At 38.7% G+C, this 144,179-nt stretch overlaps 1 protein-coding gene and 1 pseudogene across 4 annotated transcripts; both read right to left on the bottom strand.

Moving 5' to 3' along the window:
- Window positions 1-12,094: 12,094 nt before the first annotated feature.
- On the bottom strand, window positions 12,095-78,814 carry LOC117718660 (solute carrier family 22 member 27-like). Of its 4 annotated transcripts, none has more exons than XM_034516501.2 (10): window positions 78,198-78,813; window positions 76,919-77,022; window positions 70,845-70,999; window positions 70,586-70,754; window positions 66,436-66,559; window positions 55,854-55,969; window positions 48,332-48,546; window positions 44,726-44,834; window positions 42,782-42,985; window positions 12,095-12,409 (listed from the first exon to the last, which is right to left on the bottom strand). In XM_034516501.2, the coding sequence occupies exons 1-10, from the start codon at window positions 78,639-78,641 to the stop codon at window positions 12,349-12,351; spliced, it is 1,701 nt and encodes a 566-aa protein (XP_034372392.2). In that variant the 5' UTR covers window positions 78,642-78,813; the 3' UTR covers window positions 12,095-12,348. The 4 variants fall into 4 exon arrangements, with proteins under 4 accessions (XP_034372392.2, XP_076772671.1, XP_076772662.1 ...); XM_076916547.1 differs by lacking the exon at window positions 12,095-12,409 and adding an exon at window positions 41,690-41,759; XM_034516507.2 differs by lacking the exon at window positions 12,095-12,409 and having other exon boundaries at window positions 42,810-42,911; window positions 78,198-78,814.
- Window positions 78,815-98,921: 20,107 nt separating this feature from the next.
- On the bottom strand, window positions 98,922-115,972 carry LOC117721982 (solute carrier family 22 member 27-like; annotated as a pseudogene).
- Window positions 115,973-144,179: the final 28,207 nt, after the last annotated feature.

Genomic DNA, 144,179 nt, shown 5'->3' on the forward strand with positions numbered 1-144,179 from the left:
GGAAACAAAATAAGAGCTTGAGGGAAAAAAGTCCAGTGACAAGCCCAAATTGATATTCAGCTCGAGGGTAGGCTCCAAGGCCTGACACTATTTTTGATGCTATGGAGACTATCCAAAGTAGGATCCAGCTCAAGGGGAGGTCTCAAGGCCCGACACTGTTACTAAGGCAATGGAGTGCTCACAAAAATGTACCTACCATGACTGCCTTCTGTAAGAACCAACGAGCAGCTGAAAGAAACAGATGCAGATATTTACACCTAATCAATGGATAGCAGCTGCTGACCTGTGTTGTTGAACTATGAAAAGTCTGAAAAAAGCTGAGAAGGAAGACGACCCTGTAGGGGGACCAGCAGTCTCAGTTAATCTTGTTCTCTGAGATCTCTCAAACACTGGACCACCAACCAGGTAGCATACACCAGCTGATATGGGGCCACCAACACATATACAGCAGAGGACTGGAGGATCTGGGCTTAGACGAAGATGAACCTAACTCCCAATAGACTGAGGATCCAGGAAGTTTAGAGGTCTGGTGAGGTAGGAGTTGGGGTGTTGAGAAGTCCTTGTGGAGACAATGGTGCGGGAAGGAGGTATGTGATGTGGAACAGCCGGAGGGTGGAAGCAAAGGGGGATAAGATCTGGAGTGTAAAAATCAATCAATCAATCAATCAAATCAATCAATCAATCAATCAATCAGAGGCCTAACATGACTGCCCTCAAAGAGACCCAACAAACAGCTGAAAGTGTCAGATGCAGATTTTTACACACAACCAATGAACAGAAGCTGATGACCCCTGGGAAAAGCTGGAAAAAGCTGAGGAGAAAGGTGACTTTAGAAGACCAGCAGTCTCAACTATCTTGGACCCCCAGGATCACTCACATTCTGAACCACCAACCAGGCAGCATACACCAGCTGACATGAGCCCCCCAACCCCCAACACATATACAGCAGAGGGCTGTTGGGTCTGGACTCAGTGAGAAAAGATGCACCTAACCCTTGAGAGACTTGGACCCCAGGCAGTAGGGCGGTGTGGTGGGAAGGGGTTTGGTGGACATCCTCTTGGAGACCTGGGAACAGGGTGTGGAATGTCGAACAGTCAGATGGTGGATCAGAAGGAGGATAAAATCTGGACAGTAAAAAATGATTAAAGAGAGGTACAGAGGGTCAGAAACTTGAATAAAAATACTCAATTTTAATAAAAACAAAGCAAGGGGAATGAGGAACTTGGATTGCCTCTGGTGGGTCTCAGACACCAGAGAAATGTGAGGATCCCAGGACACAATGGTATTGACTTTAGCTGTAATGTATAGAGAATGGAGAGATAGAACCTGTAGAGACCACCTCCAGTAGATAGGCATGGCCCCTGGTAGAGGAATGGAGCCACCCACCCTTCCCAAAAATTTTAAACCCAGAAATATTTCTGTCCAAAGGAAGAACAGAGTCAAAAATCGAACAGAGTCTAATAGAAGGGCCAACTGGGGGAACTGCAGCACCTGAGGATACATCATGTCTTCAGACACCAAACCCAACACTGTAGCCTTGGTCAAGAGGCGCTTGTGTACAAGAACCAAGTATGGCAGTTCCTGGGGAGGTCCTGCCAGTAACTGACCAATGCAGAGGATGATGCTTGGAGCCAACCATCAGGCTAAACTCAGGAAACATGGTGAGAAAGTTGGCAGAAGGACAGGAGCAGAGGGAGATTCCAAAGCCCACTGGAAGAACAACAGTCTGACCTGACCCAGTTCTCCCAGAGTATAGACCACCAACTGAGGAGTGTACAAGAAAGGGATCTTTGGCTCCAGATACTTATGTTAACAGAGGATGGCCTTGCCTGACAGCAGCACAAGAAGAGACCCTTTGTCCTTGGGAGGCTTGATACCCCAGAGTAGGGGGATGCTAGACAGGTGGGGAGGGAGAGTTTGGGTTGCAGAACACTCTTATACAGGAAAAAGGGAGCAGAGAGGGCAGTTATGGGATGGAGGATGTCAGAGGGGTAACTGGGAAATGGGATATTGTGGGATGGGGGGTAGGTTGAGGGGGTAACCAGTAAGTGGGATATCATTTGAGATATAAACAAATAGAATGATTAATTAAAAAATTCTTCTGGGGAAATCAGTATCCCTTACCTCAAGTTGTACTACAGAGCAGTAAAGACAAAAAAACTCATGGTATTCATACAGAGACAGATAAGTAGATTATTGGAATAGAATTAAAGACCCAGAAATAAACCCAAACAGCTATGATCACTTGATCTTTGACAAGGATGCCAAAACCATACAGTGAAAAAAAAGCACAGCATTTTAAACAAATGGTGCTGGTTCAACTGGTGGTTGCATGTAGAAGAATGCAAATTGATCCATTTTTATCTCCTTGTACAAAGATGAAGTCTAAGTGGATCAAGGACCTCCACAAAAAAGTAGATGTGCTGAATGTGTTAGAATAGAAAGTGGGAAAGAGTCCCGAACACATTGGCACAGGGGAAATTTTCCTGAAAAGAACACCAATGGTTCATGTTGCAGTAATTTTATTGAGTATTTTGCATCAATATTTATAAGGGAAATTGGTCTGTAGTTTTCTTTCTTTTTTTGGGTCTTCGGTGGTTTAGGTATCAGTTTTACTGTGACTATATAGAAAGCATTGGGTACTGTTCCTTCTGTTTCTATTTTGTGGAATAGTTTGAAAAGTATTGGTACTAGATTGTCTTTGAAGGTCTGATAGAATTATGCACTAAAACCATCTGTACTGGACACACTTTTTGTTGAGAGAAAGACCACACCTATTTGGGGGGGGGGGTTATGGGGCTGTTTTTAAATAGTTTATTTGATCCTGAGTTAACTTTGGTACATGGTATCAGTCTAGAAATTTATCCATTTCATGCAGGTTTTCTAGTTTTGTTGCATATAGACATTTGTAGTGGAATTATTTTTTTTTTTAATTTCCTCGGTTTCTGTTGTTATGTCTCCCTTTTCATTCCTGATTTTGTTAATTTGGATACTGTCTCTGGGTCCTATGGTAAGTGTGGCTAAGGGTTTGTCTTTCTTGCTGATTTTCTTAAAGAACCAGCTCCTACTTTTTTTGATTCTTTGTATAGTTCTTTTTGTTTCTACTTGGTTGATTTCAGCCATGAGTTTGATTGTTTCTTGCTGTCCTCTCCTCCCGGGTTTATTTGCTCCTTTTTGTTCTAGAGCTTTCAGATGAGCTGGTAAGCTGCTAGTTTATGCTCTCTCCAGTTTCTTTTAGGAGACACTCAGAGCTCTGAGTTTTCCTCTTAGCTCCGGTTTCATTCTGTCCCATAAGTTTGGGTATGTTGTGCCTATAGTTTCATTGAGTTCTAAAAAGTCTTTTATTTCTTTATTTCTTCCATGGCCAAGTTATCATTGACTAGATAGTTGTTGTTCAGCTTCCACATGTATATGGGTTTTCTGTTGTTTTTGTTGTTCTTGAAGGCCAGCTTTAGTTCATGGTGATTTGATAGAATATATGGGATTAATGCAATGTTCTTATGTCTGTTGAGGTTTGTTTTGTATCTGAGTGTATGGTCGATTTTTGTTAAGGTACTATGAGGTGCTGAAAAGAAGATATATTCTTTTGTTTTAGGGTGAAATGTTCTGTAGATATCTGTTAAATCCATTTGGTTCATAACTTCATTCAGTTTTACTGTGTCCCTGTTTAGTTTCTGTTTCCATGATTTGTCCATTGGTGAGAGTGAGGTGTTGAAATCTCCTACTATTATTTGGTAGGATTCACTGTGTGTTTTGAGTTTTAGTAGCAGTTCCTTTACAAATGTGGGTATTCTTGCATTTGGGGCATAGATCTTCAAAACTGAGTTCTTCCTGGTAGATTTTTTTCTTAGATGAATGTGTAGTGACCTTTCCCATCTTTTTTGATAACTTTTGGTTGAAAATCTATATTGTTGGATACTAGGATAGCTACTCCAACATGTTTCTTAGGACTATTTGCTTAGAAAAAAATTTCCCATCCTTTTACTTTGAGGGAATACCTATCTTTGATTCTGAGGTGTGTTTCCATTTCCTGTATGCAAAAAATGCTAGATCCTGTTTATGTATCCAGGCTGTTAGCCTATATATTTTTATTGTGGAGTTGAGTTCATTGATGTCAAGAGAGTTTACTGACCAATGATCATTGCTTTCTGTTATTTTGTTCTTAGAGTTGGAATTATGTTTGTGTGTTTCTGTTCTTTTGAGTTTGTTGTAAAAGATTAATTTCTTGCATTTTCTTGGGTGTAGTTACCTTCCTTTGTATTGGACTTTTCCTTCTATTATACTCTGTAAGGCCAGATTAGTAGAAAGATATTGCTTAAATTTAGTTTTGTCTTGGAAATCTTTAGTTTCTCCATTTGTGGTAATTGAAAGGTTTGCTGGTTATAGTAGCCTGGGCTGGCATTTTTTATCTCTTGGGATCTGAATGACATCTGCCCAGGCTCTTTTGGCTTCTATAATCTCTGTTGTGAAGTCTGGTGTAATTCTGATAGCTCTGCCTTTATATGTTACTTGACCTTTTCCCCTTACTGCTTTCAATATTCTTTCTTTGTTCTGTGCATTTTGAATTTTGATTATTATGTGACAAGAGGAAATACTTTTCTAGGCCCATCTGTTTGCTGTTCTGTAGGCTTCTTGTATGTTTATGGGCATTTCTTTCTTTAAGTTAGGAAAGTTTTCCTCTATAATTTTGTTGAATATGTTTGCTAGCCCTTTGAGTTTGGATTCTTCACCCTCCTCTATACCAATCATTTTCAGGTTGGGTCTTTTCATTGTGTCCTGGATTTCATGAGTATTTTGAGATAGGAGCTTTTTGCTTTTTGCATCTTCCTTGACTGTTGTGTCTATGTCTTGTATTGTATCTTCTGCCATTGAGATTCTTCCTTCTATCTCTTCTGTTGGTATGCTTGCATCTGTGACTCTTGTTTTTTCCCTAGGTTTTTTATCTCCCGGGCTGTCTCTCTTTGAGTTTTCTTTAATGATTCTACATCAATTTTTAGATCCTGGATGGTTTTGTTCAATTCCTTCTCCTGTTTGCATTCTCCTGTATTTCTTTAAGGGATTTACCTGTTTCCTCTTTAAGGTCTTCTACTTGTTTACTTGTGTCCTTCTGCATTTCTTTCAGAGAGCTATTTATGTCCTTCTTAAAGTCCTCTATCATCTTCATGAAATGAGAGTTTAAATCTGGATCTTGTTTTAGGGTGTGCTGGATATCCAGGACTTTCTGTGGTGGGAGAACTGGGTTCTGATGCTGCCAAGTCAAATTGGTTTCTGTTGATTATGTTTTTATGCTTGCCTCTCCACATCTAGTTATCTCTGGTGTTATGTGGTCCCCTGTCTCAGTTTAGAGCCCGTCCTTCCTTTGATCCTGTGATCCTGGTGAGATGAGCTGAGTGATCAAACTGCCACTGCTGTGTGTACTGTGTGGGATCAGGTCTCTGCTCCCAGCAGGCACAGATGGTAGCAGGAAGGCACCCTGGTATCTGGCTAGGTGGGCATCTGCTTCCTAGGGTTCCAGGGGTCCTGCACATAAGATTTTTGGGAGGGGCTTAAGGTCTCACCTGTAAAGCTGGATGTCTGAAAACTCGTGGGGAGCCCAACTGGGTGTGTGCTGTGAGGGGTCAGGTCCAGCACTGATTCTCTATGGGTCTCTGTTCTCAGCAGGCACAGATTGGAGCTGGAAAGTCCCCCAAAAGGTTTTTATTGTTAAGAATAGTTTTTTGCTATCCTGGGTTTTTTGTTATTCCAGATGAATTTGAGAATTGCTCTTTGCATGTCTTTTAAGAATTGTGTTGGGATTTTGATGGGAATTGCATTGAATCAGTACACTGGCTTTTGGACAGATGGCAATTTTACTATGTTAATCCTACCAATCCACGAGCATGGGAGATCCTTAAATCTTCTGAGGTCTTCTTTAATTTCTTACTTCAGAGACTTGAATTTCTTATCATACAGATCTTTCACTTGCTTGGGAAGAGTTACTCCAAAACATTTTATACTATGCATGGCTGTTGTGAAGGGTGTTGGTTCCCTAATTGTTTTTTCTTCTTTTATATTGGATATTTTATTTATTTACATTTCAGATGTTATCCCCTTCCCCAATTCCCCTCCCTAGAACCCTTTATCCCATCCTCCCTCCATCATTTTGCTTTTATTCCATTTGGATTACATGCAAGTTAGTATTCAGGTCAGTTCTAGGTTGAGGGACTAGCAATACAATAGATGCAAATAGTCAATGAATGAGCAAGACAATAAACACAAATAGTCCCAAAATAAGCAAGGCTATAAACAAAATTCCATGAACACTTCCATGATCACTATTTCTAAGGGCTTATCAGAATGACCAAAATATCTGAGCCAACCTCTCTGTCCTAGCCAAAAGTCATTTTCATGTTTGAAGACTATTTCCTTGTTCTAGTCTAAAATTTACATTAGTGCCTGAAATTAATTCTTCGTTCTAGACTAAGATTTAGATTCCTACCTGAAATTACATCTTTGTTCTAGCCTAATGTCACATTCCTGCCTAAAGCCTACTTCCTTGTCCTTTGCCAATGTCATATTTCTGCCAAGCAGCCCATTTCCTTGCCCTTGGCCCATGTCAGATTCTTGCCGAGCAGCCCCAAAGGCTCTTTGCCTCTCCCCCTTTTTATTTCATAAACAAGACTAAGCCTGTCTTAGGTCAATCTGACAAGAATATCCTCCTTACCCATCATGGAATATGCATTATCAAAATCAGTGCACTTCTGTCTTAGGTTGGTAAGGGTCTGTGCAGAATCTTACCCATCCTTGGCTTTCCAGCCTGTTAATTTAATAATTCTGTCTGGGGTTATATTTTCAGGTTCAAGCCATGTGCTTTGGGGGCCAACTTGTTGATGTTGTTAAAGACAAGATTTAACAATATTGACAGGAATTACCAGGTATTACCAGGACCTAAAGGGCTAGCATGATCAAGCAATATATGCCATTCGTGAGGCATGATCAAAATAAAAATACTGACATCAGGCCATAAATAATTTTATCAACAGTATCTACCTGTGGAAGGGGATCATGGAAACTTAAAACAATATCTTCATAAAATGAAATCATGTTCTTTTTAATTTTTATTTTAAATTTTCTTTAAAAAAATTTGGAGGCCAAGGAACTTTCTGCTAGTGTGCCTATGGCACTCTACAAGTAGGCATTCTTATGCATAAGTGGAAGGAAAGAATCCAGTTACTGGCATAAGGCATGATCCAGATCAGGTATTAAATATGGGGAAGAGGGAATGTGTTTTTTTTTTCAGGATGCTGAAGGACCATGGTGGCTGCCAGAGAGATTGCTGAGACATGCTGATACTGGGACAAAGAATGATGCTGACATCTGAGCTTGCTGACTATAGTGACTGAGAAGCTGTATTGGACATATGTTCTTGACCCACCATTGCTTACCTATACCCCTGAGGGGACATGCTGCCTTGATTCAAGTTTTTAGACCTTGTAGAACAGAGAATCAAAAAGAGAAGTTATAATGACTCATATTTTTTTAAATGTGATCAGTTATTCAGACTCAATCATGGACTAGTATAAAAAACAATCAGATATTGAAAATAAAAGTCTTCATTTGGAAGTCCAGTTCTGGATACATATGGAAGTTAGCTGCAGTTCTCTATGATGTTGTGTTAGCAAGAGATAAAGGTGGGGGCAGGATCTGGATTTTAAACAGGTGTTATCACATGTGTTAAGGCTCTTTTAATTGTCAAGATAAAATTACTTTTGTTTCTTCTACAGTATTTAATGTAAGTTGCATTGGTTGTACACCCTTTAATTGTATTAGTGTTTTGAAATCTGGCATGTCATTTATGGAGGTCTATCAATCAGCTTTTGTCTTAGTGCCTTGAGTATCACAGAATCTTGGTATTCTAAAAATAGCCTGCAAGTTCTGGAATAAAGGAGTCAGGCTTTAATCAGAAGCAAGAGGGTAGTTGGATTGATTATTGATGGTTTGTTAATTTCTTCTCAGTCAATTTATCATTTATGAGGAGGAAAGCTACTGATTTGTTTGACTTAATTTTATATCCAGCCACTTTGCTGAGGTTGTGTATCAGCTGTAGGAGTTCTCTGGTGGAATTTTTGGTGTTGCTTATGGATACTATCATGTCATCTACAAATAGTGACATTGTGACTCCTTCCTTTCCATTTTGTATCCTTTGACCTCATCTTGTTGGCTAGTTGCTCTGGCTAGAACTTCAATAAATAGAACTTGAATAATAGGAAAAAAGTGGGCATCCTTGCTTTGTCCCTGATTTTAGTGGGATTGCTTTCAAGTTCTGTTCCATTTAATTTGACATTGGCTGTTTATTTCCAGTACTTTGTTTTTACTGTGTTTAGGAAGGAACCTTTATTTCTGATCTTTTTTTTTTAATGGAGGGCTGTTGAACTTTGTCAGGTGGATTTTCAGCATCTAATAAAATGATCATTGTTTTTTCTCTTTGAGTTTGTTTATATAATAGATTACATTGTTAAATTTCCATATATTAAACCATACCTGCATCTCTGGGATGAAGCCTACTTGATCATGGTGAATGATTGTTTTGATGTGTTCTTGGATTTAGTTTGTGAGAATTTTATTGAGTATTTTTGCATCAATATTCATAAGGTAATTTGGTCTGAAGTTCTCTTTTTTGTTGGGTCTTTGTATGGTTTATTATCAGTGTAATTGTGTATTCATAGAATGAATTAGGTAGTGTTTCTTCTGTTTCTATTTTGTGGAGTCATTTGAGAAGTATTGGTAGTAGGTCTTTACTGAAGGTCTGATGAAATTCTCTACTAAAACCATCTGGCCCAGGACTTTTTTTGGAGTCCTGGAGACTTTAAATTATTGCTTCTATTTCTGTAATGGGTATGGGACTTTTTAGATGTGTTATCTAATCCCAATTTAACATTGGTACCTGGTTTCTGTCTGGAAAATTATCCATTTCATCTAGATTTTCCAGTTTTGTTGATTATATGATTTGTTGTAGAATCTGATGGCTTTTCTTATTTTCCTCAGTTTCTCTTGTTATGTCTCCATTTTCTTTTCTGATTCTGTTAATTTGGATATTGTCTCTCTGCCCTCTGGTGAGTTTGGCTAAGGGTTTATCTATCTTGTTGATTTTCTCAAAGAACCAGAACCTAGTTTTGTTGATTTTTTGTATAGTTCTCTTTGTTTCTAGATGGTTGATTCCAGCCTTAAATTTGTTTCTTTCCTGCCATCTATTCCTCTTATGTGTATTAGCTTCTGTTGCTTCTAGAGCTTTCAGGTATGCTGTTAGGCTGCTAGTATATGCTCACTTAAAATTCTTTATGAAGGCTCTCAGAGCTATGAGTTTTCCTCATAGAACTGCTTTTATTGTGTCCCATAAGTTTGTGTATGCTGTGCATTCATTTTCATTAAATTCTAAAACAATTTTAAATTTCTTTCTCTATTTCTTTGCTGACCATGTTATCGTTGAGTAGATCTTCTTCCATGTGTATGTGGGCTTTCTGTTGTTTTTGTTGTTATTGTAGATCAGCTATACTTGTGGTGGTCTGATTCAATTCATGAGATTAATTAAATCTTCATCAGTTGTGTCTGATTATATAGTCAGTTTTGGAGAAGATACCCAGAGGTCCTGAGAGGAAGGTATATTCTTTTGTTTTAGGGTAAAATGTTCTGTAGATATCTACTGAATCCATTTGGTTCATGACTTCTGTTAGTTTCACAATGTCTCTGTTTAGATTCTGTTTAAATGACCTGTCCACTGGTGAGAGTAGAGTGTTGAAGTCTCCCAATATTATTGTGTGAAGTTCAATGTGTGCTTTGATCTTTACTAATGTTGTTTGTACAAATGTGGGTGTCATTGCATTTGGGGCATAGATATTCAGGATTGAGTGTTCATCTTGATGTATTTTCCCTTTGATGAGTATGAAGTGTCCTTCACCAGTTTTTTTCATATCTTTTGGTTGGAAGCCTATTTAATTTGATATTAGAGTGGCTACTCCAGCTTGTTTCTTGGGACCATTTGCTTGGAAAACTTTTTTCCTGCCTTTTATTCCGAGGAAGTGTCTGTCTTTGTCACTGAGATGTTTTTCCTGCATGCAACAAAATGCTGAGTCCTCTTTATGTATCCAGCCTGTTTGATTGTGTTTTTCTGTATTTCTTTAAGACATTTATGTGTTTCCTCTTTATGGGCTTCTACTTATTTACCTGTGTTCTACTGTATTATTAAATTGAGTTATTTATGTCTTATTCTACTTAAAGTCCTACCTAATTCCTCATGAGATAAGATTTTTAGATCAGAATTTTGCTTTTCTGTTGTTAGGGTATCCAGGGCTTGCTCTTGTGGGGAAACTGAGTTCTGATGTTGCCAAGTAGCATTGTTTTCTGTTGCTTATGTTCTTGCACTTGCCTTTCTCCATCTGATTATGTCTGGTGTTAACTAGCCTTGCTGTCTCTAATGTAGCCTGTCCCTCCTGTGGGCCTGGTTATGTTGGGCTTCATTAGGTCAGGTTGTCTCTGGGTATGGAAGGATATCTGGAGAGCCTGATCTGTAGCCTGACTGTGTCAGAACTCCAGAGGGTTGAGCTGTGTGTAGAAGTGGTAGGGAGTGCAGCTGAAGCATAGAATATGATCCTGAGCATAGATTAAATATGGAAAACACTTGTGTCTTCAGAAGGACTGGAGGTCCTGTAACCTATGGGCCCTAGAGTTCTCAGTTAGGCCACTTAATGGGGTGAGGGTGGGAGACTCACCTGTGAACCTGGGTGTGTCAAAACACCTGGGGTCAAACTGTCTCTGAGTGTGGGCAAGGTAGGGGGCTGGAGCACAGAATCTGCTCCCAGGTGCAGATGTGAATGGGAAGGGAGTTAATCTTGACTTGATTAAGTCTAATGATTTTAGTAGACTTATCCCATGTTTACAACTGAATTTTTTGTTTTATAATCCAAAATTTTGGGAGAAGTATTTTTTCTTCCCACCTCATGTGTTCTAATTCCAGTTGATTTTTTGTATATATATTTATATGTGTGTGAGAGTGTGTGTGCATGTATGTATGTGTTATATATGAAATATACATCTGACAAAGTAAAAGTTGTTTTAAAATACCTTATTTAAAGATGCTTAATGTTACTTTTCCTTCCTCATGCCCCCTCTGTTCTGTCCATCATTCCATTACCCACAGCTTTCTACTCCTACCATATTATTTCCATTCCTTTTCATTTCGCCTTTGTTTCACTATCCCCTTCCTTTAAGCAACTTCTTGCTCACCCACTCACAGTGCACTCTTTCTCTTTGCCTGGCTTCTATGAGCAATACAGGTTATTCACACAAATGACCAGATTGAAGGGGTATGTCACTGCTGTCAGTGTATTGCTTTGGTACTGTTAGTTTACCAATAGTAGTGTTCTACTTTGTAAGCCAGTTGTCATCCATCCTTTGCACTGTCCTGTGCCTTACTTATGTATATTCTTCTGTATGCAAACCTATGCAATCTTTCCACTGTTCTCTGTAATGCTGAGAAACAGTTATTCAAATGTAGTCAATCTTCATTTTATAACTTGGATTTAAATGACTCTAAAATTTTCATCTACTAAGGAATTTGTCCCCTCCATTTTGTGTTATTGCAAGGAAACAGAAATTTTAAGAGAGGCACATTGGAGGGTTACTTTGATGCAACAATTTGCGGAAGCATTGCTTTCAGGATTCTACTTTGTTCTTGACCCTATCCAGTTTCTTTTCTCCACTTTTCTCCAATGTTGTCTCTTTTCTTCTTTTACTTCTCTCTCTCTCTCTCTCTCTCTCTCTCTCTCTCTCTCTCTCTCTCTCTCTTTCTCTGGCTCTTTCTCACCCTTGTTCCCACTCCCTTGCTCCCCCTTGCCTCCCTTACTCCTTACCTTTTTTGCCAGTATGAAATGAACATTCTCCTCCTACCATACTACTGATTCACACTAGAGCTGAAATGTCTCCTAGTAATCATTAACTGTGGATTTGGGCAAAACAATAAAGATTGCTTCCTTTAATTTTCTTAGGTATTGTATCACAGCAGTGGAAAAAATAGAATACATATATTATCCAAAAATTATGTGCATGATTACAAAAATAGTCAAGCAGGATTTCTTTTAATGTTCTTTTCAATTCTTCAAATCACTTATGTGATTACTCATAGGTGTTTGACATAGAGTAATCTATCACAGCATTTCCAATGTAATTTGTGTTTTCTATTTTATCTATATTTGTTAAGAAGTTTGATAATATCAATGAATAATTCTGAGTAATCATCCTGGCAAAATTGTCACCATGTCCTGAATACCATTTTTTTCTCTTGTTCTTTGATCAAATAACAATTCCAGGAGTTTCTTAAAACCTTGTGACTTTAATGATGGGATCTTCTTTCTTTGATTGTCTTGACTCTTTCCAACTAGAACATATACAACAAAAAACATAAACATGAAAACAAAATCAGTAAAATCTAGAGAAAATGTGTTAGTCTCTGGGTTTTTCACCAAATAATCTACTTCCATCCATCACCTTTGTAACAATGACTACTTCTGGAGAATTTTGGTTAATATTGTAAAATAAATTTTTTGGTAAGTTGTAAGTGAGATTTAGTACTTTCTATGTTGGTCATTAGGAAGAAAGCATTTGAAGTACACCAAAAAAGTTAAAATCTACTCCATTAATTTCCTTGTTAAGATCCCTTAATTAACCTATCCATTATTCTCTACCTCAACGTTTTTATTTCTAGGAAAACCAAGGTGGTCATTCTGGCTGGTACCTTCTGCTGGGGCAGACTGCCAGCTAGTCTGGTACCCTGAAGACACCACAGCCTACAGGTATCACAGGAGACCTACTGCACATAGGGCAACTGGTAAAATCCCTCCTGAAGTCCAACAGCTCCCACTGGGAGCCCAGTGAACTAAGGACCCATCACCCCCCAAAACCTCCCACCCACCCGAATTCCATTCCCTTTTGGCCAGTGCCTTCTACCTGGGCAAACTGCCAGCTAGTCTGCTCCCCTAAAGATATCACAGCTTGAAGGCATCCCAGGAGTTCCTCTTCACACAAGGGAACTGGGAACAAACACTACAGTCTAAAGACCTCCCAGGGACTCAAGGCATGCACAACAACTGACCCAACAGACTAAAAGCTTCCATGGAGTTCTGCTCCATGCAGGGAAACAGAAACAAGAGTCCATAACCCCGAACACTTGAGAACAGTTCCATACAGGACAACAGCTTGACTGTTCCTCTGAAAACACAACAGTCTAAAACCCTCTCAAAAGATCTGCTGCAGCCATGACAACAGATCAGCAGCTTCTCAGCCCCTCTGCAGACTCTATAGTCAGAAGGCCCCACAGGACAGCCAGGGCTACAGGACTACCAGGAGACCTGAAGCGACCCAGTAGCAAAAGAGGCAGGCTCCAGAGAGAGACACCCAAACAAGAAAACACCTTTCCAAGAGACAAATGCAAGACCATAACCAACAGAAGCCAATATATGGGCATCATAAGAACTCAGTTCTCCCACTACAGCAATCCATGAATATACCAAAACACTGGAAAATCAGAAAGCTGTCCTAAAATCTTAACTCATTAAGATAATAGGGTTCTTAAAAGAGGATATAAATAACTCACTGGAAGAAATACAAGAAAACACAGGTAAACAGGTAGAAGCCCTTAAAGAGGAAAAATTAAATCCCTTAAAGAAATACAAGAAACCTCTTCTGCCTGGTCCTTTCTACTGGGCAGACTGCTAGCTAGTTTGCTCCCCCAGAGTTACCAAATCCTGAGTCAGCCCAGAAAATCCACTGCACTAAGGGCAACTGAAACACAGCCTGTTTCATCCAAGGAGATCTGCTGCACATAGGGCAACTGGCATCCCAGAAGAACTGCCACCCACAAAGGAACTGAGCAACTGATCATCAGATTGTCTTCTCCCCTGAAGACACCAGAGCTTAAATGCATTCCAGGAACTCCTCTGTACACAGGACAACTGAGATACTACAGTCTGAAGCCTTGCTGGATCCTCTGTGGCATTCAGGGAAACTTACCCAACAGACTGAAAACCTAAGTGGAATTCAGCTGCACACAAGCAAACAGAAACCTCGGTTCATAGACCCCTCCACCAAGAACATCTTCACACAAGACAACAGCCTGACTGACTGCTCTACTCTGAAGACCCAACAGTCTGAAGGCCTCCCAGGAGATCTACTACAGCCAGGGCAACAGATCAGCAGCTTCTCTGCCTCTCTGAAAAGCCCCCAGCTGGAAGACCCCAGAGGTGGTCTGATACTGCCAGAGCCACAGGCCTACCAGGAGACCTGAAGCAACCTAAAGACAAAAGAGGCAAAGTCCAGACAGAATCACCAAGACAATCAAACACCAGTGACAACCAGATGGTGAGATGCAAGCACAAGGCCATAAACAACAGAAGCCAATATACATGGGCATCATCAGAATTCAGTACTCCCACCACAGCAAGCCCTAAATACACCAACACATCTGAATATCAGGAAGCTAACCTAAAATCCTACTTCATGAAGATAATAGAGTCCTTTAAACAGGATGTAAATAACTCACAGGAAAACACAATCAAACAGGTAAAGAAATTGAATGAACCAGTAAAAGACCTAAAAGTGGAAGCAGAAACAATAAAGAAAACAAAAATGGAGGCAAACTTGGAAATGGAAAACCTAGGAAAGAGGTCAGGAATTACAGATGTAAGTATTAACAACAGAATACAAAGATTTTCAGGTCTAGAAGATACCATAGAAAAGATTGAAACAACTGTCAAAGAAAATTCAAAACATAAAAACTCAAAAAGCATAAAAACCCAAAGTATCCAGGAAATTCAGGAAACAATGAAAAGACCAAATCTAAAAATAATCAGAATAGAAGTGAATGAAGAATCCCAGCTCAAAGAACCTAAAAATGTCTTCAACAAAATTGCAGAAGAAAACTTCCCCAACCTAAAGAAAGAGATGGCCATAAAGGTACAAGAAGCCTATAAAACACCAAATAAATGGGAACAGAAAAGACAATTTTTTCATCACTTAATACTTAAAACACTAAACCCACAGAACAAAGAAAGAATATTAAAAGCTTCAAGGAAAAATGGCCAAGTAGCATCTTAAGGTAAACCTATCAGAATTACACCAAACTTTTCAACAGAGACTATAAAACCACAAGAGCCTGGTCAGAGGTCATGCAAACTTTAAAAGGACACAAATGCCCTCCCAGGCTAGTATACCAAGAAAAACTCTCAATTAACATAGATGAATAAAACAAAATATTCCAGGACAAAACCAAATTCAAGCAGTATCTATCTACCAATCCAGCCCTATAGAGGATCCTAGAGGAAAACCTCAATGCAAGGAAGTTACCTAAATCAAACAAAAGACAACACATTAAGCATCTCACAACAAAGCCAAAAGGAGAGAACCACAAGCACATAAAGTCACCTACAAAAATAAACATATCATGAACCAAGAGTCATCTCTCTTTAATATATCTCAATATTAATGGACTCAACTCACCTATAAGAAGGCATAAGCTAAGAGACAGGGTATTCAAACAAGATACAGAATTTTGTTGCCTTCAAGAGACACACTTCAATAACAAAGACAGACACTATCTCAGAGTGAAAGGATCTAAAAAGGTCTTCCAAGCAAATGATTCCAGGAAACAAGCTGGAATTGCCATCCTAATATCCAATAAAATAAACTTTCAACCAAAAGTTATCGAGGGTGATGAGGAAAGACACCTCATATCCATCAAAGGGAAAATGCACCAAGAGAGAGTCTCAATTTTAAACATGTATGCCCCAAATGCAAGGGCAACAACATTCATAAAAGCTTTACTAAAGCTCAAAATACGCATTGAATCCCACACAATAATAATGGGAGACTTCAACACCCCACTCTCACCAATGGACAGGTCATTGAAACAGAAACTAAACAGAGACACAATGAAATTAATAGAGGTTATGGACAAATAGATTTAACAGATATCTACAGAACATTTCACCCAATGAAAGAATACACCTTCTTCTCAGCACTTCACAATATGTTCTCCAAAACTGATCATATAATTGGTCACAAAACAACCCTCAACTGATACAAGAAGATTGAAATAATTTCATGCATCCAATTAGATCACCATGGCCTAAGGCTAGTCTTAAATTACATCAAAAACAACAGAAAGCCCACATACACATGGAAACTGAATAACTCTCTACTAAATGAAAACTTGGTCAAGGAAGAAATAAAAAAGAAATTAAAGACTTCCTGAAATTTAATGAAAATGTTAACACATCATATCCCAACTTATAAGACACAATGAAAGCAGTGCTAAAAAGAAAATTCATAGCACTAAGTGCCTCCAAAAAGAAACTGCAGAGATCTTACACTATTGACTTGACAGCACTATTGAGAGCTCTAGAAAAATGGAAGCAAACACACCCAAGAGGAGTACATGGCTGGAAATAGTCAAACTCAGGGTAAAAATCAACCAAATAGAAACAAAAAGAACAAGAAAAAGAATCCACAAAACCAAAAAGATAGATAAACCTCTAGGCAAACTAACTAAAGGGCCCAGAGACAGTATCCAAATTATCCAAAATCAGAAATGAAAAGGGAGATATAAGAGCAGAAATGGAGAAAATTCAAAATATCATCAGATCCTACTACAAAAGGTTATACTCAACAAAACTGGAATGGATGAAATGGATGGTTTTATAGACAGATACCACATATCAAAGTTAAATCAAGAGCAGGTAAACTAACTAAACAGGCCCATATCACATAAGGAAATAGAAGAAGTCAGTAAAAACCTACCAACCAAAAAAAGCCCAGGGCCAGACGGATTTAGTGCAGAATTCTACCAGACCTTAAGAGCAGACCTAATACCAATAGTCCTCAAACTATTCCATAAAATTGAAACAGAAGGAACACAACCAAACTCATTCTATAAAGACACAATTACTCTGATACCTTAACCACACAAGGACCCAACCAAAAAAAGAGAACTTTAGACCAACCTTGCTTATGAATATTGATGCAAAAATACTCAATAAATTTCTTGCAAACAGAACCCAAGAACACATCAAAACCATCATTGACCATGATCAAGTAGGCATCCCAGGGATGCAAGGTTGGTTTAATATACAAAAATCTATTAATGTAATTCACTGTATAAACAAACTCAAAGGGAAAAAAATCACATAATCATCTCCTTAGATGCTGAAAAAGCATTTGACAAATACAATACCCCTTCATGTTAAAAGTATTGGAGAGATCAGGAATTCAGTGCCTATACCTAAGCATAATGAAAGCAAGATAGAGCAAACCAACAGTAAATATCAATGTAAATGAAGAAATACTTGAAGGAATCCCACCAAAATTTGGAACAAGAAAAAGATGCCCACTCTCCCCATAGCTATTCAATATAGTACTTGAAGTACTAGCTAATAAGACAACAAAAAGAGATCAAGGGGATACAAATAGGCAAAGAAGTAATAAAGGTATCATTATCTGCAGATGATATGATAGTATACATACGTGGCCCCCAAAACTTGGCCAGATAACTTCTCCAGCTGACAAAAAATTTCAGCAAACTGCCCAGATATAAAAGTAATTCAAAATACATCTTCCTTTATAAAAATGATAAACAGACTAAGAAAGACATCAGGGAAAAAACTCCCTTCACAACACCCACAAATAATATAAAATATCTTGGAGTAACTCTAACCAAACAAGTGAAAGATCTGTACAACAATAAATTCAAATCTCTCAAGAGAGAAATTGAAGATCTCAGAAAATGCAGAGAACTCCCATGCTAATGGATAGGCAGAAATATCATACTAAAAATGGCCATCCTACCAAAGGCAATCTATAGATTCAATGTAATCCCCATCAAAAGCCCAACAGAATTCTTGAAAGACAGAAAGAGCAATTCAGAAATTCATTGGGAAAGCCAAAAAACAAACAAACAAACAAACAAACAAAACAGAATATTGAAAACAATACTTAACAAAAATGAGAATACTCAAAATAAATAAATAAATAAATAAATAAATAAATAAATAAATAAATAAAATACAAAAAGAGAATGCCTGGGAGAATCACCATCCCTGACCTCAAGCTTTCCTACAGAGCAATAGTGATAAAAAAAAAAAAAAAACTGCATGGATATGATATAGAGACAGGCACCTTGATCAATGGAATAAAATTGAAGACCCAGAAATAAAACCACACACTTACAGGCACTTGATCTTTGACAAAGAAGCCAAGCATATACAATGGACAAAAGAAAGCATCTTCAACAAATGATGCTGGTCTAACTATCTGTCAATATGTAGAAAAATGAAAATAGAATTATATTTTTCACCTTGCAAAAACTCAGGTCCAAGTGAATGAAGGACCTCAACATAAAACCAGATACACTGACTCTAATAGAAGAGAGAGTAGGAAAGAACCTTGAACTTATTGGCACAGAGAGAAATTTTCTAAACAGAACTCCAATTTCTCACACTCTAAGATCAAGTATTGATAAATGGGACCTTATGAAACTGGATTCTATAAGGTAAAAGACATAGCCAATAAAGCAAATGAGCAACATATTAGTAAAATTTTTAACTAAACCCACATCTGATTGAGGGCTAGTATCCAAAATATATAAGGAACTCAAGAAGCTAACCACCAAAAACCAAGAAACCCAATCAAAAATGGGGTTAAAAACTAAACAGAATTCACAACAAAGTAATCTTGAATGATTGAGATGCACCTAAAGAAATGCTTAAAGTCCTTAGTGATCAGAGAAATAAGAATAAAAATGACCCTGAGATTCCCCCTTACAGCCAATCAGAATAGCTAAGATCAAAACCTCAGGCAACAGCACATGTTTGTGAGGATGTAGAGAAAGAGAAACACTCCTCCATTGCTGGTGGAATTACAAACTGGTACAACTACTCTGGAAATTAATCTGGAGGTTCCTCAGGAAATTGGAAATAGATCTACATGAAGACCGAGCAATACCACTCTTGGGCATATACACAAAAGATGCCCCATCATGCAACAGGGGCACTTATCCCACTATGTTCATAGCAGACTTGTTTGTATAGCAAGAAGCTGGAAGCAACCAAGATGTTCCACGACAAAAGAATAGATACAGAAAGTGTGGTTCATTTATACAATGGAATACTATTCAACTATTAAGAATGAGGACATACTGAGTTTTGCAGGCAAATAGATGAAACTAGAAAATATCATTTTGAATGAGGTAATTCAGACACAAAATAACATGGTATTTATTCACTAATAAGTAGATATTAGCCAATAAAAAATACAGAATACGCAAGATACAGTCCACAAAAGTCAAAAAGATCAACAAGCTGAAGAGCCCAAGTGAAATTGCTTCAGTCCCATGTTGAAGGGAGAAGAAAGCAAACAAAAGTAGGGAGGAAGGGAGGGACCATTGAGAGAAAGTGGATAAGGATGGGGGGAATAGTGGAACATGATCTGGTATTGGGTAACAGAAAAGGACTGAAGCCCTGAGGGCCAGAAAAAAGAATTTAAACAGGTCACCTGGGGAGGTAGGAGGTTGCAGAGACCCTCCAGAATGCACCAGAGACCTGGGAGGTGAGAGATTCTCAAGACTCAAAGAGAAGGACCTTAGATGAAATACCCAAAAGTAGGAAGAGTGAAATTATAGAGCCCACTTCAAACAGGAATACAGGGCATCAAGTGAGGGAGGGTGTTGCCATCCCAAAGACAAAATTCTGACCCAAAATTTTTCTGAAAAGAACAGTCTGAAAGAACTGCAGGGATGGAAATGGAAAGGAGCCTGAGAAAAAGGAGGTCCAGTGACAGGCCCAACTAAGTGGGATCCACTCAAGGGGAGTTCCCAAGGCCTGACACCATTACTGAGGCTATGGAATGTTCACAAAATGGGACCTATCATGACTCCCCTCCAAAAGACCCATCTAGCAGCTAAAAGAGTCAGATACAGACATTTGCACCCAACCAGTGGACAGAAGCTGCTAACCCTTGTGGTTGAATTAGGAAAAGGCTGGAAGAAGCTGAGGAGGAGGGCAACCTTGTAGAAGAGCCAGCAATCTCAATTAACCTGCACTCCTGAAATCTCTCAAACACTGAACCACCAACCAGGAAGCATACACCAACTGATATGAGGCCCCCAACACATATACAGCAGAAGATGCGTTTTACCCTCAAGAGACTGTAGGCCCCAGGGAATTTAGAGGTCTGGTGGGGTAGGAGGTGGAAATAGGGGGTAGTGAGGAGGTATGGGATGTGGAAAAATCAAAGGGAATAAAATTTGGAGTTTAAAATTAATCAATTAATTTTTTAAAAAAGAAATACAGGAAAACATTATCAAACCGGTGAAGGAATTGTATAAAGCAGCCCAAGACCTAAGAGGAAGAAGAAACCATAAATGAAATACAAATGGAAGCAAACCTGAAAATGAAAAACCTAGGAAAGATGTCAGGAATTACAGATGTAAGATCAACAATAGAATAAAAGAAATAGAAGAGAGAGTCTCAGGAGTAGAAGTTACCATAGGAAAAAATTGAAACAAATGTCAAAGAAAATTCAAAACATAAAAAACTCCTAACTGCCCAGTACTAGTGAAGTCATGGAGATTGGAGAAAACTCTGTAGCCCCTAATTTACTAAATAGCATAATCCCTACTAACAATCTAAAATTCATCCTTATACATTGTACTGGCTGATTTGTGTGTGTGTGTGTGTGTGTGTGTGTGTGTGTGTGTGTGTGTGTTTACTTGACACAAGGTAGAGTTATCACAGAGAAAGGAGCCTTCATTGAGGACATGCCTCCATGAGATCCAGCTATAAGGCATTTCCTCAATTCGTAATCAAGGGTAGGATAGTCCATTGTGAGTGGTGCCATCTCTGGGTTGGTGGTCTTTTTTATTTGTTTTCTTTTTTAAAAATTTTTTATTGGATATTTTATTTACATTTCAAATGCCATCCCCTTTCCCCATTTCCCCTCCCTAGAAAACCCCTATCCCATACCCCCTTCTCCTTTTTACTTTTATACAATTTTTTAATGTCAATCAGAGGCTTTATAAGTTTGGTAATGCTCAATATCAATCAGAAGTGTAACCTAATACCCAATCTAGATATACCAACTATCTTTGACTGGCAGAGACCTATGAGCATCTGCCTCCATGTCTGGCCCCCCTCACTCTTTCTCTCTCATCACCTAGCTCCTCCTCTCCTTCTCCTCTCCTTACTCCTCCTCTCTGTACTCCTTCCACCTTAGCTCCTCCTACACATCACCCTTCCTGTTAAAATAAAACTTTTCTCTCAAAATACAGTTAAAGCATAACTATATTAATTTATGTCAGTAAGGTGCAGGATAGATATAATACCCAGTCCATCATTTTGTTGACTAAACAGAACCTCTGTCATCTATCCTAACTGAAAGACTTAGTTCTGAACCTGGCTTTTTTCTTGGATTTAGAATGAATGTCAGCTGAAAACCATCCTCTCAAATCTTTTCTCTCAAAGTAAATAGCAAGGATTGGCTATGAGACTATAAATTTTCAACCCTATCAGAAATCCAGAATGACTGAGTTAACTGAGATTTTGGGAAGCATGAAGCATAGCTTCTAAAACATAGACAATTTATAGAGACCACTGAACACCTGGACAGTCCCTATACTACAGAATGTTGGAGCATCTGATCTTCAGCCTTCTGGCCCAGGATCATCTGACAGACCTAGTGATGCAGAATTATTAAGGGCTTATTACTCTGTCTTGGCAATAATCAGTTGACTATTCTGCAAGTGTGTCCTTTTCTGGACAGTATTTTGTCTGTAGATGGAAAGAGGCAATTCTTGCCTAGTGGCTGTCTCACCACAACTGGAGTAACTCCAAAGATGCTCAGTTTCTTCTTGGAATCCAAGACAGGAAGCTGTCAGGAGCAGACAGGTCTCCAATCAAAATGTACATTACTACAGAAATGTTTGTAACGTCAACTCTGTGGACTTCCAATGTTTTGAAAACCAACTATCCATGTAAGGCTATCTGGAAGGTTGTCTGTTAACTCCTCTCAGCTATTTCTAAAGAAAATATAGAAAACTCCCTAACAATAAACTCAAAGCCATGAATTTGCTATAGGCCCTTAACCCACAGTCTAACCATCTCAGATAAGTTAAAAGAGTTAAAGGACTGAGTCTAAGCCTTGTATTCCTAAATGGGTTATACAGGCACAATACCTATGATAGTAACAATATTCATCTCACTTTTATATTAATAAGAAGCTTGTACCAATAAAAACCTTAAATTTAAAATCAAAGTAAATTTTGTACCATTTAAGAAATTATAACTTCATCTTAATAACAATTATACATATTTCTACCAGTAGGTTATGGCTATGCAATAAATCCTAGCTAATCCTCATTGATCCACCAAAATCACTACTTTTCCCTAGAAAGACAGCCCAATATTAACCACCTCAGTCCCCAAGCCCAGGGAATAGGGGCGCCGACTCTTCATTAACTTCTTCAAGCTGATTATGGGTATTGAGATATTAGAAAAGGGGTTGGGGGAAGAATAAATTGATAAGCCTCTGACACTGTGTCTTCACTGCATCCAGCTGGAATTGCAGGACATCAGAAATTCGAGTAGGTGTGCTCAGCTTGCCTGATGAGTAGATACACCAAGGCTATGTATTCTGCAATATACAATTCTCAAAACAAATTTTAGTATCAAGATAATTGTTTGTTTGAATTCTGGAATCTAGTCTTCTGGCTGGCTGCCTCTATCATGTCTAATCCATATAATTCAGGGAATTTCTATGAAGGTGTGCTCCCACCATCCTCCCATTTTCGCCTTCCTGCTCTCAAATTCCTCAACATTTGGGAATCCACACTTTCAGGCACCAAGGCCCTCTACTTCCACTGATGCCTAATCCCTTACCCCATCTTTCCTCCTCCAATTACTATGGGGGTGTGTTCCCACCATCCTCTCATTTCCACCTCCCTGCTCTTGGAATTCCCCAACACTAGGGAATCCAAACTTTCAGATACTCAGGCTGTCCAATTCACTGATGCCTGGCAAGTCCACCCTGAACTACCTATACAGGTAGAGCCATGAGTCCCTCCTTTTGTGTTCTCGGTCTGGAGATTTTAGAATGGCTACTCCAGCTTGTTTCTTAGGACCATTTGCTTGAAAAATTGTTTTCCAGACTTTTACTCTAAGATAGAGTCTGTCTTTGAACTGAGGTGAGTTTCCTGGATGCAGCAAAATGCTGGGTCCCGTTTATGTATCCAGTCAATTAGCCTATGTCTTTTAATTGTGGAATTGTGTCCATTGATGTTAAGATATATTAAGGAACAGTGATTGTTGCTTCCTGTTATTTTTGTTATTAGAGGTGAAGTTATCTTTGTGTGGCTATCTTATTTTGAATTTGTTGGAAGAGGGTTACTTTCTTGTTCTTTCTAGGGTATAATTTCCCTCCTTGTATTGGAGCTTTCCTGCTACTATCCTTTGTAATGTTGACTTTGTGGAAAGATATTGTGTAAATTTGGTTTTGTCATGGAATATCTTGGTTTCTCCATCTATGGTAATTGAGAGTTTTGCTGGGTATAGTAGCCTGGGCTGGCATTAAGGTCTCTTAAGGTCTGTATGACATCTGTCCAGCATCTTCTACCTTTTATAGTATCTGGTGAGAAGTCTGGTGTAATTCTGATAGGTCTGCCTTTATATGTTACTTGGTCTTTCTCCCTTACTGCATTTAATATTCTTTCTTTCTTTTGTGCACTTGCTGTTTTGATTATTATGTGACGGGAGGTATTTCTTTTCTGGTCTTGTCTATTTGGCACTCTATAGGCTTCTTGTATGTTTATTGTTCTTTAGATTAGGGAAGTTTTCTTCTATAATTTTGTCGAATATATTTATTGGCCCTTTAAGTTGGGAATCTTCACTCTCATCTATACCTATTATCCTTAGGTTTGGTCTCCTCATTGTGTCCTGGATTTCCTGAATATTTTGTTTTAAGGACATTTTGCATTTTGCGTTTTCTTTGACAGTTGTGTCAATATTTTCTATGATATCTTCTGCACCTGAGATTCTCTCTTCTAGCTCTTGTATTCTGTTGGTGATGCTTGTCTCTATGACTCCTGATTTTTCCTAGGTTTTCTATCTCCATGGTTGTCTCCCTTCCTTATTTCTTTATTATTTCTGCTTTCATTTTTATGTCCTGGATGGTTTTATTCAATTCCTTCACCTGTTTGATTGTGTTCTCCTGTAATTCTTTAAGGGATTTTTGTGTTTTGTCTTTAAGGGCTTCTACCTGCTTACCTGTGTCTTCTTCAAATTCTTTGAGAGTGTTATTTATGTCCTTCTTAAAGTCCTCTATCATCATTAGAAGTGATTTTTAAATCTGAATCTTGCTTTCCTAGTACTATGGGGAATTCAGGACTTTCTTGTGTGGGAGAACTAGGTTCTAATGATGCCAAGTACCCTGGGTTACTGATGCTTATGTTCTTGAGCTTGGCTTTTGCCATTTGTATATCCTTAGTGCTACCTGCCCTGTCCTTGACTGGAGCCTTTCTTTCCTATTATCTTGGTTGTATCAGAACTTTGTGGGGTGGGTGTAACTACTGGGGTAAGCGCTGGGGCCCAAAATCTGCTCAGTGCTCAAGCTCAAACAGGATATTGTCCAAGTTAGAGTACCTGGGATCCCCGCTTCCTCTGGGTTCTCAGAGATTGGGGGCAGAGCAGCCACCCAAGATCTGCTCAGTGCTCTGGCCCAGACTGGAAGGAACCAGTGTTCCAGGCTGGGAGTGACTTCCTGGGTCCTTGTGGGTCCGAGTTACTCCCTGTTTGGGGCAGGCCTTGCTGTCTGCTTACCTAAGATACTGCCTGAGTTAGAGCACCTTGGATCCCCCTTTTCTCTGGATTCTTGGAGATTGGGGGCAGAGCTGCCACCCAAGATCTGATCAGTGCTCCAGGCTGGTCATCTTAAGTGCTATAAGAAGGCAAGCTGAGCAAGACAGGAAAAGCACGTCAGTAAGCAGCATCTCTCCATGGCCTCTGCACCAGCTCCTGTCTCTGTGTTCCTAACCTGTGTGAGTTCCTGTCCTGACTTCCTTTGGTGATGAACAGCAATGTGGAAGTGTAAGCTGAATAAACCCTTTCCTCCACAACTTGCATCTCAGTAATAATGTTTTCTGCAGGAATAGAAACCATGACTAAGATATACCTACAGATACTGGTAGTGTTCACCCATCATCAAGGAAACTTCTCTTTGCAACAGACAAAAACAAACAATCAAAATGCAGAGTTGTGGAGCCCACTCTTTATGCATACATCTACAATATACTCCCAAACATAAGGTTCAGGGAACACTGTAGACAAGATGGGGAGATTATGAGACCCAGAGGATCAGGGAGTCTGCTGTGAGACTATGTCTCCTAGTAATGTCAGAAACAACATCCATAGAATCTAACTAAAATCTCATCCCTGAAGTCATAATGACTGCCCAAACATGAGGTGAAGAATGATCACACCAAGAGATGTGCCAAACTTGATGGAGAAAAATTTCACAAGGCTTCAACCCTATACAAGCCAGTAAGGAATGCTTAAATTGGGAGAGATTATCTTCCCCAGGGAAGAGCACAAAATTAGTTGTCCAATACCAAATAGTCAATCCTGAAAACACGCATATAAGTAGCATTATACAGTCTGCTCAGAGCATTTGTGTGTGTGTGTGTGTGTGTGTGTGTGTGTGTGTGTGTCTGTGTAACAAGGAGAAAGTACCCCTGAATTTAGAGGCAAGCAAGGAGAACTGAGTAGGAAGGGGGAGGGGAGAAATGTTATAATTGCCTTATTAAATAAAAAGATTAAAAAAAAATCTTATGAAGATAGCTGGAGTAAAATGAAACTGGAATAATAAAAACCAAAGAATTCAAGTGTAACTTTATTTGACACAATTTTAAAATTATTGATAAATGAATGGCAATCAGGGTTTGGTGAAAAAACAACCCTAACCTAAAATATCCAAGAAATCCAAGACAAAATGAATAGACCAAATCTGAGAATAATATGAATAGAGGATAACAAAGATTCCGAGCTCAAAGAAACTAAAAATACTTTCAACAGAATCATAGAAGCAAACTTCCCAATATTAAAGAAAAGGGTGACCATAAATGTACAAGAAGCATATAGAACACCAAATAAATGTGACCAGAAAAAAATCCTTTCATCACATTATAATCAAAACACTAAATGTACAGAAGCAAGAATATTAAAAGCTGTGAGGGAAAAGGGCCAAGTAACAACATAATGGCACACATATCAAAATTAAACCAAAGAAGCCAAAAGTAAACAATGAAAAAAAGAAAGTGTCTTAAATACATAGTGCTGCCCTAACTGGCAGTATGTATGTAGAAAATTAAAAATAGATACATATTTGTCACCTTGCACACCTTGTACAAATCTCAAGTCGAAGTGGATCAAGGAATGCAACATAAACCCAGATACACTGAGTTTAAGCAAAGAGAAAATGGGAAAGAGCCTTGAATTCATTGGCATGACGGGGGCAGGGGGAAGGATTTCCTAAACAGAACTCTAATGGCTCAGTTTCTAAGATCAAGAATTAATAAATGGGACCTCATAAAATTGGAAAGTTTTGGAAGGCAAATGACATAGTCAATAGAACAAATCGGCAAACTACAGACAGGGAAAAAAAATCTTCACAAACCCCACATCCCATATGAAGACTCAGAAATAAACTCACATACCTATGGTCACTTTATCTTTGACAAAGAAGCTAAAACCATTCAGTGGAAAAAAGACAGAATTTTCAACAAATGGTGCTGGTTGATCTGGAAGTAAGCATGTAGAGAAATGCAAATCAATCCATTCTTATCTACTTGTACAAAACTTAAGTCCAAGTAGACCAAGGACATAAAACAAGATACCCTGAAACTAATAGACAAAAAGGTGGGGAAGAGACTTGAACACATGAGCACAAGGGAAAAGTTTCTGAACAGAACATCAATGTCTTATGCTCTAAGATCAAGAATTGACAAATGGGACCTCACAAAATTGCAAAGCTTCTGTAAGGCAAAAGACACTGTCAATAGGACAATCTGATAGATGGCTAATACCCAACATATACAAAGAACTCAAGAAGGCAGAATTCAAAGAATCAAATAACACTATTTAAAAATGTGGTACAGAGTTAATCAAAGAATTCTCAACTGAGGAAACTTAAATGATTGAAATGTACCTAAAGTAATGTTCAAAATCCTTAATCATTAGTGAAATACAAATCAAAACAACCCTGAGATTCCACCTCACACCAGTCAGAATGACTAAGATCAAAATCTCCAGAGATAGCAGATGCTGGTGAGGATGTGGAGAAAGAGGAGCACTCCTCCATTGTTGGTAGGATTGCAAGCTGGTACAACCACTCTGGAAATCAGTCCAACAGTTTCTCAGAGAGAAAAAAAATGGACATAGTATTACCTGAAGACTCAGTTATGCCACTCATGGGAATATACACAAAAGATGCTCCAACACATAACAAAAACACATGCTTTACTATGTTTGCAGCAGCCTTATTTATAATAGCCAGAAGATGGAAAGAACCCAGATATCCTTCAACAAAGGAATGGATACAGAAAATATGCTACATTTACACAATGGAATATTACTAAGCTATTAAAAACAATGAATTCATGAAATTCTTAGGCAAAAGTATGGATCTAGAAAATATCATTCTGAGTGAGGTAACCCAATCATAAAATACCACACATAGTATGCACCCACTGATAAGTGAATATTAGCACAAAAACTCAGAATACCCAAGATACCACTCACAGAGGACATGAAGCTCAAGAATAAGGAAGACCAAAGTATGGGTGCTTTGGTTCTTCTTAGGAGTAACAAATACTCACAGGAGCAAATACAATAATAAATTGTATTTATTATTATAAATACAATTAACAAATACAAATAAGTATGGAGCAGAGATTGAAAGAGGGGCTGTCTGGAGACTGCCCTACCTGGGCATCCATTGCCTGTGCAGTCACCACTCGCAGACACTGTAGTGAATGCTAGGAAGTGCATGCTGACTGGAGCCTGATATACCAGTCTCCTTAGAGGCTCTGCCAGAATCTGACATATACAGAGGCAAATGCTCACAGCTAACCATTGAACTGATTATGGTGCCCCCATTGGAGGAGGTACAGAGAAGACTGAGGAGCTGAAGGGTGTTTCTGCCCCATGAGGAGAGTGACAATAGCAACTAACCAGAGCTACCAGGGACTAAGCCACCAGCTTGAAACATGCATGGAGGGACCCATGGCTTCAGCTATATATGTAGAGGAGGAGGTCTCTGTCAGGCCTTGGTGGGAGAGGAGGTCCTTGGTCCTGTGAAGGCTAGATGCCCCAGAGTGAGAAAATTTGAGGGCAGAAATGTGGGTACTGGGTGGATTGGTGGGGGCACACCCTTATAGAAACAGCAGGAGGGAGGACACCACGGGGGGTTTTGAGGAAAGGAATAGGGAAAGGGGATAACATCTGAAATATAAATAAACAAAATATCCAATAAAATAAAAAATGAAAAAAATAAATTTAAAAAAATGGATGCCAAGGAATTTTCTGCTGAGTGTCTATGGCACCCTACAACTAGCCATACTTATGCCTAGGTGAAAAGAAAGGATCCACTTACTGGCATATGGAAAGATCCTGATCAGGTATTTAATATGGGAAAGAGGGCATGTTCATGTTTTTTCTGCAGGATGCTGAATGAGCATGGTGGCTGACAGAGAGATTGGTGAGACATGCTGATGCTAGGACAAACGATGATGCTGACTTGTGAGCTTGCTGGGTGCCATGACAATGGAGACTGGGAAGCTGTATTGAACATATCTTCCTGACCCACGTTTACTTTCCTATATCCCAGGTGGCAAAAGCTGCCTTGCCCTAAGTTTTTAGACCTTGTGGATCAGAGAATCAAAAATAGAAATTATAATGACTCTTGTATTTTTCTTAAATGTGACTAATTATTCGGACTCAATCATGTACTGGTCTAGAAATCAATCCAATATCGAAAATAACAGTCTTCATTTGGAAGACTGTGTCTAGACATTTTGAGACATATTTGGACGTTAGCTGAAGTTCTCTATGATGTTAAGTTAGCAAGAGATAAAGTTGGGACAGGATCTGGATTTCAAACAAGTGTTAGTACACGTGTTCCGGGTCATTTAATTGTCAAGTTAAAATTACTTTTGTTTCTTCTACAATATTTATTATACACTACACAGATTGTACACTTTCTGTTGTGTTAGTGTGTTAAAACCTGGCATGTCGGTTACAGGTGTCTATCAATCAGCTTTTGTCTTATTGCTCTGAGTATTACAGAAACTTGGTCTTCTGCAAAAAGCTTGCAAGTGCGTTAGACTTTAAGCAGAAGCAAGAGGGTAGGGGGATTGATTATTGGTGGTATAACATCTTTAATTACATTAATTGCTAACACCACTGCTTCTACAAATGCTTTGACACAAGAAGTTAAGACAGCTACTTTTGTTAATTATTTAGCAAAAAAATGTTACTAATGTGTTGAGTATACAAGAGTATTTAAATAGGCATTTGGAACAATAGATTGATGCTCTTTATCCTATTCAAATTATTGAAAGGAGACTCAGAGTTTAAGAGTAAGGACCCAGATCTGAGGCCTGGACCAGACCTCTGCCTGGTCTGCTGTTGTGTAGACTCTGGATCCCACCCAGGACATTCTGGAGGCTCCACAGATCCCACAGCCAGCATTAGGTAGGAAGACCCAAACTGCCCTGAGCCCATAGCTGGGTGCTGTGAGCACTCAGATTCCAGCAGATACTCCCCTCCCCGCGCCTGTGGACTAGCACTCCCCTTCCGCCCCTCTCCCAGATCTGAGGCCTAGACCAGACCTCTGCCTGGTCTGCTGTTGTGTGGACCCCAGATTCCGCTGAGACATTCTCGAAGGTACACTCAACCCAGAGCCACAGAGCTCAACTGAACTCAGAGCGTCAGACAACATATCCGGAGATATCCTAGAGGAGACACTGCACCCAGAACAGCAGACACCTAGCTGGACTGCTACCTTGGAGACACCATATCCTGAGGCATCCTAGAGGTACCACTGTAATCGGTGCAGCTGGAAAAGATCACAGAGACATCTGGACCCCTAGGAGATCAGACACAAGCGAGATAACTGGAAAGGCAGGCTTCAGTCAGAGACAGCAAGTACAGGCAGCACTAGAGTTAACCAGATGGTGAAAGGCAAGCACAAGAACGTGAGGAACAGAAACCAAAGTTACATGGCATCATCAGAACTCAGCTCCCCCATCATAGCAAGCCCTGAACACCCCATCACACCAGAAAAGCAGGATTCAGAATTAAAATCACTTCTCATGATGATGATAGAGGACTTTAAGAAAGACATAAATAACACTCTCAAAGAACTTAAGGAGAACACTGATAGACAGATAGAAACCCTTAAAAAGGAAACACAAAAATCCCTTAAGGAATTGCAAGAAAATGCAACCAAACGGGAGAAGGAGTTAAACAAAACCATGCAGGATCTAAAAATGGAAGTAGAAACAATAAAGAAATCACAAAGGGAGACCACCCTGGAGATAGAAAACCTAAAAAAAAAGATCAGGAGTCATAGACACAAGTATCACCAACAGAATACAAGAGATGGAAGAGAGAATCTCATGTGCAGAAGATACCATGGAAAACATTGACACAACTGTCAAAGAAAATGCAAAATACAAAAAGCTACCAACCCAAAATATACAAGAAATCCAAGACACAATGAGAAGGCCAAACTTAAGGATAATAGGTGTAGATGAGGGGGAAGACTCCCAACTTAAAGGACCAGTAAATATCCTCATCAAAATTATAGAGGAAAACTTCCCAAACCTAAAGAAAGATGTCCATAAATATACAAGAAGCCTACAGAATTCCAAATAGTTTATACCAGAAAAGAAATACTTCCCACCATATAATAGTCAAAACATCAAATGTACAAAACAAAGAAAAAATACTAAAAGCAGTAAGGGAAAAAGGCAAAGTAACATATAAAGGCAGACCTATAAGAATTACACCAGACTTCTCACCAGAGACCATAAAAGCCAGAAGATCCTGGACCAATATCTTACAGACCCTAAGAGAACACAAATGCCAGCCCAGACTACTATACCCAGCAAAACCGGCAATCATTATTGATGGAGAAACCAAAATATTCCATGACAAATCCAAATTTACACAGTATCTCAACACAAACCCAGCACTTCAAAGGATAATTGGTGGAAAACTCCAACACAAGGAGGGAAACTACAACCTAGAAAAAGCAAGAAAGTAATCTTCCAAAAACTGTAAAAGAAGGTAGCAACACAAACATATCTTCACTGCCAATAACAAAAATAACAGGAAACAACACTCATTTTTCCTTAATATCTCTTAATATCAATGGACTCAATTCTCCAATAAAAAGACATAGACTATCAGACTGGATACGTAAACAGGACCCAACATTTTGCTGCATTCAGGAAACGCACCTTTGTGGAAAAGACAGACACTACCTCAGGGTAAAAGGTTGGATAGGTTTAGATAAAAAGAGGCGATTCTTGCCTAGTGGCTGTCTCCCCACAACTGGAGTAACTCCAAGGATGCTAAATTTCTTCTTAGAATCCACAACAGGAAGCTGTCAGGAGCAGACAGGTCTCTAATCAAAAGGAACATTAATATATAAATATTTGTAACGTCAATTCTATTGATTTCTAACGTTTTGAAAACCAACTATCCATGTAAGGTAACCTGGACTGTTGTCTGTTAACTCCTCTCAGCTATTTCTAAATAAAATATGGAAAACACCCTAACATTAAACTCAAAGCCATGAATATGCTATAGTCCCTTAACTCTTAGGCTAACCATCCCAAATCAGTTAAAAAAGTTAAAGAAGGACTGGGTCTAAGCCTTGTATTCCTAAATGTTTTATACGGGCACAATGCCTATGAGAGTATCAATATTCATCTCACTTTTATATCAATAAGAAGCTCGTACCAATGAAACCCATAACTTTGAAATCAAAGTAAATTTTGTACCGTTGAAGAAATTATAGCTTTATCTTGATATTAATTATACAGATTTCTACCAATAGGTTATGGCTATGCAATAAGTCCTAGCTAGCCCCCCCCCCCCCCGTTCCAACAAAACCACTACTTTTCCCTAGAAAGACAGACCAATATTAACCACCTTAGTCCCCAAGCCTGGGAATAGGGGTGCTGACTCTTCTTTAACTTCTTCAAGCTGATTAAGGGTGTTGAGATATTAGAAGGGGGAGGAGAAGAGTAAATTGATAAGCCTCTGACTCTGTGTCTTCACTGCATCCAGATGGAATTCCAGGACATCAGAGGTTTGGGTAGGTCTGCTCAGTATGCTTGATGAGTAGATACACCAAGGCTGTGTATTCTGCAATATACAACTCTCAGAACAAGTTTTAGTATCAAGAAAAAGAATTTTTTTTTCCTAGAGGGTTGACATTTTTTAAAAGATGTTGGTTCTAACAACTTTTCTTTTTTTCCCTTTTTAAAATTGGTTATAATATTTACATTTCAAATTTTATCCCCTTATCCCATTCCCCCCACCACCCAAAAACCCCTTATCCCATTCCCCATCCTTGTGTTTCTATGAGGGCATGATTTCCAGTTTCTATGATACTGTTTCCATTAACATAAACTGCCTCCTAAATTTCTAAATCCTTCCCTTTGTGTTATTAAATCTCCCATTTTTATTTTTTTCTTTTTTCTCCTTTTTTCCCTTTTTTCATCTCTCTTTTTTAAATTGGGTATTATATTTACCTTTCAGATTTTATCCCCTTACCCCACTTCCTCCCACCACCCAGAAACCTCCTATCCCATCCCCCTTCCTCATGCTTCTATGAGGCAGTGCCCGCACCTACCCCCACTACCCCCTCCCCACCTTCACATCCCCCGCCACACTCTGTGTTCGTTTGTTATGGGACCAAGAAACTCCTCTCCCACCTATGCCCAACAAGGCCATCCTTCCCTACATATACTGCTGGAGTCATGGGTCCCTCCCTATGTGCTTCCAGGCTGGTGGTTTAGACCCTAGGGGGCTCTGGTTTTTTGGTATTGTTGCTTTCCTCCTGGGGTCACAAACCTTTTCTGCTCTTTCAGTCTTCTCTCTAAGTTCTCCATTGGGAAACCCTTGATCATATCAGTGGTTACCTGTGAGCATTGTCCTCTGAATGTGTTAGTCTTTGGCAGACCTCTAAGTAGACAGCTATATCATATTTTTGACAGCATGTGCTTCCAGCCATCCATATCAGTGTCTAGCTTAGGTGAGTGTACATGGTATTAATACCCAGGTGGAACGGTCTCCTGATGGCCCTTCCTTCAGTTTCTGTCCCATGTTTTGTTTCTATATTTGCTCCCTTGAGTATTTTTGTTACTCGTTCTAAGTAGAACTGAGGCATCCCCTCTTGGTCTTCCATCTTCTTCGTGAGCTTCATGTGGTCTGCAGGTTGAGTTTTCACTATTCCAAGCTTTTGGGCTAACGTCCACTTAACAGTGAGTAAATACCATGTGTGTTCTTTTGTGGTTGGGTTAACTCAATCAGGATGATAATTTCTAGATCAATTATCTGATCAAAGGTTCCCAATGGAGAAGTTAGAGAGTAAACTGAAGGAGCCTAAAGGGTTGGTGGCCCCATGAGGAGAGCAACAATACCAACCAGCCAGAGCTCCCCCAGGGTCTAAACCACCAGTCTAGGAGCACATATGGAGAGACACATGACTCCAGCTGTATATGTAATAGAGGTTGGCCTTGTTGGGCATAGGTGGGAGATGAGGTCATTGGTACCTTGAAGGCTGAGCACTGAGTGTGGGGGGGAATCTGAGGGTGGAGAGGGAGATTGGGGGGTAGGTCGGTAAACACCCTCATAGAAGCAGGAGGAGGGGGGATGGGATAAGGGGTTCCTGGGTGGTGGGGGGAATGTGGTAAGGGGATAAAATTTGAAATGTAAATATTATATCCAATAAAAGAGGGGAAAAAAGTGGTTAGAACCAACATACTTAATAAAATGTCAGCCCTCTTAAAAAAAAAACTATCTTGATACTAAAATTTGTTTTGAGAATTGTATATTGCAGAATGATCAGCCTTGGTGTATCTACTCAACAAGTAAGCTGGGCAGACCTGCTCAAACCTCTGAGGTCTGGGAATTCCATCTGGAGGAAGTGAAGATACAGCATCAGAGGCTTGTCAATTTGCCCTTCCCCCCACTCCTCTTCTAATATCTCAATGCCCATAATCAGCTTGAAGAAGATAATGAAGAGTCAGCGCCCCTATTCCCTGGGCTTGGGGACTAAGGTGGTAAATGTAGGGCTGTCTTTCTAGGGAAAAGTAGTGGTTTTGTGGGAATAGAGAGGATTAGCTAGGATTTATTGCATAGCCATAACCTATTACTAGAAATCTGTACAATTATTATCAAGATGAAGATATAAATTCTTAAATGGCACCAATTTACTTTGTTTACAAATTTTAAGGTTTTCATTGGCATGAGCTTCTTAGTGATATAAGAGTGAGATGAATATTGTTACTCTCATAGGCATTGTACCAGTATAACACATTTAGAAATACAAGGCTTAGACCCAGTCCTTCTTTAACTTTTTTATCTGATTTGAGATGGACAGCCTGTGAGTTAAGGGACTATAGCAAATTCATGGCTTGAAGTTTATTGTTAGGGTGTTTCCTATGTTTTATTTAGAGATAGCTGAGTGGAGTTAACAGACAACAGTCCAGAATACCTTACATGGATAGTTGGTTTTCAAAACATCAGAAATCCACAGAATTGATGTGACAAACATGTCTGTATTAATGTTTATTTTGATTAGAGACCTGTCTGCTCCTGACAGCTTCCTATATTGAATTCTAAGAAGAAATTAAGCATCTTTGGAGTTACTCCAGTTGTGGTGAGACAGCCACTAGACAAGAATTGCCTCTTTCCTTCTACAGACAAATAACTGTCCAGAAAAGGACACACTTGCAGAATAGTCAACTGAGTATATCTGCCTAGACAGAGTAATCAGCCCTTAATAATTCTGCAGCACTAAGGTCTGTCAGATGATCCTGGGCCAGAAGACAGAAGAACAGATGCTCCAACCTTTTGAAGTAGAGGGAGTGTCCATGTGTTCAGAGGTCTCTATAAATTGGCTAAGTTTTAGAAGCTATGCTTTGTGCTTCCCACAATTATAGTTAACTCAGTCATTTTGGATTTCTGATGGGGTTGAAAACTTATAGCCTCATAGCCAATCCTGGCTATTTACCCTGAGAGAAAAGATTTGAGTGGATGGTCGTCAGCTGACATTCATCCTAAAGCCAGGTTCAGAACTAAATGTTTTAGTTAGGATAGATGACAGAGGTGCTCGTTAGTCAACAAAATGATGGACTGGGTATTAGGACTATCTTGTACCTCACTGGTACAAATAAGCATAATTATGCTCTAATTGTATTTTGAGAGAAAAGTTTCATTTTAACAGGAAAGGTGATATGTAGGAGGAGCTAAGGTGGGAGAAGTACTGAGAGGAAGAGAAGGAGTAAGAAGAGGAGGAGAAGGAGAGGATAAGCTAGGTGATGAAAGAGAAAAAGAGGAGGGAGACAGGGAGGCAGATGTTCATGTATCTCCAACAGTCAAATATAGTTGATATATCTAGGTTGGGTAGTGGGTTACACCTCTGATTGAACAATATCAAACTTATAAAGCCTATGGTTAACATTTTTAAAAAATGTATAAATGCAAAAAGGAAAGGGGGGCATAGGATAAGGGTTTCTAATGGGGGGAATGGGGAAAGGGGATGGCATCTGAAGTGTAAATAAAATATCTAATAAAAATGGAAAAAAAAGGGAAAAAATTTCCAAAATTAAAAAAAAAAAAGCCATCTCAAGTGTCATTCCAAACACTAATGGAGTTGCGTTACTTCTAAAATTTACAATGATAGTCATTATAATTAGGAAAATATTTAAAGATACTTGCAGGGTATTTGGCATAATTCTAACATTTCTCTGAATGTTTTAACTTTGCATAGTAAGATTATGAATTTAAAAATTGCTGCTCTGCTGAGCTTTGATGCAGCAGATACTGGTGATGAAATTATCCATGGCTCAAGGTTAGTATTTTCATTTTGGTCTAGCTTCAAGAATGGCATATATAGCTTGATCAAACTAGCCCTTTTTGTCCTTAGAATACTTTTATTTCTGTGCATCATGTTAAAGCTTGTCTTATGACATCAATATGTTGACATCCAAAGTACATGATTTAAAACTGAAAATGGACCCCCAGACAGAGTTATTAATTTAACAGGCTGGCAAGCCAAGGACAGGTAAGATTCTGCATAGAGCCTTACCAACTTAAGACATAAATATGTTGCTTTTGATAATGTATATCCCACTATAGGTAAGAAAGGCATTCTTGTCAGCAGTACCTAAGAAAGGCTCAGTCTTGTTTACAAAATTAAAAAGGCAGAGATTTGGAGAGATTTTGGGGCTCTTTGGCAGGAATCTGACATTTGCAAAGGACAAGAAACCGGGCTTCAGGTAGGAATCTGACATTAGACTAGAACAAAGAAGTAACTTCAGGCAGAAAACTGACTTTGTGCTAGGACAGAGAAGTAGGCTAAGATATTTTGATCATCCCTATAAGACTTTAGAAATAGTGATCACAAGTGATTACAGAACTTTGTTTATTGCCTTGCTTGTTCTTTGACTATTTGTGTTTATTGTCTTGCTTGTTCCTTGACTATTTGCATCTATTGTATTGCTAATTTTTCAACCTAGAACTGACCTTAATACTTGCTTGCAATTAAAGAATGGTCAAACTCCTTAGTGATCAGGGAAATGCAAATCAAAATGACCCTGAGATTCCACCTTACACCAATCAGAGTGGCTAAGACCAAAACCTCACGTGACACCACATGTTGGTGAGGATGTGGGGGAAGAGGAACACTGCTCTATTGCTGATGGGATTGGAAACTGGTACAACCATTCTGGAAATCAATCTGGAGGTTCCTCAGAAAATTGGAAATAGATCTCCCTGAAGATCCAGCTATACCAGTCTTGGGCACATATCCAAGAGATGCTCCACCATGCCACAGGGGCATATGCTCTACTATGTTCATATTGGCCTTGTTTATAATAGCCAGAATCTGGTAACAACCCAGATATCTCACAACAGAAGAATGGATACAGAAAATGTTTTTCATTTAAACTATGGAATACTACTCAGCTATTAAAAATAAGGGCATACTGAGTTTCACAGGCAAATTGATAGAACTAGAAAATATCATCCTGAGTGAGGCAACTCAGACCCATAAGGACATGCATGGTATGTACTCACTAGTAAGTGACTATTAGCCAAAAAATAAAGAGTACCCAGGATACAGTCCACAGAACTCAAAAGCATTTGCCAGCCAAAGGGCCCAAGTGAGGACACCTCAATCCAACTTGGGAGGGAGATGAAAGCAATCACAAAATGGGAGAGAAAGCAAGAGAGGGAAGGAGGAATGGAGGGAGGGAGGGAGGGAGGGAGGGAGGGAGGAAGGGAGGGAGGGAGGAAGGGAGGGAGGGAGGGACTTGAGTAGGAAAGGGTACAGGGAGAGGAAGAGGGCAACATTTTTAGTTATAGGGTCAGGGAAAAAGACTGAAGCCCTGAGGAGCTGCAGAAAGAATGGAAACAGGCAACCTCAGGAGGTAGGAGGTAGAGGGACCCTCCAGAATTTACCAGAGACATGGGAGGTGAGACACTTTCAATACTAAAAGGGAGAAACCTTAGACAAAATGCCCTGCAGTAGAAAGTGAGAGCTTGTAGTGCCCACCTCCAGTAGAAAGGCAGGGCATCAACTGAGAGATGGGATTTCCATCCTACAGTCAAAACTCTGACCCATAATAGTTCCTGTCTGAAAGAACTGCAGGGATCAAAATGGAGAAGTGCCTGCAGAAAAGGAGGTCCAACAACAAACCCAAAGTGGGATCCAGCTCAAGGTGTGGCCCCAAGGCCTGAAAGTGTGATTGAGGCTATGAAGTGCTCACAAAATGGAACTTATCATGACTGTCCTCCAAAAGACCCAAGAAGCAGCTGAGTCAGATGTAGATATTCATACCCAACCAATGGAAACAAGTTGCTGACCCCTGTGGTTGAATTACGGAAAAGCTGGAAGAAGCTGAGAAGGAAGGCAACCCTGTAGAAAGACCAGCAGTCTCAATTAACCTGGACCCCCAAGACCTCTCAGACACTAGACCACAAAACAGGCAGCATGCACCAGCTGATATGAGGCCCCCAACACATATACAGCAAGGACTGCCAGGACTGGGTTCAGTCAGAGATCCATCTAACCCTAAAGGGACCCCAGGAACTGAGGAGGACTATCGGGTGGGGATGAGGGTGGGGAACATCCTAGTGAGAACAGGGAGAGAAAGTATGGGCTGTGGAACAGTCAGAGGGTGGACTGGGATTGTGATTAAATCTGGTGAGTAAAAAAATTAAAAGATTTATATAAAAGTTTAAAGAAAAAGAAAGTAAAAACAGAAGAAACCAAGATGATTAAAATGTCACAGAGAATATAAACATGCATTACTTAGATGCACAATCATCTATGGCAGGTCCTTTAGTCTCCTATGTTATTTATCTGAAATCATTCCATAAACATTGCATACTCAAACATATAGACTGTTGGTTTCATACAGTTCATCAGCATTCACTGAGCTGCAAGGTAGCTGGGTCTGATGGATGAAGTGATATTTATATTTGTGCATGCTTATATGCTTGTGGTATATCATAAGATATATCAATAGATTATAGATAGATTATGTAAATAAATAAAAAGATGATAGATAGATAGACAGATATGTCTATATATTGATATATATGTTACAGCAGACAGAATACCAATAAAACAAATAAATTAGTGGTACAGCTTAAGCTCTCAGGAGCTCTAACCCAGGCAGTATCTTAGGTAAGCAGACAGCAATGCCCACCTCAAACATGGAGTAACTGGGACCCACAGGACCCAGGAAGTCACTCCTGACCTGGAGCACTGATTTATTCCTGTCTGCACCTAGGCACTGAGCAGATCTTCTGCCCCAGCTCTAACCTAGTAGTAATACGCACCCCACACAGTAATGATAAAACCAAGATAATAGGAAAGAAAGGCTCCAGTCAGAGATAGGGCAGGTAGCAATAATGAGACCCAGATGGCGAAAGGCAAGTGCAAGAACATAAGCATCACCAACCCAGGGTACTTGGCATCATTAGAACCTAGTTCTCCCACACAAGAAAGTCCTGAATTCCCCATAGTACTAGGAAAGCAAGATTCAGATTTAAAATCACTTCTAATAATGATAGAGGACTTTAAGAAGGACATAAATAGCACTCTCAAAGAATTTGAAGAAGACACAGGTAAGCAGGTAGAAGCCCTTAAAGACAAAACACAAAAATCCCTTAAAGAATTACAGGAGAACACAATCAAACAGGTGAAGGAATTGAATAAAACCATCCAGGACATAAAAATGAAAGTAGAAATAATAAAGAAATTAGGAAGGGAGACAACCATGGAGATAGAAAACCTAGGAAAAATCAGGAGTCATAGAGACAAGCATCACCAACAGAATACAAGAGCTAGAAGAGAGAATCTCAGGTGCAGAAGATATCATAGAAAATATTGACACAACTATCAAAGAAAACGCAAAATGCAAAATGTCCTTAAAACAAAATATTCAGGAAATCCAGGACACAATGAGGAGACCAAACCTAAGGATAATAGGTATAGATGAGAGTGAAGATTACCAGCTTAAAGGGCCAATAAATATATTCGACAAAATTATAGAAGAAAACTTCCCTAATCTAAAGAACAATAAACATACAAGAAGCCTATAGAGTGCCAAATAGACAAAACCAGAAAAGAAATACCTCCCGTCACATAATAATCAAAACAGCAAGTGCACAAAAGAAAGAAAGAATATTAAATGAAGCAAGGGAAAATGGCCAAGTAACATATAAAGGTAGACCTATCAGAATTACACCACACTTGCCACCAGATACTATAAAATCTAGAAGATGTGGGACAAATGTCATAAAGACCCTAAGAGAACACAAATGCCAGCCCAGGCTACTATACCCAGCAAAACTCTCAATTACCATAGATGGAGAAACCAAGATATTCCATGACAAAACCAAATTTACACAATACCTTTCCACAAACCTAGCATTATAAAGGATAATAGCAGGAAAGCTCCAATACAAGGAGGGAAATTATACCCTAGAAAGAGCAAGAAAGTAATCCTCTTTCAACAAATCCAAAAGAAGATAGCCACACAAACATAATTCCAACTCTAATAACAAAAATAACAAAAAGCAACAATCACTGTTCCTTAATATATCTTAACATCAATGGACACAATTCCTCAATTAAAGGACATAGGCTAATTGACTGGATACATAAACAGGACCCAGCATTTTGCTGCATACAGAAAACCCACCTCAGTGACAAAGACAGATTTTACCTTAGAGTAAAATGCTGGAAAACAATTTTCAAGCAAATGGTCCTAAGAAACAAGCTGGAGTAGCCATTCTAAAATCTACAGACTGAGAACACAAAGGGATGGACTCATGGCACGACCTGTATAGGTAGTTGAGGGTGGCCTTGCCAGGCATCAGTGAAAGTGAGTGAACAGCCTTGGTGCCTGAAAGTTTGGATTCCCTGGTGTTGGGGAATTTCAAGAGCAGGGAAGTGGGAATGGGAGGATGGTGGGATCACACCCTCACAGAAACTCCCAGAATTATATGGATTAGATGTGACAGAGGCTGGTCACCAGAAGACTAGATTTCAGAATTCAAGCAAAAAATTATATTGATATTAAAATTTGTTTTGAGAATTGTATATTGCAGAATACACAGTCTTGGTGTATCTACTTATCAAGCAAACTGATCAGACCTGCTCAAACCTCTGATGTCCTGGAATTCCAGCTAGATGCAGTGAAGACACAGTATCAGAGGATAATCAATTTACTCTTCCCCCTGCCCCTCTTCTAATATCCTAACACCCATAATCAGCTTGAAGAAGTTAAGGAAGAATCTGTGCCCCTCTTCCCTGGACTTGGGGACTGAGGTGGTTAATATTTGGCTGTCTTTCTAGGGAAAGTAGTGGTTTTGTTGAAACAGGGAAGATTAGCTAGGATTTATTGCATCACCATAACTTTTGGTAGAAATATATATAACTTATTAAGATGAAGTTATAATTTCTTAAATGGTACAAAAATTTACTTTGATTTCAAATTTAAGGTTTCACTGGTACGAGCTTCTTATTGATATGAAAGTGAGATTAATAATGTGACTCTCATAGGCATTGTGTCTATATAACACATTTAGGAGTACAAGGCCTAGACCCAGTTGTTCTTTAAATTTTTTAACAGATTTGAGATGGTTAGCCTGTGAGTTAAATGCCTATAGCAAATTCATGGCTTTGGGTTTATTGTTAGGGTGTTTTCTACATTTTATTTAGAAATAGCTGAGAGGAGTTCACAGACAACAGTCCAGATTACCTTACATAGATGGTTTTCAAAACTTCAGAAGTCCACAGAATTGACGTTATAAACATTTCTGTATTAATGTTCATTTTGATTAGAGACCTGTCTTTTTCTGACAGCTTCCTGTCTTGGACTATAAGAAGAAATAGAGCATCTTTGGAGTTACTCCAGTTGTGGAGAGACAGCCACTAGGCATGAATTGCCTCTTTTTATCTACAAATAAATTACTGTCCACAAAATGACACATTTGTTGAATAGTCTACTGATTACATCTGCCAAGACAGAGTAATAAGCCCTTAATAATTCTGCATCACTATGTTTGTCAGATGATCCTGGGCCAGAAGGCTGAAGATCGGATGCTCCAATGTTTTTTTAGTATAGGGACTGTCCAGGTGTTCAGTGGACTCTATAAATGGCCTAAGTTTTAAAAGTTATGCTTTGTGCTTCCCATAATTTCAGTTAACTCAGTCATTCTGGATTTCTGACAGGGTTGAAGACTTATAGTGTCATAGCCAATCCTGGCTATTTACTTTGAGAGAAAAGATTTGAGAGGATGGTTTTCAGCTGACATGCATTCTAAGCCAAGAAAAAAGCCAGGTTTAGAACTAAGTCTTTTAGTTAGGAGAAATGATAGAGGTTCTGTTTAGTCAACAAAATGATGGACTGGTTATTAGGTCTATCTTGCACCTTAATGACACAAGTTGGTATAGTTATGGTCTAATTGTATTTTGAAAAAAAAGTTTTATTTTAACAGGAAGGGTGATATATAAGAGGAGCTAAAGTGGGAGGAGTGAGGAGAGGAAGAGGAAGAGGAAGGAGAGGAGGAGGAGAAGATGAGGAGCTAGGTGATGAGAGGGGGGAGACATGGAGGCAGATGTTTACTCATCTCTGCCAGTTAAAGATAGTTGATATATTTAGGTTGGGTACTGGGTTACACATCTGATTGTATGGGAATATTGATATTGAGCATTACCAAACTTACAAAGCGTTTGATTTACATTTTAAAAATGTATAAAAGCAAAAAAAAAAAAAAAGAAGTGGGCATGGGATAGTGGTTTTCTAGGAAGGGGTAATAGGGAAAGGAGATGGCATCTGAAATGTAAATAAAATATTCAATAAAAACATAAATAAAGAACACTGAGAGGTTATACTCACTCATTTTCTGCATCAAGGATGGACTCAGGAAGAGGCTGATCCTTAGTTTCAGGAAGGAGAAACACAGTAAGCCCATTGAGGATGGAGAAGCCTCCATAGAAGATCCAGGGCAAGTTGGTAGAGTATGTCGCTAGCATCATAAGCAGGGGGGCCAGGAATAATCCACTATTACCAAACATTCCAATGACTCCTGTACCTGTCGCCCTTGGAACAAGAATCCAATGCACAAAAAAATCTGATAAAAATACACACTTAAAACTTGTGATTTAGTATCATACAGACCCTTTTAAAAATCTTAGAACCTGTTACTTGTCAGAACCAGTGCAATTGAAATTAAAGATCTTAGTAACTTACTCTTTCATTTCAGAATTTTTTTGATTTTGTAATATTTTTGGTCATATGCAGACTATAAAGATACTTCCTTATTTAACCCAATGAAACAGAAATAATGATACTGTATAACTTATACATAAATACTGTATTTTAGCTTTATATGTGTGTATACACATGTGAGTTATGGGTATATGCTCTAAAATTTGGAAGGAGATATGAAAAGAGGTAGAATCCTGTTGGGGGCGGACTTTAGCAGAAAGCGGCTATCAGCTTTGCAGCAATCTTGAGCCATATACCCTGACATGTGACTTTTATTACAATAGCCTACAACAGCTGAGCACACTCTGATAACATCTTGCTTTAGATACCCAGGACTTTCCTTGGGTGTGTGAGATTAAAGGTGTGTGAGATTAAAGGTGTGTGACTTAAAGGTGTGACTTAGAGATCAGATTTAGAGACAAGACCTAAGGGCATAGCTTAAAGGCATGACCAAAAGGCGTGGCTTAGAAGTGAGACATGTAAAAGGATAGAGGCAGACAGAGAAAGTAACAGATTACTTGACATTAGGTAGAAGACACTTGGCTCTAGAGAGAATCAGACACAGCAGAGAAGAGACAGAGAAGCAGCCACTTGGGAGAGAACTTGGAAGAAGTAACTTGGAACTTGGAGGCACTAGGAACTAGGAACTCAAGACTTGGGACTTAGACCAGGAAGAGAGACTGAAGAATAAACGGGATTGAAACAAACTCTCTGTCTGGTCTCCATTCCTCGCGACCGTCCTCTCTCTCTTGCTGAACCCCGACCCGTGGACCGGAGCGGCAGCTTGGGCCAGGATACAGTGGTCGTCAAACTCGGGGCAGCCAGGCCACAACATTTTGCTTGGGCCACGACATTTTAGGCCACCCAAAGTGGGGCAGCCTAGGCCCCAACATTTTTGGTGCCCAAACAAGGGACTAGTGCGGTTTTCAACATTTTTTGGCCACCCAACGTGGGCCAGCTTAGGCCTCAACAGAATCCATCTCAGGATGGATAAGAGTTTGAGTATAAATGTGAAATTAAAATAAAAAGGTTTACTGAGCAGTAGAAGTGGACCAGCAGAAGTGTGGATCAGGGACTGGCAGAGTTGAATCAACAGAAACAACATCCCTGTGATAATGTTATAAAGCAACTAATTATGTCAGGTTAAAGGACTGTATCTTCACCTACACAACCTTAAAAAATTAGTATGAGAGAATTCATTATAAAGAAGAATGAATTAAGTAGAAATAATGACATGATCAAAGAGAAAAATGAAAATGAATATGGTAAAAATATATTCCATACCTCTATGAAATTGCCTTAAATAAATATAATAAATGTAAAGAATATAGAGTATGCTATTGCTTATAAAACACACCTTTTAGTTGTTCCATATTTTTGCATGAGATGCTAAATAGTAGTGCTTTAGTAGACATAACTGTCACAAAACAAAGTAAAATTCCAGGATACTAAAGTCATGAACATTCTTTTTACAACTAGTTGTTTAGAAGACTACCCAGTCTTTATTATTCTTTCTTTAGTTATACAGAATGAACAGAGAAGTCTATTCTGTGACTGACTTAAAACTTGTACCTTAATGTGGTCGGGAGTAGCTCATTTGTATGAAGACAAGTAACAGCAGAACACAGAGAAGAATGTGCTCCTGCCAACGTGGCCATAATAATACGCAGGGGCTGCATTTCTAGAGAGGAAGAACAAGGGCAGTGGTTAGTTGTTGTAATTTGTAGTTCCCAATTCCTAAACAAAAATATTATCATCAGAGGTGTGTGCATGCATGAAATAAAGAGAGAAAAACCAGCACAGAGAAGAGAAATCCTACAATGGCTAGTATGTTGAAGAAAGCGAACAATTTATTCATACTGGTTTGTGGATAATCAAGGCTTTTGAACAATTGTGTTCATTCCTTCATGTTTCAGAGAGTGGTAGGTCCAGGGAGAATTCATTTTCATATTTCTTCTTTAGTGGCTCAATGGACATTCATGCAGAGTATGAGACTGTCATTGGGAAAATCAGGAAAAAGTCTAAATTCTTAAAGAATCATAGGCCATTAAAATCCATAGTAAATATGGAATAAAACAAGAGTGCTCTATAAACCTGGAGGCCTCTACTGCTGAGGTGGCATATTCCTCAGGAGTAAAGAATAAGGATTTCTTCTAGAACGTTCAGCTCTGAATATCTTTCAAAGAAAGTTTCTTAGAACTATTTTCCAACTTCATTTTAAAAGTTCATGAAAACTTCAAGCACTGGAATATTCTGAGTGGTGTGGTTGTTTGTATAAGAATGCCCTCCATAAACTCATATGCTGGAATGCTTAGTACCAAGGAGTAGAACTTATTGAAATGATTAAAAGGATCATAGGGTGTGGCTTTGGTGGAGGAGGTGTGTCACTGGGGTGAGACTTGAGGTGTCAGAAGCCCATGCCAGACCCAGTATCTCTCAGCCTTGGATTAGGATGAAGCTCTCACCTACCTCTTCATACTAAGCTACTTCCTTTCATGCTTTTTGCCACTATGGTTACTACCATGATGATATTGAACTAAACCTCTGCAACTTCAAGCAAGGCTGTAATTAAATGCTTTCCTCTCATAAGTGTTGCCTTGGTTGGTCATGATATTTCTTCACAAAATTAGACGCCCAGATCAACAGTTTTCAGAGGGGAAAAATTCTAGTAACTGGCTAAAGACCATTCTTGTGATTTGGAAGCAAAGAATGTTGCTGCATTCTGCCCCTGTCCTGAAAAAAAGTATACTTCAGACTAAATAATTTGGGATTAATTTAGTCTGACAGAGAAGATTACAAGACAGCCTAATACTGATTGTGTCACGTGGTTATTAGTGGTCACTATTGTATAGATCTACATGCAAAGGAGAAAACAGAGAAATGGAAACAATGCACAATGTATAGTTTGAGGAGAAAATGAGTGCCAGTAACTATAATAGAGGTAAGCCAAGTTCTTAAGGAGAAAAAAAATTAAAGAACAATCTAACGCTTAGTGGGATAAATGGAGTGATAACCTCCAGTTAAGAACTAAACTAGCTATGCTTCCAACTTTTAAAATTAACTAAAGAAAACCTTAAGATGTAAAAGAGACCATCACCAAAAGAAAGCTGGTGCTAATATAATTGAATAAGAGGGTTAAGTTCCATCCCCATCAAACAGTAAAACTTGATAGTTTTATCCAATTGGATCTGGACTAAAACTGAAGGTTGTAAAAATGGGGTGGTGAAATATACCTCCATGACTGAGGAAATCATCTGATTCCAAGTATGTGTCAGATGGTTTCCTGATGGAGAGCAAAAGAGGCCATTGTCTGAAGCTGTGACAATGAACTCTAGATTTCATTTGTGACCTCAAGATGTTGAAGATACCAGAATCATACTTGCTAAAGAAAATGGCAGAGTAGGACTGGAACCAACCCAAGCCATAGAAATATGTTACAGCAAGCAAGGGATAGAAATAGAAATAGAAATGCAGAGTTTGGAGTTTGCCCTGCAGGTTTTCATTTGCTTTGGGACAGAAGCTCCTCATTGTGCTCTATTTCTTCCCTTTTGGAATAGTATTCCCTTTTGGAATGAATATTCTGTGCCATTGTATGTCAGATGTGATCTGCTTTTTTTTAATTTACAAAAGATTAGCGTTAGGAGATTGCTGTGAGACTCAGAAGAGACTTAAACTTTGGAGTTTTCAACAGTGTTGAGACAGCAATAGACTGTGGGGACTTTTGAAGTGAGACTGAATACCTATGGGGTCCAGAGATTGGTAATGGTAGTTTGAATAAGTACAGCCTCTCAAAGACCCATAGTTTTAAATACTTAGTCACCAGGGCAAGTGCCACTATTGGAAGAGAGTGGGTTTATTGGAGGAATTATATCATAGATTAGAATTTGAGGTGTCAAATGCTTATCCCAGGCCAGTCTCTCTCTTGTCTATGAATCAGGTTTTAGATAATAGCTCCTTTACCAGGTCTCTGCTTTCCTGTGCCCATGCTCCTTGTTATGATGTTAGTGAACTAAATCACTGAAAAATTAAGCAAATCTCCATTTAAGTGTTTTCTTTTATGAGACTTTCCATTATTCATGGTCTCTCTTCGCAGAAAAAGAACAGTAAGACAAAGAAAGAGAGAAACTGAGGGCTGAATGATTATAAAACCCATCATCTTGGAATTTAAAAAATATATAGCAACCCTGCATTTTAGCAAAGCTAGTTGACCACATGGGTATCACTACTTATTGTTGAGGCCCACACTGCCTAGCTTGAGGGCCACTGTTCCCCCCCCCCCAAGCTGCTGCTCTGGTTCACATGTCAGGGTCTAGCAAGAGAGAGAGTGGGAATGAAGGGGAAGAGACTCGAAGAATGGAGACAAAACAGAGGTTCTGATCAAGTCTCAAGTCTCGTTTATTTTCTCGTTCATTGAAGGGAAGTCTGGGGTATTTATATGCATTGCCACATGGATACCGCATGTGCCTTACAAGCATGTATAGCATGGATAGCTCCTGCACTGTGTGCCTTGCAGGCATGGATACCACGTGCACCTTGTAGCTGGGGGCACTAAACAGCAAAACAAGATATGTGGGATAAAGAATATATTTATCAGAGTGTGCTCAGCTGTTATAGGCTTTTGAAAACAAGTCTCTTGTCAGAGTATATGGCTTGAGATGGCTGCAAAGATGATAGCTGCTTTTTACTACAAGTTGGCTCCCAACTTATTACATGTATGTACTTAATTAAATAAACTCAGTCTTGAGATTTTTAATTTTCAAGCTATTTGTTCTTTTCTACACATCTCCTATATTCCAACACAACTAAAAATTATTTTTTTGTTTAGCAACCAAACTGGCATAGCACATACAGTTGTTCTGAAATTTGTGTACAATCTAGGGGAGAATTATAACCCCTAAAATGTATATGGTTAGAATAAAAAATATAATGGCCAAAAATAAATAATATATAGTGGGAATAAATCACATCAGTTGTAGACAGTTTTAACTGTAATAAACATTCTTTACTGAATTTTGACTTTTTTATCCAGCTACTTAATGGAGCATGTGCCCTAAAATTCCAGCATGGTCATCAGAAACTGTTAAATTAGTTCTCTAATCTATTGTAGGTAAGGGATGATAAATCCTGAGGAAATGGGAGAACATAATTGTTTTTGCTTACCCTGTACTCTTTTCTTACCTTGAGGTACAAATACAGCAGTCAGAATGAATAATCCCCTCAGGGACATGAAAGCCAGATGAGTTATTCTACGGCCCATGTGATTAAGTACAAAATGTCCAACAACACTGATTAGTATGGACACTGCACTAATAAGAAACTGCAACAGAATAACATTAATGCCCAGGTGTTGAAGGTGAATTGACAGGCCAATAATTGATAGTGTTAATAAAAATCTGTAGTAAAAAAAGAAAAATGGCATATTAAAGTTTGGAATTGATGTTCAGCAGATGTTAATATTATTGGACAAGAAACCAAATTCTAGTAGTTTCACTATGAAGGCATTTTGCCTTTTTGGATATTTTACTTCTAGGGCATAATTTTATAGCCAACAAAAATCATTGTGCAATGAAGAAGCACATAATCACTCTTGAAGTTTTACAGAGTTAGTGGGTTTCTGGTATGCATGGTGCATCTTTCTATACACTCACATGTGTGAAGTTCCAAATTTACATCTATACATGTTCTTGAGTTGAATTTATGTGTATTGTATTAGAATTTTTCTATTTTCTATTGGATATTTTCTTTATGTATATTTCAAATGTTATCCACATTAACAGTTTCCCCTCCACAAACCATCTATTCCATACCCCCTCAACCTGCTTCAATGATGTTGCTCTCCTATCCACACACCCACTCCCGCCTCCTTGCCCTGGCATTCCCCTATACCAGGGCATTGAGTCATCACAGGACTACAGGTCTCTCCTCCCATTGATGCCCAACAAGGACATTCTCTGCTTCATATGTGGCTGGAGCCATGGGTCCCTCCACATGTACTCTTTGGTGGGTAGTTTAATCTCTTGGAGCTCTGGGGGGGTCTGATTTGTTGATATCATAGTTCTTCCTATAAGGTTGCAAACTCCTTCAACTCCTTCACTCCTTTTTCTAATTCCTCCATTAGGGAGCCCTTGCTCAATCCAATGGCTGCCTTCTTGCATTGTACAGGCTCTGGCACAGCCTCTCAGGAGAAAGCTATATCAGGCTCCAGTCAGCAAGGACATGTTGACATCCTCAATAGTGTCTGGGTTTGGTGACTGTATATAGGATGGATCTCCAAGTGGGGCAGTCACTGGATGGCCTCTTTTTCAGTCTCTGCTCTACACTTTATCTCCGTACTTCCTCCCTTGAGTATTTTGTTCCCCCTTCAAAGAAAGAATGAAGCATCCACACTTTGGTCTTCCTTCTTCAGCTTCATATGGACCTGTATCTTGTGTATTCTGAGCTATTGGGCTAATATACACTTTATCAGTGAGTCAATACCCTCACTGTGTTATTTTGTGATTGGGCTACCTCATTCACAATGATATTTTCTAGTTCCATCCATTTGGCTAAGAATTTAATGAAGTTTTTTTAAATAGCTGAGTAGTACTCCGTTGTGTAAATGCACCACATTTTCTGTAACCATTCCTCTGTCGAAGGACATCTGGGTTGTGTGCAGCTTCCGGCTATTATAAAGAAGGGTTATATGAATGGAGTCAAGCATGTCATATGTTGTAGCATCTTTTGGGTATATAGCCAGGAGTGGTATAGCTGGGTTCTCAGGTAGGACTATGTCCAATTTTCTGAGGAACAGCCAGACTGATTTTGAGAGTGGTTGTACCAGTTTGCAAACCCACCAACAATGGAGGAGTAGTCCTTTTTTCCCACATCCTCCCCAGAATCTGTTGTCACCTGAGTTTTAGATCTTAGCCATTCTGACAGGTGTGAGATAGAATTTCAGTTTTGTTTTGCATTTGCATTTCCCTGATGACTATGGATTTTGAACATTTCTTTAGGTGCTTCTCAGCCATTTGATATTCCACATTTGAGAATCCGTTGGTAAGCTCTGCACCCCACTTTTAAATAGGATTATTTGATTTTCTGGACTCTAATTTCTTTAGTTATTTGTATATATTGTATATTAGTCCTCTATCAGCTGTAGAATTGGTAAATATCTTTTCCCAATCTATCAGTTGCCATTTTATCCTATTGACAGTGTTCTTTGTCTTACAGAAGCTTTGCAAGTTTATGAGGTCCCATTTGTTGATTGCTGATTTTAGGGCATAAGCCATTGATGTTCTATTCAGGAAATTTTCCCTGTGTTCATATGTTTGAGGCTCTTCTCTACTTCCTCTTCTATTAGTTTCAATGTATCTGGTTTTATGTGAAGATCCTTGATCCACTTGTATTTGAGCTTTGTACAAAGAGATAAGAATGGATGGCCCTGTCAGCCATAGGTGGGAGAAGAGGTCATTGGTCAAGTGAAGGCTGGGTGCCCAAGTGTTGGAAAATTAGAGGGCAGGGAGGTGGTAGTAGGTAGGTGGGTGGAGGTAAACCCACATAAAAGCAGGAGGAGATTGGATGGGAAAGGGGATTTCTAGGTGGAATGGGGTAAGGAAGTATCATCTGAAATGTAAATAAATAAAATATCTAATAAAAATTTTTTAAAAATTTAAAATTAATCAATTTACATTCTTCTAAATGCTGACCACCAGGTGATCTAGCACCATTTAATTGAAATGCTGTCTTTTTCCACTGGATGGTTTTAGCTCCTTTGTCAAAGATCAAGTGATCATAGGTCTGTGGGTTCATTTCTGGGTCTTCAATTCTATTTCATTGGTCTACCTGTCTGTCTCTGTACCAATACCATACAATTTTTATCACTACTGCTCTATAATACACCTGGAGATAAAAAATGGTGATTTTCCCAGAAGTTGTATTATAATTGAAAATAGTTTTTGCTATTCTGGTTTTTTTCTTAAATTTTCAAGTTGATCTTTCTAACTCTGTGAAGAAATGAGTTGTAGATTGTTTTTGGCAAGATGGCTATTTTTACTATGATAATTATACCAGTCCATTAGCATGGGCAATCTTTGCATCTTCTGTAATGTTCTTTGATTTCTTTCTTCAGGGACTTGAAGTTCTTGTTATACAGATCTTTCACTTGCTTGCTTAGTCACACCAATGTATTTTATATTATTTGTGACTATTATGAAGTCTATCATTTCTCTAATTTCTTTCTCAGCCTGTTTATCCTTTGAGTAGAGGAAGGCTATTGATTTCTTTCAGTTAATTTTATGCCCTGCCACTTTGCTTAAGTTGTTTTTTAGATTTAGGAGTTCTTTGGTGGAAGTTTTGTCATTATTTAAGTATGCAGCCGGATCTTTTGTAAATAGTAATATTTTGACTTCTTCCTTTCCAATTTGTATCCCTTTGACCTCCTTTTGTTGTCTAATTGCTCTGGCTAGGAGTTCCAGTACTATAGTGACTAAATAGGGAGAGAGTAGGCAGTCTTGTCTTGTCCCTGATTTTAGTGAGATTGCTTCAAGTTTCTGTTCATCTACATTGACGTTGACTACTGGTTGGCTGTATATTGATTTTACTATGTTTAAGTATGGACATTTACTTCCTGATTTTTCCAAGACTTTTACCCCGAAGAAGTGTTGAATTTTGTCAAATGCTTTCTCATCATCTAATAAGATGATCATGTGGGTTTTTTTCCTTTTTTGTTTATATAGTGGATTACATTTATGGATTTCTGTGCATTGACCCATCCTGAACCCCTTGGATTAAGCCTACTTGATCATGATGGATGATCATTTTGATGTGTTCTTGGATTCAGTTTGTAATTTCATTGATTATATTTTGTCTATAGTCATAACTGAAATTATTCTGGTTTTTTTCTTTGTTGGGTCTTTGTGGGGTTTAGCTATGAGCATAACTGTGTCTTCATAAAACAAATTGGGTAGTGTGGCTTCTGTTTCTATTTTCTAGAATAGTTTGAAGAGTATGGGTACTAGGTCTTCTTTGAAGATCTGACAGAATTCTTCACTAAAACCATCTGGTCCTGGGCTTTTTTTGGTGGAGAGACTTTTAATGACTGCTTCTATCTCTTTAGGTGTTATAAGACTATTTAGATGGTTTATCTGATCTTGATTTAACTTTTGCACCTGGTACCTGTCCAGAAAATTGTCCATCTCATTCAGAGTTTCCAGTTTTGTTGAGTACAGGCTTTTATAGTACTATCTGATGATTTTTTGAATTTCCTCAGTTTCTCTTGTAAGGTCACCCTTTTAATTTGGATACTGTCTTTGTGACCTCGGGTTAGTTTGGCTAAGGGTTTATTTATCTTGTTGATTTTCTCAAAGAATCACCTCTTAGTTTTGTCTATTCTTTGTATAGTTCTTTTTGTTTCTACATGGTTGATTTCAACCCTGAGTTTGATTATTTTCTGCCATAAACTCCTCTTGGGAGTATTTGCTTCTCTCTGTTCTTAGGTTTCAGGTATACTGTTAACTTTCTAGTATATTCTCTCTCCAATTTCATTTTGGAGGAACTCAAAGCTATGAGTTTTAATCTTAGCACTGCTTTCATTGTGTCCCATAAGTTTTGGTATGTTATGCTTTCATTTTCATTAAATTCTAAAAAGTTTTAAATTTATTTCTTTATTTCTTCCTTGAACAAGTTATCATTGAGTATAGCATGGTTTAACTTCCTTGTGGGCTTTCTGTTGTTTTTTGTTGTTATTCAAGGCTAGCCTTAGTTCATGGTGATCTGATAAGATACTTGGGATTATTTCAGTCTTCTAGTATCTGTTGAAGCCTGTTTTGTGACCAATTATATGATCAGTTTTGGAGAAGGTACCAAGAGGTGCTGAGAAGAAGGTATATTCTTTTGCTGTGGGATATAGTGCTCTATCTGTTATCTGTTAAATATCTGTTAAATCCTTTTGGTTCATAACTTCTGTTAGTTTTATTGTGTCTCTGTTTAGTGTCTATTTCCATAATCTGTACACAGTGGGGTGTTGAAATCTCCCACTATTATTGTGTGAGGTGCAATGTGTGCATTGAGCTTTACTAATATTTCTTTTATGAATGTGGATGCCCTTTCATTTGGAGCATAGATGTTCAGAATTGAGAGTTATCTTGGTAGACTTTTCTTTTGACATGCATGAAGTGTCCTTCTTGGGTTTTTTTTTTTTTTTTTTTTGATAACTTTTGGTTGGAAGTCGATTTTATTCAATTTTTGAAAGGCTTCTCTGGTTTGTTTCTTGGGACCCTTTCTTGGAAAATTGTTTTCCAGCCCAATACTCTGAAGTAGTACCCATCTTTGTCACTAAGGTGAGTTTCCTGTATGCAACAAAATGCTTGGTCCTGTTTACGTATCTAGAATGTTAGTCTATGTCTTTTTATTTGGAGAATTGAGTTCACTAATATTAACAGATATTTTAAAAAGTGATTGTTACTTCCTGGTTTTTTTTTTTTTTGTTAGAGGTGGAATTATGTTTATTTGGCTATCTTATTTTGGGTTGTTGAAAGAAGATTCCTTTCTTACTTGTTCTAGGTTGTAGTTTCCCTTCTTGTGTTGGAGTTTTCCATCTCTTATCCTTTGTAGGGCTGGATTTGTGGAAAGAAATGTTCTGTAAATTTGGTTTTGTCTCGGAATATTTTGGTTTCTCCATCCATAGTAATTGAAAGTTTTGCTGGGTATAGTATCCTGGGCTGGCAATTGTGTTCTCTTGGAGTCTGTATAACATCTGCCCAGGATCTTCTGACTTTTATAGTTTCTGGTGAGAAGTCTGTTGTAATTCTGATAGGTCTGCCTTTATATGTTACTTGACATTTTTCCCTTGCTGTATTTAATATTCTTTCTTTGTTTTGTGCATTTGGTGTTATAATAATTATGTGATGGAAAGAATTTTTTCTATTCCACTCTAATTGTAATTCTGTAGGCTTCTTGAATGTTCATGGACACCTCTTTCTTTAGGTCAGGGAAGTTTTCTTCTATAATTTTGTTAAAGATATTTACTGGTATTTTAACTTGGGAATATTCACTCTCTTCTATACCTATTATCCTTAGGTTTGATCTTTTCATTAAATCCTGAATTCCCTGGATGTTTAAGTTAGGATCTTTTTGCATTTTGCATTTTGCATTTTGTATTTTGCATTTACTTTGTCTGCTATGTCAATGTTTTCTGTGGTATCTTCTGCAACTGAGATTCTCTCTTCTATGTCTTATATTCTGTTGGTGATGCTTGCATCTATGACTCCTGATCTCACTCCTAGGTTTTGCATCTCCAGGGTTCTCTCCCTTTGTGATTTCTTTGTTTCTATTTCAATGTTTAGATCCTGGATGGCTTTGTTCAATTACTTCACCTATTTGGTTGTGTTTTCCTGTAATTCTTTCAGGGATTTCTGTGTTTCCTCTTTAAGAGTTTCTACCTGTTTACCTATATACTCCTGTATTTCTTTAAATAGTTACTAAGGTCTTTCTTTAGGTTCTCTCTCATCATTATGATATGTGATCAGAATCCATATATCAGAATCTTGCTTTTCCAGTGTGATGGTGTATCCAGGACTTGCTGTAGTGAGAGAACTGGGTTCTGATGTTACCAAGTAGCCTTGATTTACTTTGCTTATCTTCTTGTGCTTATCTCTCTCCATCTGGTTATCTCTAGCACTCTCTGCCCTTGCTGTCTCTGACTGGAGCATGTCCCTCCTGTGATCATGGTTGTGTCAGAACTCCTCAGATCAGCTTTCTCTGTCATGCTGTGATTTTGTGATCCTCTGATCCTGTGATACTATGATCCTGAGATTATGGGTGTGTCAGAGCTCCTTGGAGTCAAGATTTCTCTGGGTAGTGCTGGTATGGATGGAGATCCAGAACCCTGGGTTTGCTCCAGGCACAAGTCCAAGTTGGAAGGAAGCAGTGTCTCTAGCCTGACAGAGGTTTGTTTCCCCGGTTCCTATAGGGAGACCCAGTTATGTTGTATCTTGGGAAAGATGTTTTAGTCTCAACTATGATCTTGAGTGTGTCAAAGCTCCATTGCACCTGGGTGTGTCCAATCTCTTGGGAGCTGAGCTTCCTCTGTGATCCTGTGATCCTGTGAGCCAGTGATCCTGTGATCCCCTGATCCTGTGATCCTGGATGTTTCAGACCGCTTAAGAGCTGGGCTCCCTCTGGGTGTTGTTAGAAAGAATGCACAGCCAGAACCCCAGGTCTTCCCTGAGTACAGATTTAAACTGGAAAGAACCTGTGCCACTGGCTAAGTGGGAGTTCCTGTATACTTTGACCCTTGATATTCAAGCTACTCCAGATGTTGGGGCAGATATTGTGGCTTCCTCAACTGTGATCCTAGGCATTCTTAGAGCACCTGGAAGTCAAGCTTCCTCTGTGTGTTATGGGACTAGGTACAGAGCCAGTGCCCAAGATCTGCTCAGAGCACAAGTTCATACCATAAGGTATTAGAATTTTTATCATCATTGAAGTGGAACCATGCAAATGGTAAGTAACAACATCCAAGTTTACACAAATTGGCATTTTCAATATCAGCTCATGGTGATGGGCTTGGATGTATACACCCCTCACTGCACAGTAAGTTTCGTATGGCTATACTCAAAACTCTTTGACTGCTTGTAGCTGCAGAAATTGTCATATTCTACCTCAATCTATCAGTGAGAAAATTTGTCTCTATACTATTTCAATAGGCACATTGTGCACTTACTTCATAAAGGACAGGAGACATATCCGCTTACGTAGGATGGGTGTGTGGAGCAAGTCTCTTGGAGAAGGTTTTGTCTTTGCTGCCTCAAGTTCCTTCTTCATACTTGTTCTAACAACCTTTGAAAATAAAACCAACAGTCTGTTTACTTCTCACAAAGTGATGAGATCTCTGGGGCATTCTGAATACTTGTAGAAGACCAGATAAATAATTATTGTTCCTCTATACTAAAAATATAGACATCAAAGATACATTTACAGACAAAAATTAGAGTGAAATAAAAGCCTAGGAGACAAAAAACACTCAGGGGATTTATACAGTAAAGAATATTAAACAAGGGATTATAGGTGGCTATTGAACATTAAAATCATCCTTGGAGTGGGAGATAAAGATTAGAAAGAAAAATAATACAAAATTGATTTATTTAGACCATTGAGTTTAAATGCTAATGCCGCTTATATTGGGCTTCTACTGATTCTGAATGACTGAAAATAGATTCAGGAAAAATCATTTTTTGCAGGGCTCTTTATTTTAGCTTAGAACTCATGCTATTTAAAGGAAAACATAATTCACTGTCTTCAAAGTGCCTAGAATTTAGTTGAGGATGATATTTAGAGTAATATCTCCTAGTTTCATTTTGGAATTCTGATAGTGAAATTTTGGAGAATAAGCCTTTAGGTCATCTTCCTGTCAAATAGATCACTTATAATCTGGCCTTTGATTGTAGTCATGCATGCTGGCCTTGATGATGTGAGACTCCTCTGCCACAAGTACCTGCCTACACAAATGCTACCATGTTCTGTCCACTATAATTAAACTCTTGAATTTATGACACACACTGAGGTTTTTCTTCCTTTAACCTGTTTCTGCCAGGAATTTTAGTCATGGCATTGTGAAAGTAACCAACATAGAGAATATGTACCAGATATTTGAAATTGTTGCACAGACAAAGCTGACTGTATTGTTCTTGATATTTGGTTGTACTCTGGTTTGGAAATTGGAGGAGTTCTTAGAAGCTGGATTAAAAAACTCTTAGAGTTCTTTGAACAGAGATTAATGGAAGACTGCAGCTACATACAGACCATGATATGAAAACATGCATGAAGTTGAATTTATTTCATGAACTGAATGACTTGAGAACAAAAATTTCAAGATTGTGCAGCATTTAGGCTGTGTTGTGGTTAGACACAAAGGGTGACAGATGTTTTTTCTCAGCTAAAGCCACATGTCTTCTATAATCTAAGCCTCAAGTTCAGAACTGCTGTTCCTGCTTTAGGGAGAATCTTTTTAATTCATTTAAGCAAAGCAAGATAATCATGCTCAAGAATTTTCAGACTAAGCTATTAGTCCCCTATATGTGTAGCTATAGTGCAGTATCTCAAATGCTTCTTGATACTTATCAGATTGGAAAACAAAATTAACCACCAGAGATCACTGTATTGTTAACTTGAAATACAAACATACCACTTTTAAGTTCTAAGACCTGGCCTTATTGTTTTCTTTTCTTTTCTTTTTCAAGATTTATTATATAATATATTACAGCTGTCTTCAGACAGACCAGAAGAAAGCATCAGATCCCATTACAGATGTTTGTGAGCCACCATGTGCTTGCTGGGAATTGAACACAGGACCTCAACCACTGAGCCATCTCTCCAGCCACAGGCTTATTCTTATCTGCACAGTCTCATGGGCATTTAATCTTGGAAAAGATACTGCATCCATTTCAGCAACAATCTTTTTTCTTTTTTATTAGATATTTTTATTTACATTTCAATGTTATCCCCCTTTCCTAGTTTTGGCCCCAGAATCCTTCTATCCCATCCCCCCTCCCCCTCCTTCTAAAAGGCTGTTTTACCACCCACCCAATCCTACCTCACCCCTCTAGACTCCCTGTTCTTTGGGACATCAAGCCTCCACAGGACAAAGCACATCTTCTTCCACTCAGGCCAGACAAATCAGTATTCTGCTACATATGTAGTGGGGAATATGGACTAGCCGATGTATATTTTTTGGTTGGTAAGTTACTCCCTGAGAGCTCTGAGCAATCAGGTTAGTTGCTACTATTGTTCTTCTAATGGGGTTGAAATTGCCTTCAGCTCCTTCAGTCCTTTCCCTAATTCACCAAAGAGGTCGCTGGGGTCAGTCAAATGGTTAACTGTGAGTATCTGCATCTGTCTCAGTCAGGCACTCAGAGGACAACCATGTGAACTCCTCTCTACAAGGTCAACTTGGCATTATCAATAGTATCAGGGTTTGGTGTCTGCACATGAGATGGATCCCAAGATGGGGCAGTCTCTGGATGGTCTTTCCTTCAGGTTATGCTCCATTTTTTATCCTTGCATTAACTTTAGACAGGAACAATTCTGGGTCAATAATGTTGAAATGAGTGGGTGGTTTCATCCTTTAACTTAATTAATGGTCTCAAGATGGAAGGAAATAGGGTTAACAATCATGGAGAGGCTGAAGACCAATTCTTGTGCAAGTTCTCATTTTTCTCTTTCTCTCTTTGTCTTTTCTCAAGACCTTCTCTGGCCTTTTTCATGCTCTCTTTAATCATTCCTGTTTTGTCTATGTAAAAGCAGCATTCTTCTTTAAGGGCTGTACACAGACTAGAGCTGTACACAGTCTTTTCTATTGTAAAAGAGAAAATCAAGTCCAATAAAGTTTTAAGTAAAGTCAACAAAAAGGAAATAGGTATATGGATAAGTATTTTTGAGATGAAAGTTAGTCTTAAAATGTAAATTAAATATAAAATTTGTATTAAAAAAAATTCCAGGAAAACACAATCAAACAGGTAAAGAAATTAAACAAACCATCAAGGATCTAAAAATAAAAATTGAAACAATAAATAAATAACAAAGGGAGACAACCCTGGAGATAGAAAACCTAGGAAAGAGATCAGGAGTCATAGGTGCAAGCATCATCAACAAAATACAAGGGATAAAAGAGAGAATCTCAGGTTCAGAAGATACCATAGAAAGTATTGACAAAGCAGTCAAAATATATGCAAAATGCAAAAGGCTCCTAACCCAAAACATTCAAGGAATCGAGGACACAATGAAAAGACCAAACCTAAGGATAACAGGTATAGAAGAGAACAAAGATTCCCAACTCAAATGGCCAGTAAATATTTTCAAAAAAATTATAGAAGAAAACTTCCCTAACCTAAAGAAAAAGATGGCCATAAGTATGCAAGAAACCTATAGAACCCCAAATAGATTGAACTAGAAAAGTAATTCTTTCCATCATTATCAAAAGAGCAAGTGGAGAAAACAATGAAAGAGTATTAAAAGCAGTAAGAGGAGAGATCAAGTTACATATAAAGGGAGACCTAACAGAATTACACCAGACTTCTCAACAGAGACTCTAAAAGCCAGAAGAACCGGAGCAGATATCATACAGACCCAAAGAGAACACAAATGCCACCCCAAGATAGTATACCCAGCAAAATTCTCAGTCATCATAAATGTAGACATTAATATAATCCATGAAAAAAAAAGAAATTTAAACAATATATTTTTACTAATCCAGCCCTATAAAGGATACTGGAACAAAATTGCTGACACAAGGAGGGTAAATATACTTCAAAAGAACACAGAAAACTAAACATTTCACAACAAGCACAAAAGAAGAGAATCATACACATATAATACACTTTCAGTAACAGAATAACAAGAATTAACAATCATCTCTCTTTAATATCTCTCAACATCAATGAAATCAATTCACCAATAAAAAGACAGAATAACAGATTGAAGATACATAACAGATACATAAACAGAATCCAGCATTTTGCCGCATATGAGAAACACACCTCAATGACAAAGACAGATACTACATAAGTATAAAACACTGGAAAAAATCCAAGCAAATGGTCCAAGAAAAAGTTGGAGTTGAAATTCTAATATACAATAAAATAGAATTTCAACCAAAAGTTATCAAACAAGATGGGGAAGGACATTTCATATTCATCAAGGAAAAATATCCACCAAGAGAAACTGAACGTCTATCCCCAAAAATGCAAGGGCACCCACACTTATGAAGGAAACTTTACTAAAGCTTAAAACACACATTGAAATTCACCCAATAATAGTGGGAAATTTCAACACCCCACTCTCACCAATGGACAGGTCATTGAAACAGAAACTCAACAAATACACAGTGAAACAAATAAAGGTTTTGAACCAAATGGATTTAACAGACATCTATAGAACATTTCAGGCCAAAAAAAGAGACTATACATTCTTTTCAGCACCCATGGAAACTTGACCAAAACTGATCAAATAAACAAAGATTTAAAAAAAAACCTCAACAGAAACAAGAAGATTGAAATATCCCATGTATTCTATGAGATCACCTCAGCCTAAGGCTAGACTTCAACAACAACAAAACCAACTTAAAGCACACATAATCATGGAAAGTAAGCAACTCTCTGCTCAGTAACTTGTCAGGGAAGAAACAAAAAAAGAAATCAAAGATTATAGAATTCAATGAAGCTTTTTGCCAAGATGGCACAGAAAGCAAAGAAAGGAAGCTCCTTCCCCTCCCAAAGCTGAAGCCAAAGCAAAGGCCTTGAAGCAAATAAAGCAGTGCTGAAAGGCATTCTCAGCCACAAAAAGAAGAAGAAGAACCAAATGTCACCCTCCTGCCAGAGAGGTTCAAGACACTATGGCTCCAGAGGCAGTCAAAATATCCTCGAAAAAGTGCACCCAGGACAAATGAGCTTGACCACTATGCTATCATCAAATTCCCACTGACCACTGAGTCAGCCATGAAGAAAATAGAGGACAACAACATGCTTGTGTTCATTGTAGATGTCAAGGCCAACAAGCACCAGATCAAACAGGCTGTGAAGAAACTCCATGACATTGATGTGGCCAGAGTCAATACCCTGATAATGCCTGATGGAGAGAAGAAGGCATATGTTCCCTTGGCTCCTGATTATGATGCTCTAGATGTTGCCATCAAGACTGGGATCATGTAAAGTGAGTCCAGATGTCTAATTCTAAAGATATACTTTTTTCGCCATAAAAAATGAACTCAATGAAAAAGGAGACACATCATACTAAACTCAGTACACAAAGAAAGCAGTGCTAAGAGGAAAAGTCATAGCACTAACAACCTTTATAAAGAAATTGGAAAAAATAGATAGATAGATAGATAGATAGATAGATAGATAGATAGATAGATAGAAAATTAAATAAAATAAAAAGAAAGACATTGGAGAGATTTCAGACAAGTGACTTAACAGCATATCTGAAAACTCAAGAACAGAAAGAAGCAAACACACCGAAGTGGGATAAAGGGAAGATAATAGTCAAACTCAGAGCTGTAAAAAACCAGGTAGAAACAAAAGATCAACAAAATGAAAGATACAAAGGATCAACAAAACCTAGAGATGATTCTTTGAGAAAATTAACAAGATAGATAAACTTTTACTCAAAATAATAACAGACACAGGGATAATATACAAATTAACAATATCGGAAATGAAAGGGAGACATAACAACATAAATTGATGAAATTCAAAAAAATCATTACAACCTAATAAAAAAAGCCTATACTCTACAAAACTGGAAGATCTAGAAGAAATAGATGATTTTCTAGATAGATACCACATACAAAAATTAAATTATGATGAAATAAACTATCTAGACAGTCCCATAACCCTTAAGAAAATAGAAAGAGTCATCAAAAATCTCTCAACCTAAAAAAAGCCCAGGGCCAGATAATTTTAATGCAGAATTCTACCAGGCCTTCAAAAAAGAGACAATACAAATACTCCTCAAAATATATCACAAAAATAGAAACTGAAGGAATATTATATAATTCATTCTATGAAGTGAAAGTTACTTTGATACCTAAACCAAAGAACCAACAAAGAAAAAAACTTCAGGCCAATCTCAATTATGGATATTGATGCAAAAATACTCAATAAAATTCTTGAAAACTGAATCCAAGAACACATCAAAGATATCATCCACCATGATCAAGTAGGCTTCATCACAGAGATTAAGGGATGGTTCAATATATGAAAATTCCTCAATATAATGTACTATATATACAAACTCAATGAAAAAAGGCATATGATCATCTCATCAGATGCTGAAAAAGCATTTGACAAAGTACAACACCCCTTCATGTTAAAACTCTTGGAGAGATCAGAAATCCTGAAATATACATAAACATAATAAAAGCAATATATAGCAAACCAACAGCCAATATCAAAGTAAGAAAAGAGAAACTAGAAGGAATCCCACTAAAATCCAGGACAAGATGAGGTTGCTCACTCTCTTCCAATGTATTCAATATAGTACTCAGAATTCTAGCCAGAGCAATTAGACAGCAAAAGGAGATCAAGAAGAGACAGATTTGAAAGGAAGAAGTCAAAGTATCACTATTTGCAGATGATATAATAGTATACATAAGCCACCCCCAAAATTCCACCAGAGAACTCCTACAGCTGATAACCAACTTCAACACAATGGCAGGATATAAAATTAACTGATATAAATCATTAGCCTTCCTAACAGAAATGATAAATAGGGTGAGAAAGAAATCAGGGAAACAACACTCTTCACAACAGCCACAAATACTATAAAATATATTGGTGTAACTCTTACCAAGCAAGTGAAATATCTGTATAACAAGAACATCAAATAAACTTTAAAAAAAAAAGAAATCAATGAAGAGCTCAGAAGATGGAAAGATCTCCTATACTCAAAGAATGGTAGGGTTAACATAGTAAAAACGGCCATCTTACCAAAAGTAATCTGTAGATTCAATGCAATCCTATCAAAATTCTAACACAATTCACAGACTTGGAAAGAGCAATTTTCAACTTCATACAGAAAAACAAAAGAACCAAGATAACAATTCTCATCAATAAAAGAACTTCTGGGAAATAACCACACCTGACCTGAAGCTGTGCTAGAAAGTAATTGTGATGACAAACCACATGGTATCCGTAGAAACACAGACAGGCCAAACAATGGAATAGAATTGAAAACCCACAAGTTAACCCACATACTTATGGAAACTTGATCTTTGACAAAGAAGCCAAAAACAAACAGTGGAAAACAAAAACATCTTCAATAATTGGTGCTTGTCTAACTGGCAATCTACATGTAGGAGGATGAAAACAGATTCACATTTATCACAGTACACAAAGCTCAAATCCAAGTGGATCAAGGACTTCAACATAAAACCAGATACATTGAATCTAATAGAAGAGTAATTGGGAAAGAGCCTTGAACTCATTTGCACCGTGGAAATTTCCTGAACAGAACACCAGTGGTTCAGGCTCTAAGATCAACAATTGTTAAATAAGACTGTAGGGTGATATTTAGAAAACGGCACCTGATCCAGCTTTTTCCTGGGCTGCCATCATGATCCTGCTGCTCCTCGGCTCTGACTGGGGCCCTAGCTAGCCACAAGATGTGTGCATGGGGGGTGGCTCTGACAATCCACCATGCTGCATCCACAAAGATTGGCTGAACTCCTGACAATATCTGGCACCCTTGCAGTGTGGTAGAATGAAGACTCTTAATGCTTAAAGATTATCCAATGGATTTATATGTTTGGGAATGCTCAAATAATAAGATGGCCACACAATTAGAATTGTTACCCAATATCTAACATTTTGATAGAAGTTGCTACCCATAACTGCTTTCAACCCATCCATATTCCTCCTCCTTCTCTCCCCTTACTCTTTTCTCCCCTCCCCTTCCTCTTTTTCTTTTCTCTCCTTCCTCTCTTCTTCTCCCAGATCCACCTCATATTCCAGTGCCTAATTACAGAGCTCTTCTATGAATACAATGTTGCCGAATAAATATCCTGCTACATGAAATCTCAAGAAACAAAAAAAGCTTCTGCAAAGAAAAATAAACCATCAATAGGATTAATCAGCAATGAGATGGAAGTAGAAAATATTGGGAAAAAAAACTTCACTAACCCTACACCTGATAGAGTGCTAATATACAAAATATATAAAGAAGTCAAGAAGTTAACCTCTAAAAAAACAAATAACCGTAATATAAAATGGGATACTGAAATAAACAAAGAATTCCAAAGAAAAATATCAAACAGTCAGGAAGCACTTCAAGAAATGTTCAAAGCCCTTGGTCATGAAAAAAAAACACAAATCAAAACCCTGAGATTCCATCTCACACCAATCAGAATGACTAAGATAATCAAGTGACAGCATATCCTGGCAAGGATGTGGAGAAAGAGTAACACTCCTGCATTGCTGGTGGGATTGCAAGCTGGTGCAACCACTTTGGAAATCAATCTGGAGGTTCCTCAGAAAATTGAAAATAGTTCTACCTGAATACCCAGCTATATAACTCTTGGGCATATACCCAAAAGATGCCCTGCCATACCCAAAGAACATGTACTCCACCATGTTCATTAGCAACCTTTTTTTGTAATAGCCAGAAGTTGGAAACAACCCAGATGTCCATCAACAGCAGAATGGAATACTATTCAGCTATTAAAAATGAGGACATCATGAATTTTGAAGTCAAATGGATCAAACTACAAAATGTCATTCTGAGTGAGGTAACTCAGACCCAAAAGGACATACATGGTATGTACTCACTGATTAGTAGACATTAGCCAGAAAGTACAGATACAGAGAATATACTCTACAAACAGTAAGAAGTGTAAAAAGTTGAAAAGCCCAAGTGGGGGTGCTTCAATTCCACTGAGAAGGGAGAAGGAAATAATCAAGGGAGGCAGACGCAGGTAGGGGCAGGGCTTGGAGAAGTTAGGGAGAGGGGAAAAGAGGAACAGCATCAGAATCCTGTGGGAGAGAAGCCCAGAGAGCCAAGAGAATGAATTGAGATAAGTAGCCTCAGGGAGTGAGATGTGCAGATATCCTCTAGAAAGTAACAGAGACCCAGGAGGTGAGAGACTGAAAGGACTCAATGGGCATGACCTTAGTCAAAATGCTCAACACTTGGGAGAGGGAACTTGAAGAGTCTACCTCCAGTATATACAGATTCTCAAGCAGACGGACAGTGTTTTTAACACACAGTCAAAATTTCTGAGCCAGGACTGTTCCTGCCTAAAATGGAAAAGAGACTGAAAGAAAGATAGTCCAATGATTGGCCCAACTTGGGATCCATCTTGTGGTAGGGCACCAAAGCACTATTACTGGTGTCATGATATGCTTACAAATGGGAGCCTGGCATGGTTGTCCTCTGAGAAGCCCTACCAACAGCTGACAGAAACAGAAGCAGACACTGATGCCTAACAATTGGATTGAAGTCGGGGACCCTTATAGTTCAATTAAGGGAAGGACTGAAGAAGCTGAAGGGGAGAGCAACCCCATAGGAAGGCCAGAATTCTCAACTTCTCAGACCCCAGGAAGCTCCCAAAGACTGACCCATCTACCAGAAGAGAATAGCCAATCCGATGCCCCTGGCACAAATATAGCAGAGGTCTACCTGGTTGATGGACATATAAAAACGAAGGTAGAATTAACCTGGAATCTTATTCTCTGGTGGTTAGTCTCACTCCACTGAAAGTTGCTATGTAGGCTGTTTTAGACAATAGTCTATATCATTTTTATTCAACAATGGACTCTTGGGCCCTAGAAATAGAGCTAATTCCACTGTTTATCTATATGGAGATTATGTGTCAGTTGAATTACTTTCTAGTGATTCTGTTCAAATTCATATATTAATGTTGTTTTCAGTTTTGATCATAGAAGCTTGTTTCCACTGTTTGACAAAGTTACTTCAAAGCTGAAACTGGCCATTTTTCAAAAAATAAGGGATTATTAAATTAAATACTTATTAAATGAGTAAATTCTAAACTAGATGTCTACAGCACTATTTCCAAGTATCAGAGGCCATACTGAAAAAGAGTTTTGAGATAATATGAGGTCTAAAGTTAGGTGAAGGATGAAATGCAATGCTGTATTCTAGGCATGACATGGCCAATGCACTCTCAACAGCTGTGGTTATCTCTACTAGACCTACACAAAATTCAGTGAATAAAATTCTGTCATCTTGAGATAGAATGTATGATTAAGGATTACTCTAGATAAGGGAGAGGTTTTTTAAGTTATGAAGCCCCTTGTGTATTGCCTATACTCCTATAAATAGATCCTCATCGTACTTATGTAAGAAATCTTAATTTATCTTATTAGTTCACCAAAAACACACACACACACACACACACACACACACTCAGAGAGAGAGAAAGTGGTTGGGCTTTTGTTGAAAAGAAGAGAAGAATCCTTTTCATCCTGCATTATCCTATGTTCCTCTCATGCTCTGTAGAGTACTGTGGAGATAATAAAAACTTAAAATAAAAATTATCAAGATATAGTATCTAAATATATTAAATGTAGTACACTAATATATATCACTAACATTCTACTAAAACAGTTACTTTGTGAATGAAATCCTGTGCAGAAGAATTTTACAAACTGAATTCAAGAAACAAAGGAATGAAAACATCAGTGCTTTTAGTCTCATTAGAATGAAACTCTCATGTGCAGTGTTCTTTCTGACAGCATAGTGCATCTTGGGCACTAACTCATACACATGTCATAACCATCACTCATTATGCTCACCTCCATGGTTAGGGTGTCTCCAGAATTCTTCATTCCATTTATGTGTGCAACTTTTCTAAGTTCCTTTAAGCCCTTCTGGGGTTTGTTGGTCACAATCAGCCACCGAGCTGACTCTGAGAGCCACCTGTCAAGGATGATGTTGGAGGTAGAATCAATTCTTATGCAGTCATTTTCCATACAAAATTTAACCTTCAGAATTTTGTTTTTTAATTGAATACCTACAACATTCTGATATATCAATCTTTATAATCTTTTGTCATCTAACTCCTTCATTAAGAGTGAAGAATAATTCAACCAAATAATGCACTGCACTTCTGAAATACACACCTAGATCCCCAGTGGGGATATGTCTCCCTCTACCTGGATATACATTTGTAGTATGGTTCAAGGAACAAGACTACGAGGGATGCTTCCACAGACATGTACCAACTTCATTGTTAGTGTATAGAAAACACCATTTAATAATGTGTTCTTTTCTCTCAATGAAAAACATTGTATAAATCTTGTATACTAATTATATCATCGAACTTACATGTATACCTTCATCTAATCAGCTGCAGACATGGCCATGCAAGCAAGATAAAACTGGTTCTGCTTCTCATTTACATGATGGAAGCACCTGCATAAGGGCTGGACACTTGTCTTAGCACTGGTTCTCTTTGGATGGAAGCTCATTGGGGTGGAATAAAGGTGGAGGGGCAAACTTGGTTTTGTGAGAGAAAAGGTTGATTAGTATAAATAACATTTACTCTCCTTGATTCATTATTCTGGGGCCAGAAGCCAATGGTTTCAGACAAATTAACACCTGTTGATTAACAACAGAGGATTAAGTATAGGTTTTATTGCTAATTCTCCCTTCTCTGGCCGGGCAGCCAGGAGCCCCTTACTGATCTAGCTGTTTAACTATTTGTGAAGCAGAGAGGAAAGTGTAACTCACACTGAAAACACACAAACCAGAAGAAGTTGAAAATGACTAGATCACCTTTTATTACTTGATTTTTAGCAATTTATAGACAAAAATACTCTGTGTATAAAAGAATTACCTCATAGATAAAATGTTACAAATAAAAGAAAAAATTAGAATCCTTTACATGGACAGGTATGCACAGATACATATACATTCATACACACACCTTTTTACAGGCCCAACTATCTATCTTAATCAACTCCAGAAGTGTCATGTATGCTACATATATACACATATACAGACAGACAGACAGACAGACAGACAGACAGACAGACAGACTTAGGCATTTGGATGGATGGATGGATGGATGGATGGATGGATGGATGGATGGATTTATGAGGCAGAGCCCCCAAGACACCAAATTTATTTCTTTTCTCTAGCCCTTTTATACATTCTAGACAATAGTTCTTTAGAAAATTACCTCATAAATAAAATTTTACACAAAATGGGAGATACAAAAGGATGCTGATATTAAGTTCAAAGCAGTGTTTCATTCTATAAGCTCATGATAAATTCAAAGCAACAGTTTCATATGATCTTGTCTTATCATAGAGCACACCTATGACTTCATCCTTGGATCTGACCTAGAATGAATGTTTTGCCTTGAACACATTTTTCCTAATCTTATATCCCTTTTTAGTGTAATTATGAAAGCTCATAGTATTTCTTACTATGCTGCCTTTGCTTAATATTATGAGGAGTGGGTATATTCTATTCTTGATTTTAATTTTATTACATCTTTTTAGCAAAACAACTAAAACCATCCCATAAAATTCTCTTTCTAAGATTATTTAAATCAAACAAAAACTCTATAAAATCATTAATTCTCCAAACAGCATTAAGTCATGAAAGTTAATCTTTATGTTGATCTTTAGGATATCAGGTCAATAGTGTTGGTTGATGCCTAGGGATTTTTATATTAATTTCATAATGACAGAAAAGGCATATCAGCTACAAGAAGCAGTCCTGAGATAGTCTCTTTGACTTGCCTCTCAGAGATTTCCCATCTTAGTCCAAGCAAAAAAAAAAAAATGAGCCACCTCCAGGAAGTCCATCTGTAGTCTTAGCTTTTCATAGATAGCTCCTGACAAATAATAAAACTGATAGGCTATGTGGATGAAAAAAAAAGTATGGCACATGAGTCTTTTTTACTTGTCAGTATAAACTCGTTTCTTTCTATTAAGTCTGTGGTCACTTTGTAGAGTCATTACTGATCAAATATGTCTATTCTGATGACCCTGTTATTGTAATTGTTAAGACTTTTTAAAAGAAGGTAAGTAAAGGGATTATGTTGAAGTTCATCTTGTGTGTTATGTATTCAGAAACTAAATATTGTTGCATAGTACTGCCATGTTAGCAGAGCTAACTTACAAGGACTACACCAAATGCAGCAGAGCCCAGATTGGCATGCAACTTGGCTATCAACTGGCTCAACTGGTCACCTTCTGAGCTGCACTTCCCAAAGTGCTGAGGGTTTAAGTACATTAAACTCATGGAAGGCTTAAAGCACAGCCCATTCGAAACAGGCACCATCTTCCCAGAGATGGCGATGGTCACAGGTGCTGACTAAGCCCAACAAAGCAACATGGCAAAATACCCCAGGACTCAGATGGGCTCAAGCTGGTTTTTCCAGTTGAAGGAATTTTCAACCCCTCACTGTGAGCAAAGGGATTAGGACAAGACCAACCACTGGAGTGTCCTGAACTGAACATCAGAGGGAAACAAGAGTACCTACAAAAGGAATCCAAACAGAACAAAACTACAGAAAAGGTAAAAATTCTGTTTTACGTTCAAAGGGATAGGACATATTTCATATATATATATATATATATATATATATATATATATATATATATGTGTGTGTGTGTGTGTGTGTGTGTGTGTGTGTGTGTGTGTGTGTATGTATATATGTATATATATATGAATTTGAAGTTCATAGATTTGAGGGAATAGGGCATATGAAGATGAGACACATAATAACACAAGAATTTTGAAGATTGTATATTGCTTTGGTGAATGAATCTAGGATGGAAACAAAGATGAAAAAGATAGGTGACCTGAATGAAACTGAAACATTACTGATTATAATTATTACACTGATAATCTTCATTCTTATACTCATAATCATTTTCTCTTCCTATGTCTTCTGAAAGATGAGAACTATAGAGAAACAGGAAAAAAGTATGAAGGTTGGACACAATTCTTCAAGAAAAAGTTTAAGGAATTGAAAAATCAGAAAGAGAAAAACACTAAGATATCTAAAGATAGAAAAAGAAAAAAGTGAAATATGGAGACAAGCATTAGAAGAGATATTTCAGAAATTTGTAAATCAGAAGGAAGAAAATACTAAAATAACTGAAAGACAAGAGAAGACATAAAATCAAATATATAGGCAAGCATTAGAGGGTAAATTAAAGAAATTTATAAATCAGACTGAGAAAAATGCTAATATATCAAAGATGAAACAAAGGGAAAGAGATAATATATGAAAAGAAACATCAGAGGAGAGATTAAAGAGATTTATGAATCAAAATGAGAAAAATGCTAAAATATTAAAGGGGGTACAAAAATTGGACACAGAACCTGGAAGAAAAATTCAAAAAGTTAAGGACTAAAATTGAAAAGGACATATACATGGGATTTATTAGAATGATTTGCAGACTGCAGTCAAGCTAATCTGACAATGACTAGCTGTGAAATGGAAGTTAACGAATCTACCAAAGAAACTTAACCTCTGCATAATAGCACTTAACTACCAAAGTATAAATTTTTTTCTATTGGAAAAACATATCTAATATTTTCAATATACTATCTTTAATATTAAATGTTTATTCATAATATAAACTTAATTAGATGTTATATATTTTATCTAGTTAATTAGTGAAATAATAATTTGCAATTAAACACAACTTTTGTATAAGAAGTGAATCTTCTTCCATGTACCACTAGCTTCTTATACTTAGGAATAATATTATAAAGTTATTTAACGATTACCCCAAGTATAGCCAGAATTCAGTCTCCTCATTTTTATCTGACACTGGTCCTTGTCCTCCTCTCTCATAATTGAGAAGAGGAGCTCACTCTATCAGGTGTGGGCCAAACAGAAATGCATGTCTTATGTGCTTATTACTGTTCATTGTCTTCACAGATTCCATAACACAGAATAGGAAAGGAAGCTCATACCTTGTGAGTATAAGGAAGAAGAATATTGGTACAGATATTGCCAGCTGGAGGTGGTGCCAGTTTCTAAATGAAAAAGCCAGGCCTGCCAATATCATGTTTCCAATACTATTAGCACAAGATATAATCACTGCCAATGTGGCTAGGAATTTAGGACTTGTCCATTCTAACACTGAAAGAAAAAGATATATTGACTTGAAAGAAATTTGCAGAATAAAAACCAAAGCGTGAACAAGGTCCCATTTCAAAAGCTTTGACTTACAGAGCAAGTTACTATTTGTTGCTATGGGTTCCAAAGAAATTCCTGCCAGAAATCGAAGTGAGCAGTAGATGAGGAAGGTGGGAGCAAAAGCTACACAGGTTTCAGTGATGGCCAATTGTAATAAAGCACATGTTAATATGAACTTTCTCCCAAACCTGATGAAAAAGGAGAAATTAGAATATGGGAAAATTTCAGTTTGCTTGAAACTTCAAGACAGCTATAATTATAAATAATAAAGAATTATTAATAACAGAGTACATGAACTCAAAAGATTTTTTATTTTTTAAATATATATATAAACAATGTTTTTCTCAGTTTCTTACCAGTGAATTTATTAACTCATGTCATATGTAAAATACTATGTTGGTATTATAACATAGTATTACATATATATAAAATATAGTATATAGTACAGTATATACATATAATATAACATATATATAAAGATACCATAGCACATAATGTGCTTAGCATATTTATTACTGATTTGTTTTGTTGATATGACAAGATACTTGTTAAAAGCCTCTTAATGGAGAAAAGACATATTTTGATAGAGTAGCAACAGATACACAATAAATAAATCATGGTAATTGTTCAGTAGGTGCCATGAACATGAGATAGATAACTCATTCAGAGGTTTAACTAGTATCATATCAGACTCAAATAGGTATTTCCCACAATATGTACTCAATAAACACAATTCCTCTAAGCAAATTTTACTGACAAATGTTCTGTGTCCTCCCAACACACCTTAATTAGCTAAAGAACAAAATATTCAAGCACGTGAACTTTTGGTGGACACATGAGCATAGTACAAAACACAAATAGTACTTGTAAAATTAGATACCTAAGCCAGCACTTGGAAGTTTAGTAATGTAGAGATCATGGTTACAGTAATATCAGAGGAATATTGGATCTGTCCCTTCATGAAAACTACTTTTGATGAATTCAAATTTATTGACTTTGAAATTCCTATTCCACTTTCCAGTACTGCCTATAAGACAGTCATTGATAATGCAGGGCAAGTGACTTCTAGGTTTCAAAGAGAGAAATGAGCAACACTGAGAATTAAAAAAAAAACAAAGGAAGGGTGATTTAACACAGACAAACAAAATTCTGAATTACTCAGAATACTAGAAATGCAATACTTGCTGTCAAATTGAACAAATCATTTGTACAGAATTTATAGGAGCAGCTGTGTTAACAAATGAAAACTGGAAATTTAATGTGTTGTTTGCAACTCTCACAGCTTAGTCACATTATAAAATAAACTATACACTCCATCTCATGAGTACTGTGGTGGTTTGAATATGCTAGGGTGATTGGAAGGGGCACTATTAGGATGTGTGGGCTTTTTGGAATAGATGTGGCCTTGTTGAAAAAAATGTATTTATAAATGTACTGTCTGTGGGTGTAGGCTTTGAGGTCTCAATGCCCAAGATCTTCCCAATGTGGAAGAAAGCCCCCTCCTATCTACCTGCACAAGACATTTGTTTTCTTCCTGCCTTTAGATCACCATGTCTACCTGGACACTAATATGCTTCCTGCCATTATGATAAAGGACTTAATATCCCAAACTGCAAGTCAGTCACAATTAAATGCTGTCCTTTATAAGAATTGCCTTGGTCATGATGTCTCTTCACAGCAATAAAAGTCTAAGATAGAAGTTGGTACCAGGAGTGGGGTATTGATGTTTTTGTTTAGAGGAATGTGGATTTGTGAATTTTTGGATTATGGAAATCAGTGGAATGCTTTAAATTGGGTTAAATGGGCCTAGTAGAAATATGGAAGACATTAGTGCTGAAAGTAATCTGAACTGTGAAACCCTGGTTCAAGAGGTTTCAGAAAACAAGAATGTTAGTATGTTGCCTAGAGCCTATTTTGTGAAATTTTGGTGGAAAAATGTGGCTGCCTTTTGCTCTGGTTCTAAGAGTCTGCCTGAGGTTAAAGTAAAGAGATTTATATTCATCACATTAGCAAAGGAACTCTCAAAAGACCCTAGTATAAGTTTTGTTGTGTGGTTACCTAATTTCAAACTTATGAAGAGCATTTTGAGAAAAATACACAAGCTAAGAAAGAAAAAATACAAAATATATGGTTCAAGTACTAAATGGGAACCAGACAGTGGAGTGGAGCTGAATTTTGTGTTCAAAAAGATAAAATATTTAAGAATGTGTAGCCTTAGGGTAAAATTCCACCCAGGTATGTGTACTATTTATGTGTTTGAGATTGAACAAGGTGCTATTAGGATGTATTGCCTTGTTGGAGGGGTTGTTTCCTTTTCAAATGATGTGTGTCACTGTGGGCACAGGCTTTGAGGTCTCAGTCCTAAGATTACCCCCAGTGTGAAAGAGAGCCTCTTCCTGGCTACCTATGGAAGACAATATCCTTCTGCCTTCCTTTGTATCAAGATATACAATTATCAGCTTCTTCTCCAGCATCATGTCTGGCTATACACTGGCATGCTTCCTGTCATGATGATAAAGAACTGAATCTCTTAATCTGTAAGCCAGCCACAATTAAATGTCCTGTATAAGAGTTACCTTGGTCATGGTATCTCTTCACAGCAATGAAACTCTAACTAAGACAATTCGTTATATGACATATATGACTTATATAAATATGTCTCAATTTAGAGTAGAAAAGAATACATAAAAATGGTATATTAAATAAAATGATTGAATATCAGATATCATAAAGGTTGTTTGGCTTATGTATTATATAAAGCTATGAAATAAATCATGTATATTCTCACAAGAAATGGTCATTCATAAAACTGATAAATGTATTGATGCTTTAGATGGCAAGTCATTGGTGGTGCCTTTGTTGTCTCTTTACAAAAGAAGAATTACTAAATATAGAAATTCTGGAATTCAGTTTTCCATTGTTTATGTACATTGTTCTTGATTGATTTTGTTGTTAAAATTTAATACTCTGTGACTTCAGTGACTTCATTAACCTGTTCTTTTAAAAAGTATTCTTTGTTTTATGTCTTCACTTGTAGATGGACTGTATTGTATGGATGTATCACCTGTCAATTAAAAAGCCTATGGCCTATGGCATAGGCAGGAAATAAGTGTTGGATGAGAGAGAGAGAGAGAGAGAGAGAGAGAGAGAGAGAGAGAGAGAGAATACTATATAGCAAGGGAGTGGGAATTGTCCCTGAAAATGTGAGAAAATAGACGAATGGTACCTGAACACAGGTAAACAGCCATGTGGAAGAATGTAGATTTAAAAAATGGGTTTTCTTTGGTTATGATATAGTCGTAGAAGAGCATAGCTATGAGCCCAAAGCATCTTTGTAAATATATTTTGAGTCTAAGTCTTATTTCTGGCATGGAGATAAGAGGAAGAACTAGGACCCAACTTCAACAGTCTCTAATGTCTCTGTTTCAGTATAGCATACTATCTAAAGTTTTGACACATATTTCCTAGAATATTCTTAAGTGTACTGCCCCTATACCTGAGTAGTGACACATTATGTGGCACTCCTTAAAGAAGAAACTAATATTGCTCCATGGTAGCAGTATGAGACACTATTTTTGAAAGATATTAACAAACATCTACTCACTTCAGATAGGAAACTGAAAAGAGACTAAAGAAAAGATATCAAAAAATCTAACTGGTTGAACCAGTGAGTTTTATAGTGCTACTCAAATGAATATGGGTTAGAAGTTCATTAAAGGAGTAACATGACTCAAAGACAGCTCCATCATCAAGCATATCCTTCATGGAAGATAGCCCATGAAAGCTGGAAACATGGAGTATCCTATCTGGCACACAGATAGTTCAACAGGTTGGTGGGTGGTTAGTTTGAGCCTCTTTCTGATAAATTTGTAACTTTAATTGATTCTGTCTTTTCCAGAGTGCTCAGCTAGTCTGAGCCTTTTCTAGGCAGATCAGCTTGTCTGAGGATGTCGAGTACAAATGCTTTCTACTTATACATGCATGAAAAGGGAGGGAAATAATTAATCTGGTCACTTTCAGGGACTTAAGTTATTCAATTGTTTACCTCCTGAGCTTTCCTGCAGAGAAAATGTTTCACTTTTCCTAGAATAGTCCATGTTTCATCTCCCTGTAAATATCCTGTCTCCAGTGACAGGCCCAACCTGGGATCCAGCTCAAGGAGAGGTCCCAAGGCCTGACAATATTACTGAAGTTATGGAGCACTCACAAAAAGGAACCTATTATGACTGGCCTCCAAAAGACCCAAAAAGCAGCTGAAAGAGTCAGATGTAGATTTTTGCACCCAACCAATGGACAGAAGCTGCTGACTTTGGCCTGTGGATGAATTAAGGAAAAGCTGGAAGAAGCTGAGGAGGAAGTCCCTGTAGGAGGACCCACAGTCTCAACTAACCTGGATCCCTAAGATCTTTTGGACACTGGATGACCAACCAGGCAGTGTACACCAGCTGATATGAGGCTCCCAACACATACACAGCAGAGGACTGCTGGGTCTAGGTTAAGTCAGAGAAGATGAACCTAACCCTCAAGAGAATGGAGAGCTCAGGGAGTTTAGAAGTCTGGTGGTGTAGAAGGTGGAGAATTGGTGACATCCTTGTGGAGATGGGTTGAGAAGGAGGGATGGGATGGGGAACAGTCAGAGGATGGACCAGGAGTGGAATAAAATCTAAAGTGTAAAAAAGAAAAAACTTAAATAACATTAAAAAATACTTCAGAACTGTAATTTTTAGAAAGACCAGGTTATATCACTACCTGGAAATGAAATTTACACCTCTGTAAAAAAAAAAAATGTGATTCATTCTCCTCTACTTCAACCTACTTGGTTTTAATGAAAGGCCATAAAACAGGGAAGAAAACTGAAGCAAGTTGATTTGCAAAAATTGTTCTTCATTTAAGGAATATAGTATCCAGCACAAGATGCCAATTCTTAGTCCACAATTAATGTTTACAGTATTTACTTACCTAATTATATAATATTATAGGTTCTGTAACTATCACAAAACTGTATCAGCAAAAGCATTCATATGACTTCCCAATGTTGGGTTCTAGGAGAAGCTGAGGAAATTCACGTCAAAAAGTAAGATTAAAATGAAGGCTTTATACTCTGATGAGTCAAGCAGGTGGTCAGCTCAGAATTTGAACCATGTCCTTGAAGGGAAATTGTACAGAATCTTTAAAAGATGAAACCACAAAGCAAGGGAGGAGCAGGGGTGCTGTGGCATTGTCTAGACATGTTTTGACACAAAGGGGTGACAAAGGAATTTCCATTAATGTTTTGTCACTGTCTGGGACCAGCCAGTCACAGTAAGGGAGTAAATGTGTGTAGTTGGGCTTTATCCAGAGTTTATGAGTTACCACTTTCTTGACTCAGAGTCTTGAAGGTTAGACCTCATTCTGGACATGTGACCCATAACTCAAAATGATTAGGGAATAAATAAGTGAATGTAAGCTGTATGTAGTCAATTAGGTGATAACAAGCAATCAGTTATATACATTTGTGATTTGTGTATCTTCATTTAGATAACAGGCAATTTCTCTATTTACATTCTTTTCTAATTTATTAACAGACAAATGAAACATCTGGAGAAACAAGATAAAAGCTGGTTTCTAGCCTGGAAACATGAACTTAGTTTGACCCTGGCAGCAAGATGGAGCTGTTATCACTGATATGGCTGGACTCAGACAACTGTCTCCTTCAAAAACACATCCCCAATGACACATGGTTGTATTTCAAAGGCATCAAGAGGCATTCTGCTTGTCATAGTCAAGCAACTAAAATACCATATTTTTTAACTTGACATCATATCTACTCAGACAAATATCCAGGAGGAAGGGAGCTAAATGTCTTGACCAGAGCAGCATGGTTTTTGATAAAGTATGTAAATACTGTGAAATTAATGGTGTGGCATTTCTTAGTCCTGATCCCATAATTAATTCTCTATTTCTAAACTGCATTATGCACCTACCTCTTCAACATCTGTTCATAGATTTTTTTATTGGTTCAGGGACAGAAGTAGAACAGACAATATACAATCAATACTTCATCTTCAATGAATCACAGCTGCTAAAAGTACATGTAGAATAGGTAGGAGCACTTTAAATATACTCACCTGTCTGACAGATGGCCACATATGATACCTCCTATAAATAGGCCAATCATAAATGAAAATTTACTAACAGAATTCAGTGCCTGAGATTCACACACCAGGTCCCACTAAAAGAAAAGATAATGATTAACTCTGAAATTATAGCTACACAGTGCCATTTGTTCTAAGCCTTCACCATAACCTCTGGTGTAACTTTGAACCCCTATCTTACTCTGCAACATTCCTTTTGAATACAATATTTTTTCTACTATCAGCTAAAGTTACTTCTCTCTAAGAACCTTCATCTAATTCTCTGTAGCTTATGTTAATGATTTGTAAAACATGCTAAGAAATGCTCTCAAATAGGCCATAAAGTGCAATCATTTGAGATACTTAAAGAATTTTCTGGATCACACATCAGTGTATAAACTCTCATATTACTCCACTAGGTGTCGATAGAGCTGAGAAATGACTTCATTCTCATCATACCCCTCTTATATCTTTTTTCTTTCTTTCATTCTTCCTTTCTTTCTTTTCTTATGTTTGATAAAACTGAATATTTTGCCAAGTGGAACAGTGTTCTAACAATGAGAAAAATTCTAGCCTGTTATAGAGGTAAAACAATATCCTTTCTTTGGGAATATGGAAAGTGAATCCTGGATCACACACGAGAAACATAATCACCCTACCTTTGAGCAATAGAAATAGTTGACCTTGTGGTTTTATATAATGACCCAGTTCTTTTTATATTTTAAATCAAGACTTAATAACACTGCCTTGTCATAACATATCTAAGAAGGCACATAAGTATTAGCTTAAAATGAATTAGTACATGGTGTTCAAGGGATAACTAAGCAACAGAGAGCACTTACTGCTGCTGCAAAGGACCTGAGTTCAGTTCTTAGCATATACATAGTGGCTCACAAACATCTGTAATTTCAGTTTCCTGGGACACAACACTTTCTATTTACCTATTTATGTACCAAACACACATACACACATGGTATACCACACACATGTGGTACACACATACACACACATACAACACACACACACACACACACACACATATATATATATATACATATATATGTATATATATTCTAGAAAAATACTTATAAATAAATTAATTTATGAACTGTGGTTAACCTTAGAATAAATTATTAGAAGAATAAGAAATGTTTCACATTTAATATATCAGTAATTAACATTGGCTTAAAGTTGGAGACTGAGGTAAAAGGATATCTACTATTTATGCTATGGTTAAAGGCACTTAATGAATTCATTTTGGGAAATGACTTACCTCTGTCACAGTGGTGGGAAAGAAGTTGCTCCTGTCATACACCCAGCCATCCACACAGGGCTCAGTGTCTGGCTCTGTCACACTGGAGAAAGTGCCATTCAAATGAAGAAGATGCCACTGTGGTTGGATGAAGCTATGACACTTATCAAGTCTCAGGTTAGAGTCCAAGGGGATGGAGATCCTCAGGAGGTCATCTTGGCTCAGTGTCCTACTGTCATTATCAGAGACAGTGTCATTGTCAAGTATAGGGACCCAGCATCGATGACTAGGAATGGCTGCAGTAAAGTTCTCTATTAGAATATGAGGTGTCATAAGGCCATTGAGGAAGATGAAAAAAGTTAGCTGAATGATCTGGAATCTCCCTAGGCTTCCTACTTGATTCAGGAGTTCCTGAAAGGCCATTGAGGCTAAATAACTATCTCCAATGGGATACAAATGATACATCCATGCAGGACAGTACAAAGCATTTAAAGAAAACTTATATTTCAGAACGATACTCTAAGCAGGGTTGATCCTGAGTTGTTCTTTTGTGTCCCTCATCATTTCTCCATTACAGTCATAGAAACATGACCTTCTAGTGAGCTAAGGGCTAGGTATGGAGCTTTTTTTAAAGTCACCAAGCATTCTACTAACATTTTTATTTCTGCAATTGGATTTGTTAAAGATTAATTTTTAAAGGAATTTTGCTTACATAACTTCCATGGTCAAATATGGACATTGCTTTGCAAATATCAGAAAAAAAGTTAACATATTGCTTTTTTATTTTTATTAACAATTCCATTGATTTACACCTCAAAAGATATCTCATTTCCTGGTTACCTCCTCTACCCATACCATCCCATATCTGCCTTCCCCTCCCTTTAGCCTGCATTAGAGTGCTCCCCCACCCACTGACACCTTCCTCCCCCACCATTCCAGCATCCTCCTACCCAGAGACATCAAATCTCCCAGGACCAAGGGCCTCCCATTTTATTGCTGTCAGGCCAGGCCATGCTCTGCTACATATGTATCTGGAGCCAAAGATCCCTTTCAGCACTCTTCTTGGTTGGTGGTCTAGTCTCTGGGAGAACTGGATCGTCAGGTCAGCCTCTGTTGTTCTTCCAATAAGTTGCAATCCCCCTCTGCTCCTCTAGTCCTTTTGCCAGCTTCCTGACAAGGTTTCCTGAGTTTAGCCTAATGGTTGGCTCCAAGAATCTGCCTCTGTATTGGTCAGTTGCTGGCTAGACCTCCCCTAGAATTGCCATACTTGGTTCCTGTCTGCAAGTACCTTCTGACCACCACGGCAACATTGTGTTGTGTTTGGTGTCTGCAGACATGATGTATCCTCAAGTGAGGTTGTTCTCTATTTTTTGTCCCTGTTTTTTCTTTGGACAGAAAGATTTCTGGGTTAAAAGAACTTTAAGATGGATGGTATGTACTACAGAATGTGCAATTTAAAAGACTTCAAAGTGAACCATTTCATTTTATATTCAATGTGTTATGTTTAATAATAAATTTTGTTAAAAGAGTTAATAAGAAGTACTAAAGATAACTTAGTTAAGATTTAAAGAGGAACTTTGGAACACTGTTCCCCCAAGAAGGGAGACGCTAATCAACATTCCTAGTCAGCTCAGGAACTTTGAAAAAGTCATGGGACACTTGCTGGATGGGAGAGGCTGATTAACATTCCTCAAGCCACAGGGGAGGGAACCTACCTGCAGGTGGGGAAGACCCAGAGCACAGTAGACACATTCTGCAGGACTGACCAACCTATGCCACTTGTCGAAAAATGGAAGTCCCTGCCACCTCATTCACTAAAGACCGATCAGTTTAAAAAGTCACACTGTTCTGCCAATCACATTGTGCCTAATGGCTGTTGCCTTAAAAACCATAAAAACTGACCAAATGGGCTGCCTGGGGTTGCCACTCCACCTTCAGTGTAGGATGACACCAATGCATTGGATCATTAAAATTCCTCTTGTGTTTTGCATTGATTCATATCTCTGTGTGGTTCACTCAGGGGATATCCTATAAGCTGAGGTTCACAAGAGTCTTACATTTGGTGTGTTGGTCGGGAAGCCAACCTCCTGTGGGAACTTACTAGAAAGCCGTGAATCGGAAGTCTTGAGAAGGTAACATGGTTGGTTTTTCTGTCTCACTATTTGTCAAAGTCTGAACCTGTAATCCTGTCTGAACTTTCTGTTTTCTTTCAAGCATCAGGGGTGCTCAGAGAGCCCAGGATGTACGGGGGGGGGGGTGGGTCAAGAACAGTGTACCACAACATCACTACTACAAGGGTTGGGGAGGGGCTGAAGGACACTTCAGGTCCCCTAAAGGGGGTCTGGAGGACCCCACTCCTTTTGGAACCTGTTAGACTTGGTTGAAGTAAGTCGGCCAAATCATCTGAATTTGTTACATTTGGCCAAGTCCCCTGGTTACTGGATTTTTCCTACATCTTGATTGTCTCTCTGTGTGTTATGTCTTGACTCACCCATGGCAGGGGCAAGAACAGTCTGTATAACATGGTTTCTGTGCCCCAGTGGCAGGGGTAAGAACTGTATGTATAACATGGGCTTTTTGCCCATAGAAGGGGCAAGAACTGTCTGTATAACCTGGTTTCTGCACCCATGGCAGGAGTGAACTGCCTGTGTATTCTTTCTCTGTTTTCTTGGACTTGGACTGACGCTATTTTTGGACTGAATCTACCCCATTAAACATCCTAGTTAAACACTGGAGGGAAGTTAGAAAAAAAGAGAACTTGTCAGTAGTAAAGAAGGGCAAATTAGTTACATTCGGCTTCTCCAAATAGTTCACCTTTAGTATGGTGGCCACACATAGGGACCTTATTACAGGTGATCAAAGCAATAGAGGAAAGAGTCTTAAAACCAGGGTCTTTCGGGCACCTAGAACAAGTGCAGTATATAGTTACCTAAATGAATATATTAGAGGACATCCCCCCTCATGGATAAAAGCCTTTCTTCCCCAAGACCCTTCTTGTAGGTTCTGTTTGTCACATAAAAGGAAACACAGGAGAAGGGTTCTAGACATGAAAAGAAATCAATCCTCCAAGAGACTCCTTCTCTATGGCCCCACCAGCACCAGCACTAAGATCCTCAGTCCATATGGGACCAGGGCCACTATACCCCCCCTTTACTAGGGGGAGAAGTGGGAGGAAACCCTCCAACTTCCTGGTCCCTCCATGGGGACCTGAAGCCACCTCCCCTGATAATGTGGTGGCTCTCCCACCCACTGAGGGCCTAACTCCCCCTTTCAGATAACCCTGAGGGGCTGATTAATCTCTTTGAGACTGTTTTAGTGTTTTTCAGGAGTGAAGAGTGAGAGAAAATAATGCAGGAAGCAGAAAAGAATGTTCTCTCAGACATGGGGGCACCATCAATTGACCAGGCTGTAATAAGGGACACCTAAAAGCCTACTGCCAGCCTCCATTGGCAGGTCTCAAGGGGGCAGGGATCAGATGAGGTGCCCACAGTGGCTCGTGGAGGCAATCTGACAGTACACACTATGGTCTTTATAGACCAGGCTAGTAGATATACCGAAAAAGCTTCAAAGGTTAGAGGGACTATGAGATACATCATTAAAGGATTCAGTGTATCTTGCTGAGGAAGTCTACCATTACATGGAGACAGAGAAAGAGAAAGAGCAGAGAAAGAAAGAAGATGAAAGAGAGATGAGAAAAGAAAGCCAAGATTACAGAGAATCTTGGCTACAGTACTTAGAAAAAAGCAGAGAAGGGAGACTCCAATCAAAGAGAGACAGAAAACTCCTTGAAAAGGACCAGTGTGTACATTGCAAGTAGAGAAGCCACTGGGCCCAAGACTGCCCTAACAAATAAAAGTCAGGGGCAGGAAATCCCAGGCCTTGGGAAAAAACACCCCCAAATAGTGAAGGTGTTAGCCCCAGTTGAAGACAGTGATTGGGATAAGCGGGCAATAAAGAAGTGTTCCTTGTTGCTGAAAAAATTTAATCTCAATCTGGGATTCTACCCTGCCTTTGATCATTCAGTTCCCAGATAAAAGGCAAAACATCTTACATTATTTACAATAAGGCTTTATCAGCACTAAAGCTGAACATATATTTATCCTCTATACTATTAGAATCTACTTTCCTATCTATAACCATGAGTTATTACTTACTATATGTTTCATTCAGGCTGTTCTTAACTCCAATTGGCCACCATTCATGGCCATAATTTTAAGATTCTTACCCCATGGCATATTTTCCTTTCTCAACATTATTTCTCCATATGGTCTCTACCAACCCTAAGCCCAAGATTTCATGAGCCCACCTATCTTTCTTCTGTCCATCTATTGGCTGTAGGCATCTTTATTGACCAACCAGGGATAACTTAAAGGGCACAGCTATATAGCATCACTTGGGAAAGTCACTTGTGTACATGTAGATTCTCTCATCACTGGAGGCAACCAGGACTCAGGGACCAACATTTAGCATTACAATATAAGCAAAAGATCAAATTTCAACAGTCCTACTTGCTCCACATCCTTGCCAGCATGAGTTAATTTTAGCCATTCTAATAAATGTAAGATGGGATCTCAAAGCATCTTTGATTTGCATTTCCCTTATGACTAAGTATGTTGAACATTTCTCTAAGTTTCTCAGCCATATGAGATTTCTCTATTAAGAATTCTGTTGTCTTTCAGGCCTGTGTCTTTCCACCTGGGCAGACCATCAGCATATCTGCTCCTCAGAAGACCCCATAGTCTCAAGACCTCTCAAGAGGTCTGCTATAGCAAGGGCCACTGGTAGCAGATGATCACAAATAACTGCAGCACTGGGGAACCCAAAGGAGCCTAGTGGACTTGGGATCCATCTCTACCTTTACCAGTAACCTACGTATGAACTCTACCCACTTTCAAGCCTGTGCCTTCTATCTGGGGAGGCCATCAATGTGTCTGCTCCTCTGAAGACCTCACAGTCTGAAGGCCTCATATCAGCTCTGCTATAGCTAGGACCACAGGCCTAAGAGGAGACCTGTAGAAAACCAGAGACAAAAGAGGCAGGCTCCAGAGAGAGTCACCCAGGCCAGTTAACACCATAGATAACCAAATGGTGAGTGTCATGTGCAAGACCATAAACAAAATAAGCCAATCTATTCTGCCACCAACAGAACCCAGTTCTCCCACCACAGCAAGCTGTGGATATACCAACACACATGAAAACAAAAACACTGACCTGAAATCCTATCTCATGAAAATAGTCAAGTTCCTTAAGAAGGACATAACTAACTCATTGAAAAAAAATACAGGAAAACACAGAAAAAAAAGATAGAAGCTGTTAAAAAAGAAACAAATACATCTTTTAAAAAATACAGGAAATCTTTTGGCTGGGACAGACACCTAGCTGGTTGGCTCCTGTGAAGACACCATATCCTGAGCCATCCTAGAGAAACCACTGCACTGAGAGCAATGGGTAAGAACTCTCTCACTCATTACCCTATGAACCAGAGCTACAACTGGGAACCTTGGGTGCTAAGGACCCATCAGCCCCCCAAACCCCACCTCTCTGAAATACCACTCCTTTTTCACACCTTGCTTGATCCTTTTGGCTGGGACAGACACATAGCTGTTCCACTCCCATGAAGAAATCATATCCTGAGCCATCCAAGAGGAACCACTGTACACAGAGCAGCGGACACCATATCCTGAGCCATCCTAAAGGAATTGGTGTACTCAGAGCAGAGAAGGAACCACTGCACCCAGAGAAGCAGGATTTCAGGATCCCAGAGGTGGACTGAGTCCCAGGAGTTCTTCCACCCAGGTGATCTGGATCAGAGAGACATCTGGACTCTGGGAGTTCTGACACAAGCAAGATAACTGAAAAGACAGGCTCCAGTCAAAGACAATGAGTACAGTTACACTAGAGTTAAGCAGATGGCAAAAGGCAAGCATAAGAACATAGGCAACAGAAACCAAAGTTATTTGGCATGATCAGAACCCAGTTTGCCCATCATGGCAAGCCGTGGACACCCCATCACACCAGAAAAGCAGGATTCAGGATTAAAATCACTTCTCATGATGATGATAGAGGACTTAAAGAGGGACATAAATAACTTCATAAAGAAGTACAGGAAAACACAGGCAAACAAGTAGCAGTCCTTAAAGAGGAAACACAAAAATCTCTTAAAGAACTGGAAGAAAACACACCAAAACAGGTGAAAGAATTAACAAAACCATCCAGGACCTAAAAATGGAAGTAGAAACAATAAAGAAATCTTAAAGGGAGACTACCCTGGAGATAGAAAACATAGGAAAGAAATCAGGACTCATAGACACAAGCATCACCAACAGAATACAAGAGATAGAAGAGAGAATCTCTTGTGCAAAAGATAGCATGGAAAACATTGACACAACTGTCAAAGACAATGCAAAATGCAAGAAGCTCCTAACCCAAAACATTCAGAAAATCCAGGACACAATGAGAAGACCAAACCTAAGGATAATAGGTATAGAAGAGAGTGAAGATTCACAACTTAAAGGGCCAGTAAACATCTTCAACAAAATTATAAAAAAATGTCCTTAACCTAAAGAAAGAGATGTTCATGAACATACAGGAAGCTTACAGAACCCCAAATAGACTAGACCAGAAAATCAATTACCCCTGTCACATAATAATCAAAACATCAAATGCACAAAACAAAGAAAAATACTAAAAGCAGTAAGGGAAAAATGTAAAGTAACATATAAAGGCAGACCTATAAGAATTATACCAGATTTCTCATCAAGACTACAAAAGCCAGAAGATCCTAGACAGATATAAAACAAACCCTAAAGGAACTCAAATGTCAGCCCAGACTACTATACCCATCAAAATTCTCAATCACTATAGATAGAAAAACCAAGATATTCCATGACAAAACAAAATTTACACAATATCTTTACACAAATATAGCACTTCAAAGGATAATTGATAGAAAACTCCAACACAAGGAGAAAAACTACAACCTAGAAAAAGCAAGAAAGTAATCTTACATCAACTCTAAAAGAGGATAGCTACACAAACATAATTCCACCACTAATGATAAAAATAACAAGAAGCAACAATCATTTTTCCTTAATATCTTGGACTTAATTTCCTTAACATCAGTGGACTCAGTTCTCCAATAAAAAGATGTACACTATCAGACTGGATACATAAACAAGACCCAGAATTTTTCTGCATACAAAAAACATACCTCAGTGACAAATACAGACACTACCTCAGAGTAAAAGGATAGAAAACAATCCTCCAAGAAAATGGCCCCAAGAAACAAACAGGAGTAGCCATTCTAATATCAAATAAAATCAACTTTCAAACAAAATTTATCAAAAAGATAAGAAAGAACACTTTATACTTATCAAAGAAAAAAATCTACCAAGATGAAGTCCTAACTCTGAAAATCTATGCTCCAAATGCAAGGACATCAACATACATTAAAAAATACTTTACTAAAGTTCAAAGCACACATTGCACCTCACACAATAATAGTGGGAGATTTCAACACCCCACTCTCAGCAATGAATAGATCATGGAAACAGAAACTAAACAGAGACACAGTGAAACTAAGAGAAGTTATGAACCAAATGGATTTAACAGATATCTATAGAACATTTCATCCTAAAACAAAAGCATATGCCTTCTTCTTACCAGTTCATGGTACCTTCTCTAAGATAGACCATATAATTGAACAGAAAACAGACCTCAACAGATACAAAAAGATAGAAATAATCCCTTGCATCCTATCACATCACCATGGACTAAGGCTGGTCTTCAATACTGACAAAACAATGGAAAGCCCACATACATGTGGAAACTGAACAACACTCTAATCAATGATGACTTGGTCAAGGAAGAAATAAAGAAAGAAATTAAAGACATTTTAAAATTTAATGAAAATGAGTACAAATCATACAAAAAATGTGGGACTCCATGAAAGCAGTGCTAACAGGAAAAGTCATAGTTCTATGTGCCTACAAAAAGACACTGGAGAGAAAATACACTATCAACTTGACAGCACACCTGAAAGCTCTAGAACAAAAAGAGGCAAATACACCCAAGAAGAGTAGATGTCAGGAAATAATCAAACTCACGGCTGAAATCAACCAAGTAGAAACAGAAAGAACTATACAAAATATCAACAAAACTAGAAGCTGGTCCTTTGAAAAAATCAACAAAATAGATAAACTCTTAGCCTGACTAACCAGAGGGAAAAGAGACAGTATCCAAATTAATAAAATTAGAACTGAAAACGGAGACATAACAACAGAACCTGAGGAAATTCAAAAAAAATCATCAGATCCTACTACAAAAGCCCATACTCAACAAAACTGAAAAATCTGGATGAAAAGGACAACTTTATAGACAGATACCAGGTACTAAAGTTAAATCAGGAGCAGATAAACCATATAAACAGTCCCATAACCCCTAAAGAAATAACAGCAGTCCTTAAAAGTCTCCCAACCAAAGAAAAAAAAAACATGACCAGATTGTTTTAGTGCAGAATTCTATCAGTCCTTTAAGGAAGAACTAATACCGCTTCTCTTCAAACTATTCCACAAAATAGAAACAGAAGAAACGCTACCCAATTCATTCTCTGAAGCCACAATCACACTCATATCTAAAGCTCACAAAGACCCAACAAAGAAAGAGAACTTCAGACCAAACTTCCTTATGAATTTTGATGCAAAAATACTCAATAAAATTCTGGCAAACAAAAGCCAAGAACACATCAAAACAATCATCCATCATGATCAAGTAAGCTTTATCCCAGGAATGCAGGGATGGTTCAATATTTGGAAATCCATCAACATAATCCACTATTTAAACAAATTCAAAGAAAAAACCACAGGATCATCTCACTAGATGTTGAGAAAGCATTTGACAAAATTTGACATTCCTTCATGTTAAGAGACTTGGAAAGGTCAGGAATCAAGGTCCATACCTAAACATAGTAAAAGCAATATACAGCAAGCCAATAGCCAACATCAAACTAAATGGAGAGAAACTTAAAGCATTCCCACTAAAATCAAGTACTAGACACTGCTATCCACTCTCTCCCTACTGATTCAATACAGTACTGGAAGTCCTAGCCAGAGCAATTAGACAACAAAAGGAAGTCAAAAGGATACAAATAGGAAAGAAAGAGGTAAAAATTTTGCAGATGATATGATAGTATGCCTAAGTGACCCTAAACCTTCCACTAGAGAACTCATAAACCTGATAAACAACTTCAGCAAAATGGCTGGATATAAAATCAACTAAAAAAATCAGTAGCCTTCCTCTACTCAAGGGATAAACAGGCTGAGAAAAAAATTAGAGAAATGACACCATTCACAATAGTCACAAGTAATATAAAATACCTTGGTGTGAATCTAACCAAGCAAGTGAAAGATCTATATGACAAGAACTTCAAGTCTCTGAAGAAAGAAATTGAAGAAGACCTCAGAAGGTGGAAAGATCTCCTATGCTCATGGATTGGCAGGATTAATATAGTAAAAAAAATGGCCATCTTGCCAAAAGTAATCTACAGATTCAGTGAAATCCCCATCAAAATTCCAAATCAATTCTTCATAGAGATATAAAGAGCGATTTGCAATTCATTTGGAATAACAAAAAAACCCAAGATAGCAAGAACTATTCTCAAAAGTAAAAACAACTTCTGAGGGAATCACCATCCCTGACTTCAAGCTGTACTACAGAGCAATAGTAATAAAAACTGCATGGTATTGGTACACAGACAGGCAGGAAGATCAATGGAATAGAATTGAAGACCTAGAAATGAACCCACACACCTATGGTAACTTGGTCATTGACAAGGGAGCTAAAACTGTCCAGTGAAATAGGACAGCATTTTCAACAAATGGTGCTCTCCTTATACAAAGCTCAAATCCAAGTGAATAAAGGACTGAAACATAAAACCAGATACACTGAAAATACTAGAAGAGAAAGTAGGGGATACCCTCAAATACCTAGACACAGGGGAAATGTTCCTGAACAGAACACAAATGGCTTATGTTCTAAAATCAGGAATTGACAAACAGGACCTCATAAAATTGCAAAACTTCTGTAAGGCAAAGGACACTGTCAGTAGAACAAAATAGCAACCAACCAGATTGGGAAAATATCTTTACCAATTCTACAACCTATTGATAGAGGATGAATATCTAATATATACAAAGAACTTCAAAAATTAGACTCCAGACAACCAGATAATCCTATTAAAAATGGGGTACAGAACTAAACAAAGAATTCTCAACTGAGGAAACTCAAATGGCCAAGAAGGACCCAAAAGAAAAGTTCAATATCCTTAGTCATCAGAAAAATGCAAGTCAAAGCAACCCTGAGATACCACCTCACACCAGTCAGAATGACTAAGATAAAACACTCATGTGATAGTAGATGCTGGTAAGGTGATGGAGAATGACGAACACTCCTCCATTGTTGGTGGGACTGCAAGCTGGTACAACCACTCTGGAAATCAGTATGGCAGTTCCTCAGATAATTGGACATAGCATTACCTGAGGTCCCAACTATACCAGTCTTGGGTATATACCCAGAAAATGCTGCAACATATAACAAGGACATATGCTCCACTATGTTCATAGCAGCTTTATTTATAATAGCCAGAAGATAGAAAGAACCCAGATGTCTTTCAACAGAAGAATGGATACAGAAAATGTGGTACATTTACACAGTGAAATATTACTCAGCTATTAAATACAACACATTCAAAAAATTCTTAAGTAAATGGATGGAACTAGAAAATATCATCCTGAGTGAGGTAACTCAATCACAAAAGAACACACATGGTATGTACTCACTGATAATTATATATTAGCCCAAAAGCTCAAAATGTCCAAGATACAACTCACAGATCACATGAAGCTCATAAACAAGGAAGACCAAAGTGTGGGTGTTTTGACCCTTCTTAGAAGGGGTAGCAAAATATTCATGTGAGCAAATATTGAGACAAAACATGGGACAGAAACTGAAGGAGGGGCCATTCAAAGATTGTTCCACCTGGGTATCCATCCATTGTGCATTCAGAAAAGGTAGACACTGATGTGGATGCCAGGAAGCACATGCTGACAGGAGCCTGAAATATCTGTCTCCTTAGAGGTCTGCCAGAGCCTGAAATGTACAGAGTAGGATGCTCAAAGCTAACCTTTGAGCTGATCATGGGGTACCTGTAGAGAACTGTGGCGAGCGGTGACAACATTCACCATTACAAGATGGCACTGGCATCCGGTGCTCCCGCAAGTAAACTAAACTGCGCAAGTGTAAGTGGTGAAAGCACGCCAAGTCACTGCCCATCCAGGGGCGTAATATGGGGTGATGAATGAACAGCCAATCAGAAGTGAACATGCCACTCTAGGGTGCATATAAGCAGTGCCTTTTCCAGGCTTGGGGTCTTCCACTTCAGCTGATACAAAAATAAAGCCTCGCTGTAGTAACTACCTGAACACTGCCTCCCGTGTCTCTCTTGCGGGCGAGGGGACTCGGAAGGGGCGCAGAACATCTGGTGCTGAAACCCGGGAACTTCAAGGCGCCGCGGAGACCCCCGAAACTCGGGGTGGGTTAAAAGACTACAGGATTGAGGTATGTCTCTGAGAGGTATGTTTGGGGTGGAAGCCTTGGTTGTGAGCGGATTTTCACCCATTGCCGCCGCTGCACTAGTTGGCCTCTTGCTTGTGTTGTTTTTGCTTTTAGCTTATTTATGTTGTGAAGATCCAGCTTGCAGCACAGCTATTAATGCAAGTCAAGAGATTTTAGAAGAGGTCCACTCCAGTGTATCAGTGTATCAGAGCGTGTTAACCGGCATCAGGCCAAGGAGCCTGGGGAAAAAGATAAGGCCAAGGAGCCTGGGAAAGGGAAGCAGGCAAGAAGGCCTGGACAAAAGAAGCAGACCCAGGAGTCTGGTAAAAAGGGAGAGTACTCAAAAGAAACAGAGGCCACTGCAGGGCCTATTAAGAATAAGGACCCTTCACCAGCTGGTGAAGAGAGAGTGGAGGTCAAAAGGACCCCCCTTTACCCCATTAAGGAGCTTGCCGCCATAGATCTTAGCAGCTCCGAAGAAGATCTAACGCAAGGAGAGGAAGAAACCCTAGAGGAAGAGGCAGCCGCCTATGAACAAAACAGATATGGACCAAAAAATAACCATCCTGAGATAAGACTAAGAAAGACCTTGAGTCCCTCGGCCCCTGCCCTTGCCTCCAGCCTATGCCCCAGGCAGCGTCTCTAATTCATTTCTCAGCCCAGGACATCGGAGACAGCTACAGCTGGCATTTCCGGTCTTTGAAGGGGCAGAGGGAGTCTGTGTTCATGCCCCAGTAGAGTATAGGCAGGTCAAAGAATTAGCTGAGGCAGTACGTGCATATGGAACTGGGGCTAATTTTACCGTATCCCAAGTGAGTGGAGAGATTAAGTGCAGCTGCTATGATGCCAGGAGACTGGCAGGACACAGTGAAGGCGGTACTTACCAATATGGGCCAATATTTGGAATGGAAAGTGCTCTGGCATGAGCAGTTACAAGCACAAGCCAGAGCTAATGCAAGCATTGAGGGTCAACAATTATGGACTTTTGACATGCTGGCAGGAGTTGGCGTACACGCAAACGACCAGACCACTCATCCCTGGCAGGTCTACACACAGATAGCATCAGGTGCAATAAAGGCATGGAAGTCTCTCCCTAGGAAGGAAGGCAGTAATCTTTATTTGTCCAAAATAACTCAGGGGACCAGTGAGTCCTTCTTTGACTTTGTGGTCCGTATGACTGAGGCAGCTGGCAGAATCTTTGGGGATTTCAGATCCCAAAAATTTCAGAAATTGGCTCCTTTTTAGGAACAGTTATCTATCCAGAAAGATAATTCCTCAGAAATTGGAAATTCGTAGAGACCATTTACATACTTTGAATGATTTTCAGAAATCATTAGGTGATATAAATTGGCTAAGACCATTTTTAAAAATTCCCTTGGCCGAGCTGAAACCTTTATTTGATATTTTGGAAGGGGATGCTCATATTTCCTCACCGAGGACCTTAACACCGGCTGCGAGCCGTGCTCTACAAGTAGTAGAAAATGCTTTACAAGATGCCCAGTTGGAACGCATAGATGAAACCAAAACCTTTGATTTACGTGTTTTCAAAACTAGATGCTTACCCACCGCTGTATTATGGCAAGAGGGGCCTTTGTTATGGATTCATCCCAATGCTTCTTCCGCAAAGATTATTGAATGGTATCCAGATTCAGTCACTCAACTTGCCCTTCGTGGACTAAAAGCAGCCATTACCCATTTTGGAAGGGAGCCTAAGGTTTTGATAGTGCCTTATACTGCCCATCAAGTCCAAATATTAACAGCGACCTCTGATGTTTGGGCAGTGCTGGTTACTTTCTTCAATGGTCAAATAGATAATCATTATCCTAAGCATCTCATCTTACAATTTGCCTTAACTCAAGCTATCATATTTCCACATATTGTGTCTCAGGAGCCACTCCCAGATGGAATGGTAGTTTATATGGATGGGTCAAAAACAGGAGTGGGTGTCTATGTGGTTAATGATAAGGTTACATCCAAACAATACCATGAAACTTCACCTCAAATTGTGGAATGCCTAGTGGTGTCAGAGGTTCTGGAAATCTTTCCATGTCCCTTAAATATTGTTTCAGATTCCTTCTATGTGGTTAATGCAGTAAAAGCATTAGAAGTTGCTGGGTTAATTAAGACATCTAGCAGACTTGTAGAAGTTTTTCAAAAGATTCAGCTTACCCTGGCTAAGCGAAAATTCCCTGTTTTTATAACTCATATTAGGGCTCACTCGGGCTTACTGGGACCTGTGTCCCGTGGAAATGACCTGGCAGATCGAGCCACAAAGTTGATTGCAATTGCCCTTTCGCCAAAATTAGATTTGGCTAAAGCCTTTCATAAAAGGTTTCATGTGACAGCTGAGACGCTACGAGGTCGATTTAACATTACTAGAAAGGAGGCTAGAGATATCGTGACTCAATGCCAAAACTGCTGTCAATTCCTACCTGTTCCCCATACCGGAATTAACCCTCGGGGAATTAGGCCATTACAGATCTGGCAAATGGATGTTACTCACATCCCATCCTTTGGCAAATTACAATATTTGCATGTCTCCATTGATACCTGTTCTGGAGTTATGTTCGCCTCTCCATTGACCAGAGAAAAGGCGGCCCATGTTATTCAACATTGTCTCGAGGCTTGGAGTGCCTGGGGAAAGCCTAAAATTCTTAAAACGGACAATGGACCAGCCTACACTTCTCAAAAATTTCAACAATTTTGTCACCATATGGAGGTGACACACCTGACGGGTCTTCCTTACAACCCTCAGGGACAGGGCATCATTGAGCGTGCTCATTGTACCCTTAAAACTTATTTGATAAAACAAAAAGGAGAAGTTGAGGAAGCTCTGCCCACGGTGCCACGAGCTCCTGTTTCTCTGGAACTTTTTACCCTCAACTTTTTGAATTTGGACAGTGAGGGCAACACGGCAGCTGATCGCCATTGCCTGGAACCAACTAGGCCAAAAGAAATGATAAAATGGAAAGATGTTTTGACTGGTCAATGGAAAGGCCCAGGTCCTATAAGATCCAGGGGAGTGGTTTGTGTTTTTCCACAGGAAGAAGACAACCCGTTTTGGTTGCTGGAACGCCTGACGCGACGCCTCACAGTTGTGGACAATGATTCCTCAGCGGGTTCCCCTACGAATGCTTTTGATCGCTACATGGATTCTTCAAGCTTGGGTTCCTAGTATATATAGTGAATTTAGTTGGGCTATCCTATCTGCTTTTCCAAAACCTATGCCCTTGTCTTCTTAAAAGGCGCTGCTTCTGCTAACCAGAATTTCTCCTAGACCTTTAACTATACCGAGCAAATTAATGCCTCACACCAGTTTGTGTGTATCCTCCATTTCTTTTCATCTTATCCAACCACTCCTTTAATACTTGTACCAATGTAACTTGCTTTATGTCCCAGTGCTGGTCTGCTCTTGTCTATAAGCAGGCCCTAATATCCAGAATACCACAATGGATCCCTATCCCCATTCAGACATCTGGGACCTTGACTTTATTTCGACAGAAGAGAGATTTTGATATAACGGCAGCCATTGTCACAGCTATTATGCTCGGAGCAGACGGTGCTACAGTTGGAGCTACTGCCATGTTTCACCAAGTACAAACCACTGAATTTGTCAATATTTGGCAGAAAGAGTTAGCCAGGCAATGGCTACCCACTCTTCCTTCACAGCAGAATTGAAAGGAGGTATTATGATACTCAGTCAGAGATTAGATTTGGTTGAGGAAAGACTGGATATCTTATTTCAGTTGACATAAATTGACTGTGAAAGGAAATTTGGAGCTTTGTGTATTACCAACATTCAATACAAAAACTTTACAAAAGCAGCCAATCTCTCACATAAATTGTCCTTATATCTTTCAGGAAATCGGTCTGAAAATTTTGGTAATCTTCTTGAACAACTTCGCAGAGAAATTATTCTTGTCAACTCCACCCACCTGGATCCCTCCATCATTAAAAGACTTTCTTCTTGAATTTCTTCTGCCTTTTTTTTCTTTAAGGAAAGGGTGGGGATAGGCCTGTTTGGTGCAGCCCTATGTTATGGATTAGTGTTCATGTTATGGTTGGTCTGCAAGCTCAGAGCCCAACAAAAACGTGACAAGGTCACTATCGCCCAAGCACTCGTAGCCTTGGAACAAGGATCTTCCCTGAAATTTGGCTATCTATGCTAAGAAAGTAACTGATGACTGAGACCCTCAGTCAATGCACCCCAAGGGTTCAGCCCATTGCACTGGGTCAATGAGAGGTCTAAGTCTAGCCAGCCCTTGCCTGAATAACTGTGGTACCTGAATATTTAGAGGAGTTTGCGAGTGGGTACTCGACAGGGAATGTTCCACGAGTATGGATAGATTTCCCGACAGTATGCCTGATTGCACAAAGGTTCGATGCCAAGAAACCTCCTCCCCTGGTGGCGCCCCAGGGTGGAGGCTCCCTTTCCCTGTCAAAAGGCATCGAGATGGGTATGGGAAGTATTACTCATTGCATGAAGACAAGAGAAGAAACCCATTACAATATCTCATTTTGCACAGGGGATCAGGCCTCTGCTTTCCTTCACTGAGTTGGTGCTGCGCTTGATAGGCAAAAGGCTGTTCCATCTTAATAAAATTGAAAGGGGGAGATGTAGGGAGCCGCTGCGAGTGGTGACAACATTCGCCATTACAAGATGGCGCTGGTATCCGGTGCTCCCGCAAGTAAACAACCAAACTGCACAAGTGCAAGTGGCGAAAACGCGCCAAGTCACTGCTGGGGCGTAATATGGGATGATGAATGAACAGCCAATCAGAAGTGAACACTCCACTCTAGGGTGCATATAAACAGTGCCTTTTCCGGGCTTGGGGTCTTCCGCTTCAGCTGATACAAGAATAAAGCCTCGTTGTAGTAACTACCTGAACACTGCCTCCCGTGTCTCTCTTGTGGGCAAGGGGACTCGGAAGGGGCACGGAACAGGTACCCAATGGAGGAGTGAGAAAGAAGACTGAAGGAGCTGCAAGGGTTTGAGGCCCCATGAGGAAAGGAACAATACCAACCAACCAGAGATCTAAGGGTCTAAACCACCAGCCTGGGAGCACATAAGGAGGAATGCATAGCCCCAGCTGTAGGGGAGGATGGCATTGTCAGGCATAGGTGAGGTCCAGTGAAGTCTGGATGCCCCAGTGTGGGGGGAATCATGGGTTGGGAGATGAGAGTCAGAGGGTGGGTGGAAGCATATCCTCATAGAAGTAGGGGGATGAGAAAATGGATAGAAGGTTTCTGTGAGGGGGAAGGGGATTACATCTGAAATGTAAATGAAATATCCAATATTTTTTTAAAAAATACAGGAAAACATAATAAAAAAGACTCACTTTCTGAGCTGCACTTCCAAAATTGCTGAGGCTTTAAGTACCTTAAACACATGGAAGGCTTAAATAACAGCCCATTTGAAACAGGCACCATCTTCCCAGAGATAGGGATGGTCACAGGTGCTGACTCAACCCAACAAAGCAAGATGGCAAAATACCCCAGGACTCAGATTGCCTCAAGCTGGTTTTACCAGTTGAAAGAATTTTCCACCCCTTCCTGTGAGCAAAGGGATTAGGACAAGACCAACCACTGGAGTGTCCTGAACTGAACATCAGAGGAAGACAGAGTACATACAAAAGGAATCCAAACACAACAAAACTGCAGAAAAGGTAAAAATTCTGGTTTTATGTTCAAAGGAAAAAAATAGGAAATATTTCATATATATATGTATATATATATATATATTTCATATGTATATATGTGTATATATATGTGTGTGTGAGAGAGTGTGTAGGTGGAAATTCATAAATTTGAGGAAATAGGGAATATGAAGATGACACACAAAACACAAGAATTCTGGAGATTTCTTCTAATATCTCAATGCCCATAAGCAGCTTGAAGAAGCTAATGATGAGTCAGCGCCCCTATTCCCTGGGCATGGGGACTAAGGTGGTAAATGTTGGGCTGTCTCCCTAGGGAAAAGTAGTGGTTTTGTCGGAATAGAGAGGATTAGCTAGGGTTTATTGCATAGCCATAACCTATTAGTAGAAATCTGTATAATTAATATCAAGATGAAGATATAAATTCTTAAATGGCACCAATTTACTTTCTTTACAAATTTTAAAGTTTTCATTGGCATGAGCTTCTTAGTGATATAAGAGTGAGATGAATATTGTTACTCTCATAGGCATTGTACCAGTATAACACACTTAGGAATACAAAGCTTAGACCTAGTCCTTCTTTAACTTTTTTAACTGATTTGAGATGGTCAGCCTGTGAGTTAAGGGACTATAGCAAATTCATGACTTGGAGTTTATTATAAGGGTGTTCTCTATGTTTTATTTAGAAATAGCTGAGTGGAGTTAACAGGCAACAGTCCAGATTAACTTACATGGATAGCTGGTTTTCAAAACATCAGAAATCCTAGAATTGACATGACAAACATTTCAGTATTAATGTTCATTTTCATTAGAGACCTGTCTGCTCCGGACAGCTTCCTATGTTAAATTCTAAGAAGAAATTGAGCATCCTTGGAGTTACTCCAGTTGTGGTGAGACAGCCACTAGGCAAGAATTGCCACTTTCCTTCTACAGACAAATTACTGTCCAGAAAAGGACACACTTGCAGAATAGTCGACTGATTATATCTGCCTAGACAGAGTAATCAGCCCTTAATAATTCTGCAGCACTAAGGTCTGTCAGATGATCCTGGGCCAGAAGGCAGAAGAACAGATGCTCCAACGTTTTGAAGTAGAGCGAGTGTCCAGGTGTTCAGAGGTCTCTATAAATTGGCTAAGTTTTAGAAGCTATGCTTTGTGCTTCCCACAATTATAGTCAACTCAGTCATTCTGGATTTCTGATGGGGTTGAAAACTTATAGCTATTTACTTTGAGAGAAAAGATCTGAGTGTATGGTCATCAGCTGACATTCATCCTAAAGCCAAGGAAAAAGCCAGGTTCAGAACTAAGTGTTTTAGTTAGGATAGATGACAGAGGTGCTGGTTAGTCAACAAAAGGATGGACTGGGTATTAGGACTATCTTGTACCTCACTGGTACAAATAGGCATAATTATGCTCTAATTGTATTTTGAGAGAAAAGTTTCCTTTTAACAGGAAGGGTGATGTGTAGGAGGAGCTAAGGTGGGAGGAGTACTGAGAGGAAGAAAAGGAGTAAGAAGAGGAGAAGAAGAAGGAGAGGAGAAGCTAGGTGATGAAAGAGAGATAGAGGGGGGAGACAGGGAAGCAGATGTTCATGTATCTCCACCAGTCAAAGATAGTTGATATATCTAGGTTGGGTAGTGGGTTACACCTCTGATTGAACAATACCAAACTTATAAAGCCTATGATTAACATTTCTTTAAAAAATGTATAAATGCAAAAAGGAAAAGGGGGCATGGGATAGGGGTTTTCTAAGGGGGGGAATGGGGAAACGGGATGGTATCTGAAGTGTAAATGAAAGATCTAATAAAAAAATAAAAAATAAAAATAAATAAAAAAAGAAAAAAAAAGAAAAAAAAGAATTCTGGAGATTGTATATTGCTTTGGTGAATGGATCAAAGATGGAAACCAAGGTGAGAGAGATAGGTAACCTGAATGAAACTGAAACATTACTGATTATAATTATTGCACTGATACTCTTCATTCTTATATTCATAATCATTTTCTCTTCCTATGTCTTCTCAAAGATGAGGGCTCTAGAGAAACAGGAAAAAAAGTATGAAGGTTGGACACAAGACTTCAAGGAAAAGTTTAAGAAATTGAAAAATCAGAAAGAGAAAAACACTAAGATATCTAAAGATAGAAAAAGAAAAAAGTGAAATATGGAGATAAGCATAAGAAGAGATATTTTAGAAATTTGTAAATCAGAAGGAGGAAAATACTGAGATAACTGAAAGACCAGCAAGACATAAAATAAAATATATAGGCAAGCATAAAGGGTAAATTAAAAAAAATTATAAATCAGACTGAGGAAAATGCTAATATATCAAAGATGAAAGAAAGGGAAAGAGATAATATATGAAAACAAACATCAGAGGAGAGATTAAAGAAATTTTTGAATCAAATTGAGGAAAATGCTAAAATATTAGAGATATAAGAGAGGGGGTATGAAAAAGACACAGACTTTGGAAGAAAAATTCAAAAAGTTAAGGACTAAAATTGAAAATAACATATACATGAAATTTATTAGAATGATTTGCAGACTACAGTCAAGCTAATCCGACAATGACTAGCTGTGAAATGGAAGTCCACGAATCTAGTATTTGCTCAGTCCTATAAAGCTATATTCTAAAATCCCAGAGAAGTAGTCTCCAATTACAAGAATAGATGTGCTAATAATGTGAGGGCAAGTAGGCAAAAAGCAAAAGCTTTCTGCTTCCATGTCCTTTTGTAGGTTTCTAGCAGAAGGTATACCCCAGATTTAAAATGTGTCTTCCTGTCTCAAGATCCAAAGCAAAGATATGTGTCTTCCAACTTCAAAGGGCTGGACTAGAAGTGTATTAATCCATGTTAAACCTAGCAAAAATTATCTCTTACAGGTGTGCTTTTAATTTCTGAATTTTAGTTCATTATAAATGTAGTCAGGTTGACAATGAAGAATAGCATCACATAAAAGACAAGCAGAAGGAAGGAAAATATTCAGGCTGCATTCATTGCTACTCTCCTTTTGTTTTGGTTTGGTTTTTTGTTTTGTTTTGGTTTGTTTTATTTTGTTTGTTTTGTTTTTCCTACCAAAGAAACTTAACCTCTGCATAATAGCACTTAACTACCAAATAGTATAACTTTTTCTGTTGGAATAACCTATCTAATAATTTCAATATACTATCTTTAATATTAAATGTTTATTCATAATGTAAACTTAATTAGATGTTATACTTTTAATCTAGATAATTAGTGAAACAAAGAATTTGCAATTAAATGCAACTTCTGTATAAGAAGTGAATCTTCTTCAATGTACCAGTAACTCTTGTTACACTTAGGTACAATTTTATAAAATTATTTAATGCTTACCCCCCAAGTTTAGGCAGAATTCAGTCTCCTCAGTTTTACCTGACACTGTTCATTCTCCTCCTTTCCCATAATTCCAAAGAGGAGCTCATACTATAGGGTGTAAACCAAACAGAAGTGCATGTCTTACATGCTTATTCTTGTTCATTGTCTTCACAGAATTCCCTAACACAGAATAGGGAAGAAAACTCATACCTTGTGAGTATAAGGAAGAAACATATTGGTACAGACATTACCAGCTGGAGATGGTGCCAGTTTCGAAATGAAAAAGCCAGGCCTGCCAATACCATGTTTCCAATACTAGCAGCACAAGATAAAATCACTGCCAATGTACCTTGGAATTTAGGGCTTTTCCATTCTAACACTGAAAGAAAAAAGATATATTGACTTGAAAGGGATTTGCAGGGTCAAAACCAAAGTTTGAACAAGGTCCCGTTTCAAAAGCTTTGACTTACTGAGCAAGTTACTATTTATTAGTATGGGTTCCATAGAAATTCCTGTAAGGAATAAAAGTGAGCAATAGATGAGGAAGGAGGGAGCAAAAGCTACACAGGTTTCAGTGATGGACGATAGTAATAAAGCACATGTTAAAATTAACTTTCTTCCAAACCTGAAGAAAAGGGGAGAAATTAGATTATGGGAACAATTCAGTTTGCTTGAAACTTCAAGACAGCTATAATTATAAATAATAAGGAATTATAAATAACAGAGTACATGAACTCAGAAGATTTTTTTTCATTTTTTAAATACATAAACAATATTTTCTCAGTTTTCATTTCATAAATACATAAACAATATTTTCTCAGTTTTGTACCAGTGAATTTATTAACTCATGCCATATGGTAAAATACTATGTTGGTATTATAACATACCATAAAAATATCATACCACATGATGTGTTTAGCATATTTATTACTGATTTGTTTTGTTGATATGACAAGATACTTGTTAAAAGCTACTTAATGGAAAAAAGACATATTTTGATAGAGTAGCAACAGATACACAATAAATAAAACATGGTAATTGTTCAGTAGGTGCCATGAACATGAGATAGATAACTCATTCAGAGGTTTAACTACTATCATATCAGACTCAAATAGGTATTTCCCACAATATGTACTCAATAAACAAAATTCCTCTAAGCAAACTCCACTGACAAATGTTCTGTGTCCTCCCAAACACCTTCATTACCTAAAGAGCAAAATATTCAAGTGCGTGAACTTTTGGTGGACACATGAGCATAGTACAAAACACAAATAGTACTTGTAAAATTAGATACCTAAGCCAGCACTTAGCAGTTTAGTAATGTAGAGATCATGGCTACAGTAATATCAGAGGAATATTTGATCTGTCCCTTAATAAAAACTACTTTTGGTGAATTTGAATTTATTGACTCTGAAATTCCCATTCCACTTTCCAGTACTGCCTATAAGACAGTCATTCATAATGCAGGGCAAGTGACTTCTAGGTTTCAAAGAGATAAATGAGTAACACTGAGAATTAAGAAAGACAAGGGAAGGGTGATTTAACACAGGCAAACAAAATTCTGAATTTCTCAGAATACTAGAAATGCAATACTTTCTGTCAAATTGAACAAATCATTGTACAGAATTTATAGGAGCAGCTGTGCTAACCAATGGGAACTGGGAATTTGCTGTGTTATTTGCAACTCTCACAGCTTAGTCACATCATCATAAAATGAATTATACACTCCATCTCATGAGTACAGTGGTGGTTTGAATATGCTAGGATCATGGAAAGTGGCACTATTAGGATGTGTGGGCTTTTTGGAATAGATGTGGCCTTGTTGGAGGAATGTATTTATAACTGAACTCCTTGTGGGTGTAGCTTTGAGGTACCAATGCTCAAGATCTTCCCAGTGTGGAAGAAAGCCCCCTCCTATCTACCTGCAGAAGACATTTGCTTTCTTCCTGCCTTTGGATCACCATGTCTACCTGGACACTGCCATGTTTCCTGCTATAACGATAAAGGACTGAATGTCTGAAATTGTAAATCAGCCACAATTAAGTGCTGTCTTTTATAAGAATTGCCTTGGTCATGTTGTCTCTTCACAGCAATAAAACTCTAAGATAGAAGTTGGTACCAGGAGTGGGGTATTGATGTTTTTATTTAGAGGAATGTGGATTTGAGAAGTTTTGGATTATGAAAATCAGTGGAATGCTTTAAGTTGAGTTAAATGGGCAGAGTAGGAATATGGAAGACATTGGTGCTGAAAGTAATTTGAACTGTGAAACCCTGGCTCAAGAGGTTTCAGAAAACAATAATGTTAGTAGGTTGACTAGAGACTGTTTTGTGAAATTTGGGGGTGGGGGGAAATGTGGCTGCCTTTTCACTCTGATTCTAAGAGTCTGCCTGAGGTTAACATAAAAAGATTTATATTCATTGGAATAGCAAAGGCACTCTCAAAAGGCCCTAGTATAAATTTTTGTGTGGTTACTAAATTTCAAACTTATGAAGAGCATTTTTAAGAAAATACACAAGCTAAAAAAGAAAAAATACAAAATGTATGGTTCAAGTATTAAATGGTCATCAGACAGTGGAGTGGAGCAACATTATGTGTTCAAAAAGATAAAATATTAAAGGATGTGTAACCACAGGGTAAAATTCCACCCAGGTAAGCATACTATTTATGTGTTTGAGATTGAACAAGGTGCTATTAGGAGGTATTGCTTTGTTGGAGTGCTTGTTTTCCTTTTAGAGGAAGTGTGTCTCTGTGGGCATAGGCTTTGAGTTCTCAATGCTAAGATTCCCCCCAGTGTGAAAGAGAGCCTCCTCCAGGCTACCTGTGGAAGACAATATCTTTCTGCCTGCTTTTGATCAAGATATACAGTTATCAGCTCCTTCTCCAGCATCATGTCTGGCTATACACTGGCATGCTTCCTGCCATGATTATAATGGACTGGATCTCTGAATCTGTAAGCCAGCCACAATTAAATGTCCTGTATAAGAGTTACATTGGTCATAGTGTCTCTTCACAGCAATGAAACCCTAACTAAGACAATTCATTATATGACATACATGTCTTATGTAAATATGACTCAATTGAGATTAGAGAAGAATGCATAAATAAATGGTATATTAAATAAAATGATTAAATAGCAGATATCATAAAGGTCGTTTGCCTTAAAGTATTATATAAAGCTATGAAATAAACCATGTATATTCTCACAAGAAGTTATCATTCATAAAACTGATAAATGTAATGATGCTTTAGATAGCAAGCCATTGGTGCTGGCTTTGTTGTCTCTTTCCAAAAGAAGAATTACTAAATATATAAATTCTGGAATTCAGTTTTCCAATGTTCATGTACACTATTCTTGATTGATTTTGTTGTTAAAATTTAATACTCTGTGACTCCAGTGACTTTATTAACCTGTTCTTTTAAAAAGCATTCTTAGATTTATATCTTCACTTGTAGACGGAATATACTGTGTATTGTATGTATATATCACCTGTCAATTAAAAAGGCTATGGCCTACGGCATAGCCAGGAAATAAGTGTTGGACATAGGAGAGGGGAGAGGATACGGGGATATAGCAAGGGTGTGGGAATTGGCCCTGAAAAATGTAAGGAAAAAGATGAATGGTACCTGAGCACAGGTAAACAAAGACGTGGCAGAATGTAGGTTTAAAAAGTAGATTATATTTGGTTATGATATAATCATAGAAGAGCTATGATTATATCATAGCTAATCATAGCTATGAGGTCAAGGTATCTTTGTAAATATATTTGTAGTCTAAGTTTTATTTCTGGGAGCATGGAGATAAGAGGAAGAACCAGGACTCAACTTTAGCAGTCTCTCATGTCTTTTTTTCAGTATAGCATACTATCTAAAGTTTTGACACATATTTCCTGGAATATCATTAAGTGTACTGCCCCTATATTTGAGAAATGACACATTCTGTGGCACCCCTCAAAGAAAAAACTAATATTGCTCCATGATATCATTATGAGACACTATTTTTGAAAGATATTAACAAACATCTACTCACTTCAGATAGGGAACTGAAAATAGACTAAAGAAAAGATACCAAAAAAATCTAACATGTTCAACCAATGAGCTTTATTGTGCTCCTCAAATGAATATGGGTGAGAAGTTCCTTAAAGGAGTAACATGACTCAAAGACAGCTCCATCACCAAACACATCCTGCATAGAAGATAGCTCATGGAAGCTAGAAACAGAGTGCCCTATCTGGCCCAAAGATAGATAGTTCAACAGGTTGGTGGGTGTTTCTTTCTAATAAATTTGTAAGTTTAATTAACTCTGTCTTTTCCAAAGTGCTCAGCTAGTTTGAGCCTTTTCTAGGCAGATCAGCTTATCTGAGAATGTCAAGTACAAATGCTTACTACTTATACATGCATGAAAAGAGGGGAATAATTAATCTGGTCACTTTCAAGGACTTAAGTTATTTGATTGTTTACCTCCTGAGCTTTCTTGCAAAGAAAATGTTTCACTTTTCCTAGAGCATCCTATGTTTCATCTCCCTGTAAATATTCTGTCTCCAGTGACAGGCCCAAACTGGGATTTAGCTCAAGGGGAGGCCCCGAGGCCTGACAATATTACTGAAGCTATAGAGCACTCACAAAAAGAAACCTATTATGACTGGCCTCCAAAAGACACAACAAGCAGCTGAAAGAGTCAGATGCAGATATATGCACCCAACCAATGGACAGAAGCTGCTGACCCCTGTCTGTGGTTGAATTAGGGAAAAGCTGGAAGAAGCTGAAGAGGGCGACCCTGTAGAAGGCCCAGCAGTCTCAACTAACCTGGATCCCTGAGATCTTTCAGACACTGGATGACCAACCAGGGAGTATACACCAGCTGATATGAGGCCCATAACAAATATACAGCAGAGGACTTCTGGGTCTGGGGTAAGTCAGAAATGATGAACCTAACCCTCAAGAGAATGAAGACCTCAGGGAGTTTAGAAGTCTGGTGGGGTAGAGGGTGGGGAGCTGGGGAAATCCTCATGGATAAGGGATGGGGAGGGCCCCTCTCCCAGATCTGAGGCTTGGAGCAGAACCCTGCCCGTCTGCTCTTGTGTGGACACTGAATTCTGCCTGAGACATCCTGGAGGCTCCACTGAAGCCAGAGCCTTAGGTAGGAAGACCCACACATGGCCCTATGCCCATAGCTGGGTGCCAGGAGCTCTCAGGTTCCAGCAGATACCCAAATCCCTGCCCCTGCAGATAAGCACTCGCCTTCTGCCCTTGACCCAGATCTGAGGCCTGGAGCAGAGCCCTGCCCGGTCTGCTCTTGTGTGGACACCGAATTCTGCCCAAGACATCCTTGAGGCTCCATTGAAGCCAGAGAAGCCAAGGTACCAATGAACTCAGAGTGACAGACAACATATCCTGAGATATCCTAGAGGAGCCACTGCACTAAGAACAGTGGGCACCCTATCCTGAGACATCCTACAGGAGACAGTGCACCCAGAACAGCGGACACCTAGCTGGTCTGCTACCTTGGAGACACCTTATCCTAAGTCATCCTAGAGGTACCACTGTACAAAGAGCAGCTGGAGAAGATCACAAAGACATCTGGACCCCAAGGAGATCAAACACAAGCAAGATAACTGGAGAGGCAGGATCCAGTCAGAGACAGTGAGTAAAGGTAGCACTAGAGTTAGCCAGATGGTAAAAGGCAAGCGCAAGAATGTAAGCAACAGAAACCAAAGTTACTGGCATCATCAGCACCAGTTCCCCCATCATAGCAAGCCCTGAACACCCTATCACACCGGAAAAGCAGGATTCAGAATTAAAATCACTTCTCATAATGATGATAGAGGACTTTAAGAAGGACACAAATAACACTCTCAAAGAATTTAAGGAGAACACAGGTAGACAGATAGAAGCTTTTAAAGAGGAAACACAGAAATCCTTTAATGAATTGCAATAAAACACAATCAAACAGGTGAAGGAATTAAACAAAACCATCCAAGATCTACAAATGGAAGTAGAAACAATAAAGAAAGCACAAAGGGAGACTACCCTGGAGGTAGAAAACCTACGAAAAAGATCAGGAGTCATAGACACAAGTATCACCAACAGAATACAAGAGATAGAAGAGAGAATCTCATGTGCAGAAGATACCATGGAAAACATTGACACAACTGTCAAAGAAAATGCAAAATGCAAAAAGCTACTAACCCAAAGCATACAGGAAATCCAAGACACATTGAGAAGACCAAACCTAAGGATAATAGGTATAGATGAGGGGGAAGACTCCCAACATAAAGGACCAGTAAATATCTTCAACAAAATTATAGAGGAAAACTTTCCTAAAATACAGAAACAGATGTCCTTAGGGAGGGGAAATGGAGAAAAGGGATGGCATCTGAAATGTAAATAAAATATCCAATAAAAAAAAAAACAAAAAAATAAATAAAAAACAAAAACACAATTATAGAGGAAAACTTTCCTAACCTACAGAAAGAGATGTCCATGAATATACAAGAAGCCTATAGAACTCCAAATAGCCTAGACCAGAAAAGAAATACCTCCTGCCACATAATAATCAAAACATCAAATGTATAAAACAACAAAAAAAAAAATACTAAAAGCAGTAAGGGAAAAAGGTAAAGTAACATAAAGGCAGGCCTATAAGAATAACACCAGACTTCTCACCAGAGACTATAAAAGCCAGAAGATCCTGGACTGATATCATACAGACCTTAAGAGAACACAAATGCCAGCCCAGAATACTATACCCAGCAAAACTCTCAATCAATATTGATGGAGAAACCAAAATATTCCATGACAAAAACAAAGTTATACAATATCTTACCACAAATCCAGCACTTCAAAGGATAATTGTTGGAAAACTCCAACACAAGGAGGGAAACTACAACCTAGAAAAAGCAAGAAAGTAATCCTCCAACAACCCTAAAAGAAGATAGCTACACAAACATAATTCCACTGCCAATAACAAAAACAACAGGAAACAACATTCATTTTTCCTTAATATCTCTTAATATCAATGGACTCAATTCTCCAATAAAAAAGCATAAACTATCAGACTGAATACATAACACGACCCAGCATTTTTCTGCATCCAGGAAACGCACCTCTGTGAAAAAGACAGACATTACCTCAGAGTAAAAGGATGGAAAACAATCTTCCAAGCAAATGGTACCAAGAAACAAGCTGGAGTAGCAATTCTAATACCAAATAAAATTGATTTTCAACCAAAAGTAATCAAAAAAGATAAAGAAGGATACTTCATATTCATCAAAGGAAAAATGTACCAAGAGAAACTCACAATTCTGAACATCTATGCCCCAAATGCAAGGGCACCCACATATATAAAAGAAACTTTACTGAAGCTTAAAGCATGCATAGCACCTCACACAATAATAGTGGGAGATTTCAACAACCCATTCTCAGCAATAAACAGATCATGGAAACAAAAACTAAACTGAGACACAATGAAACTAACAGAAGTTATGAACCAATTGGACTTAACTGACATCTATAGAACATTTCATCCTAAAGCAAACGAATATACCTTTTTCTCAGCACCTCATGGTACCTTCTCCAAAATAAACCATATAAATGGTCACAAAACAGCCCTCAACAGATACAAAAAGATTGAAATAATCCCTTGTACCTTATCAGATCATCATGGACTAAGACTCATCTTTAATATGGAAAAAAACAACAGAAAGCCCACATACACGTGGAAACTGAACAATGCTCTACTCAATGATGACTTGGTCAGGGAAGATATAAAGAAAGAAATTAAAGACTTTTTAGAATTTAATAAAAATGATGATACATCATACCAAACTTGTGGGACTCCATGAAAGCAGTACTAACAGGAAAACTCATAGCTCTAAGTGCCCACAAAAAGAAACTGGAAAGAGCATACACTAACAACTTGACAGAACACCTGAAAAATCTAGAACAAAAGAAGCTAATATACCCAATAGGAGTAGACAGCAGGAAATAATCAAACTCAGGGCAGAAATCAACCAAGTAGAAACAGAAAGAACTATACAAAATAACAACAAAACCAGGATCTGGTTCTTTGAGAAAATCAACAAGATAGATAAACCCTTAGCCAGACTAAACAAAGGGCACAGAGACAGCATCCAAACTAATAAAATCAGAACTGAAAAGGGAAACATAACCACAGAAATTGAGGAAATTTAAAAAATTATCAGATCATACTACAAAGGCTTATACTCAACAAAATTGAAAAATCTGAATGAAATGGACAATTTTCTAGATAGATACCAAATACCAATATTAAATCAGGAGCAGATAAACCATCTAAACAGTCCTATAAACCCTAAAGAAATAGAAGAAGTCATTAAAAGTCTCCCCACCAAAAAAAGTCTGGGGCCAGATGGTTTTAGTGCAGAATTCTATCAGACCTTCAAGGAAGACCTAATTCCAATTCTAAAGCTATTCCATCGAATAGAAACAGAAGGAACACTACCCAATTCATTCTATGAAGCTACCATTATGTTCATACCTGAAGCACAGAAAGACCCAACAAAGAAAGAGAACTACAGACCAATCTCTCTTATGAATATTGATGCAAAAATACTCAATAAAATTCTCACAAACTGAATTTAAGAACACATCAAAACAATCATCTATCATGATCAAGTAGGCTTTATCCGAGGAATTCAGGGATGGTTCAATATTCAGAAATCTATCAACGTTATCCACTACATAAATAAACTCAAAAAAAACCACACAGTCCTCTCACTAGAGGCTGAGAAAGCACTTGACAAAATTCAACCAACAGATTGGGAAAAGATCATTACCAGTCCTAGATCCAATAGAGGGCTAATATCGAATATATACAAAAAACTCAAGAAATTAGACACCAGACAACAAAAGGACCCCATTAAAAATGGGTTACAGAGCTAAACAAAGAATTCTCCACTGAGGAAACTCGAATGGCTGAAAAGCACCTTAAGAAATGCTCAACGTCTTTAGTCATCAGGGAAATACAAATCAAAACAACCCTGAGATACCACCTCACACCAGTCAGAATGGTTAAGATCAAAAACTCAGGTGATAGTAGATGCTGTCGAGGATGTGGAGAAAGAGGAACACCCCTCCATTGTTGGTGGGGTTGCAAGCAGGTAAACCACTCTAGAAGTCAGTCTAGCAGTTCTTCAGAAAATTGGACATAGCACTACCTGAGGACCCAGCTATACCACTCCTGAGCATATACCCAAAAAATGCTCCAACATATAACAAAGACATATGCTCCACTATGTTCATAGCAGCCTTATTTATAATAGCCAGAAGCTGGAAAGTACCCAGATGCCCTTCAACAGAGGAAAAGATATAAAAAATGTGGTACATTTACATAATGAAATATTACTCAGCTATTAAAAATAATGAATTCGAGAAATATTAGGTAAATGGATGGAACTAGAAGATATCATCCTGAGTGAGGTAACCCAATCACAAAAGAACACACATAGTATTTACTCAGTGACAAGCAGATATTAGCCCAAAAGTTTGAAACAACGAAGATTCAACTAACAGACCACATGAAGCTCATGTAGAAGGAAAAAGAAGTGTGGATGCCTAGTTCTTACTTATAAGGAGTAACAAAATACCCATGAGAGCAAATATGGAGACAAAGTGTGGGACAGAAACTGAGGGAGAGATTGTATGGAGACCATTCCATCTGGGTATTCATCCCATGGGCAATCACCAAAAATACATGCTGATATGGATGACAGGAAGTGCATGCTGACAGCAGCCTGATAACACTGTCTCCTTAGAGGTCCCCCAGAGTCTGACATACCCAGAGGCAGATACTCACAGCTAACCATTAATCTGATCAAGGGTTCCCAATAAAGAAGTTAGAAAGAACACTGAAGGAGCTGAAAGGGTTGGTGGCCCCATGAGGAGAGCAACAATACCAAACAGCCAGAGCTCCCCAGGGTCTAAACCACCAGCTTAGGAGCACATAGGGAGGGACCCATGACTCCAGCTGTATATGTAGGGGAAGATGGCCTTGTTGGGCATAGGTGGGAGAGGAGATCTTTGGTCCCATGAAGGCTGAACACTGAATGCGGAGGGAATATGTGGGTGGGGAGGTGGGAGTAGGGGGTAGGTGGGTGCACACCCTCATAGAAGCAGGAGGAGGGGGGAAGGGATAAGGGGTTCCTGAGTGGTGGGGGAAATGCAGGAGGTGATAAAATTTGAAATGTAAATATTATATCCAATAAAAGAGTGGGAAAAAAGAAAAGCTGTTAGAACCAACATCTTTAATAAAATGTCAGCCCTCTAAAAAAATTATCTTGATACTAAAATCTGTTTTGAGAACTGTATATTGCAGAATACACAGCCTTGGTGTATCTACTCATCAAGCAAGCTGAGCAGAGCTGCTCAAACCTCAGAGGTCCTCAAATTCCATCTGGATACAGTGAAGACAGAGTGTCAGAGGCTTATCAATTCAGTCTTTCTCCCACCTCTCTTCTAATATCTCAATGCCCGTAATCAGCTTGAAGAAGTTAATGAAGAGTCAGTGCCCCTATTCCCTGGGCTTGGGGACTAAGGTGGTAAATATTAGGCTGTCTTTCTTGATAAAAGAAATGGTTTTGTGGGAATAGGGAGAATTAGCTAGGATATATTGCATAGCCATAACCTATTGGTAGAAATGTGTACAATTATTATCAAGATGAAGTTATAATTTCTTAAATGGCACAAATTTACTTTGATTTCAAATTTAAGGATTTCACTGGTATGAGCTTCTTATTGATATAAAAGTGAGATGAATATTGATACTCTCATAGGCATTGTACCTGTATAACACATTTAGGAATACAAGGCTTAGACCCAGTCCTTCTTTAACTTTTTTAACAGATTAGAGATGGTTTTCCTGTGAGTTAAGGGACTATAGCAAATTCTTGGCTTGGAGTTTATTGTTAGGGTGTTTTCTATGTTTTATTTAGAAATAGCTGAGTGGAGTTAACAGACAACAGTCCAGATTACCCTACATGGTTGGTTTTCAAAACGTCAGAAGTTCACAGAATTGGTGTTACAAACATTCTGTATTACTGTTCATTTTGAGTAGAGACCTGTCTGCTCCTGACAACTTCCTGTTGTGGATTCTAAGAAGAAATTGAGCATCTTTGGAGTTACTCCAGTTGTGGTGAGACAGCCACTAGGCAAGAATTGCCTCTTCCCATCTACAGACAAATTACTGTCCAGAAAAGGACACACTTGCAGAATAGTCGACTGATTATATCTGCCTAGACAGAGTAATCAACCCTTAATAATTCTGCACCACTAAGATCTGTCAGATGATCCTGGGCCAGAAGGCTGAAGATCAGATGCTCCAACATTTTGTAGTATAGGGAGTGTCCAGATGTTCAGCAGTCTCTATAAATTGGCTAAGTTTTAGAAGCTATGCTTTGTGATTCCCATAATTTTAGTTAACTCTGCCATTCTGGATTTCTGACAGGGTTGAAAACTTATAGTCTCATAGCCAATCCTGGCTATTCTCCTTGAAAGAAAAGATTTGAGTGGATGGCTTTCAGCTGACATTCATTCTAAAGCCAAGGAAAAAGCCAGGTTCAGAACTAAGTGTTTTAGTTAGGAGAGATGACAGAGTTTCTGGTTAGTCAACAAAATGATGGACTGGGTATTAGGACTATCTTGTACCTCACTGGTACAAATTGGCATAATTATGCTCTAATTGTATTTTGAGAGAAAAGTTTTATTTTAGCAGAAAGGGTGATATGTAGGAGGAGCTAAGGTGGGAGGAGTACTGAGAGGAAGAGAAGGAGTAAGGAGAGGAGGAGAAGTAGGAGAGGAGAAGCTAGGTGATGAGAGAGAAAGAAAGAGAGAGAAAGAGGGAAGATATGGAGGCAGATGTTCACGTGTCCCCACCAGTCAAAAATAGTTAATATATCCAGGTTGAGTATTGGGTTATACTTCTGATTGAGCATTACCAAACTTATAAAGCCTTTGATTAACATTTTTTAAAAGTGTATAAAAGCAAAAAGGAAAAGGGGGCATGGGATAGGGCTTTTCTGGTGGGGGGATGTGGAAAGGGGATGGCATCTGAAATGTAAATAAAATGTCCAAGAAAAAAAAAGAAAAAATAAGGGATGGGGAGGAAGGATGGGATGGGAAACAGTCAGAGAATGGACAAGGAGGGGAATAAATTCTGAAGTGTAAAAAAAATAAATAAAATTTTTAAAAAATACTTCAGAACTGTAATTTTCAGAAAGACCATGTTATATATCACTATTTCTGACATCTGGAAATGAAATTTATACATCAATTTTTTAAAATTTGATTGTTTCTCCTCTACTTCAACCTACTTTGTTTTAGCGAGAGGTCATAACTGGGAAGAAATCTGAAGCAAGTTGATTTGCAGAAATTGTTCTTCATTTAAGGCAAATATTATGTGGCCCAAGATGCCAATTCTTATTCTACAGTTAATGTTTACAGTATTTATTTGCCTAATTACATAATGTTATGGATTCTGTAACTCTAAGATAGATGTGTCAGCAGAAGCAAGCATAGAATGATAGGTATAACTTCCCAAAGTGAGTTCTAGGAGAACCTGAGAAAATTCTCTTCAAAAAGTAAGATTAAAATGAAGGCTTTATACTCTGATCACTCAAGCAGTTGGTCAGCTCAGGATTTGAACCATGTCCTTAAAGGGAAATTGTACAACATTTTAAAAAGATGAAACCACAAAGAAAGGGAGGAACAGGGGGGCTGTAGCATTGTCTAGTCATATTTTGAAACAAAGGGTTCAGAAAGAAATTTCCATTAAGGTTTTGTCACTGACTGGGGCCAGCCAGTCACAGGAAGGGAGTAAATGAGTGTAGTTGGGATTTATCCAGGGTTTATCCAGGTTACCAGTTCCTTGACTCAGAATCTTGAAGGTCAGACCTCATTCTGGACATGTGGCCCATAACTCAAAATGATTAGAAAATAAATAAGTGATCAAGCTGCATGTAGACAATTAGGTCATGACAAGAAATCAGTTATATACATTTATGACTTCTGTATCTTAGTTTAGATAACAGGCAATTTCTCTATTTACATTCTTTTCTAATTTATTAACAAACAAGAAACATCTGGAGAAACAGGATACATGCTGGTTTTGCCTGGAAACATGAACTTAATTTGACCCTGGCAGCAAGATGGAGGTGTTATCACTGATATGGCTGGACTCAGACAACTGTCTTCTTCAGTCAACACATCCCCAATGACACATGGTTGTATATTTCACAGGCATCAAGAGGCATTCTGCTTATCATGATCAAGCAACTAAAATACCATATTTTTTACCTTGACATCATATCTACTCAGACAAATATCCAAGAGGAAGGGAGCTAAATGTCTTGACCAGAGCAGCATGGTTTTTGATAAAGTATGTAAATACTGTGAAATTAATGGTGTGGCATTTCTTAGTCCTGATCCCATAATTAATTCTCTATTTCTAAACTGCCTTATGCACCTACCTCTTGAACATCTGTTAATAGATTTTTTTTATTGGTTCAGGGACAGAACTAGAATAGATAATATACAATCAATACTTCATCTTCAATGAGTCACAGCTACTAAAAGTACATGTAGAATAGGTAGGAGCACTTTAAACATACTCACCTGTCAGACAGATGGCCACATATGATACCTCCTATAAATACACCAATAATAAATCAAAATTTACTAACAGAATTCAGTGCCTGAGATTCACACACCAGGTCCCACTAAAAAAAAGAGAAAGATAAACTCAGAAATTATAGCTACACAGTGCCATTTATTCTAAGCCTTCACCATAACCTCTGGTGTAACTTTGAACCCCTATCTTACTCTGCAACATTCCTTTTGAATACAAAATTATTTCTACTATTAGGTAAAGTTACCTCTCTCTAAGAACCTTCATCTAACTCTCTGTAGCTTATGTTAATTATTTGTAAAACATGCTAAGAAGTTCTCTCAAATAGGCCATAAAGTGCAATCATTTGAGATACTTAAAGAATTTTCTGGGTCACACACACATTAGTGTATAAACTCTCATATTACTCCACTAGGTGTAGATAGAGCTGAGAAATGACTGCAATCTCTTCACACCCCACTTATTCCTTTCTTTCTTTTCTTATGTTTGATAAAACTGAGTATTTACCCAAGTTGGACAGTGTTCTAACAATTAGAAACATTCTAGCCTGTTATAGAGGTAAAACACAATATCCTTTCTTTGGAAATGAGGACATTGAATCCTGGATCACACACATGAAACATAATTACTCTACCTTTGAGCAATAGCCTTAGCTGACCTTGTGGTTTTATATACTGACCCAGTTCTTTTTATATTTTAAATCAAGACTAAATAACACTGCCTTGTCATGACATATCTAAGAAGGCACATAAATATTAGCTTAAAATGAATTAGTACATGAGATTAAAAGATAAATAAGCAATAGACAGCACTTACTGCTGCTACAAAGGAACTGAGTTCAGTTCATAGCATACACATAGTAGATCACAAACACCTTTTATATATATTTTTTTTTAATTTTTTATCGATGTTTTGTTTGAAGTTATCATAAAATCACATCACTTTTCCCTTACCTGACTTCTTTTTTTATTTTTTTATTTTATATTTTATTTACATTTAAGATGCTATCCCCTTTCCCCATTTCCCCTCCCTAGAAAACCCCTGTCCCATGCCACCCCTTTCCTTTTTGCTTTTATACAATTTTTTAGATGTTAATCAAAGGATTTATAAGTTTGGTAATGCCCAATCAGAAGCATAACCCAATACCCAACCTAGATATAAAAACTATCTTTGACTGGTGGAGACATGTGAACATCTGCCTCCATGCCCACTCTCTCTTTCTCTCTCTCATCACCTAGCTTCTCCTCTCCTTCATCTTCTCTCCTTACTCCATCTCTTCCTCTCAGTACTCCTTCCCACTTAGCTCCTCCTGCATATCACTCTTCCTGTTAAAATAAAACTTTTCTCTCAAAATACAACTAGAGCATACTTATTCCTAATTGTACCAGTGAGGTACAAGATAGTCCTAATACTCAGTCCATCATTTTGTTGACTAACCAGAACCTCTGTCATCTCTTCTAACTAAAACACTTACTTTTGATCCTTGTTTATTTTGGCTTTGGAATGAATGTCAGCTGAAAACCATCTCTTCAGATCTTTTCTCTCAAAGTAAATAGCCAAGATTGGCTATGAGACTATGGGTCTTCAACCCCGTCAGAAATCCAGAATGACTGAGTTAACTGAAGTTATGGGAAGCACTAAACATAGCTTCTAAAACTTAGCCAATTTATAGAGACCACTGAACACCTGAAAAGCTTCTATACTATTGAACGTTGGAGCATCAAATCTTCAGCCTTCTTGCCCAGAATTATCTGACAGACCTTAGTGATGCAGGATTATTAAGGGCTGATTACTCTGTCTAGGCAGATATAATCAGTTGACTATTCTGCAAGTGTGTCCTTTTCTGGACAGTAATTTGTCTGTAGATGGAGAGAGGCAATTCTTGCCTAGTGGCTGTCTCACCACAACTGGAGTAACTCCAAGGATGCTCAATTTCTTCTTAGAATCCACAACAGGAAGCTGTCAGGAGCAGACAGGTCTCTAATCAGAATGGACATTAATATATAAATATTTGTATCGTCAATTCTATGGACTTCTGATGTTTTGAAAACCAACTATCCATGTAAGGTAACCTGGACTGTTGTCTGTTAACTCCTCTCAGCTATTTCTAAATAAAATATGGGAAACCTCCTAACAATAAACTCAAAGCCATTAATTTGCTATAGTTCCTTAACTCATAGGTTAACCATCCCAAATAAGTTTAAAAAGTTAAAGAAGGACTGGGTCTAAGCCTTGTATTCCTAAATGTGTTATACAGGCACAATGTCCATGAGAGTATCAATATTCATCTCACTTTTATATTAATAAGAATCTCATACCAATGAAAACCTTAAATTTGAAATCAAAGTAATTTTGTACCATTTAAGAAATTATAACTTCATCTTGATAATAATTATACAGATTTCTACCAATAGGTTATGGCTATGCAATAAATCCTAGCTAATCCTCCTTGTTCCAACAAAACCACTACTTTTCCCTAGAAAGACAGACCATTATTAACCACATTAGTCCCCAAGCCCAGGGAATAGGGGTACTGACTCTTCTTTAACTTCTTCAAGCTGATTATGGGTGTTGAGATATTAGAAGAGGGGTGGGAGGAAGAGTAAGTTGATAAGCCTCTGACGCTGTGTGTTCACTGAATCCAGATGGAATTCCAGGACATCGGAGGTTTCGGCAGTTCTTCTCAGTGTGCTTGATGAGTAGATACACCAAGGCTGTGTATTCTGCAATACACAATTCTCAGAACAAGTTTTAGTATCAAGAAAAAAAAATTTTTTCCCCTAGGGGGCTGACATTTTTTTAAGATGTTGGTTCTAACATCACAAACATCTTTAATTTCAGTTTCCTGGGATACAACACATTCTCTTTTCCTATTTTTGTTCCAAGCACACATTTGGTACACACACACATACATATACATACATACATACATACATACATACATACATACATATATTCTAGAAAATACTTTTAAATAAAACCTGTGGTCATCCTTAGAATAAAATACCAGAAGAATAAAAAAAAAGTTTCATGTTTAATATATCAGTAATTGACATTGGCTTAAAGTTGGAGACTGAGCTAAATGAATATCCACTATTTGTGCTTTTCATAAACCCACATCATGAATTCATTTTGGGAAATGACTTACCTCAGTCACAGTGGTGGGAAAGAAGTTGCTCCTGTCATAGACCCAGACAGGGCTCAGTGTCTGTCTCTGTCACACTGGAGAAAGTGATGTTCAAATGAAGAAGATGCCACTGTGGTTGGGCAAAACGACAACACTTATCCAGTCTCAGGTTAGAGTCCAAGGGGATGAAGATCCTCAGGAGATCATCTTGGCTCAGTATCCTACTGTCATTATCATAGACAATGTCATTGTCAAGTATAGGGACCCAGCACAGATGACTGGGAATGGCTACAGTAAAGTTCTCCATTGCAATATGATATACCATAAGGCCATTGAGGAAGATAACAAATGTTACCTGAAGGATCTGAAATCTCCCTAGGCTTCCAACTTGATTCAGGAGTTCCTCAAAGGCCATTGTGGCTGAATAATAATTTCTAATAGGAGACAAATAATAAATACAAATAAAAAATATTTTCAAGTAGTATAGTCCAAAGCATTTAAAGAGAACTTATATTTCAGAAAGATACCCTAAGCAGGGTTGATCCTGAGTTGTTCTTAATGTGTCCCTCATCATTTCTCCATCGCAGTCATAGAAACATTACCTTCTAGTGAGCTAAGGGCTAGGTGTGGAGCTTCTTCTTTTAAAGTCACCAAGCATTCTACTAACATTTTTATTTCTGAAATTGGATTTGTTAAAGATTTATTTTTAAAGGAATTTTGCTTACATAACTTCTATGATCAAGCCGGGCGGTGGTGGCGCACGCCTTTAATCCCAGCACTTGGGAGGCAGAGGCAGGCGGATTTCTGAGTTCGAGGCCAGCCTGGTCTACAGAGTGAGTTCCAGGACAGCCAGGGCTACACAGAAAAACCCTGTCTCGAAAAACCAAAAAAAAAAAAAAAAAAGAAAGAAAAGAAAAAGAAAAACAAAAAACTTCTATGATCAAATATGGACATTGATCTGCAAATCTCAGTTTAAAAAAAGTTAACTTATTACTTTTTAAATTTTTATTAATCATTCCATTTGTTTACATCTCAAATGATATCTCACTTCCCAGTTACCCCCTCTACCCACCACACCCCACATCTACCCTCCCCCTCCCTTTAACCTGTATGAGAGTGCTCCCCCACTCACTGACACTCGCCTACCCCACCATTCCAGCATCCTCCTACCCTGGGGCATCAAACCTCCCAGGACCAAGGGCCTCTCCTCTTATTGCTGTCAGGCAAGGCCATCCTCTGCTACATAGGTATTTTGAGTCAAAGATCCCTTTCAGCACTCTCCTTGGTTGGTGGTCTAGTTTCTGGGAGAACTAGATGGTCAGGTCAGCCTATATTGTTCTTCCACTGGGGTTGCAATCCCCCTCTGCTCCTCTAATCCTCTGCCAGATCCCCAACAAGGTTTCCTGAGTTTGACCTGATGGTTGGTTCTGAGCATCTGCCCCTGTATTGGTTGGTTGCTGGCTGGACATCCCCAGGAACTGCCACACTTGGTTCCTGTCTGTAAGCACCTCCTGACCATGACAACAGTATTGGGTTTGGTATCTGCAGACATGATGTATCCTCAAGTGGGGCCATTCTCCACTTGGCCCTTCCTTCAGTCTCTGTTTCATTTTTTGTCCCTGTTCTTTCTTTGGACAGAAACATGTCTGGGTTAAAAGAACTTTGAGATGGATGGCATGCACTACAGAATGTGTAATTTAAATGACTTCAAAGTGAACCATTTTATTTTTTTACTCAATGTGTTATGTTTAATAATAAATTTTGTTAAAAGAGTTAATAAGAAGTATTAGAGCTAAATTAGTTAAGATTTAAAGAGGAACTTTGGAACACTGTTCCCCCAAGAAGGGAGAGGCTAATTAACATTCCTGGTCAGCTCAGGAACTTTGGAAAAGTCATGGGACACTAGCCAGATGGGAGAGGCTGATTAACATTCCTCAGGCCACAGGGGAGGGAACCCACCTGTAGGTGGGGAAGACCCAGAGCACAGTAGACACATTCTGCAGGACTGACCAACCTATGCCACCTGTCGAAAACGGAAGTCCCTGCCACCTCATTCACTAAAGACTGATCAGTTTAAAAAGTCACACTATTTTGTCAATCACATTGTGCCTAATGTCTGCTGCCTTAAAAACCATAAAAACTGACCAAATGGGCTACCTGGGGTTGCCACTCCACCTTCAGTGTAGGATGACCCCAATGCATTGGATCATTAAAATTCCTCTTGTGTTTTGCATTGATTCATATCTCTACATGGTTCACTGAAGGGATCTCCTGTAAGCTGAGGTTCACAAGAGTCTTACATTTGATGTGTTGGTCAGGAAGCCAACCTCCTGTGGGGACTTACTGGAGAGGAGTGAATTGGAGGACTCAAACAGATAACACGGTTTTTCTGTCTCACTATTTGTCAAAGTCTGGACCTGTAAGCCTGTCTGAACTTTCAGTTTCTTTGCAAGCATCAGGGGTGGTCAGAGGGCCCAAAGTGTATGGGGGGTGGGGGTCAAGAACAGTGGGCAGACTGCCACAACATTACTACCATAGGGGTTGGAGAGGGGCCGAAGGACACTTCTGGTCCCCAAGAGGGGGTTGGAGGACCCCACTCCTTTTGGAACCTGTTAGATTTGGTCCTGAATAAGTCGGCCAATTCATCTGAATTTGTTACATTTGGCCAAGTCACCTGGTTACTGGATTCTTCCTACATCTTTTTTTGTTTGTTTGTTTGAAACAGAATTTCTCTGTGTAGTCCTGGGGTTGTCCTGAAACTCACTCTGTATACCAGGCTAGCCTCAAACTCAGAAATCCTCCTGCCTCTGCCTCCCAAGTGCTGGGATTAAAGGCATGCACCACCACTGCCCACTCGATTCTTCCTACATCTTGATTGTCTCTCTGTGTGATATGTCATGACTCGCCCGTGGCAGGGGCAAGAACTGACTGTATAACATGGTTTCTGTGCCCATAGAATGGGCAAGAACTGTCTGTATAACCATCAATCGACCAGGCTGTAATAAGGGGCACCTAAAAGCCTACTGCCAGACTCTATTGGCAGGTCTCAAGGGGCAGAAATCAGATGAGTTGCCCACAGAGGCTCGTGGAAGCATTCTGACAGTACACACTATGGCCTTTATAGACCAGGCTAGTAGATATATCGAAAAAGCTTCAAAGGTTAGAGGGACTGCAGGATACATCATTAAAGGATTCAGTGTAGCTTGCTGAGGAAGTCTACCATAACATGGAGACAGAGAAAGAGAAAAGCAGAGAAAGAGAAAGGAAGAAGATGAAAGAGAGATGAGCAAAGAAAGCCAAGATTATAAAGAATCTTGGCTACAGTAATTAGGGAAAGCAGAGAAGGGAGACTCCAATCAAAGAGAGACAGAAAACTCCTTGAAAGGGACCAGTGTGCACATTGCAAATAGAGAAGCCACTGGGCCCAAAAGTGCCCTATCAAATGGAAGCCAGAGGCAGGAAATCTCAGGCCTTGGAAAAAACACCCCCAAATAGTGAAGGTGTTAGCCCTGGTTGAAGACAATGATTGGGATAGGTGGGCAATAAAGAAGTGTTCCTTGTTGTTGAAACAGTCTATTCTCAATCTGGGGTTTCTATGCTGCCTTTGATCATTCAGTTCCCAGATAAAAGACACACAGCTTATATTATTTACAATAAAGCTTTATCAGCACTAAAGCTGGACATATGTCTATCCTCTATACTGTTAAAATCTACTTTCCTATCTATAACCATGAGTTATTCCTTTCTATATGTTTCATCCAGGCTGCTCTTAACTCCAGTTGGCCACCACTCATGGCCATAATTTTAAGATTCTTACCCCCATGGCATATTTTCCTCTCTCAACCTTATTTCTCTATGTGGTCTCTACCAACTCCAAAGCCCAAGAATCCAAGAGCCCACCTATCTCTCTTCTGTCCATCTATTGGTTGTAGGCATCTTTACTGACCAATCAGGGCAAGGTTAAATAGCATCACTTGGAAAAGTCACTTGTTTACATGTAGATTCTCTTATCACTGGAGGCAACCAGGACTTGGGGACCAGCATTTAGCATTACAGTATAAGCAAAAGATCAAATTTCAACAGTTCCACTTGCTCCACATCCTTGCCAGCATGAGTTGTTAATTTTAGTCATTCTAATAAATGTAAGATGGGATCTCAAAACATCTTTGATTTGCATTTCCCTTATGGCTAAAGATGTTGAACACTTCTGTGAGAGTTTCTCACCCATATGAGATTTCTCTATTAAGAATTCTGTTGACTTTAAGGCCTGTGCCTTCCACCTGGGCAGACCATCAGCATGTCTGCTCTTCTGAAGACTCCATAGTCTCAAGGACTCCCAGGAGGTCTGCTATAGCCAGGGCCACAGATAGGGGATGATCACAAGTAACTGAAGCAGAGGGGAACTGGAAGGAGCCCAGTAAACTTGGAACCCATCTCTATGACTACCCTGTGTATATACTCCACCCACCTTCAAGCCTGTGCCTTCGCTCTTGGCAAACCATCAGTGTGTCTGCTCCTCTAAAGACATCACAGTCTGAAGGCCTCTCAGCAGGTCTCCTACACCTAGGACCACAGGCCTAAGAGGAGACCTGCAGAAAACCAGGGACAAAAGAGGAAGGCTCCAGAGAGACACACCAGGCCAGTTAGCACCACAGATAATCAAATGGCAAGTAGCAAGTGCAAGACCATAAACAACATAAGCCAATCTATTCTGGCACCAACAGAACCCAGGTCTCCCAAAACAGCAAGTCCTGGAAAACAAGGATGAAAACACATGAAAACAAGGATGCTTACTGAAATCCTGTCTCATGAAAATAGTAGAGTCCCTTAAGAAGGATATAAATACTTCCATTTTTAGATCCTGCATGGTTTTGTTTAATTCCTTCTCCCATTTGGTTGCATTTTCTTGCAATTCCTTAAGGGATTTTTGTGTTTCCTCTTTAAGGGTTTCTGTCTACCAGTGTTCTCCTTAAGTTCTTTGAGAGTATTACTTATGTCTTTCTTAAAGTCCTCTATCATCATCATGAAAAGTGATTTTAATTCTGAATCCTGCTTTTCTGGTGTGATGGGGTGTTCAGGGCTTGCTATGATGGGGGAACTGGGTTCTGATGATGCCATGTAACTTTGGTTTCTGTTGCTTATGTTCTTGCGCTTGCCTTTTGCCATCTGGTTAACTCTAGTGCTGCCTGTACTTGCTGTCTCTGACTGAAGCCTGCCTTTCCAGTTATCTCACTTGTGTCTGATCTTCTAGGGGTCCAGATGTCTCTGTGATCTTTTCCAGCTGCACTGATTACAGTGGTACCTCTAGGGTGCCTCAGGATATGGTGCCTCCAAGGTAGAGTCCAGCTAGGTGTCTGCTGTTCTGGGTGCAGTGTCTCCTCTAGGATATCTCCGGATATGTTGTCTGACACTCTGAGTTCAGTTGTTCCTCTGTGGCTTTGTGTTGAGTGGACCTTCCAGTATGTCTCACGTGGAATACAGGGTCCACACAACAGCAGACCAGGCAGAGGTCTGGTCCAGGCCTCAGATCCGGGAGAGGGGCAGAAGGGGAGTGCTAGTCTGCAGGGGCAGGGAGGGGGGTATCTGCTGGAATCTGAGTGCTCACAGCACCCAGCTATGTGCTCAGGGCAGTATGTGGGTCTTCCTACTTAACGCTGGCTGTGGGATCCGTGGAGCCTCCAGAATGTCTCGGGCAGGAACCGGGGTCCACACAACAGCAGACCAGGCAGAGGTCTGGTCCAGGCCTCAGATCCGAGAGAGGGGTGGAAGGAGAGTGCTAGTCCGCAGGGGCGGGGAGGGAGGTATCTGCTGGAATCTGAGCACTCACAGCACCCAGCAATGGGCTCAAGGCAGTATGTGGGTCTTCCTACCTAATGCTGGCTGTGGGATCCATGGAGCCTCCAGAATGTCTCGGGTGGGATCCGGGGTCCACAGAATAGCAGGCCAGGCAGAGGTCTGGTCCAGGCCAAAATACAAAAAATGTGGTACAATTACACAATGGAATATTACTCACCTATTAAAAATAATGAATTCAAGAAATTCTTACGTAAATGGATGGAACTAGAAAATATCATCCTAAGTGAGGTAACCCAATCACAAAAGAACACACATGGTATTTACTCACTGATAAGCGGAGATTAGCCCAAAAGTTTGAAACAACAAAGATTCAACTACCAGACGACATGAAGCTCATGAAGAAGAAAGAACAAGTGAAGATGCCTAGGTCTTTCTTAGAAGGAGTAACTAAATACCCAAGGGAGCAAATATGGAGACAAAGTGTGGGACAGAATCTGAAGGAGAGGTTGTAGGGAGACCATTCCACCTGGGTATTCATTCCATGTGCAGTCACCAAAAATAGACACTGATATGGATGTCAGTAAGGGAAAGCTGACAGCAGCCTGATAAGGCTGTCTCCTTAGAGGTCCCCCAGAGTCTGACATACCCAGAGGCAGATACTCACAGCTAACCATTAATCTGATCAAAGGTTCCCAATGGAGAAGTTACAGAGTAAACTGAAGGAGCCTAAAGGGTTGGTAGCCTCATGAGGAGAGCAACAATACCAACCAGCCAGAGCTCCCCCAGGATCTAAACCACCAGCCTAGGAGCACATATGGAGAGCCACATGACTCCAGCTATATATGCAGGGGAAGATGGCCTTGTTGGGCATAGGTGGGAGATGAGGTCAATGGTACCTTGAAGGCTGAGCATGGAGTGGGGGGGGGGTAATCTGAGGGTGGGGAGGGGGATTGGGGGTAGGTGGGTAAACACCCTCATAGAAGCAGGAGGAGGGGGGATGGGGAAAGGTGTTGCTGGGTGGTGGGGGGAATGTGGTAAGGGAATAAAATTTGAAATGTAAATATAATATCCAATAAAAGAGGGGGGGAAAGAAAAGCAGTTAGAACCAACATCCTTAATAAAATGTCAGCCCTCTTTTAAAAAAACTATCTTGATACTAAAATTTGTTTTGAGAATTGTATATTTCAGAATGATCAGCCTTGGTGTATCTACTCAACAAGCAAGCTGGGCAGACCTGCTCAAACCTCTAAGGTCTGGGAATTCCATCTAGAGGCAGTGAAGACACAGCATCAGAGGCTTATCAATTTGCTCTTCCCCCCACTCCTCTTCTAATATCTCAACGCCCATAATCAGCTTGAAGAAGCTAATTAAGAGTCATCGCCCCTATTCCCTGGGCTTGGGAACTAAGGTGGTAAATGTTGGGCTGTCTTTCTGGGGGAAAGTAGTGGTATGTGGGAATAGAGAGGATTAACTAGGATTTATTGCATAGCCATAACCTATTAGTAGAAATCTGTACAATTATTATCAAGATGAAGATATAAATTCTTAAATGGCACAAATTTACTTTGATTACAAATTTTAAGGTTTTCATTGGTACGAGCTTCTTATTGATATAAGAGTGAGATAAATATTGTTACTCTCATAGGCATTGTACAAGTATAACACATTTAGGAATACAAAGCTTAGACCCAGTCCTTCTTTAACTTTTTTATCTGATTTAAGATGGACAGCCTGTGAGTTAAGGAACTATAGCAAATTCTTGGCTTGGAGTTTATTGTTAGGGTGTTTCCTATGTTTTGATTTAGAGATAGCTGAGTGGAGTTAACAGACAACAGTCCAGATTACCTTACATGGATAGTTGGTTTTCAAAACATCAGAAATCCACAGAATTGATGTGACAAACATTTCTGTATTAATGTTCATTTTGATTAGAGACATGTCTGCTCCTGACAGCTTCATATATTGAATTCTAAGAAGAAATTGAACATCTTTGTAGTTACTCCAGTTGTGGTGAGACAGCCAGTAGACAAGAATTGCCTCTTCCCATCTACAGACAAATTACTGTCCAGAAAAGGACACACTTGCAGAATAGTCAACTGATTATATCTGCCTAGACAGAGTAATCAGCCCTTAATAATTCTGCAGCACTAAGGTCTGTCAGATGATCTTGGCCAGAAGGCAGAAGAACAGATGCTCCAACGTTTTGAAGTAGAGGGAGTGTCCAGGTGTTCAGAGGTCTCTATAAATTGGCTAAGTTTTAGAAGCTATGCTTTGTGCTTCCCACAATTATAGTAAACTCAGTCATTCTGGATTTCTGACAGGGTTGAAAACTTATAGCCTCATAGCCAATCCTGGCTATTTACCTTGAGAGAAAAGATTTGAGTGGATGGTCGTCAGCTGACATTCATCCTAAAGCCAGGTTCAGAACTAAATGTTTTAGTTAGGATAGATGACAGAGGTGCTCGTTAGTCAACAAAAGGATGGACTGGGTATTAGGACTATCTTGTACCTCACTGGTACAAATCGGCATAATTATACTCTAATTGTATTTTGAGAGAAAAGTTTCATTTTAACAGGAAGGGTGATGTGTAGGAGGAGCTAAGGTGGGAGGAGTACTGAGAGGAAGAGAAGGAGTAAGAAGAGGAGGAAAAGAAGTAGAGAAGAAGCTAGGTGATGAAAGATAGAAAGAGAGAGAAAGAGGGGGGAGACAGGGAGGCAGATGTTCATGTATCTTCACCAGTCAAAGATAGTTGATATATCTAGGTTGGGTAGTAGGTTACACCTCTGATTGAGCAATACCAAACTTATAAAGCCTATGATTAACATTTTTTAAAAAGTGTATAAAAGCAAAAAGAAAAAGGGGGCATGGGATAGGGGTTTTCTAAGGGGGGAATGGAGAAAGGGGCTGGCATCTGAAGTGTAAATAAAATATCTAATAAAATGGAAAAAATATCTAATAAAATGGAAAAAGGGATATAAATAACACAATGAAAAGATGAAACCTAAAGATAATAGGTATAGAACAGAGAGAAGATTTCCAAATTAAAGGGCCAGTAAATATATTCAACAGAGTTATAAAAGAAAACTTCCCTAACCTATAGAAAAAGTGCCCATGAACATAAAAGAAGCCTACAGAATTCCAAATAGACTGGACCAGAAAAGAAATTTCTGTCACATAATAATCAAAACATCAAATGCACAAAACAAAGAAAGAATATTAAAAGAAGTAAGGGGAAAAAGTCAAGTAATGTATAAAAGCGGACATATCAGAATTACTCCATACTTCTCACCAGTCACTATAAAAGTCAGAAGATCGTGGGAAGATGTTATACAGACCCTAAGAAAATACAAATGCCAACCAAGGCTACTATACCCAGTAAAATTCTCAATTAATATAGATGGTGAAACCAAGATATTCCATGACAAAACCAAATTTCCATAATATCTTTCTACAAATCCAGCCCTACAAAAAGTAAGACATGGAAAATTCCAACACAAGGAGGGAAACTACACCCTAGAAAAGGCAAGAAAGTAATCTTCTTTCAACAAACTCAAAAGAAGATAGCCAAACAAACATAATTCCACATCTAACAAAAATAACAGGAAGCAACAATCACTTTTTCTTAATATCTCTTAACATCAATAAACTCAATTCCCCAGTAAAAAGACATAGACAAAGAGGCTGGATGTGTAAAGAGAACCTAGCAATTTTCTACATAGAAGAAATGCACCTCAGTGAAAAAGACAGACACTATCTCACAGTAAAAAACTAGAAAAAAAATTCCAAACAAATGGTCTCAAGAAACAAGCTAGAGTAGCCATTCTAATATCAAATAAAATTGACTATCAAACAAAAGTTATCAAAACAGATAAGAAAAGACTCTTCATACTCCTCAAATAAAAAAATCTACCAATAAGAACTCTTAACTCTGAACATCTATGCTCCAAATGCAAGTGCACCCATATTTACAAAAAAATCTTTCCTGATGCTCAAAGTACATATTGCACCTCACACAATAATAGTGGAAGACTTCAACACCACACTCTCATCAATGCACAGATCATGGAAACAGAAACTAAACAGAGACACAGTGAAACTAACAGAAGTTATGAACCAAGTGGTTTTAGCAGATATCTATAAAACATTTCATCCTAAAACAAAATAATATGCCTTCATCTCAACACTTCATGGTACTGTCTCCATAACTGGTCACAAAACAGGCCTCAGCAGATACAAGAAGACTGAAATAATCCCATGAATCCTATGAGATCACCATGGACTAAGGCTGGTCTTAAATAACAACAAAAAAAGCCCACATACATGTGAAAGCTAAACAATGCTCTACTCAATAATAACTTGGTCAAGGAAGAAATAAAGAAATAAATTTAAAACTTTTTAGAATTTAATGAAAACAAAGGCACAACATATCAAAACTTATGGGACACAATGAAAGCAGTGCTAAGAGGAAAACTCATAGCTCTGAGTGCCTCCAGTAAGAAACTGGAGAGAGCATACACTAGCAACTTGACAGCATACCTGAAAGCTCTAGAACAAAGAGAAGCAAATACACCCAAGAGTATATGGCAAGAAATAATCAAACTCAGGGCTGAAGTCAACCAAGTAGAAACAAAAAGAACTGTATAAAGAATATACAAAACTAGGAGCTGGTTCCTTGAGAAAATCAACAAGATAGATAAACCCTTAGCCAAATTAACCAGTAGTCACAGAGACAGTATCCAAATTAACAAAATCAGAAATGAGAGAACAAGAAACAAGAAAAATTGAAGAAATTCAAAAAATCATCAGATAGTACTATAAAAGCCTATACTCAACAAAACTAGAAACTCTGGATGAGATGGACAATTTTCTAGACAAATACCAGGTGCAAAAGTTAAATCAACATCAGATAAACCATCTATACAGTCCCATACCCCATAAAGAGATAGAAGCAGTCATTAAAAGTCTCCCCACCAAAAAAGCCCAGGACCAGATGGTTTTAGTGCAGAATTCTATCAGACCTTCAAAGAAGACCTAATAGCAATTCTGTTGAAACTTTTCTAGAAAATAGAAACACAAATAATACTGCCTAATTCATTCTATAAAGCCAAATTTTCACTCATACCTAAACCACACAAAAACTTATGAAAGAAAGAGAATTCCAGACCAATTACACTTATGAATACTGATGAAAATACCCAGTAAAATTCTCGCAAACCAAATCCAAGAACACATAAAAGCAATCATCCAACCACGATCAAGTAGGCTTCATCCCAGGGATTCAGGGATGGTTCAATTTATGAAAATTTATCTATATAATCCACTATATAAACTTAAAGAAAAAACACATAATCATCTCATCAGATGATGAGAAAATATTTGATAAAATTTAACACTCCTTCATGGTAAAAGTCTTGGAAAGATCAGGAATTCAAGGCCCATACCTAAACATAGTAAAACAGGTAAACATCAAACAGGTTAAAACATCAAACCAGTAGCCAACATCAAACTAAATGGAGAGAAACTTGACACAGTTCTGCTAAAATCAGGGACTAGACAGGCTGCTCACTCTCTCCCTACCTATTCAATAAAGTATTCAAGGTCCTAGCCAGGGCAATTAGACAACAAAAGGAGGTCAAAGGGGATACAAATTGGAAAGAAAAAAGTCAAAATATCACTATTTGCAGATGATATGATAGTATACTTAAGTCACCCCAAAAATTCCACCACAGAACTCATAAATCTGATAAACAACTTCAGCAAAGTGGCTTGGTATAAAATTAACTCAAAGAAATCAACAGCATTCCTCTACTCAAAGCATACACTGGCTGAGAAAGAAATTAGGGAAATGACACCCTTCACAAAAGTCACAAATAACATAAAATACCTTGGTGTAAATCTAACCAAGCAAGTGAAAGATCTGTATGACAAAAACTTCAAGTCCCTGAAGAAAGAAACTGAAGATGATCTCAGAAAATGAAAAGATCTCTCATGCTCATGAATTGGCAAAATTAATATAGTAAAAATGACCATCTTTCTGAAAGCATTCTGCAGATTCAATGCAATCCCCATCAAAATTCCAACCCAATTCCTCATAGAGTTAGAAAGAGGAATTCTTAAATTCATTTGGAACAACAAAAAACCCAGGATATCATAAACTATTCTCAACAATAAAAGAACTTCTGGGGGAATCACCATCCCTGACCTCAAGCTGTACTACAGAGCAATAGTGTTAAAAACTGCATGGTATTGGTACAGAGACAGGCAGGTAGATCAATGGAATAGAATTGAAGACCCAGAAATGAAACCATACACCTATGGTCACTTGATCTTTGACAAAGGAACTAAAACCATCCAGTGGAGAAAAGAGCATTTTCAGCAAATGGTGCTGATTCAACTGACAGTCAGCATGTAAAAGAATGCAAATTGATCCATTCTTATCTCCTTTACAAAGCTCAAGTCCATGTGGATCAAGGAAGTCCAAAAAACCAGATACACTGAAACTAATAGAAGAGAAAGTAGGAAAGAGCCTTGACCATGCGGGCACAGGGGATAATTTCCTAAACAGAAGACCAATGGCTTGTGCTCTAAGATCACCAACCAACAAATGGGACCACATAAAATTGCCAAAGATCCAGTAAGGCAAATTGTTCACTGTCAATAGGACAAAATGGCAACCAACAAATTGAGAAAAGATCTTTACCAATCCTATATCTGATAGAGGGCTAATATCGAATATTATCTAAAAACAGTTCATTGCTATTATCTGAGAAACTGACAAAATTTTTATTACAGTTTTGACTATCAGAAAAAGACATAGTAACAGTCTCATTATAAAAAGAGCTTAATAATCATGGATATAATTTTAAAAATTTAAAAATTTTTTATAAGATCATCATTAAGATGACCGTAAAAAGCCATCTATTTGTCTATATAACATCACCACAAGACAGTGCATCTTTGTGGATCTATGTTTAATAATAATTAATGTTGCTTGAGACAACAATTTGGTATTTTCAGAAAGTGTATATGTCAAATTGCAAAATTTGCTTTTAGTGTCCTTAATTTTTTAATAATGGTGTTAATACTTGAGGACTTATATTTAATCAATATGGTAAGTAGATGTTACTCATTTCTGATTTTAGAAAATTAAAATATGTATATGTGATTTGACATCTTTTCAGGCTTTCTAGTTACAATTACTTTAACAAGAAAAACAACTTAAAGTACAATTAGTTATTACCTATATTATCTTTTTATACTTGGTGTTCCATAACATATTAAAATAAACAAAACTGACTGTTGCAGTCAGACATTTGAGATGTTTTGTTGACAATTTGGTATTACCCATGTTGCTGGAATTTCTTGTAATCCTCAAGGACAAGGTATTATAGAACAGATATTGTGGAACTTTAAAATAGTGTCTTTATGACTCTCTGAGTGTGGGAAAAGCAGCTGCTGGCACTTTTGCCCTGGTTTTACTAAGAACTCTAAAAAAAATTGGCTTTTAAAAACACAAGAGGGGAGTTATACCCCAAAAGGAGTCTCCCAGAAATGCTCTCCATCATGCCTTGTTATTCTCAATCTTCTAAATCTGAAAGCTCATGGCAAATTGTCATTGGCATGCTGAGACCAATAAAAACTATGCCACTGTTATGAGGAAGGACCCTCTTACCTTTAAATGGAATGTCCCAGACCCATTTCTTATATGGGGCCAAGGATTGATATGCCTGTTTGATACCAAAGAAGGCGCAGCTAAGTGGCTGCTAAAAGATTAATGAAATAAATAGATACCCCCACAAAGCCAGGCCCAATTATAAATAAGATAAATAATAACAGACATTCAGGGAAGAGAAATCTCCCCGAGATTTCCCTTCTTTTTTTCCTTTCCAGGTAAAAATGAATCACCCGTGATGTTTGCTGTTGGAAAATCTAATCCTGATGCTGGCCTCCAGACTTACACTACTTAGACTGTCAATAGGCCATTGACAAGGACATGAAACAGCTAGAGACTTGACATCACTATCTGAAGAAATCCCTCGTTTTGTTGTCTGAAGTGATCTCCAAAAATTGCAAAGGACTTCATTGGACTTGATTTATACTTTTACAATAGAAAAGACTGTGTACAGCTCTAGAATGTGTACAGCCCTTAAGAAGAATGTTGCTTTTACATAGACAAGACAGGGATGGTTAAAGAAAACATGAAAAAGGTCAGAAAAGGCCTTTAAAAAAGACAGAGATGAGAGCTGGTACGAGAATTGGTTTTCAACCTCTTCATGGTTGTCAACCCTACTTCCTTTTGGGACCATTAATTGGGTTACTTCTACTTATTTCTTTTGGTCCCTGGGCCTTAAATAGGCTTACTAAATTTGTGAAACAATAGATGATTTGATAACAAAACCTATTCAGGTACATTATCACAAATTAGCTATGGAGGACCATGAGACTCAAGATGAGTGTTCTCAAAACACATCTCCACCCAACCTAAAAGAGGGGACTTCTGCCCCTAGACCAAGCAGAGAGGTGCCACCCAGAACCCCCTCTGACTGGCAATCTAAATTCTTGCTTAGGCTGCAAGGCTAAGCACTGCAAGGGAATATACAAATTAAAAATATCTTTCTGGGTTCCCTGAGGGACAAGCCTGACTGCATAGGGGTTGATGTCGAAAATATCCCCTCTCCAGGAAAAAGACATCGGGATGGGTATGGCTCTCACGCCTCACTGAACAATGACAAGAGGACCAGAGCCATTACAAGGTCCCCTTTAATTACTGGAGGTCAGGCATCTATCCCCACCTTTGCAAAATTGGAATCGCCATGATCCTTTTATACTTGGAGAAGGCGGGAGATGTCAGGGGCAGCTTTGCTTATCCAGTGAAGGACTGAAATCAGCCATAGGCCTAAAGTCACCCTGCTAGCACAAAGTCTTGGATCTCTGTAGAAAAACTCTAAAACGGATGGCTAGAAGCTATTGTAAACAAGCAGCTTTGATGGACAGTTGTCAGGCTCTAGTCATACACCTTGTAGATAGGTAACCTTGGTAGATAGTACAAACTTAGATTAGGACAAGTGAATCATAGGCAGAGTCATAGTGTCCTGTCCCCTGAACCTTCACCCAGCTGACACACTGTTCTGGAAGACATCTGTACTCCCCCTGAACACCTATGCTCCCACATCATCCCCTACCCCACATTCTGCCTTTTTGTATACATAACCCCTGTGTCAAAAAGTAAAAATTGCCATGTGATCAGCCTATAGACAGATCACCATTCTTTGCGTCAGCCTGTTCCCCCACTTTCTTTTTCAGGTGACCTCCCCAGACCCCTGTTTAATGCCCTGCTGGACAGGCTAGAGGGGTAACATCCAACATATACAAAGAACTCAAGAAGATATCCACCAAAATAAACCAAATAATCCAATCAAAAAATGGGATATAGAGCTAAACAGAAAATTTACAACAGAGGAATCTCTAATGGCTGAGAAGCACTTTAATAAATGTTCAAAGTCCTTAGTGATCAGGGAAATGCAAACTAAATGACCCTGAGATCAAAACCTCAATTGATAACACATGCTGATGAGGATGTAAACAAAGAGGAACACTTCTCTAATGCTGGTGGGACTGCATCTGGAAATCAATCTGAAGCTTCCTCAGAAAATTTGAAATAGATTTTCCTGAAAATGAAGCATATGCCACACTTGGGCATATGCCTAAAAGATGCCCAGCCATGCCATGGGGGTACATATTCCAATATGTTAATAGCAGCCTTATCTGTGAGAGCCAGAAGCTAGAAACAACCCAGATGTCTCACAATGGAAGAATGGATACAGAAAATGTGGTTCATTTACACCACAATGGAATACTAGTTAGCTATTTAAGATGAGGACATCCAGAGTTTTGAAGGCAAATGGATGGAACTAGAAGATATCATCCTGAGTGAGGTAACTCAGACCCGAAAGAACATGCATGGTATGTACTCACTAATAAGTAGACATTAGCAAAAAAAGTATAGAATTTCCAGAATACAATCCACAGAACTCAAGGTGAACAAGCAGAAGGTCACAAGTGAGGATGCCTCAATCCCATTTGGGAGGGAGAAGAAAGCAATCTCAGGGGATAGCGATGCAGAGGGAGGGAACAACCTGAGTGGAAGAGGGGCCACAATGGGAAAAGAGGGAACATGATCAAGTGGGAAACAGAACTGAAGCCATGAGGGCCAGAAGAAAACAGAAATAGACAACCTCAGGAGGTAGGAGGAGGAGCCTCTAGAATATACCAGAGACCTGGGAAGTAAGAGGCTCTCAGGACTCAGAGGGAGGGACCTTAGATGAAATGTACAACAGTGGGGAGAGGGAACTTGTAGAGTCCACCTCCAGTAGAAAGACAGGGCATCAAGTGGAGGGGTGGGGTTGCCATCCCACAGTCAAAAACTCTGACCCAGAATTGTTCCTATCTTAAAAAAAAAAAGTGCAGGGACTCAAAAGGAAAAGAGACTGAGGAAAAGAAGGTTCATTGACTGGCCCAACATAGGATCCATCTCAAGGAGAGGCTCCAAGGCAGACACTATCACTGATGCTATGGTGTTCTTGCAGACAGGAACCTAGCATAGCTGTCCTTGGAGAGGCCCAGCAAGCAGCTGACTGAAACAGATGCAGGTACTTACAACCAACCAATGGACAGAAGCTGGGGACTCCTGTGATCAAATTAGGAAAAAGCTGGAAGAAGCTGAGGAGGAGGGCAACCCCATAGGAATGCCAGCAGTCTTATCTAACATGGACCTCTGAGATCTCTCAGACACTGAGCCACCAACCAGGTAGCATACATCAGCTGATAAGAGTCCCCTGACACATATACAGCAGAAGACTGCTTGGTCTGGCCTCAATGAGTAAATAAGCACCTAACCCTAGAGAGACTTGAGGCCCCAGAAAGTGGGGAGGTCTAGTCGGATGGGGGTGGGTGTGGGGACATCCTCTTGGATGAGGGGATGAGGTATCAGATGAAGTATGACCAGGACAGGATAACAACTGGACTGTAAAAAAAGATTTCAAAATGAGAGAGAGAGAGAGAGAGAGAGAGAGAGAGAGAGAGAGAGAGAGAGAGAGAGAGAGAGAAATTCAGAAAGTGAAACAGAACCACATACTGCTGGAGTCATACAGGGTTCATTACCAGAGAGTGAATGAATTTTTTGAAATTATGAAAAAGCATTAGTATAAAGACACAATCATTGGGATAAGGGAAAGAATGGAATAAGGAAACACAAACACAGAATATTTTAATTCAGAAAGGCCAAAGCTAGTGAGTCATTGTGTGTAACATGCACAAACAGGAGTTAGTGAAACTGAGTTAGGGATTAACCTGAGTCTTTCTAACCATTGCCTGGCACTTCTGCCCATGTCATTTATTATTAGAGCTTCACAGAAAATCACATGTAGCTGACCTGGGAACTTTGAGTTCTGAAGTATAATAAGTCAATAGTTAAAGTTTAAGTAATAAGTTTGCAATCTTTACTTTGGCCACATGCCTGGGAATAGGGAAAGCATGAAACTCCAGGGAACAAGCACAATTCTTAATTCTTAATTCTTTGTGAGATGTGGTCATTCTTCTGAATTTGATCTGGTATTGATTATACAATGTTTTTTTTTCTACCTGCCTTTTGAGTACCAATAAAAGACTGGGGCAAGGAAGATGAGGAGTGTGTGAGTGAGAAAAAAGAGCACACAGATAGGGAGTAAGTGCATGTGCCAGCAAAAGAGAGATCTCAACCTCCAGCCTGAGGAGAGAGCAAGCTCCAGTAAGTGGACACAGAGCTGTGAGAGAAGGGGTAGGAGGAGGGGGTGAAGGGGTGGGAGTGTGCAACAGAGATGGGGAGCAAAGGAGAGGGAGAAGGAGACAGCAACCTCAACCTGGAGACTTGACCTTCAGCCTGTACCCAAAACATTGCCTGTGTTTTCTTACATGGCTTTAAGATATCCCTGCTTCCAGTTGAGAACCCTGATTTTGTGTCAAGGATGGACCCCAGCAGAAAGGAAGGACTGTAGTATTGGCAAGTGTAATATAAGAAAACAGAATTGTGAATTTCAGAGACCATTAGAATTTCTGCCAATTGAACAAAAAATACATGTTTTGGTTTAGTTTGGTTGGGTTGGGTGGTTGGTTGGTTGGGGGTTTTTGTTTTGTTTTTATTTCATTTTTTATTACTGTTATTTTTTTAAATCCAATCATTGCCCCCCTCCTGACCCAGCCTTCCACAGTACCTCATCCCATTCGTCCTCCCTGCAACCTGACCCACCCCTGTTTCCATGTCCCGAACCCCCAACCCTAACACTGAGGCCAGACCTCCCTACTTCTCCCACTGAAGCCAGACCAGGCAGTCCTCTGCTGTATATGTGTTGGGGGCCTCCTACCAAATAGTGTATACTGCCTGGTTGGTAGGTCAGTATCTGAGAGATCTCAGGGGTCCAGGTTAGTTGAGACTGCAGGTCTTCCTAAAAGTTTGCCCTTCTCAGTTTCTTCCAGCCTTTCTCTAATTCAACCACAGGGTCCTAGACTTCACTCCAATAGTTGGCTGTAAGTATCTGCATCTGTCTCAGTCAGCTGCTTGTTGGGACTCTCAGAGGACAGTCATGCTAGGCTTCTGTCTGTAAGCACACTATAGCATCAGTAATAGAGTCCAGCCTTGGAGCCTCTCCTTGAGATGGATCCCAATTTGGGCCTGTCACTGGACCTGCTTTATTTCAGTCTCTCCTCCATTTTTATCCCTGCAAGTTTTTTAGATGGGAGCAATTCTGGATCAGAGTTTTTTGACTGTAGGATGGCAACCCTGTCCCTCCAATTGATGCCCTGTCTTTCTACTGGAGGTGGACTCTATGAGTTCTCTCTCCCCACTGTTGGGCATTTCATCTAAGGTCCCTCCCTTTGAGTCCTAAGAGTCTCTTACCTCCCAGGTCTCTGAACATTCTAGAGCATCCCCAATGTGCCATTCTCCCCACCCAACAAAGTTGAATATTTCCATTCACTCTGCTGAGCCTCAGGGCTTCTATCCTCTCTTAGCCCCATATACCTGATCATATTCTTTTCCCCTCCCCCTCTCCTCTCCTACTCAGATCCCTCCCTCCCTCTGCCTCCCATGACTGTTTTCTTCTCCCTCCCAAGGGGGATTGGGTCTTTCTGCTTGTTAACCTGCTCAAGTTCTGTAGATTGTATCCTAAGTATTCTGTACTTTACCTTATTAGTGAATACATACCATGCATGTTCTTTGGGTCTGAGCCACCTCATTCAGGATGATATTTTCTAGTTCCATCCATTTGCCTGCAAAACTCAGGATGTCCTTGTTCTTAATAGCTGAGTAGTATTCCATTGTGTAAATGAACCACATTTTCTGTATCCATTCTTCTGTTGTGAGACATTTGGGTTGTTTCCAGCTTCTGGATATCATAGGTAAGGCTGCTATGAACATAATGAAATATGTGCCCCTGTGTTATGATGGGGCATCTTTTGGATACATGCCCAAGAATGGTATAGCTAGGTCTTTAGGTAGATCACTTTCAATTTTTTGAGGAACCTCCAGATTAATTTTCAGAGTGTTTACACCAATTGATAAGCCCACCAGCAATGGAGGAATATGAGCAACCATATTAATAAGTTAGCAAAATTGATGATTGATGAACTCTCAGCAGTGTGTTCACATTATAACATGAATTATATGAATTATATATTTCATGAGTATTTATACAACACACATGATTTCTAAATTTGTAATTCCTTTTAGAGTAAAGTAAAATATATAAATAAGTAATGCATTAAGTGAAATGATGAAATAGCAGTTGACTGTAAAGTTTAGCCAGTCAAACCATGAAAAAAAAGTACCAGGAGGGTGCACCTATATCCCCAAAAGGCAGTGCACAGAAAAAAAAATAGTGGTACACACATATAAACTATCAACTAAGTCTATTACCTCATGCCTATAATACAAGAATTCAAGGATCTTAGACAAGAAAGTCACCTTGAGTTCAAGTCAGCCAGAGCAGTCAGGTTGACGTCCTGCCAAATCTGGGTTACCTAGTAAAACACTTTCTCAGGAAAATAAGTGAATTTAAAGATATATAAAAATAAATGTCCTACATACACATCCTGCATAGGAGATAGCTCATGAAAGCTGGAAACACAGAATGGCCTGTCTGGCCCACAGATACTTCAACAGATTGGTGGAGTATCCTTTGCTAATAATAATAATAATAATAATAATGAATAAATTAATACACAAACTGTGGTCATCCTTAGAATAAAATACTAGAAGAAAAAGAAATGTTTCAGAGTTAATATACCAGTAATTAATGTTGGCTAAAAGTTAAAGACTGAGCTAAATGGATATCCACTATTTGTGCTATGCATAAAGCCACATCATGAATTCATTTTGGGAAATGACTCACCTTAGTCACAGTGGTAGAAATGAAGTTGCTCCTGTCATATGCCCAGCTATCCACACAGGGCTCCATGTCTGATTCTGTCATACTGGAGAAAGTGTCATTCAAATGAAGAAGGTGCCACTGTGGTTGAACAAAACAACAACACTTATCAAGTCTCAGGTTGGAGTCCAAGGGGATGGAGATCCTCAGAAGGTCATCTTGGCTCAGGATCCTACTGTCATTATCAGAGACATTGTCATTGTCAAATATAAGGACCCAGCACCAATGACTAAGAATGGCTTCAGTAAAGTTTCCCAATGCAATATAAAGTGTCATATCAGGGGCAGCCTTGCCTATTCAGTTAAGGCCTAAAATCAGCCATAGGCCTGAGTCAATCATACATGCCTGCTAACACAAAGTCTTTGTCTCTGTGGAAAAACACTGACCCTAGAACAAATGGCTATAAGATCTTGTAAACAGGCAGTGTTGGTAGAAATTTACCAGGCTGGATAAGAACTAGTAGTCATAGACTTTGTGGATAGGTAGCCTTGGTGGATAGTATCAGCTGGGATAAGAACAAGTAAATCATAGACAGAGTCATAATGACCTGTTCCCTGATTCTTCACCGAGCTGACACCTGTTCTGGAAGATATCTGTACTCCCCCTGAGAACACCTGTGATCCTGCATCATCCCCTTCCCCACATCCTACCTCTATGTGTATATAATCCATGTGTGAAAAAGTTAAAATCAGCTGTTTGATCAGACTATAGACAAGGCACTCATTCCTTGTGTCCCCTGTCCTCCAGTTCCCTCTTCCAGGTCCCCCGGATCCTAGTTCACTGCCCCACAGTCCGAAGTCTGGGGCAGAGTCACAATGGCATTGAGGAAGAAAACAAAAGCCATCTGAAGGATCTGAAATTTTCCCAGGTTTCCAACTTGATTCAGAAGTTCCTGAAAAGCCATTGAGGCTAAATAACTATCTCCAAAGGGAGACAAATAATACTTCCATGTGGATTAGTACAAAGCATCTAAAAAGAACTTATATTTCACAAAAGCACACTAAGCATGGTTGATCCTGAGTTGTTCTTACTGTGTCCCTTGTCACTTCCCCATTGCAGTCACATAACCATTACTTTCTAGTGAGCTGAGGGTTAGGTATGGAGTTTCTTCTTTTAAAGTCAACAAACATTCTACTAATGTTTTTATTTCTGCAGTTAGATTTGTTAATGATTTATTTTTAAAGGAATTTTGTTTACACAATTTCCATTGCCAAATATGGACATTGACCTGCAAATCTCAGAAAATAAAAACAGGAGTTAATCTATTACATTTTATGCACTAAAGGATGTACAATTTAAAAGACTTTAAAATTAACCATTTTATTTTTTACTCAATGTGTTCTGTTTAATATTAAATTTTGTTAAAAGAGTTAAGAAAAAATTAAAATTAAATTAGTTAACATGAAGCATGTATATTGCTATAACTGCAACTAATTCATGCCTTTACAAATAATAGTACTACAATAAAACATAATTTTATCACTCATTTTTACATATAAGTGTTATCCACACTACTCACCAGAACCTTTGCTTTTTTTCAAGTTCTTCTTTCTGTGCACTATTTTCTTATTCATGGAATGTTTTAGCTTCTAAATAGTATGTACCAAAGTGATGGTATCTATTATTTATCCTGTCCTCCTTAAAATATAAATGGAATCAAAAGAAAAAGTTCTCCCTTTTAAGAGTTATCTTGGCCAATGTTATATTTCTGCCAAGCAGCCCCTTTCCTTGTCCTTGGCCCATGTCAGATTCTTGTCAAGCAGCCCCAAAGGCTCTTCACATCTCCCTCTTTTTTATTTCATTAACAAGAATGAGCCTGTCTTAGGTCATTCTGATAAGAATACCTTCTTTACCCATCATGGAATATGCATTATCAGAAGCAATGCACTTCTGTCTTAGGTTGGTGAGGCTCTGTGCAGAATCTTACCCATCATTGGCTTGCCAGCCTGTTAAATTAATACCTCTGTCTGGGGGTCAATTAGCAGTTTCAAGTCATTTAGGTTTCAGGCAGGAATCTGACATTAGGCTAGAACAGAGAAGTAATTTCAGGTAGGAATCTAAATCTTAGGCTGCATCAAAGAAGTAATCTCAGGCAGAAATCTAAATATTAGGCTAGAACAAAGAAGTAATTTCAGACAGGATTCTAAATTTTATGCTAGAACCAAGGAAGTAGACTTCAGACAAGAAAATGACCTTGGGCTAGGACAGGGAAGTAGGCTCAGATACTTTGGTCATCCTGATAAGCCTTTAGAAACAGTGATCACCTGAGTATTCACATAAGTGAGTTTAATGCCTTGCTTTTCCTTTGACTATTTGTGTTTATTTTCTTGCTTGTTCCTTGACTATTTGCATCATTGTATTGCTAGACCCTAAACCTAGAACTGTCCTTAATACATGCATGTAATAAAAAAGGTATAAAAAGCATAAAGGAAGAGAGGATATATGATAGAGGATTCTATGGAGGGGAAATTGGGAAAGAGGATGACATCTGTATTGTAAATAAATAAAATATCTAATAAAACAAACAAACAAACAAAAAGAGTTACCTTGGCTACAGTGTGTCTTCACAGTGATGGAAACCCTATGTAAGACAATTCCACCCATAATTAAATGTCACAAAGATTATACAGAGTACATTGAATAAAAGAATGTCCTTAACACCCTAAAAAGTTCACTCATACTAAAGGAAGTGAAAAACAGTATCCCAAGCATGACTGGGAAATCAGCATATGATTCCTGGGAGCCTTTTTAGTCTGTAAGTCTGTCCATCCCTCTGGAGTCTGACCTGCTACAAACCCACAGATAGAATGAGAGTTTTATCAGAATTGCAAATCATCTAAAATGATTTTACAAATTTTATTTTCACAAAATTAGCAGAGGATTTGCCATACCTGAGAAGAGGAACGCACTGTTAATATCCAGTTAACTGACAAGGAGTAACAGAAAACACAATAGTCAAAATCACAGAGAAGACTCCAACAGTCCAGGAGTCCTAGGAAGGAGGTCAATGAAAAAAGAAGACCAGATCATATGTAGTATGGGAAGAAGCAGCTTTTATTGAACTGCTTTAAAAATTATAAAAACACCTCCACTGCCCCATGTTTCTATGAGGGTGCTTCCCCCATTCACCCACTCACCCACTCACTCACCCACTCACCCACTCACCCACTCACCCACTCACCCACTCACCCACCCACTCACCCACACACCTCCACCTCACTGCCCAGCACTGAAACATCAAGTCTTTACAGGACCAAGGGCCTCTTTCCCATTGAAGTGAAGACTTTTCCCAATCTGTAGGTTGCTGGTGGAATTGAAGTCCCATACCTAAACATAATAAAAGCAATATATAGCAAACCAACATCCAATATCAAATTAAATGGAAAGATACTTGAAGCAAACCCATTAAATTCAGGGACAAGAGAAGGATAGCCACTCTCCCCATATCTCTTCAATATGGTTCTTGAAGTTCTAGCTAAAGCATCAAGAAGACAAAAGGAGGTCAAGGAGATGCAAATTGACAAAGAAGAAGTCAAGGTATCATTATTTACAGATGATAGTATACATAAGCAACCCCAAAAATTCTACCAGAAAAGGTCTAGAGCTGATAACTTTAGCAAAGTAGCTGGATAGAAACTTAACTAAAACAAATCAGTATACTTTATACAAATGAGAAACAGAAAAGAAAATAGGTAAACAATATCTTTCACAATAGCCACAAGTAATATAAAATATATTGGAGTAACTATAACCAAACAAGTGAAAAAGCTGTATGACTAGAATTTCAAGTCTCTCAAAAAAGAAATCAAAGAAGACCACAAAAATGTGGGAAACAAAATGGTAAGAGCTTGAGGAAAAGGAAGTCCAGTAACAAACCCAAATTGATATCCAGTTCAAGAGTAGACTCCAACGCCTGACACTATTTTTGATGCTATGGTGACTATCCAAAATACAATCCAGCTCATTATTACTGAGGCAATATAGTGCTCACAAAAAGGTACCTACCACCACTGCCCTCTGTAAGCTCCAACAAGCAGCTGAAAGAATCAGATGCAGACGTTTGCACCAAACCAATGGACAGAAGCTGCTGACCTGTGTTGTTGAACTAGGAAAAGGCTGAACAAAGCTGAGAAGGAGGATGACCCTGTAAGAGGACCAGCAGTCTCAATTAATCTTGTCCCTCGACATCTCTCAAACACTGAACAACCAACAAGGCAGCATACACCAGTTGATATGAGGCCACCAACACATATAGAGCAGAGGACTGCTGGGTTTGGACTCAATGAGAGAAGATGCACCTAACCCTTGAGAGACTTGGACCCCAGGGAGTTAGGAGGTGTGGTGGGATGGGGTTTGGCAGGCATCCTCTTGAAGACCTGGGAACAGGGTGTGGAATGTGGAACAGTCAGATGGTGGATCAGGAGGAGGATAAAATCTGGACAGTAAAAAATGATTAAAGAATAAATAAGAAAAAAAGAAAACAGAGAACTTCCATGCTTGTGTATTGGTAGGATTAAGATAGTAAAAATTGCCACACTACCAAAGGCAATCTACAGATTCAACACAATCCCCCATCAAAATCCCAACACAATTTTCAAAGACATGAAAAGAGTAATTCTCAAATTCATCTGGAATAACAAAAAACCCAGGATAGTGAAAACTATCTTCAACAATAAAAGAACTTCTGGTAGAATCACCATCCCTGACACTCAAGCTATACTACAGAGCAATAGTAATAAAAAAAAAAAACTACACAGTATTGGTACAGAGACAGAGAAGTTGATCAATGAAATAGAATTGAAGACCCAGAAATAAAAACACACAGCTACAGATACTTGATCTTCGAAAAAGAAGCCAAAAATGTACAATGGAAAAAAGAAAGCATTTTCAATAAGTGGTGCTGGTCTAACTGGCAATCTGTATGTGGAAAATGAAAATAGATTCATACTTGTCACCTCCCACAAAGCTCAAGTACAAGTGGATCAAGGACCTCAACATAAAACCAGATACACTGAATCTGATAGAAGAGAAAGTGGGAAAGAGCCAGAACACATTGACATGGGGGCAGGGGGATTTCCTAAACAGAACTCTAATGGCTCAGGCTCTAAGACCAAGAATTGATAAATGGGACCTCAGAAAACTGAAAAAATTCTATAAGGTTGAATGCTTCTTTAGGTACTTCTTGGCTGTTCATGATTCCTCAGTTAAGAATTTTTTTTGTAAATAGTGAAATTTTGACTTCTTCCTTTCCTATCTGTATCCTTTCCTATCTGTAAATGGATGGAACTAGAAAATATCATCCTAAGTGAGGTAACCCAATCACAAAAGAACACACATGGTATTTACTCACTGATAAGCGGAGATTAGCCCAAAAGTTTGAAACAACAAAGATTCAACTACCAGACCACATGAAGCTCATGAAGAAGAAAGAACAAGTGAGGATGCCTAGGTCTTTCTTAGAAGGAGTAACTAAATACCCAAGGGAGCAAATATGGAGACAAAGTGTGGGACAGAATCTGAAGGAGAGGTTGTAGGGAGACCATTCCACCTGGGTATTCATTCCATGTGCAGTCACCAAAAATAGACGCTGATATGGATGTCAGGAAGGGAAAGCTGACAGCAGCCTGATAAGGCTGTCTCCTTAGAGGTCCCCCAGAGTCTGACAGAGGCAGATACTCACAGCTAACCATTAATCTGATCAAAGGTTCCCAATGGAGAAGTTACAGAGTAAACTGAAAAGAACCTAAAGGGTTGGTGGCCTCATGAGGAGAACAACAATACCAACCAGCCAGAGCTCCCCCAGGGTCTAAACCACCAGCCTAGGAGCACATATGGAGAGCCACATGACTCCAGCTATATATGCAGGGGAAGATAGCCTTGTTGGGCATAGGTGGGAGATGAGGTCAATGGTACCTTGAAGGCTGAGCAGGGAGTGGGGGGGGGGTAATCTGAGGGTGGGGAGGGGGATTGGGGGTAGGTGGGTAAACACCCTCATAGAAGCAGGAGGAGGGGGGATGGGGAAAGGGGTTCCTGGGAGGTGGGGGAATGCGGTAAGGGGATAAAATTTGAAATGTAAATATAATATCCAATAAAAGAGGGGAAAAAAAGAAAAGCGGTTAGAACCAACATCCTTAATAAAATGTCAGCCCTCTTTATAAAAAACTATCTTGATACTAAAATTTGTTTTGAGAATTGTATATTTCAGAATGATCAGCCTTGGTGTATCTACTCAACAAGCAAACTGAGCAGACCTGCTCAAACCTCTGAGGTCCGGGAATTCCATCTGGAGGCAGTGAAGACACAGCATCAGAGGCTTATCAATTTGCTCTTCCCCCCACTCCTCTTCTAATATCTCAACGCCCATACTCAGCTTGAAGAAGCTAATGAAAAGTCATCGCCCCTATTCCCTGGGCTTGGGGACTAAGGTGGTAAATGTTGGGCTGTCTTTCTAGGGAAAAGTAGTGGTTTGTGGGAATAAAGAGGATTAGCTAGGGTTTATTGCATAGTCATAACCTATTAGTAGAAATCTGTATAATTAGTATCAAGATGAAGATATAAATTCTTAAATGGCACAAATTTACTTTGATTACAAATTTTAAGGTTTTCATTGGCATGAGCTTCTTATTGATATAAGAGTGAGATGAATATTGTTACTCTCATAGGCATTGTACCAGTATAACACACTTAGGAATACAAGGCTTAGACCCAGTCCTTCTTTAACTTTTTTTAACTGATTTGAGATGGTCAGCCTGTGAGTTAAGGGACTACAGCAAATTCATGGGTTGGAGTTTATTGTTAGAGTGTTTTCTATGTTTTATTTAGAAATAGCTGAGTGGAGTTAACAGACAACCGTCCAGATTACCTTACATGGATAGTTGGTTTCCAAACCATCAGAAGTCCACAGAATTGATGTGACAAACATTTCTGTATTAATGTTCATTTTGATTAGAGACCTGTCTGCTCCTGACAGCTTCATATATTGAATTCTAAGAAGAAATTGAGCATCTTTGTAGTTACTCCAGTTGTGGTAAGACAGCCACTAGACAAGAAGTGCCTCTGTCCTTCTACAGACAAATTACTGTCCAGAAAAGGACACACTCGCAGAATAGTCGACTGATTATATCTGCCTAGACAGAGTAATCAGCCCTTAATAATTCTGCAGCACTAAGGTCTGTCAGATGATCCTGGGCCAGAAGGCAGAAGAACAGATGCTCCAAGGTTTTGAAGTAGAGGGAGTGTCCAGGTGTTCAGAGGTCTCTATAAATTGGCTAAGTTTTAGAAGCTATGCTTTGTGCTTCCCACAATTATAGTTAACTCAGTCATTCTGGATTTCTGACAGGGTTGAAAACTTATAGCCTCATAGCCAATTCTGGCTATTTACCTTGAGAGAAAAGATTTGAGTGGATGGTTGTCAGCTGACATTCATCCTAAAGCCAAGGAAAAAGCCAGGTTCAGAACTAAGTGTTTTAGTTAGGAGAGACGACAGAGGTTCTGGTTAGTCAACAAAATGTTGGACTGGGTATGAGGACTATCTTGCACCTCATGGGTACAAATAGGCATAATTATGCTCTAATTGTATTTTGAGAGAAAAGGTTCATTTTAACAGGAAGGGTGATATGTAGGAGGAGCTAAGGTGGAAGGCGTACTGAGAGGAAGAGAAGGAGTAAGAAGAGGAGGAGAAGAAGGAGAGGAGAAGCTAGGTGATGAAAGAGAGAAAGAGGGGGGGAGACAGGGAGGCAGATGTTCATGTATCTCCACCAGTCAAAGATAGTTGATATATCTAGGTTGGGTAGTAGGTTACACCTCTGACTGAGCAATACCAAACTTATAAAGCCTATGATTAACATTTTTTTAAAAATGTATATGTGCAAAAAGAAAAAGGGGGCATGGGATAGGGGCTTTCTAAGGGGGGAATGGGGAAAGGGGATGGCATCTGAAGTGTAAATAAATTATCTAAGAAAAGAAGAAAAAAAGAATTTTTTTTGTATACCTCAGTAACCCATTTTGGGGGGTTATTTGGTTCTCTAAAGTCTATGTTATTGAGTTCTTTGTATGTTTTGCATAATACCCTCTATCAGATGTAGGGTTGGTAAAGATCTTTTCCAAATCTGTATGCTGCTATTTTGTCCTATTGGGAGTGTCATTTGCCTTAAAGAAGCTTTTTCAATTTTAGGAGGACCCATTAGTCAATTGTTGATCTTAGAGCATGAGCCATTGGCGTTCTTTTCAGGAAAATTTCCCCTGTGCCAATATGTTCAGGACTCTTTCCCACTTTCTATTCTAACACATTCAGCGCATCAACTTTTTTGTGGAAGTCCTTGATCCACTTTGACTTCATCTTTGTACAAAGAGATAAAAATGGATCA

Source organism: Arvicanthis niloticus, chromosome 1, assembly GCF_011762505.2.
Source record: "Arvicanthis niloticus isolate mArvNil1 chromosome 1, mArvNil1.pat.X, whole genome shotgun sequence".
NCBI lineage: Eukaryota > Metazoa > Chordata > Mammalia > Rodentia > Muridae > Arvicanthis > Arvicanthis niloticus.

Bases quoted from the DNA above. Each gene is read 5' to 3' on its own strand.
- LOC117718660 (XM_034516501.2), bottom strand. From the start codon at position 78,641: ATGTATCATTTGTATCCCATTGGAGATAGTTATTTAGCCTCAATGGCC. The intron at 55,970-66,435 runs GTGAGCATAATG...TTATTTTCAAAG, and splicing joins GAGACACCCTAACCATGGAG to GTTGTTAGAACAAGTATGAA. The intron at 48,547-55,853 runs GTAAGTGCACAA...TTTTTACTACAG, and splicing joins TGTCTCCTGTCCTTTATGAA to ATTTTTATTAACACTATCAA.